This window comes from Sciurus vulgaris (assembly GCF_902686455.1).
Source record: "Sciurus vulgaris genome assembly, chromosome: 19".
Classification (NCBI taxonomy): domain Eukaryota; kingdom Metazoa; phylum Chordata; class Mammalia; order Rodentia; family Sciuridae; genus Sciurus; species Sciurus vulgaris.
In genome coordinates, this window is record NC_136480.1 from 2,940,482 (window position 1) to 3,080,158 (window position 139,677).

The 139,677-nt window shown below is 56.9% G+C and overlaps 2 protein-coding genes across 8 annotated transcripts in view; both read left to right on the forward strand.

Annotated features, from left to right (window-relative positions):
* Positions 1–18,893: 18,893 nt before the first annotated feature.
* NUP210 (nucleoporin 210) lies at positions 18,894–113,462 on the forward strand. The gene is made up of 40 exons (XM_079122224.1): positions 18,894–19,216; positions 41,598–41,734; positions 44,999–45,130; positions 51,698–51,794; positions 54,249–54,399; positions 56,382–56,514; positions 61,900–62,058; positions 62,576–62,644; positions 64,190–64,296; positions 65,169–65,309; positions 66,055–66,192; positions 67,110–67,265; positions 68,297–68,495; positions 71,331–71,476; positions 72,053–72,274; positions 73,856–74,029; positions 79,510–79,702; positions 80,153–80,259; positions 81,825–81,929; positions 82,030–82,131; positions 91,407–91,535; positions 92,750–92,877; positions 92,972–93,107; positions 93,767–93,829; positions 94,123–94,302; positions 95,874–95,954; positions 97,364–97,495; positions 98,705–98,863; positions 100,889–100,980; positions 102,428–102,602; positions 103,708–103,883; positions 104,730–104,950; positions 105,831–105,967; positions 107,805–107,928; positions 108,944–109,090; positions 109,684–109,934; positions 110,673–110,889; positions 112,302–112,397; positions 112,469–112,552; positions 113,233–113,462. Exons 1-40 carry the CDS (start codon positions 19,047–19,049, stop codon positions 113,331–113,333), a joined length of 5,667 nt encoding a protein of 1,888 aa, XP_078978350.1. The 5' UTR covers positions 18,894–19,046; the 3' UTR covers positions 113,334–113,462.
* Positions 113,463–133,070: 19,608 nt separating this feature from the next.
* IQSEC1 (IQ motif and Sec7 domain ArfGEF 1) overlaps positions 133,071–139,677 on the forward strand; it is a 291,864-nt gene continuing 285,257 nt past the window's right edge. For 2 of the 7 annotated variants that reach the window (XM_079122227.1, XM_079122226.1), the window contains exon 1: positions 133,080–133,399. In XM_079122227.1, the coding sequence (XP_078978353.1) occupies positions 133,128–133,399 (272 nt within the window). In that variant the 5' untranslated portion in view covers positions 133,080–133,127. Of the gene's footprint in view, positions 133,400–139,677 lie in introns of all 7 variants that reach the window. The other 5 variants (XM_079122232.1, XM_079122225.1, XM_079122231.1 and 2 more) reach the window with 5 other exon arrangements.

Genomic DNA, 139,677 nt, shown 5'->3' on the forward strand with positions numbered 1-139,677 from the left:
CCAGGTCAGAGTAGAAGCCAGTCAGCAGGTGCCCGGATGGTGTCGCCTGCCGCAACATTGCTCGCCTGCTGGATGGAAAAAAAAAACCCTACACACACAAATACACACACACACACTTGCACACACCCACACCCACTTCTGACACCAGAGGTATAGAGGTTAAAACTGTGTGTGAGTTTGATTTTTCTGCTGACAGTGAGGAATCCTGTTGTCCCTGATGTTCAACATTGAATCAGGCAATAACTTTACTCACGGTCAAAACCTATAACTCACTTGATGTTCAAACCAGGTATTTAGTGGACCAGAAACACTCATGTTTTTAAAAAATATTTTAAAAAACCCAATAGATCATGTTTTTAAAAAAATGATTATATTTCATAAGTCATACTTTTCATAGACCCAAAAACCATGAAGATATTTTCAATAAGAATCCGACTTATTTCCCTGTCTGAAACATAACTGATTGAATGAACTGGCAAGAAAAACCCTTTCTGTCATCCTTTGGGGGATGAAGAGAATTCTAACTTCACCCCCAAAGCACAGGAAAATACATGAGGTCCAAATTCTGGATGCGGCTCTGTGGGCTCAAGAGCACGGACTCCACCTCCCTGTCCTCAATGTCCTCCTCTGGAAGGTGGAAATAATAATGTGTGCATTTGCTGGGGGTCATCAGAGGCCTTTCACGGTGGCTGTGTCTTCTGCTTTGTATTTTAATGAGGATTAAAGATCAGACACAGGCTTGCCTAGCATGTGTGAGATGCATGAGGACCCAGGTTCCACACTGGGGGAAAAATCACATAGGCAAACAACATTTGAGCCGTTAAAAGCTGAACGCAGGTCTGGGGCTGTGGCTCAGTGGTACAGCGCTCGCCTAGCATGTGTGAGGCACCGGGTTGCATCCTCAGCACCAAGCAATAATAAATAAATAAAATAAAGGTCTTCTGTCCATCTACAACTAAAAAAAATAAAAATAAAAATAAAATAAAACCGAATGCACTTGGAGGGGGTGTTTTTCTTCCACCTGGAAGGGACCTGATATTTTGTTTTTATTTTTTTTTCTTGGTACTGGGGATTGAACCCAGGGCCCTTTAACCACTGAAACACATCCCTAGCCCTTTTTATTATTTTTTTTATTTAGACACAGGGGCTCACTGAGTTGCTTAGGTCCTCCCTAAGTTGCTGAGGCTGGTTTTGAATTTGCTATCCTCCAGCCTCAGCCTCCTGAGTCGCCCCACCCTGTTAAAGGACCGGCTCTTTAAAGACTTTGCTTTCGGGGTCTCAACTCTGCAGCTTTCAAATATAGCCCATTTTTGCTGAAATGCCCTCAGTTCTGTGACAAGCGAACATCCCACGCCACCTCAGGTGCTATCAGTCTAGATTAGGAATGTCACCCAAAGGCCAGTGTGTAAGAAGGCTACTTGGACAGTGGCGGAACTATTGGGAGTGGTTGGACCTTTAAGAGGTGGAGCCAAGCGGAAGGAAGTCAGGTCCAGGGGGCGTGTCCTTGGAGGGGGTATTGGGACCCCGCCCCTTCTCTTTGCAGTTTGCTTTTGCGCCTCCACCATGTGAGCTAGTTTCCCCAGCGTACCCTGCCAGGCTGCCTCGTGGAGAAGCATCTAGAAGCCATTGCTGTTCTGCCACCCAGCTGACCTTGTCCCAGGCCACTGTGCATTCTGCACGCCTGTGGAGGATTCTCCCCACACTGTAATTCACCCCCTTTTGCACGTTAATAAATGTGCATGCCTGTTCTCCTCTTTAGTCTTTGCCTATTTAAGCTAGGGAACTTTTCATGGTGATGCTGGTGGTGGATTTGGAGGTGTTTCCTTTGCTCCCACACAACAGATCTCACACCATACTCTTTTTTTTTAATATTTAATATTTTTTTTAGTTGTCAATGGACCTTTATTTTATTTATATGCGGTGCCAAGACTCGAACCTGGGACCTCACACATGCTAGGCAAGCACTCTACCATTGAGCCACGATGCCAGCCCTATTTGAGTCACCTTGATTTTCTTTTTCCTCCTTGCTCATACTGGCTCGAGTACCACTGAGCTGCACCCCTGGCAACCCCTCTCCCCTTAGCCATTTTATTTCTGAGACAGTGTCTTGCTAAATTGCCCAGGTTGGCCTCCAACTTGGAACCTCCTGTTTTAGCCTCCTGTTTTAGCCTGTAACGTAATGCAATTACGGGCATGCACCGCCTGGCCTAGCTCAAGTCATCTGACAAATTTCAGCTGATAGGTTCTACTCCAAAATGTCCCTTTTTTTCTTGAGATAATAATAGTAAGAGGGAAACTAAGGAATTACTAGTAAGGATGATTCCTTTCTCAACACAAGAATCAATCAGCACCCATAGTATAAAAATGGCAGAAAAAGGGTTCTCCTCCTCTTTCACCAGCTGATTAAAATTTATGCTCATCAAAGTTTCAAATGGATGCAAAACCCCCAAACCCAAATTACTCAGCCAAGTCAGGTTCTGTCTGAAAAGACATTCCAAGCCAGGCGTGGAATTCCAACCACACCAGGAAGCTGAGGTAGGAAGATCTGAAGTTTGCGGCCAGCCCGGACAACTTTGCAAGACCCTGTCTTTAAAAAAAAAGAAAAGAACAGAACATTCCAGTTACTCACGACTTGATGGCTGGATATTGAGATTCCTTTAACTGGCTGACCATCGAAAGGGTTAAGTAAGCCTGCTTCTAGGGCTGCCAGGGAGCTTGGAGCATCTCACAGGAAGTTACTGTCTCTCACCGGAAGTCACTTGTCCCCTGACAGGAAGTCTCAGGTGGAAGAAAAACGACCTGAAAGTGTGAGGTTAGCAGAAGAAACTGCGACTTTCTTTCCTCCTTTCCATCATGGAAAATCATGGAAAACCTGAAGTTCCTCTTAACTGTCGTGTGGGTGGTGCTGTGGGAGATGAGCTCTTCCCAGCGTGTCCTTTGTTCCCAGGGTGAGTTCTTACTTATGTGTCATGTCCACTCTGGGCTCCACTTGCTCATTTGGGATGGAAGGACTACACTCAGAAGAATGAAGTCGTAGAGGATGCTGGTCCTGAGACAGCTAAGCCCGCCCTCGGCCTACGGGGTTAACAAACATAGCCCAAACTGGGAGTCAAAAAGGAAATCAGACTTTCAAGCCTATGCAATCAAGATAGCACACTTGAATTGGGCATGGTGGCACAAACCTATAATTGTAGCCACTCGGGAGGCTGAGGCAGGAGGATCACAAGTTGGAGGCCAGCCTCAGCCACTTAGTGAGGCCCTAAGCAACTCAGCGAGACCCTGTCTCTAAATAAAATATAAAAAGGGCTTGGGAGGTGGCTCAGTGGTTAAGCACCTCTGGGTTAAAAAAAATAAAACAGCAAACATCGAGATGGAAGGTTGGAGGTTGGGAAGTCAGCTCAGGCGTCAAAGATCATGAGATCAGCAGAGACGGGCCGAAGCCAGAACCAGGAAAATCAAGGCCATTCCCTCAGACCCACTTAGCACACGAGTCTGCCCTGTTCTGCGAATAATATTAGGGACTCTTCCAGGTGATGGGGGTAAATTCTAGACAGCAGAGGGTCACGTGCATGTGAGGGACGGTCACTAAGCATCAGCAGGTGACCTTCATTAGCATTGTAAAAAGCTCACCCCAGGGTGGCGACCAGATGGGGAGGAGCCAGGAGGAAGAAGGGCAGGGGCGACTGAAAGTCTCCTGCCACATGCGATGACATCCAGAGATGTGTCCCCGCCTGCAAAGCACGGGGCCTTTATCCGAGTCTTCTGATGGGGCACCAGAGCCCAAGGCAGTAGCAGCCCCATCTTGTGTGGGGGCGGGAGACGGAGGCCACGCCCCAGGCCCCTCCTTCCACCCCCTCCCCTCTCTGTTTTTTGTCTTTTTTTTTGGCGGGGGTGGTTTGGTGGTGCTGGGGATTGAACCCAGGGCCCTGGGCATGCTAGGCAAGCACTCTGCCAATTGCACTACATCCCCAGGTCTCCATCTGTTGCCCAGGCTGGTCTTGATCTCCTGGGCCCAAGTGATCCTCCTGCCTCCCAAGGAGCTCGGAAGACGGACGCCTGCCGCTGGCTGTGCACAGCGACTGGTTCTGTCGTCATTAGAATAAGCAATTACTTCCACTACAAGCGTTTTTTTTTACGGTTACCAGCTGCTTTTATATTAAACATATCCTTTGGTAAGCTCAGCACCCCCTGTGAAATGGAAATTGTTGGTCTCATTTTGCAGTCCAGAGGACGCAGGCTTTGAGAGAGGAAGTGATTTTTTATTTAATTCATCTAAAGGTAAGAGCGAGGGAGGACGGAGAGGTAGGTTATAGATGGTTCTTGAACAGGGGCTGCACCCTCCTAGGCCTATTGGACTGGCAGGTCGTGACCATGATTAAGGTGACTGGGAGTCTGGAGGACGGTGGGGACCGTGGCAAAGTGGAAAGATCGCAAACCCTTCACTACAAGGTGGCTGCCAGTGGGGCACGCCTGTCATCCCAGCAACTGGGGAGGCTGAGGCAGGAGGATGGCAAGGTAGAGGCCAGCCTCGGCAATTTAGTGAGACCCTAAGCAACTCAGTAAGACTCTAAATAAAACATAAAAAGGGCTGGGGATGTGGCTCTGTGGTTAAGCACTCCTGGGTTCAATCCCTGGTACCAAAAATAACAAATAAAAAGCAGCTGCCAATCATCTGCACTCTGCCAAGGCTGTGTGGGAATATGGGCCCAGTGTTGTTAGAGCTTCTGATTTTTTCAAGAGAAGTTATAAGACCAGGTTGCACGTGAAATACCCTGAGCTTTAGATGTTGGCAGATAGTTCAAATTAAAAGGAATCCGAAGAGGTGTTTTTGTCTGATGATGAATGGCAGGAGTGAGATCTCCCAGGAACTGAAACTTGAAAACACACTATTCTAGAAACTGCTTTGTTCCATCTGTGCGCTGGGTACCAGGAGGGTCTCCGCGTCCTAGAGTAGAACACCACTAAGTAACTTTCTCAGGGCCACAGTGGACGAGCAGCGGAGGCGGGACCTGGCCAGCATGCGCGGGGACGTCAATGTCAGCCGTGTCCCGCGGTGCATTGTGGGAGCCGCAGTCTGCAGTGGTTGCAGGCCGTGGGGGTGCGCGTCCATCCAGCATTTGGAAGGTTGTATTATTACCATGCACAGGCGTAATTTAAAAAATGTCCGGGAGAAACCTCTGTCTGAGTTCTAAAGAACAGCTGTGGCTACTGTCGGTTTTTAAATGACTTTAAAAAAAAATCATTGTAAATATACAAAACACAAAATTTACCATCTGAACTGTTTTAAAGAGTACAGTCAAGGATTACGAGATAGATCCACCTGGTCTGCAGCTAATTTCCAGACTTTGTCGTCCTACAGAACTAAAATTTTGTACCCATGAGAAAACAGCTCCCCAGGCTATACCCCAGCTCCTGACAACGGCCATTCAGCTGTCCGGATAAATTTCTCTGTAGAGTCTCCAGAAACATCCAATAGTCATATCATAGTTGACCTTGGTCACTGACTGATATCACTTAGCATAGTGCTTCAGAGGTTCTTCCATGTCACAGCCTCTGACAAAATTTCCTTCTTTTTCCAGGCTGAATAATGTTCCCTTGTGTGATACGGTGTATTTTGCTCATCCGTGTGTCTGCTGGTGGACACTTGGGTTGCTTCCATCTTTTGGCTATTGTGAATGATGCTGCTGTGAACCCAGGTGAGCAAAAGCCCTGCCTTCGGTTCTTCCGGTTGGATACCCACCCAGGAGTAGGATTGGGTGGATCCTGTGTCATTACGGTGGCTGAGAAGTCCCAGAATTTGTTATCCGCAAAGCTGGAGAATGAGGGAAGCGGGTGGCATAAATCAGTCCCAGACTGAGACCTGAGACCCAGGGAACCGGAGATGGAACTCCCAGTCTGGTCCGAAAGCCTGAAAGGTGGACTGGGGGGCGCAGGGGTGACTGGTCTACGTCTCAGAGTTTGGAGGCCTGAAATCCAGGCATTCCAACGTCCCAGGGCAGAAGACAAGTGTCCCCAGCTCCAGCAGAGAGTGAATTTGCCTTTATTCCATCTTTGATTTTGTCCCGCTTGGGTCCTTAGTGAACTGGATGCTGCCTGCTGCCCCTCAGGCAGTGCGCAGGTCCAGATGCTCAGCTCTTCCACGCGTGTGCACGCACACACACTCAGAATGAACGTGTGACCAGCTGTCTGGGCCACCCACAGCCTAGTCGACTTGTCCTGCAAGATCAGCCATCACAGAACGGACCGTGGGAGCAGCCAGGTGGGCGGCGCAGCTCTGGACGGTCAGGAGTGGCCGTCTGGTGATGTCCAAGGACCTCCTGTGTCCAGCCAGGGCTGCCAGAGTCCGCCGGAGGCAGCTGCAATCACCCGCAGGTGGAGGCCGGTGGGGCGTGGCCAGCTGGCTGCAGATCACTCACTGCGCCGCTCTTGTCCTCTGGCAATGCCTTGGGGACGAAGGGAGTGGCTCTCAGGAAGCTGAGGCTGGAGGTCAGGGATCCGGGCAGAAGACGCACGTGGTCAGCGTAAGAAAACCCTCTCGCGTTGGAGTAAGTGCAACACAGAAAACGCGTCCCCCAGCGGACAGCAGGGCTGGGCAGCGATAAGAAGCGGTGATGTCTGTAATTAAGTGAAGGCCATTATCTTAAGCATGATGACTGGCAGACAGGGGACATTCCAGCACTCCCAGACTCTGCCTCCTTATCTTCCTCAAAGCTGAGATTCCAGTTCAGAGTGGGTGCGTAGGTCCGTGGTGGGTGTCCCTTTCCTAACTTCCCGGGGATCCTGACCCCAAATTTGAGGACAGGGCTGGGGCGCAGCTCAGTGCTTGCCTAGCACGCGCAGGGTGAGATCCTCCCTGGCTGTGATCCCCAGGTCCCAAGCCCAAAGGGAACAAAGCGCTTCAGGACAGAATTGCAAGGAGGAAATCACCACGCCTGGTGCAGCAGGTTCCCAGCAGGTCAGGGCCTTTGGGTGGGACCCAGGGGAGGCAGGATACAGCTTGGGGTGCTCTGAAATGCACCCCCTATTGCACAGATAATAGACCGACCAGAAGTCGCAGAGAGAAAAAAGAAATGGCAGGGGGTGCGGACAAGACGTTTCCACCAATCGCAAGGCAGGAACCTTGCTTGCATTCTGACTCTTGGGGATGGGGTCTTGCTCTGTGGCCCAGGATGGCTGCAAACTCCTGGGCTTCAGCTAACTTTCTGCTTCAGGCTCTCGAGTAGCGGGACCAGAGGTGCGGGCTACCACACCGGCGACATTTAAACATAAATGATAAAAAAAAAAAAAGAGAGAGAGAGAGAGAGAGAGAGAGAGAGAGAGAGAGAGAGAGAGAGAGGTTAGGGTATTTGAGAGACGGGAAATTTGAACTCTAGCTGGATAGTTCACGACTCAGGAATTATTAAGATTTTAGGCCTGATAATAGCATTGTGGTGTGAATTATATAGAGAGAGGTCCTTATCTCTGAGAGATACACACTGCCACACAGATGAGATGATCAGATGTCTTAGATCCGTTTCAAAATGAGACAGGGTGGTGGAAGCTGATTGTAGAAGGGGCAGAATTGGTCTCAGATGGTGGCCACCGGACTGGATGGCCGCCTGGCTTCATTATGTTATTTTGTGACTGAGGTTCTGCCTTATAAAATGGTTTTTTTAAAAAAATATTTTTAGTTGTAGAAAGACACCATACCTTTCTTTAGGGTTTTTTATTTTTATTTTTTAATATGGTGCTGGGGATCGTACCCAGGGCTTCACACATGCTAGGCAAGCACTCTACCACTGAGCCACACAACCCCAGGCCATAAAATGATTCTTTAAAATGAGTAAGAGGGTGGCTAAGCTTCAACAGGACAGCTCTCCCCAGGGAGAGTTCGGTGCCTTAACAACTCTCTCTCAATCCTCAGCTCTCCAAAGAAAGCCATAAGTGACTGTAGTTGTATCTTTAATGCTGACACAGATGTGGGCATCTTCCCATTTAAGACCAGGGCTTGAGGGCTGGGCTTGTGGCTCAGTGGTAGAAGATTTGCTCAGCACGTGCGAGGCACTGGGTTCGATTCTCAGCACCACGTAGAAAAATAAATACAACAAAATGTGTCCATCTACAACTCAAAAATTTTTTAAAAAAAGAAACAGGCCTGAGCTTTTAGCAGGAAGCAGCGCGTCCCTGTGACCAAATGACATCCCCTGGTCCTCTTGTATTTATTTTATGCCTACTTCTGTTTTGGCAGCTGATGCTGGTTTTCTATGAACAGAAGCAGCAAAGTTTGCTTCTTCAATAAACATATGTAAACAGTTGGATTGGAAAAGGAAGAGGTATTAGCAGTCCAGGTGGTATTTGGATTTACAAAGACAAACATTTTAGGGTGCTAGGAAATGACAGAGCTCGGGAGGCAGTGATAAGGAGTCACAGGAAATATTTGATTCAATAGACAACTGTCGCACAAAACTGTGTCGCACAAAACTGTGTCGCACAAAACTGTGTCGCACAAATCTGCGGCCTCTTCTGTCCCGAAGGGGCTCTGTACCTGGGGCTTGAGGGTCTGCCCAGGCCTCCGTCCCTGGCTGCCTCCCTGCGTCTCCGACAAAGCCCAGGGAAAGGGGCTCAGGGGCCCGAGTGGAAATAGTCACACAGAGAAGCCACCAAGGACCGCCAGCTGGGCCCAGACACCATTCTTAGCCAGATTTATTGATGACCGGAAGGAACCAAGGGAAGGGAGGTAAGTTCAAGGACAATGTAAAGACTGAAAAAAATCTCAAATTGGTGGGGGGATGTTTTTGCCATTATTTTGTTGTTTTTCCCTTGATGGTCTTCTGGGGAAAAAATAAAATAAAATACAATAAAAAGTCCTCAGTACTTTAAAGCAAGCCAGCAGGCAGTCAGTGAACTGGGATCACTCAGACATTCTCCAGAGGCCTAATTATATTTTGCTTTTTAAAATTTGTTCAATCAAGTATTTTTTTTTTTTTTCCTTTGAGATAACTGGATTCACCTACAGTTGTAAGAAATAGTGCAGAGAAATCCCAGGTACTTGCTTCCCCCAGCAGTAACGTCATGGGAAGCCACACAGTCGACGTAGATGCAGTCAGGATGCAAAATACGTCTGTTACCAACTGGATTCTCCATATTGTCTTTTTTGGGCATTGGGGAGTACCAGGGATTGAACCCAGGAACACTCGAACACTGAGCCACACCCCAAGCCCTTTTTATATTTTATTTAGGGACAGGGTCTCACTGAGTTGCTCAGGGCCTCATTAAGTTTCTGAGACTGGCCTCCACCTTGTGACCCTCCTGCCTTAGCCTCCCAAGCTGCTGGGAAGACAGGCGTGCGCCACGCCACCTTGCTGCAAATGATCTCTTTATAGGCTAATCATCTCCCACCCCTTACCCCACCCCTCATCCCTGGCAGTTACTCATCTGTTTCCCTTTCTGTCATTTTGTCATTTCAAGAATATCATAGTAATGCAATGATATAGTATGTACTCACATTAGTCAGCTTTGTTACTACAACACAATACCCAAGGCAGCTAATGTTATAAAGAGGAAAGTTTATTTAGCTCACAGTTTTGGTGGTTCAAGGGCATGGCATCTGCACTGGCTCAGTTCTAGTGAGGATGTCATAGTGAATGTCCAATGGCAGGTGCAGGAGTGTGAGTCTGGTGGAGGGGTTACATCTCCATCCAGGAAGGAGACAAGTGGGGTCTATGGTCCCTTGTGAAGGTGTGCCCCTAGTGACCTCCCACCGGGTCCTGCCTCTTAAAGGTTCCCATAACATTTTCCAATACTGCCACCCTGGAGACCAAGCCTGTAGTCACGATGGACTCTCGGTGGGGGCACTCAAAACCACACCACGCCATAGCAGTAACCTTTTATGATTACTACCCCTGCCACTGGGCATACTTTCCTGGGGATTCACATGTGTTGTATGTCAACAGTTCACTCTTTTTTATTGGTGAATAATGTTCCACGGCGTGAATGTACCACAATGTGATTTGACCATCATCCATGATCTCTGTGCTGCTTCCAGTTTGTGTGTATGATGCATCATCTTATGTGTCAGGGTTTGTGTGAACATTAGTTTTTATTTCTCTGGGATAAACGTCCAAGAGTCTATACATCTTTTTTGGGTGGGGGTTACTGGGATTGAACCCAGGGGCCCTCGACCACTGAGCCACATCTTCAGCCCTATTTTGCATTTTATTTAGAGACAGGGTCTCAATGAGTTGCTGATAGCCTCACTAAGTGGCTGAGGCTGGCCCCCAACTAGCAATCCTCCTGCCTCAGCCTCCCGAGCTGCTGGGATGACACAAGTGTGCCACCTGCATTTGTTTACCTGTGTTTATTTTTTCATAAACTAGTTGCTGTCATTTACAACCAAGACGTTTTACCTACAATTCCATGTTACTGCTTCCTCTTCCATAAAGAGGAGTCTTGGCAAGATGGGGCCACAGGGGCTCATGATGCCAGTGGACCAGAGCTCCAGTCTCTCTGTGCCCTGCTTGGTCCCTTTCACTTATTTATTTACCTGTCTGACAAGGGAAATATAGAGACACACACTACATGTATGTATGTGCATGTATGTGTACATAGAGAAAGGGAAGGGGAGGGAAAGGGCGATACGTACACACACAGATGGAGAGAAGGGAGGAGAGTTTATATATATAATTTTATTATATAAAAATTTTGAGAAAATATATATTATACATAATTATATATCATATAATTATATTTATATGATTTTATAAATATATAATTATATATAATATATGATTATATAATTCTAATTATAAACTATATAATAATTATATATTTATAAATATATAATAGTTATATTATACTTATATAATTATATGTAATCATATATTTATATATTTATTAATTATATGAATCATAAGTATATATATAAATTATATGTAATTTATATATATGATTATATATAACATATGTATATATATGTATATGTATATAAATCATATGTATGAAATATATAATTACATATTATATTGTAATCATATTATAATTATATAATCATATTTATATACTATATTACTATTATGTAATTATATAAATATAATTATATAATAATTACACTTTTTTGTGGGGGGGCTTACTGGGATTGAGCCCAGGGGCCTCAATATACATAATAGAATATTATATAATTATACATAATAGTATTATTATACATAATATAGTATATCTTATTATACTATTATATTACTACATATCATACTATTATTAATATTATATATATTAAAATATTATACTATTATATATAATTATTATAATTATATATAAAATAAATATTATGTATCAATATATCATACTATATTGTATATAAGACATCATACTATATATTAATATCATATACTATTACATTTATAATAATATATACTATATATACTATATTATGTATAATATTATATATCAGTATTATACATAATTATACATAACAGTATAGTATTATACATAATAGTATATGACATAATCATATATAGTAGTATGCATAATTAACATACATAATAGCATATCATCATAACTGTGTATCATTTTGTGTATCATATATAAATTCTCAAGCACGGACTGTGTAGAGCACACGGGCTTGCAGCGGGACCGTGTGCACTGGCAGCCTGGGACCCGTCTTGAGCCTTTCTGGTGGAAACGCCGGTTACTGGCAGCCCGGGAGTGGATCCCGCGCGGCTGGGGCTGTAGCCAGGTGGTTCCTGCCTAGCACCCTGAGGCCTGGGGTTCCAGCCCAGCGTGGGGCTTGGCCTGGGTGAGCCCCCTTTCGGGTCACGCTGGAGTCTCAGAGGTAACAGTGCAGACTTCTCCCGGGAGGGAGGGAGAAGGGGCCGGGCAGGTGTTCTAGAAGCCCAAGAAGTGAGCGCACCCTACATCTTTTACAGGTCAGGGTCCCTTTTGACTTCTCCTTCCTGCCTCTGACTAGGGGAGAGGGGAGCAGCAGCTGGCAGGGGAAGGGCCATGGAGATTCAGGCAGGGGACAGTGATCAGCAACTCCCCGCCTGCAGCCTTTTGGCAGGGGCAGTTAGGCGGGTAACCTTGGTGAAGACGAGGGCGCGGAGAGGCTGACCTTCCAACCTCCCAGCGGCGGTCTCCAGCTTCCAGACTGAGATGGCCTCCACCCCTCCATCTGACCAGATTCCCTTATTCTCCTGCCTGGCTTCACAGGCAGCACGGAGGAAGCCCTCCAGCTCTCCCTTCTGGGGCCGCCTGTTCCAAACACCGCTTTCTCCTGTTTGGAGAAGGAACCCATTGGAATTTCCTCCCCCGGAACGCTTGGTTCCAGGCGGGAGAGGCATTCCCGCCCCTTCTGGCTCCGGGATCTAGAGAAATCTCTCCTCCACCCGCATTTGTTTCTGGGGTCTTCAGGCTTTGGGGGTAACCCAGGTCCCCCTCATGTCACTGCAAAGTCCCGCTGCCTGGAGGCATGGGCTCTGAACCTCCCCAGTCTTCTGACTTCCCCAGGCGGGGTGTCCCTGCAGGGTGGAGGCTGCTCTGAGAGCCCCTGACAAGCACTTCCTACTTGCTGACCCCCAACAACCCAGAGAGAGCAAAGCGCGGACTCAGTTGAAGATCTTGTTTCCGCTCCTCAGATGGAATCAGCCAGGCCCAGCTTTCCCGTGTGCTGCGGTCCTGTCGGGCCTCTGAACCTGACCTGTGGGGAGCTGCCTTTAGGCTTCCGGAAAGCAGAGGGTTCAGTGCAAAAAGCATGGGCTTAGGGATGGAAGGGTTCTGGAAATTAATATTCCTACAAGGCAGTGCCCCAAAAATGAAGGGACAGGGTGGCGGGGAGGAGGGAGGGGACTGAACCACAGGAAGCCTCTCCCAGTGCACCCTTTCCCAGGGCCCCGGGGAACAGCAGACTTCACCCCAGCATCGCCACCAAAAGCAAACACTCACCCCTTCCCAACCACGTGGATCCTGAGGGAGGAGAAGACACATACTGAAGTGCTGGGCCCTGGCCTTCAGCTGTCCGCTTCCCCTGGGACCTGGGAAGTGACCGATGAGGTGTCCGGCACCCCCAAGCCTCTCTGAGGTCGGGGGAACCCCAGCCTTGGCTCCCTCAGCTACAGCTGAATCCCCACACTGGCTGCTCACCCACCCCTCTCCCCATCCTGCAGAAAGAGACCCTCCACACCCTCCAAGCCCGCTTTGGCTGAACGGCTGCAGGTATAGGACCCATAACCGACCCCAGCCCTGGGCTAGGTTTTCGTGGCCTATGCTGCATGGACAGTGCAAGGACTTGTATCAAGTCCTTTATTGGTGCTGGAAGCATCCTCTTGCCGACCCCCTTCCCACACCCCTGATCCCTCTTCCCTGATACCCCAAAGACCTCCGGATCAGAGACCCCTTTGCCCTTTCGTTCCTGCATCCAACACCGGCCGGCCGTTAAATTCTCCAGAGAGGTAAAACTCTGTCCATCCGCCCATCTATCCATCCACCCATTCATCCATCCATCCATCTGGTCTCTAGCTGAGAGGCGCCCTGCCTGGAGACCCCGCCTTTGGGCACACAGGACTCCACCACCGAAATGGGGGTCAAGATGTTTCCCCGTTATCCAGTGGGACCGTCCAGCTTGGTGTTGGACAGGACCCAGGAGATGCTTTGGTTTCATCCAACACCCCGATCCCACCTCCCCAACGTGGGAACCCGTCAGTCCATTCCTGCGACTCCCCTTTGGGTTGTCTCAGTAATTTTAAGACCCTTTCCTCCCAAACTGACCTCAGAATCAAATATCTCCTTAGGCTTAGCACCCAGATTTGGACACAGTACGAATCAGATTCTAGCAGCTGGGGAATATAGCTCAGTGGGTAGGGTGGTTTGCCTAGCATGTGCAAGGCCCTGGGTTCAATCCCAGCCCCACAAAAATTGTCCCAAGGTTAATGAGTACGCTCCATGCTGAGCGAGGTCCTAGCCCAAAGTCATGTAAAAAGGAGACTTATGACAAGCCCCTACCCTCAACTTATCTCTGGAGCAAAAATCCCACTTGCTTGTCCCTGAGAGGGAACTAGAACCCTAACCTGCCCAACAGCCAGTGGCTTGTCTCAGTAAGGAGTGTGACAGAGCGGCCTCATTCCCCAGAAGTAATAGGAGATAATGTTTCCTAATTTCTACATCAAAACCTGGTCTGATGACTGTCTGGGGGAAAAGGGTTACAAAGCCCTAGACAGCACTCCCCCCACCCCCAGACTGCATTGGAACGCAAATGGAAGACTCAGTGGGAGACCGGAAACTAAAGGAAAAAGGGTCAATTTAAGGTATCTCCCCCACCACCATCTCTCTGCGTCTCTCTCTTTCTCATGCTATTTTACTAAAATAATTAATGGCCATTATCATTTTTTTTCTTTTAGGACTCTTGTTTAGTTTTTCTTAAATGCTCTATTTTTCAAGGTCACAATTTTGACCCTACATACCTAGGTTAATGTTTTTCTGATTGGTCACTATTTCTTTTTTTTTTTTTTTTTTGCGGTGCTGGGGATCGAACCCAGGGCCTTGTGCTTGCAAGGCAAGCACTCTACCGACTGAGCCATCTCCCCAGCCCACTGTTTGTTTTAAACACCTATAACATTGCAATAGAGATTCACCTGCAAAAAGCTGCAAGGCCTTTGCTTCTGTGTTACGCGTATGTCGTATGGTCTGTCTATATAAGTGCGTGCGTCCAGATCTCATGTACATGATACCAAAACTGGCTGATCAATAATGAGCACTCATGAATTAAAATAAAAAAAAAATGGATCCAAGTACCTTTAATTCACATAGTTTAAAAGGTTCGAGTTTACATGGGGTACATAGATGACAATGTAAAGCTATAAATTCACGTCTAGGATCTGTCTTCAATGAGGAAGAGGTAAATGCTGTTCAATACACTTGTTTGATACCTTGATTCTTATAGTTAATAATTAGATTTGACATAGACGGGATTGATCTTCATAATGTTTGTTAGAAATGTCTGGTTAATTTACTCTTAACATTGTGTCTATTAAATTTTATTCTTTAAAACGACTAGTCTTGAAGGAATTGAGTCTATAAGCAGAGCACTAACTGCTATTTTCGAGTATTACACTAACTCACAGAATCTAAATTTTCCTTCAAAAGCTAAACTTGGTTAATATAAAAATATCAGGGTAATTATGAAATGGTCACTCTTCTTTGTATATGAAATGTTAGAATGACTCTAAAAGAAGCCAGACTCCAGTTCACTTAAAGTTGTATTCAAAAGATTGATTTTTGTTGTAATCTCAAATAGGGGAACATAATATGTAACTCAGTCAAAATTCAAGATAGCTATTACCCAAACTGAATATAGCTTTACTCTTGCTCATTTCATTTTGTATTTTCTTCGTAAACTCTAAAACTGTTGCCTGTTAATGTTTTACAGAGGTACTGCTTCAAGAACACAGAACCTAGATTAACTTTAGATAATTAGCCATCACCTACAAGACAGATAGTATATAATGGTAACTTCCAGTACTAATACAGACCCCAGTTAAATAAAAGAGTAAATGACAGCCTGGTTATAAACATTAAAGTTAAAGTAAGTACTCTTACTTTATGACTGATGAGCCTGGCTTGCTGGATATTTAAGATCAAGTTTAAAATCAAGATTAAAACAAAAGGGCCAAGAAAACCAGCATTTGGCCCTTGCCCTCTGAGTCAGCCTCAACCCAGGGAATGGAAGAACCTCTCTAAGGAGCTTCGCAACTCTGGGCCACACAACCTCGCGATCAGGGAGATTGATGAGGTCACTGGAGAACAGAAAGCCAATCAGTGCACCTGATGCAAAGAGGAGGGTCGTTGGAAAAGGGAGACATCCCTGATGCTTCCAAAGGAAGCCACCTCATCAAGGAGACCCACCTAGCAGATGGCACTAAAGGGAGCTCTTGAGTTCCCTTCAGGTGACCCCTATGGGAACTCAGCTGGCTCTCTACAGCACATAGAAACAGGCCAATTTGATCAGGTAGCAAAACAGTTAAAACCAAAACATAGCCATTCCTGGGCATTTAAAAAGAAAGACAATAGTTCCTCTAATGGAACTTCAGACCTACACGTGTGTCAGTCCCCTAACCTGGATGCCCCCGATTGTGAAGCTTTTATTCCTTTGGGAGACATATTTATCCCTGCCTACCAAAATTACTCCTCAAACTGACACTTTACCTCACAACCAAAGCCTGCCACACAGCAGATGTAGGAACCCCCCACCCCCAAATTATTCCCTTACTCACAGGGCTATAAACATCCACTAGGATTAACACAGGAGCAGCAGGGTTAGGGACCTCCATTCACTATTAAAAACAGCACAGGTTATTGCAGATATCCAACAGGTCACCAATTTGGTACTGACTTTACAAATTCAGTTGGACTCCCTGGTATCTGTCAGCCTGCAAACCTATCAGGAGAAGATGCTGCTTCTATGTAAACCAATCAGGAGTGGTAACAGACAAGGTTAAACAGTTCCAGGACCTCTTGGAATATGGAAAGAAGGTCTGATGCAGGAGCCTTCTCAAATCTCGAACAGTGAGTTTCAATATATTAAGTTTAAAAATGTTACCCATCTTAATATTTCCTTGCATAAGAAATTCTAACAGCAGGTGTATTAAATACTGATGTTTTATTGTCTGGCCTTGTTCAAGTACAACATGATGCTTAACAACATTAACTGTGAAAACTGTATGCGACAACAGTGTGTCAGTCAAACTATATGACAAAGTGCAGGATAACCTGTTAGGATTCCCAAAGGCCAGCAGCCGCCTGTCTCCCTGTAAAAGTGCTAGATGTTTTATCTGAGGGTTAACAGCTGTCATTGTCATCGTGGTTGGGACAATCACTTCTAAATCTACTGCAGTGGTAGCAATGCACCAGCAGACACCAGCCACTCATTTCCTTCAACACTTTCAAAACAAACTTTATTGAGACCTGACAAACTCAAGTACATAGTGATCAGGGATGTGATCCTTTTCATAATGCCTCTTTGGATGTGTTAAAATTACAATCTCAGGTTCTGGCCCTGACCACTGCAGAAGCACCTACTTTTAATAATGAAGAGGTCTGAGACAGGTTACCTAAAGGAATTTTTTTCTCTGCACCCTTTTGAATGATTTTCTACTCACGTAGCTGGGTTACTGGCTATAACTACACTGTAAATTTTATCTCTGTTCTTGTTTTGCATCGTTTGTCAAGCAGGATGGAGATGGTTAAAACATCAGGAAAATATGGCTGCAAAGTTCATCATGCTTGCTGTGCTTCAGGGGACCTGGATTCCTGAAATCATGGAGAGTGCACCCCAAATATAAATGGGGTGCAATGACCTTGATTAAGTAAAATAGGGTCCCAACTCTTTTATCTGCTATATACCTGAGGTGTAAGATTCTTGGTAGTTTTAGAACAGCATGTCCCGTTTTGACACTGGAAAATTGTTTTCCTACCACTAGCAAAGTAATGAATGCTCACCTTTCTTTCCCTATTCTTAATTTTGTGCAGAAGCAGTTTCTTAATGAGGTAACCCGCCCAGCTCAAACTGCCTCCCAGAACACACCTCTGCCACAGTCACAGCCTGACTTTCTGAAACCACAAAAGGAGGACTTAGCCTGCAATGACGGCAGGGCCCCTCCCCACCAGGGTAACTTTGAAAGGAAGGTTCCCTCACTTCACCCCTTCTCAGCTCGAAGCAGCCAGATCTGACCCTGTGCGCCAATTCTTTCTCCCCTTTCAGAATCTTGAATGAAGAGTTAAGGAAAATAATATTCCTGCAAGACAGCTCCCCAAGAAAATCAGAGGGACAGGGTGGCCCGGGAGGAGGGAGGCGTGAGCCACACATGAAGCCTCCCCCAGTGCACCCGAAGGGAAGAACAGACTTCACCCCAGCATCGCCACAAAAAGCAAACACTCACCCCTTCCCAACCATGATGGGTCCTGAAGGAGGAGAAGACACATACTGAGACGCTGGGCTCTGGCCTTCACCCTTCCCCACTGCCGATGAGTCCTGCAGGGAGAAAAGCAAATGGTGAAGCTCTGGGTAACTGTGGGTCCCAAGGAAGGAAGACGAGCAGGGGGCACCGAGCTGTGCGCTTTCCCAGGGACAGTGAGTTCGTTGGAATTTTTAAAACTGCCTTCCTGAGTTAAAATTTTAACCTGCACAAGTAGGTCCCTGAGGTCCAAGTGCACGTCCAGCCTCCGATGAAACCATAAAACCCAGACTCCTTCTGTAACCCGGGCGCCAGCTCCATACCCAGAACCTGGGTCTACCCCTGCCTGTTCATGGGCCTCGCTGCAGAAAGAAGGAAAGCCTGCTGATCGGAGGCTGGCTTCCTGTCTCCTGCCTCCGTCATTGTGGGTCATGAGCATACAGGGATCACAGGGCCCCAGCACTGCCACTGGGAAGTAATCTTGGGTCTGTTAAACAAATTTTCAGCTGGAAAATGGGGATCCTCACACCTCCTTGACATGGTTACTAGGAGGAAACCTGGGCCCTTGTTCTTCAGTAGGAAGCGTCCCCTTGAGCAGCCTGGGGACCCTCTTCTGGGAAGTGTGTACTGGGATGAGGCACGTTCTGGACCCTCCGCATGCCAGAAGTCCCGGGGTGCATGTCCTTTGGCAGTGGCTTGGGCACAGCGCTCAGGCCTGGCTCTACCGCCAGAGGCGCAGATCTTGGCCCAACGAACTGACCTGGGCTGGTTTGAAGGCTCCCCATTGGCGCTCGGTAGGAGCCAACGGTTTAAAACCAGTGGCGATAAACTTTGGAAGGCGGCCGAGCCGCCGCGTGGTCCAGCGGTGCTGCGCGGCCGCGCGCACCGGCTGCCCACGCGCGCGCCCTCCCTTCGCGCCGACCGGCGGGGCGGGGCCGGGGTCGCGGCGAGCTCGGCCCCCTCAGTTCCCGCGCTCGGGTCGCTGGGGCCCAGGAAGTGGCCAGGCCGAGGCCGCCCCGCCCCCGGCCTGCGCGCATCACCTGCCGGCCCGGCGCGCGTGGGCGGGAGAGGGCGCCAGGGGGAGCGCGCGGGCGGCGGGCGCGGGGTCGCGGGAGGTGAGCCGCGAGGATGGCGGCGCGGGGCCGCGGGCCGCCGCCGCTGCGGGCGCTCTGGCTGCTGCTGGTGCTGGGCCCCGCCGCCCAGGCGGCCAAGCTCAACATCCCCAAGGTGCTGCTGCCCTTCACGCGGGCCACGCGCGTGAACTTCACGCTGGAAGCGTCGGAGGGCTGCTACCGCTGGTGAGCGCGGCGGGAGGCCGGGCGGGAGGCCGGGCGGACGCGCTGCAGGTGCGCCGGCGCCGGGGAGGCCGGCCGGGCGCGGGGCTGCGGCCGCGTGGTCGGCGGCGCGCACGGCCTGGAGGCCGGGCTGGTGCCCGAGGCCGGCGGGGCGGGCAGGTGCGCGCTGCGCGCACAGGGCGCCGGGGACCGGCAGCCGCGGCCCCAGCGGCCGGTCGTGCGTGACCCGGCGGCGAGCGCGCAGGTCGCAGCCACTGCGCATGGCATTGCCGCGGCGGGAGGAGAGCGGTGTGGCCTGGCTGGCTGCGCTGTCTGTGGGGTGTGCAGGACAAGGGGGCTCCTGGAGTCCGCCGCCCTTGGAGAGGGGCGTTCCCGCCCCCCAGCGGGCCGGACTCGGGGAGGGGGAGCCCTGGACTTGTGCAGGGGGGAAGGCACCGCGGCTGCTGCTCCCTCCCATGTTGAAGTCTAGACCTTAGAGAAGCGCGGAGAGCGCCTTGCATCTTTTGTAGCCTAAACTTTCCTTTGTTCTCCTGCTCTGTCCCCCTTATCGCTCTCCTTCCTGCCTAGGCGACTAGGCGAGGAGATGCTGGTGCGCCAAACGGAGTGATCCAGGCAGGTAGCAGCCCAAGAGGACATTAGTTAGCAGCCTTTGGGGAGGGGTAGGATAGGCAGGTAACCTTGGTGATCAAAGGGCTCTGGAGCCAGTGGCATTGCAACCTCCCAGGGGTGGTCTCCAACTTCCCAGATCCAAACTGGCCTCCGTTTCCTCGATTCCACCCGGTCACCTATGATTCTGGCATGACTGCTGGACTCAGGCCCAGGCCCACCGGTCTCACTCTGGGACTCTGGTCAGGCCGTGCAAACTATGGTGTCTTATCCAGGGTCTGGAGTTTGGTCTAGTGACGGGGGGCTCATCCCTGGCGCCCGACTGGTGTGGGGATCGGGTTTGTGGGGAGGTGTGGACAGCGTTGGTGTGAATCAGACCTTCTAAGCCGTTTCAGGAGGGACAGGAGCCTTTGATGGCAGGAGACCATAGAGGGCCATTTTACTGCCTGTCATTAATTCTTCTTTCCACCCTCTAATTTCGACTCCTTACTGCTGTAAGGAAATGGGACTATAAGTGCTCTGGCTCTTTTGAGCTGGAAAGGGGTGGCATGGGACGAGCAGTCTGGAGCCCCTTTTAGAAATCGGGGTGGATGGAAGGGTCCACGGTAGAAATCTGGTTGCGGGAGAGTTGGTTGTAAAGTGATCTGGGGGTGGGTGCTTCCATGGGAGAGAAACAAAAAGAAGTCTTGAGATGAGATTAATACAAAATAAATGTTGCAGCATCTTCAACATTTGGAACTTCTGGAACATGCCAATGAACATGGTGACAATATGGTAGTCTCTCACCAGGAGGTGGAAGAGCTGAGAAGTTGTTCCCATAACACGGCCTCATACAGGCTGGCAAGGACAGAGGCCTTTATGTGCGAATGTGAATCTTTAACATGGTCAGAGTTATCAGGAATGTGAACACAACATTTTATTTTTTAATGTCATCGATGTCCCCATCAAATAGTTAAGCTACTTAATGTCACCTGGTTTTTGTAAAATATCCTTTCATTGGTACGACCTCTGGGTTTAGTGGAGATCTCGCTTTCCATTTCTTAGGGCCAGATAATCATACTAGGAAACATCGATCAAGCCTACCTGCGCAGGTGGTTATGAAGATCTGTGCGCCTTAAACTGACTAAAAATTTCTGAACCTGGAAGTTGCTCTTGAAACTGCTTAAGAATACCTTTTGTAGCCTCCTGTCTTACTTATTCTTGAAGCTAACACAAATGTGTACCTTCAGTTGCATTTAATTATTGTTTCTTCTTTTAAATGACCAAGAATGGCTACGTTTGGGTTTTAACTGTTTTACTAGGTGTATGAGATCAAGCTGGTCAAATTGACTGTTCCTATCTGCTGTAAAGAGCCAGCTGAGTTCCCACAGGGGCCACTCTTGAGGAACTTGAGAGCAGCTTCTTAGCTCCTTTAGTGCCATCTGCTAGGTAGGGTCTCCTTGATGAGGTGGCTTCCTTTGGAAGCATCAGGGATGTCTCCCTTTTCCAATGACCCTCCTCTTTGCAGGTGCACTGATTGGCTTTTCATCCTCTGGTGGCCTCATTAATCTCCCTGATCAGGAGGTCGTGTGACCCAGAGTTGCAAAGCTCCTTAGAGAAGAAGTTCTTCCCTTCCCTGGGTTCAGGCTGACTGAGGGCAAGAGCCAAATACTGATTTGAGTACTTGGTGGCTTACAAGGTCTGAGTTAAGAGTACTTGGTGTTATATTTAACAGTTAGCATTTTAACTTTGCAAATTAATCAGATGTCTCTAACAAACACATCCTTAATCTTAAACATCCGCAAGCCAGTCTCACCAGTCATAAAGTAAAAGTACTGGGCTTAACTTCAATAGCTATGACTTTACATTTATTTATCCCCTTTTGTTTAATTGGGATCTGTATTATCCCATCTGTCCTATAGGTGAGGCCCTATTATATCAAATTAATTCAGGTTGTTCTTGAAGCAGTACCTCTGCAAAATAGTAACCAGGCAACAGATACAGAGTTTGCATGGAAAATACAAAATGGAATTAACATAGTAAAAACATATTTAGTTTGTGTAATAGCTACCTTGGAACTTTGGCTGAGTTCTACCATATGTCCCCTGTTTGAGATCATAGTAATTTTACAACAAAAATCAATCTTTTGAATATAAGTTTAAATAAGCTGGAGTCTGGCTTATTTTGGAGTTACTCAAACATGCAGTGAGCTGGGAGGCAGAGCCTTCTCTCAGGTAAGGTGAGACTTTAGTTGATCTTAGGTGAAGTGTTCTAGTTCTGAAGCTGATCTTGGCCTCTTGCTTAAATATCATTTTACAAAGTTTACCTATATCATTTCCAGGGTCCATGTGAATATTAGTTAATATAACATTACATTTAAAACATTAATTAAAGAAAGGCTGGGAGAGCTTTTAGCTTTCCTTTTGTGTGACAAAATGCTTTTATGTTTTACAGCATTAACCTAAATAGATCAGGCTCTCATTATCTTTTAAAAAATACATTTAAAATTTTTTACCTCAGCGTAAAAAGTAACATAAAATTTTGCATTTACCTTTTTGGTAACAGATCCAGTTATAGATCATCCAAATGATACAAATAAATCCCAATAAAATTCACTGTTCTTATACGTTTAAAATCACCATTACAGACAAATTTAGTCTGGAGAACAGCAGCTTGATAAAAATCTTCTTTTGAACTTTCTGCTTTAAAGATTGGTATACCTGGAAGATATGAGCACATTTCATATACAAAGAAGAGTAACTGCTTTACAATTACCCTGATACCTTTATATTAACCAAATTTAGCTTTTAAAGAAAAATTTAGTGTGTAACATAGTACAATACTCTGACAGTTGTTTAATCATAATTGTACAAATACTAAGTTCTTTAAGATCAATTGCTCACAGTGTTAAGAGTAAATTAATGTTATAAGAAATCTATGTCAGTTGAACATACGGATTGAACTTTGGTTTTTACCGGTACATTTGTATTTGACCTTAGGGAAAAACCTTAAATAACTTTAACTAATTGTCCCACATACATATAAGCAACCGAGTTGCACACAAACTTGTTGAAATTTGCCCTTTACATACACAGAGACTTTCTTAGCACTTATTTAGACCCTCATGTATTTCATCACACACAGACTTTCTTACCCAGAAATACTTTCTTTTTCCTTTTACTAAATCTATTTCCATACCTAGGACCTTCTATTTTCTCTTTCCTGTGTGTTGACCCCTCTTTTAATTCACATTCTGAGACAACTCTTATAAATTTCTGAGTTTAGATAAATAGAATTTAGATAAACATTAAAATAGAGTTATTTTAATAAGAAGAAATACTTTGTTAGGTACAGTACTCTAATTGGAACACAGTTGAAACTTTCGGACCACTTTGTGTATGGAATTGTACCTGTTAGGACTTAACTCTTAGTAACCTTGTTTTTAGTGATGACATAAAGCAATTTTAAACCCTTTTTTATTTACCGATCTATGAAAACACATGTGATGTTTATGTATGTGACCCCATGGAATTTAAGGAGTTAAGAGTACTTGGTGTTATATTTAACAGTTAGCATTTTAACTTTGCAAATTAATCAGATGTCTCTGACAAACACATCCTATACATGTCAAATCTAATTTACTTCTTTTACTGTAAAAACCAAGATATCAAACAAGTGTACTGAACAGTATTCGCCTTCTCTTTCTTGGTGAAGAAAAGTCCTAGACGCCATGGATATTAGACATTTTATAGACATCAACATTTTATTAGTTGCACTACCGAGAGAGACTTGTGAGTCAAGTAATTTTAAAGACATTTTACCTTCATTTTTTTACCCAATTGAAATTGCACCTTTTAGATCACGTGAATTAAAAGTTTTGGGATCCATTTTTTAAAATTTTAATTTGTGAGCCCTCATTATCCATATGCCTATATTGATATCGTGTACATGATACATGAATGCGCACACATATACAGAGAACACGATATGCACATAACACAAGCAAAGGCCTTGTAGCTTTTTATAGGTTCTCAGTATATTTACTTGGATCCTCTAAAAACCTCCCTAAATTTATTTTTATCTGTCTTAAGTTGGGGGGAGGGTCCCCTTGACTTCTCTCCCTTAGCAGGTGATTCTTTAAGGCCTTCTCCTCTCATGCAGAGATTATGGAGGCCAAGCCTGGTGACATAGGAAGGGCACTTTTCCTGATCGTCTGGAACTTCCCAGTACGCAGGCTGGTGGTGAACCTGGCAGTACTGTGGAGAGCAAAGCTCCCATCCCAGCGAGAAGAAGAAAAAATAGACCTCAGGCGCCGGGCCGGAGTCTACTGTTCATTTTATTAGGGGCGTCTCCCTCAGCTTGAGCTTCCTTATGGTCCAGAACACCCGCCTCTCACCACCTGGCTTTGCCAAAGTTATTTCTGTCCTCCTTTGGCAAAGTGCTCGGGTCCCAGCTTGTCCTATGCCAGAGACCCTTGGGGGATTCAGACATGACTGCTTTCCTCCCTGCCCCTCTGAGCTCCTCATTATGAAAAACCCACCACGAAAATAAAAATTGCATCTTTTTTGTCTTTTTTTTTGCCTCCGGAGACTAAAGGAATCTCCGGAGGGTGCAGGACGTCTCCTGCTTGTTAGGTGTAGTTAGATCTAGATTTAGAATACCTCCCTCTTGCAGCTTGGAGGGAACACAGCACATGGAAGCACAGGAAGTGATGGGCAGATTCTGGAAAGACTCTGCGAACAGGGGGAACCCAACTATTCTCTCCCTGATCCTCCCAGGCCCTTCTCTTAGTCCTACAATCGGAATTCCTGATGTCTGATCGGCCAGAGAAGCGGAGCATCCAGGAGGGAGTGGATGTGGGGGTGTGGGGCGTTGTATGGCCCACAGGGAAGCAAAGGTTATTGGGGTTTCTCTCAGTGCCATCTGTCAACCGATCGCCCTAGGTACCCCTGGGATGGTTGGGAGGCGGATCCCAAGAAGGAACCTTTGGGATCCTCCCGAGAAGGAACGTTTGGGATCCGCCTGGGCTGGCAGTTGTTCCAACCCTTCCTCCGCCTCCACGCATCTGAGGTCCATCGGGACTGGGGACGCTGCGCAGATGCGCTCCGGGCCTGGACAGAAAAGGAGGAAAGGGCTTCGGCAGGACCCGACATGCCTGGCCTGCAGGGAGCAGGTGATTGGGAATACCTGGGCTGGGACACCTCTCACCCTTGTCCCGGAGGATGGTGGCTGCACTTCCTGCATGTAGGCAGCCAGCAGGTGCCCATTTTGCCCTCCAGAAAGAAAGAGGCACCTCAAACAGATGTGGGGTGCGTGGAGAGGAGCTTACCTGGTGTAGGTCTGACACTGCGGTTACCGGTGACGCGTTCTCCTTCCTCAGATGTGGAAGTGTGAACGCTAGAGAAGCTCACCCAGCAAGCACAGGAAGCAGGTTTTATTTAAAGGTAGTGACACAGGCTTCTCCCTCCCCAGAGGGAGGAGGGGGCCATGGCCCGTGTCCTGGCATCCCAAGAAGTGAGCGCAACCTGTGTCTTTCATGGATTAGCGTCTCCTTTGTGCTCCTGCCCTGTCCCCCTATCTCTCTCCTAGGCCAGGAGATGCTGTGGGCCAAATGGGGAGTGATCCAGGCAGGAAGCAGCCCAGGGGACATTAGTTAGCAGTTCCCTGCCTGCAGCCTTTGGGGAGGGGTAGGATAGGCAGGTGACCTTGGTGATCAAAGGGCTCTGGAGATAGTGGCATTGCAACCTCCCAGGGGTGGTCTCCAACTTCCCAGATCCAAACTGGCCTCCGTTTCCTCGATTCCACCCGGTCACCTATAATTCTGGCTTCACTGCTGGGCTCAGGCCCAGGTTCACTGGTCTCACTCTGGGACTCTGGTCAGGCCCTGCAAAGCCTTGGTCTCTTATCCGGGGTCCGGAGTTTGGTCTAGTGACAGGGGACTCGTCCTTGGCGTCCGACTGGTGTGGGGATTGGGTTTGTCGGGAGGTGTGGATGGCGTGGGTGTGACTCATACCTTGTGAGCTGCTTCAGTAGGGACAGGACCCTTTGATGGCAGGAGACCGTGGAGGTCCATTTTACAGAGAGGACTGGGGGGAGGGGACCGGTTGGTGGCCCACAGACTAGAGCGTGCCTTGATGACCCACGTGCCGCAGGCTGAGGCCGTCCAGCCCTTGGGTTTTGCAGACGGCAGATGGGGCAAGAAGGGAGCCTCTAGCAGGCTGGACTGTGGTGGTGTGGCCAGGGCCACACCTGTGACAAGGACTTCCTGGTCTTGTAGGAGATGAAAAACTAGTCCTGCCATCCCCCAGGGTCACGTTTATGGAGCCCTTTGGTGGGTCTGGTGGTACCAGGGGCTCAGGCTGGCTCCCTCCGTTACCCTCCCCTGGCTTGTCCCTTTTGGAAGTCTGCCTAAAATCAGGACAGCCGAGGTCAGTCGGTCCACCATTGCATTTTGGATTTGGGGCTTTATATCAGGCTGAACTTGGCCTTCAGGTTTGATCCGGGGCCTTGTCTTGAGTGGGAAGATGAGCTGTCAGTTAATACCTGGCGCCCTTACACGCGCCTTCTCCTCTTGAAGCCGTCTGTTCCCTTGATGTAGGGAAGCTGGTTATGAAAAACAGCTGGCTTCCAGCGGGTCCCTTTGGATGTGTTTGTATGCTGCTTCCTGTGAGCTACTTTATTTTTCTAAAATAACAACCCTTTTCTTTTCTTTCCTGCCCCCCTCCCCAGAGGAGCTGATGGATGTTGGCAGATTTTAATTTACTTGGTTGCAGGAAGGGGAAAAGCATTTCTAACCTCTGATGTATCAGAGAAGCGCTAAGTACCTTAGAATTTGTTGAGCGTCTGATGTTCCGTGTTTAGTGCAGACGTGTGACTGCTACCTTAAGAATCTTCTCGGAGGTGTTGGGGGGTTTCTCCTTCCCTTCCCTTCCCAGGAAGACGCTCTGTCAATCAAGCATTGAACATGGTTTATTTTTAGTCGCGCTGTTTCAAGTCTAGCCCTCTGTTGCTTCGGTTCTGAAGATTTCTGCAGTCATTTTGATCGACCTGGGAGGAGATATCGTCTTTAGCCAAGGAGTTCATGACAAAGTCTTGGGAGATGAAAAACAAAGAAAATTAAAACTCCGCCAGACCCCGGGGGAACTTGGTGCTCATCCTTTGAATTTGCTGCGGAGTTCCAAGTGTGCTGTAAATCACAGCATGTCTGAGACAGTGGCTCAAGGTGAGCTCCCATAATTGGACAGTCTTAGGACCAGGGGAGTTATAGGGGCCGAGTCTAAACTGCCTGCAATTTAGCCGGGAGAGTCTGAGATTCAGAGAGGAAAGCGATTGCTGCAGAGTCATGTCGAGTAGAGAGGCCTCCCTGTCCCCCACCATTAGACCAGGGGACGCACAGCCTTGGGCTAATTCGCCAGATTAACTGATCCTTCCAGTTGCACCCAGCCAGAGTTGCTAGTTGTGTAACTGTTTCCTGATTTTTTTTAAAGCTATTTTGTGTTATTGAAGGCTATTCATAAAGTACATTTCATTAGTTCCTTTTAAAGGTATCCTTTTTCGGGGGGGTGGGAATGGTAACTGGGGATTGAACTTGGGGACACTCAAACACTGAGCCACATCCCCAGCCCTTTTTCTATTTTATTTAGAGACAGGATCTCCCTGAGTTGCTTAGGGCCTCATTTACTGAGGCTGGCCTCCAACCTGTGATCCTCCTGCCTCAGCCTCCTGAGCTGCTGGGGTCACAGGCGTGTGCCACTGCACTCATGCAAAAATGACATTATAGGGTTGGGGACTTAGCTCGGTGGCAGAGCACTTGTCTAGCACCTGCGAGGCCCTGAGTTTGGTCCTTGGCCCTGGGGGAGAGGGGGATGACATTACATAAGAAACTGGGAAAATTAAGAAGAAAAAAGTCCCACCGTTGTCCTTCCATTCTGACACCGCCCCAGTTGTCTTTAGCTGGCCTTTTAGTTCCTTCCTGCCCTCACTTGGGGCTGCTGTCTTGTATATCCTCAAACCTGGCGCTTGGGCCACTGGGTAGCCGCCGCCTCTGCCGGTCATGAGCTGACATTAAAGTCCACGTACTTTTCTCTCTCTTGCGCCCTGAGTTTCCGGTGACTTCCGGGGAGATGGCGCAGCACCCACTTAGACGATCACAGGCCCACGGTGTTCTGGATTCTCCGGGGTCCTGCGTGTCCTAGAGAAAGTGAGCGGCTTAGGTTGGCCTCCCAGAAGTAGAGAGGGGGACAGTTCCTTTGCCCGTGGTCATTGAGAAGTGCTTTGCTGGGAAGCGTGGAGACACCCAGGCAGCAGCCATGTGATCTCAGATGTGGCCTGGCCCTGTGCTGATCGCTTGACTCTGGAGTCCCCCGACACCCAGGTTGACCTGCCTTAGGCAAGGGAGGTGCTTTTGAACTTTTTATTCTCAAACCCACTGTCAATCAGCTTGGCTGTCCCTAGAGGAAGGGGGTCTTGTGCAAGCTCCCAGGCCTCAGGATGCAGCGTCCCCCTGCCTGAGGCTGGGGACAGACCCTGGTGCAGCGCACCTGGACGGAGCCCCCTGTACTGAGCTGCCCGCCCTTCCTCTCCTCTTGCCTCCCTGAAAGTCTCCCCAAGGGACCTTGGAGCTGCCTGATACGTTCGCCAGGCTGGTCCCAGGCCCTGGGGACACTTCTCAGCCACCGGTGTAAGGATGCCCAGGCAGCCCCTTCTGGGCTGAGCACCCCGGAACTTGTCCTTAGGGCCTGTTGTACCCTAGGTGATCCTTGGGGCATCCTCACCGTCCCTCTGTCTTTGCTGAAGGGTAACCACGGGAGGTCAGAGACCCATACCACTTGGGGACATGGGTGTCCCAGCTCCTCTGCTTGCAGGAAGCCCTGGCGGGTCACCTTGGAGCCCTCTTTGTGATGCTGGGGCAGGAGGGACGGCTAGGTTTCTTTCCTCTGCATGCTGACCAGGTCAGAGCACTTTCTGCCTCGCTGGGGACAGAGGCTGTCGCACGCTGGATTCTGGCTGGGTAAGGAAGTAGATCCCGAGGGGAGTTGCACCCCAAACTAAAAATTGCACCTCAAAAAAGTGCGTTTGATTCAGCTGGAGGCCCAGTTCACCCCGTTCCTTCCATCTTCTCTGGCCCTGGCCCTGGTCCCTTAGCTGGGCCACCTCGGGGGGTGTACCTTTACTCGATGCAGTCTCTCTCTTTCCTCTGCCGTGGTCTTGGAATCATACACTGTGGTCTGGTGGGCTCCCACCCGGGTGTCCTGCGGTGGGAACACCTAGCAGCCAGAGGGTGGGGCCCAGGACAGTGCACACACTCAGCGTGGGTCCTGGGGACAAAACCGGTGGAAAATGTGGAGTTCACAGATGAGAACTGGACAGTCACTCAGCCAGTGGGTGCACTTAACCCGACTGGTCCCGAGGATGTGAGAGAAGGAGCCGCGGATGCCCTGCTTTTGAGGAATGTGTAGTTGGTGGCGGGAGTTGACTCCAGGGGACACACGTGCTGCGGAATGTCTTCAGAGCCGCGCCAGGAGGGCCGAGGGAGAGGCAGGGCGTTTCATGCCAGCGCAAAGGCCCCGGGGAGGTGCCCAGCGGGAAGGGCAGAAAGGAAGGAAGCTGGGTGAGGTCAGGGTGTCAGGAGGTGAGGCTGGAGGTTGGCAGGCCCGGGCCACAGCGGGCCTTGTGGGCTTTGGTTAGGAGGCAGGAAGGGCTTTCCGGGTCAGGTGTTGTGGACATGGACTGGGCCCAGGTTTCTGGGCCTGGAGGGCTGTCCACCCTGACGCCCCTGGAGGGCTGGGCAGACGGTGCCCACTTCCCCTCTGGGTGCAGGAGGGAGGTCTTGCCAGTGTCTGTTGCCTCTAGGAGGCTGGGCTGTGGCCTTCTGCTTCCTTTGTGGGTCCCTGTTCTGCCAGGGTGGGGCAGCCCCGAGGTGACTTCCTCTTTGCGCACCTGCCCCTGTGCTGCACCCGGGGCTGAGCCCAGCAGGGGGACGGAGGGGCACTGAATGCACCCCCGCCGGCCTCCTCTTCTGCATGACTCTCACTTCTCTCTTTCACTGTCGCTTTCGGGCCTGACCTTCGGGCGGCCGTGGTGCCTGGCCCCTGGCCAGCGTCTGTTCTGCAGGGCGCAGGCCCCGGTGCGCAGGCGCGAAAGAACCCCTGTCTGCAAACGCCTTCCCTGCAGCGCTGGGCGCAGCCCGGGCCTTGCGCATGCTCCGCAGGGGCCCTGCCGCCCACCCAGCCCCCGCCCAGGCTCTCAGATGTCCAGTTTTCTTCTAGCGTCCGCCTGGGGTTTGCATTTTTCTCTTTCATTGTAAATCGATGTAAGATTCACCACCTTGGGCACTTGCAGGGAGGTGTCCAGGTCAGCGGCGGGAAGCACAGGCGGAGGGTTGCGGGACAGGTTTTTACATCCTGCAAAACTGAACCTCCACACTCACTACCCACTGGCCCGGGTTCCTCCCACGCCAGCCCCTGGCAATGACCGTCCTGCTTTCCTGAACACTTTTTAATATTTGTCTGTCTCGTGGAAGGACAGGCAGATGGGCCCAGACTCTAATAGTGTCCCCCAGAGTCTGAGAACGCTGCTTGGGTCCATTTGGATGTTGGCTGAGCCACACCCGTGTAATATTTCCCTTTAATGTGTTTTTTTTTTTTCTTCCTTCTTTTAATAAAGAAGAATCAACTTAAAAATAAGATGCAAGTAACTACTCGGATGTGACTGGACATAGGCAGATGGTGCTTATCAGTCAGCTTTCTGTCACTGTGACAAAATACCTGAGATAGACACACTTAAAGGCAGAAAAGTTTCTTGTGGCTCATGGTTTTAGAAGTTTGGGTCCACGGTCCCCTGGCTCTGCTGGACCTGTGGAGAGGTAATGGGTGATGGCAGGAAGCTCAAGGTAGAGGCCTGCTCCTGGCAAAGAGAGCCGGGAAGGGTCTGGGCCCCCATATCCCTTTCAAGGGTTCTGTCGGCAGTGAGCTCTGTATCACCAGGCTCCGCCTCCCAAGGGGTCTACCACCTTCCCATGATGCCATGGGCCGCCCAAGCCTCCACCCCTGGACCTTGGTGGTATATTTAGGATCCAAATCGTAACAGTGGGGAAGGGCTGCCAAAGGGCTGGGAGTCCAGCAGCTGTCCCTGCCAGCCAGGGACTGCAGGGCCCCCTCTGTGTGTGTGTGTGTGGCCTGAACCAATTTTTCTACCGATCCCTTTGCACATGATGTCTCATTTAATCCTAAAAAGCAAGCAATCGAGCAGAAAAGTGAAAACCCCTTGGTAGAAATGGCCACCTGCTCTGCAGACAGCGGGGTGGGGGTGGGGTCTGGCGCCAGGAGCCTCCCAGAGGGCCAGGGCCAGACCGGCCTTGGTCAGAAGCCCGTGGTTGACCCCAGAACTGCGGCCAGTCCTGGGATAGCGAGGAGAGGCGCCTTGGCTTCTCAGCTCCTGGTTGGATCGCTCGTTTTCCTTCGGTCGGGTTTTTTTAAAAAAATTCAGTGGCCCTTTTTTACGTGTCATTAAGGACTCACTTGGGGGCGGGGCGCTGATTCAGGTGGAGGCCAAAGTCATCTTCTCAGCGTCTTTTATTTAGAGACAAAGTCTCACTGAGTTGCTCAGGGCCTTGCTAAATGGCTGAGGCTGGCCTCCAACTCGTGATCCTCCTGCCTCAGCCTCCGGAGCTGCTGGGATGACAGGCATGGGCCACCTGGGAATTTTAATAGGATTGTTGGAGTCAAACAAAGTAGTCGCTGGGCTTCACTCTGCGCTTGACACATGATAAGCACATAATAAATGAAAGTGGCAGTTGCTGTTATTTTTCAGTCTCATCCCCCGCGGTCCAAATGAAGTAAGCCCACAGGCCTTAAGGAAGTCGCTCTGGGGCAGAGGGGATTTCGCCTCTCCAGACTCCTCCCTCCTCAGATGTTGGTGACAGGAAACCAAAATGGCCTGGGTGAAACACAGGGGCTGTTATTTTGGCTCCCGAGAGGGACACGCCCAGGCAGATCTTGTTTCAGGCTTCTGAGTCGCAGGGGTGAGGGCGATGTCACCCGGTCTTGGCTCTTCACGCCTGTGCCTGGCCTCTGGCCAGATCCTCTTTTTAAGGGAGCAAGAGGACATTGTAGCCCAAGAGCCTCCCAGACTTCAGGAGAAGCTGGAAGTCCCCGATCGTTCCAGCCTGGCCTCGTGGCCCGGCCTCCCCCCGTGGCCCGGCCTCTTCCTGGCTGCAGACTCCAGACTTCTCAGTGGGGAGGAGGAGGGAGCCAGGTAGCTCCCTGCCAAGGGCATGGCCTCCATCAGCAGACTCCACCCTCAGGACCGAATGCCCTCCTCATTCTGTCCCCTTGGGGGTGAGGATTTCAACACAGGGACTCTGGGGGACACAGCATTCAGTGGAGGCAGGCACCCACAGAAAAGCTGGAGGCTGTTACTCAAAGAGGAAGGTGGAGGCTGGCAGGCGAAGCCCCGTGGGCCCCCCCCCACCCCGAAGCAGTGACACTCGGGTGCCAGGGTTTCTCCTGCTGGCCTGTCCACCGAGCTGCTTTGGTGGCAAGAAGGAATGGAAAAACCCCGGGGCTGACCAGTTAGCTGGTGTGATCACAGAGGATGCGGAGAGGAGAGGGGGCATGTGGCAGCCACCTCCTTCCACCTCCCTGCTGGCCGGGTGCAACTTTTGGGGTGGTTCTGAAGACCTTGCCAAAGGGGTGCAGCCTTTGATGGCTTCTGCTCTGCTTGGTATATTTGGTCCAATGACATTTGTGTTTAAAAACCTCACCAAGAACAATCCAGGCCCAGCCAGCCTCACCCGTGCCTCCCAGGAGACATTGCAGGGAGCCCCAACGCCCGTTGGTCACACACGCTTCCAGGAGAAAGGGGAGGAGGGAGTATTTCCTTTCTTTTCTCTTTTTTTCTTCTGAATTCTACCCCTGAGCTACCTGGCCTGGCCTCACTTGGTCTTGTGAAGTTGCCGAGGCTGGCCTTGCATTTCTGATCCTCCGGCCTCAGCCTCCCACACAGCTGGGATTCCAGGTGTGCCACCGTCGTGTCGGCTGCCTGACTCATTTTTACAAGCCCAGGACCACACTGACCGCAAAGCAGGACCAAAGCTGGCAAGGGGACGAAAACCACAGCCACCCAGCCACACATGGCGCACAAAGACCCGTCAGGACGCAGACCTCACGGATCTGCTCAGCTGTTTGTTCAGGATCAGGGGTGCAGGGGTGGAATGGTGCCGGCGGACCCACTTTCCTGCTGGAAAATGAGCCACTCAACAAAGACAGGGACTGGGTTTGCGGAGGTCATTTTGGGGGGTGGCCTCGTGTCAGTTTGGGTGCTCAGGAAACAGGCTGGTGTTTGTTTTCAGCGGGCAATATTTTTACATGGAGAAGAGCGGAGGGTCTGGGGTCAGCGCTCAGTGTGGATCTCCGTCACTGGGAAGGGATGTATCTGGGGAAGGATCGATGCTGCAGCTTCCTTTCCAGGGACTGCTCTGTCCCTGGGAGGGGATGTACAGGGACAGTCCTCAGTGGTGACTTTCTTTTTCTCAGGCCTTCCTGTTTTTTTTTTTTTTTTTTCATTTTCCATATCAAATAGAAGCAAGTCCAGAAAAAGGTAAGCAGGACAGTGTATTTATCCCGAAATGCAAGGTTGGCTTAGTATTAAAAACAAAAAATTTACTGAAGTAGGTATTTAATAGAACAAAGAAGGAAAAGCACGTGAATCCTCAGCACCCATTTTAATAAAGAACCCAGCCTGTCCCTCCTTCAGGGACACCTCACGCTCTGGTGATGCTTCCTCCAGCCACCCTGCTGGGAATGGGGACCTTCCTGGCCTGGCTTTGTGGGTGTCGCCAGCCTTATCATCGAAGGGCCCAGATTCACTCCTTTCGTTTATCCTTGTTCTCCTCCCTTTGAAATGTCAGCTCCGCAACGGTAGCAATTCCTTCCTGTGGTTTACGCGGAACTTTCTAGTATCTCTGGCACCTAGCATAATACCCGGAGCCTCAGATATCCCCAGTCCATTGTGACGGCTTGGATTTTAAAGGTCCCCTGAAGGCCCCTGTGCCGGATGGAGGCTTGGTTGCCAGCCTGTGGTGCCCCTGGGAAGTGGTGGAACCTTTAAGAGGTGGGGCCTAGCGGGAGGAAGTTAGGTCACAGAGGGTGTGTCCTCCAAGGGGATTTGGGCACCCTGGCCCCGCCTCCTCTTTCTCTTGTTGCCACAAGATGAGTGACTGTGCTTGCCCACTTGCTCCCTGCTGTGCTGTTCCACCTTCCCACAGGCCCCCAAGCCACTTCTAAAACCTTGAGCCAAGTTGAACCTTTCCTCTTTTTAAGTCAGTTTTCTCAGCCATTTTGTCACAGTGAGGGAAAGCTCTCTCTCTCTCACACACACACACACACACACACACACACACTCACAGAGGGATTCAATAACAGAGCACATTGGTGACCCCCAGCAGGACCAGGGGTGCTGTAGGAGCTGAGAGGAAGGTCTGGGTGGGTCTGGGGGAAGTGGCCATCTGCTGTGAGCCACCAGGGTGGACAGGCAGGGAAGCTGTGGGAACAGAGGTGGGGGAGCTGGGACAAAGGGAGGCACTTCCGAGCCAAGGTCTCTTGTCAGGAAAGCCATCCGGGCCAGCAGCCACAGGTTGGGGAGATGCTTGTGGCCCCGAGGTGGAGGGAGGCCCAGGAGGAGGACCCTGGTGCCTGGGGATGAGCATGGATAGTCATCACGAATGAGCACAGCGGGGAAGGACCGGCCCCGCCTCCCTTCTCTGGAAAGTCAAGCACTGTGCCCCGCACGGCAGAACCACGGCCGCTCTTTGGGCAGCCCCCTCTTTCTTCCCGGACTTGACGGGTGTGGCCGAGCCTGCTTTTCTTATTTCATTGCCGCCGCTGTGTCCTTTGTGGTCAGATGGTCCATCGCTCAGCTGAGGACCTGGAGGCCCAGAGAGGTTGAGCAGGCTGCCCAGGGTCACACAGGACTGAGCAGCGGCCCCGGCTCTCACGACTTCCCCTGCCTGCACGTGTCAACGGATGAGAGAATTGGGAGGGCTACCAAGTGCTGCTGGCCACGCTGCATCCGGTCCTGGCGGATGTGCTGACCAGCAGGGAAGACCAGCCCACATGCCTGCAGGAGGCGGCCAGTGCCCTTCCCGGGGACAGGCCGGCCACGCATCCCACTGAGCCAGCAGGAGGCTCTTGGCAGAAGGGCCACACGGAGCTGGACTTTGTTGCTTTGGCAGGACGTGAGGCAGCGCAGGTGGCGGCCTGTCTGCTCTGGGTGGTGGGTGACCTCAGCAGCTCAGCCTGAGCGCTGAGCCTCCTTCTTGCTCTGGACGCGCCAGGCTGCGTGGCCAGCCTCCTGCGGGTGCCGGGCGTGTGTGCTGGCCCTGCAGGGCCCAGGGTGCCTCTGAGCGGCTCCCGTGCCCGGGGTCCTCCCCGCCCAGTCAGGGCTGTCTGGTGGGTGCAGCTCGCGGTGCCCACGCCCAGGTCATCTTGGCCTCGCTTTTGCAGAAACCCTGGAAAATGGCAGCTTAGCAGGGACTCCAGCCAGAGGCCCCACTGGGGTGGCCGGACTTGCTTTCTGTCCCTCTCCACATGCTCCTCCCCAGGTGTCCCCAGGAGTGCCCAGCCACTTCCTGCTGCCCTGAGTGTCCCCTTCCAGATGACTCGCTTTTGGCAGCCCCGGCGAGCCTCAGCAGGCACAGGAGGTGGATGTGTTTGCTTTTCCTAAAATGCCTTTCAAGACGGATGCATAACCATTAAAATATGTAATGAGTCAATTAAAAAGCTGTCCCTTGGGGTGGCATCTCATTCCCTGGGGAAGGTGCTCACATGGTGGGTGAAGTGCCTGATGTGAAGTCGCCTACAAAACTGTCTTTCCTGGTGCTGCCACTTAAAGCTGTGCTGCTTCCTGACAGATGACTTAACCTCTCTGAGCCTCCATTTGGTTTTTCCCTGCTGGGGGACTGTGTGAACCAAGGGACGTGAGTCTCAGTAGCGGGGGACACACCGCTCAGTTCTTTTGCTCACCTCCTCCATGCTCCCTCATGAGCAGAGAGCTTTCTGGAGAAACGGAGCTAACAGACTATCAATGCCTGTAGCTCTGTCTTGCGAGTGGAGGGTCCCTGAGTTACCGGGGTTTTGATTGAGGATTTTTCTACTTTACAGCAGTTCAGAAACACCCAAACTTTCTGCTCTTCATTTTTTTTATTTGAATTTTTATTTTTACAGACTGCATTTTGATTCATTATACACGAATGGGGTGCAACTTTTCATTTCTATGGTTGCGCACGATGTAACTTCATACATTCATGTGATTATACATGTACACGGGATAATACTGTCCATCTCAGTCTACTCTCGTTCCTTCTCCCTCCCTCCACTTACCAGAAAAAACATTCAGCCTTTGGTTTTTTGGGCTTGGCTTATTTCACTTAGCATGACAGTCTCCAGCTGCATCCATTTACCAGCAAATGCCATCATTTTATTCTTCTTTATGGCTGAGTAATATTCCAGTGTGTATATATACCACAGTTTCTTTGTCCATTCATCAATTGAAGGGTATCTCGGATGGTTGCTCTTCACTTTTAATATAGTATTCAATCCATTGCAGGAGAGAAACATATTTTTACGAAATAGGCTTTGCATGAGAGATCGTTGCGTAACTATAGGCCGAGGGAAACATGGTGGGTGTGTTAAGGTGGATGGGGCTGAGCCGTGCTCCTTGGTGGGTCAGTCCTATGAAGTGGACTTTCTGCTCAGCACTTTTGCAAGTCGCGAGAGATTATTAGAATGTAACCCCGGGAGAAGTTGAGGAGGACCTGTCTCTGCCTTAGCACACCCACAACCAGCCTGATCCCTCATGAGGTCTGTCGTGTGTCTGTCTGCTTACGAGGTCTGTTATGAAGATGAGATAAAGGAAGAAAAAGAGAGATAGAGAGTCCCTGGTAAGAGTTGGAACTGGGTCATGTGCTCTTGAATGCTGGTAACACCCAGATCTGCCGTTGGGTGGAGGCCCGACAAAGCCAGTGGTGTGGTTTCTCTCTGAGGGCTACAGACTTGAGACCCAGGAAGGGCCCGTGTTTCTGTTTGAGTCTGAAGGCAGGACGCTGATGTCCTAGCTTGAAACTGTCAGCAGAGAGCGTGGATTCGCTCTTGTTCAGCTTTTTGGTCTCTTCAGACCCTCAACTGATTGGACGAGGCCCACCACACTGGGGAGGTGATCTGTATTACTCAGCCCACTGACTCAATGCTGACCTTATCCAAAACCCCCAAACAAAACAACAACAACAACAAAGCACAGAGAAGCTCAGAATAACATGTGAGTGAGGATTCTGCCAACCTGTGGGCTCAGTGAGGCTGATGCATAAAATTAAACACCAGGTTTCCCTAGCACACTTTTATTTTTAATAACAAAAAATTGTCCCTGGGTATCTCTGCCTTCTTCAGAAATGAGCTCCTCCTGCCTGCCTTCAGTCTCTTATCTCCTCCTGCACTCCCTGTCCCCGCCCGCCTGGCTCAGTTTGATGAACTGCCAGGTGTCTCCCCCTGCCTGGCTCAGTTTGATTGACGGCTGGGTCTATGAAGAGGTTCCCACCCTCCCCTGCGGGAAAGGGGCTGTTCTCTCGGGGTCCTGGAAGCAGGAGTCTTCCTGAATTGCGCAGCCTCTTCCCTTCCCAGCCTAGCAACCAGCCCGGTTGAGTCTCCAGGGCCACCTGTGGGCCGACCCTCACCGGCGGCAGACCCCAAAAGTCACAGCAATTCTGTGTGGCCAAGAGGGGACTCCAGCAGCACCCTGCACTTGACCTTAGAACGCCTGGCCTTTGGTTCATTCTTAAACCAGCCCCTCTTCCTTCTGTGCCTCAGTTTACTGATCTATATAAGATAAGGGCCTAATGGTAGTTCCGAGTTACATCCACTCTTAGGGGGGATTTATTTTGGGGGGGTGGGTACCAGGGATTGAACCCAGGGGCGCTTAACCACGGAGCCACATCCCAGCCCTTTTTATATTTTATTTAGAGACAGAGTCTCCCTGAGTTTCTTAGAACCTTGCTAAATTGCTGAGGCTGGCCTCCAACTTGTGATCCTCCTGCCTCAGCCTCCCAAGCCGCTGGGATGACAGGTACATGCCACTGTGCCTGGTGTATTTTTGTTTTTAAGTCATATTACATTAAAAAAAAAAAAAAAAAGATAATGAGTGCACCTATTCCTACCATCAGAATTAGCCTTTGTGCAAGATTATTACATTGTTTTTTTTTTTTTTTCTTTTTTAAGAAATCAAACCTTACAAATGAAAGCGAATTCTTCTAGCCTCTTCCCTTACGGTCTCCATTTCCATTTTGGGGAATACCTTTCCCTTTATCCCTGTGTGACCAACACTTTCTAGGTGTTTTCTTTGTATTTTCGCAGTGCTGGGAACCACGCCCAGGGCCACGCGTGTTCTACCCCCGAGCCTCGCCCCTGGCCAGCTCCCTAAGGTGCTTGTCATCCAGAATTGCAAACTTCCTGGGAGAAGGGCGGGGTGGGGGTGGTGGCCGACCCTGTCTTGCAGGTGAGGACACTGAGCCCCAGGGACACGTAACCGGCAGCCTGTGTGACTCTTCTGTGTCTCGGGAGGGTCTGGCCGAAGCTGGGGGCCTCCGAGGACAGGACACGGACAGTGCGGGGTGACCACGAGGTTGGGGACGTGGCTGGGTCCCCTGCAGCTGCTTCCCACAGAGCCTGGCAGATCCCACACCCTTTCCCCGAGGGTGGTGGTGGGGGGCTTCTGGGAGGAGGCCCTCGGATTTCCATTGGCTGCCCATTGATCAGCACTCGGTGCTCAGGAGGGACCTCGCCCAGGGCCGTGTGGGGACTGGGGCTCGGGCCATAAGGGAGGAGCCACCCTGTCCCGAATCGGTGCCCCTTTGGCCCTGCTCCTGGTGCCTGGACCGAGGACGCAGCCGCCAGCACGCCCAGGCGGCGGCTGCTGCTCACGAGCCCGCCGCCCCGTTAAGGAAACTCGTCCCAGCCGCCCAGAGGGACCGAGGTTTGCGAAGTGTAGTGACAGCCTGTGGTGTCCACCTGGGGCGGGTTGAATGCTGGCTTCTCCTGAAGGACCTGCTGTGACCGGCTGGGTTTGCATCTGCCACCGAACTGGAGCATGAGCTGGCGGTGTACCTCTCAGGCTGTCGGAGGCCCCCGACTTTAAGACTCTTTTTAGATGTTGATGGGCCTTTTCTTTCTGATTCATTTATCTCTACGCGGTGCTGAGACTCCTCCTCCTCCTCCTGCTCCTCCTCCTCCTCCTCCTCCTCCTGCTCCTCCTGCTCCTCCTCCTCCTCCTGCTCCTCCTCCTCCTGCTCCTCCTCCTCCTCCTCCTCCTGCTCCTCCTCCTCCTCCTTCTTTTCTCCCTCCTTCACCTCCTCCTCCTCCCTCTCTTGTTATCCATCCATCCGTCCCAGGAACACTTCAACATGGAGCCACCTCCCCAGCCTTTTTGTTGCTTTGAGACAGGGTCTTGCTGAGTTGCCTTTGGGCCTCACTGTGTTGCTCCACCTGGCCTTGGACTTGGGATCCTCCTGCCTCGGCCTCCCTCCCGAATGGCTCAGCTCAGGTGTGCGCCAGCTGAATGACGGTTCCCTCTTGGCGTCCATCGTACGTCCCGTCGGCTCGCACAGACATGTTGTCACACCTGCCCACTGTGCTGGACTCGGTGTGAACTTTTCGATGCAGTGGGAAAACGGTCGGGATTGCCAGTGGAAGAGGAGGGGTTTATTTGGGCTCATGATTTAGGAGCTTCAGACCACGGCTGACCCTGTTCCTTCTGGGTCTGTGGTGACAGTGTGCCATGGTGGGAGCACCTGGTGCAGGAGGCCTGGTCACCTCATGGTGGCCGGGTAGCAAGGAGAGAGGAGGGTCCCGCTCCCCACTCTGCCCCCGGCCTGCCTTCTAGGCCCCAGGACCACCTCCCAGTAGTGCCCAGACGGGGGACCAGCCCTCGCCCCCTGGGCCTTCGGGGGAGATCCAGGATGGACGTGGTGGCAGTGGCGAAGGTCAGTGTCCCCACTGAAAATCCTCCGCTCCACTCGCTCCTCTCGCCCTCCCCCTATTTTTTTTTATTTAAAATTCGGGGGTCATTTTAGACCTAGAGGAAAGTTGCAAAGAAGACGCCGAGATTCCCCGCATGCCCTTGCCTAGTGTCCCTGTCCCAATGTCCCCGTGGACGTTGGTCAGGCTCACGCAGGGACCCTGGTGCCGGCCATGCATGGAGCTCTGTGGGGTCTTGTCAGTTCTCCTCCGGGTCCCCGATGCCAGCCGGGATCCCACGTGGGTCCCCCGACAGGCTCCTTGCGTGCGCCTGGCGTCCCTCCTGACTGTCCACTTCTGACCTGTCCGGCCACCCGCGTCTCACCAGCCTACCCTTGGGGAGCCCCCGAGGAGACCGCCTGCTGCGTGTCCCCTTGCTCTGTGGGCGAGGTGGCGGCTCTCCGCGCCTCCTGCCAGCCGCTCCGCCTGTCCCCGGCCTCCTGGGCCGTCTGGGTCGCTGGCACCTGGCGTGGACGGGAATCCCTGAGAGGCCTCCTGCGGTGCTGGGCGCCGTGGTGCCGGCCGTGAGTGTCCTTCACGCTCCAGGCAGCCCCGCGGCCAGGAGACCGAGCAGTGCTCGCGGGAGGACACAGAGACCCCAGGGTCAGTGCCCAGCGGTCAGTGCCAGCCCTTCTGCCAAGTGTGTGCCCTCCCGGGTCCCCGGTCACACTGGTGGCTCCTCTCCCTGCTGGGCAGGCTTCGCTGCTTCCCACCTCAGGACCTTTGCTGCGGATCCCCCTGTGGACACTGTGACCCTCTGACCAGGAGGCCACCACCACCTGTCCCCAGACGGCGCACACCGGCGCAGCGCCCAGGGTGCCACGTCTGAGGGACCCTCTCCTTGGTCCCACCTGGCCTTCGCCTGGGGACTGCTGGTGTCCTGCCTCAGGCACGAGAAGCCCAGGCTGAGACGCCACACGGCTGCCCCTCGTGGTGCCGGCTCACCCTGGCCTCCTCCCCGTCGCGGACGGCTCTCGGCCACTCGTTGGTGGCCTCCTCTGCTGTGGCTGCAGCGTCACGCGGTCGTGGTCATGATGGCTGGTGATTCACTGGGGCTGGACGAGGACGCTGGTCTGCGTGCCCGGCTCCCAGCCTGGTGACTGGTCAGCCGAGAGGCCCGATGTCCCTCCTCCACCCGCCTGTGTCCCCTGGGGTCCCCAGGGCCAGCCTTCTCACCTGGGGATCGCAGGAGGCCCCTGGTTCGCCCTCCCCTTCCCTGGTTTCCGTCTCCCACAGTTGGGAAGTGGTAGTAAAAGGAAAATTCCAGAAACAAGCGAGTCCTGAGTTTCAGTGACTCTTGAAGACGGCGTATTGTTATAACGGCTCCGCTTTTCAAAGCTCGTCCTTCCTAATCTCCTCTGTGCCTGATTCATAGATGTGATTTGTCCTGTTGGGGGGTCCAGCGCTCATCGCGGTCTTGAGTGTCCAGGGGACAGCTGTACCTGTGTCTATAGGACAGTCCTGGACGGTGACCGTCTGTTGACTAGCAAGACTGTCGCCAGGTGTTGGGTCCCCTGTTTGGTTTGCCTGGGGAGGGGACGTGTGCCCTGGTGCCCCATGTCCTGAGGTCGCGGAGGCCCTAACTGGGGGACATCGGCTGGACCCCCCTTTTCTGGGGAGCTCTGCAGCCGGTGTGGGGGACTGCCTGCCTCTGTCCTGTCGTCCAAGCTGGGCGGAGCCAGGGCGGGGCCACAGGGTGGCATCGGGCTCCAGGGTGAACTCTCACCTTCTTCCCGCAGGTCATCCACGCGGCCGGAAGTGGCCAGCATCGAGCCGCTGGGCCCCGGCGAGCACCAGTGTTCCCAGAAGGCAGTGGTGCAGGCCCGCCTGACCCAGCCCGCCCGCCTGACCAGCATCATCTTTGCGGAGGACATCAGTAAGGGTTTGGGAGTGACAGGGCCATCGCTGCTGGCCACCAGAGTCGGGGAAACGCCCCCTCGAGACCAGTCACCTTGTGCTCACCCTGTCCCCGCTGGCTTCCTACATTCTTTTCTTTCTTGCCTCTTTTAACACCCACACTATCTCCATGTTTGTCTCAGTCAGAACACACCTGAATACTTGGTTCCATTGCAACATTACAGAGGAGAGCAGACGGAAATGTCCAACTCTGGGGACTGAATTTTACAGAGACTGTTTATTGGGGGAACTTAAACTATTTTTGCTTGGGCCACTATTTTGTGACTAGTAGTCTATAGACTACGTGCGTCAAAATTATCTGGGGTGTTTGTTAAAATTCCAGATTTATGCCAAACATGGCAGCGCATGCCTGTCATCCCAGCGGCTCGGGAGGCTGAGGCAGGAGGATCGTGAGTTGGAGGCCAGCCTCAGCAACTTAGCGAGGCCCTGAGCAACTCAGTGAGACCCTGTCTCTAAATAAAATAGAAAAAGGGCTGGGGATGTGGCTCTGTGGTCAAGTGGTCCCTGAGGTCAGTCACCAGCCAGTACCTCTTTATATCTATTGAACCAAATTCTCAAGGGATGGGACCAGGAAATCTACATTTTAATCTGCTCCTCAGGCAATTCTGTTGCACATGGGGCTTCCTCAATTTCTAGATTGTTATTTGTTACCCCACTTATTTTGAACAGGTGTCAAGTTAAAATGAATCGAGATGTCCAGTGTAGGAAATCACTCCTTTTTTCCTTCCTGTGTGAATCAGCTCTTTGTGACTGTGACAAAATACCTGAGAAAATCAATTTCGAGGAAGAAAGGTTTATTTGGGCTGATGGTTTTGGAGGGTTCAGCCGGTGGCCTCCTGATAGGTCCCCACGTGACTTGGTGGAAGAAGCCGCTCACTTCATGAGCGCCAGGAAGGAGAGAGAGAAAGGAAAACAAGGGGCCAGGGAACACTGGCCTTCAAAGCAGGTCCCCATGACCTGCCTTTCCACAGGCCCCGCCTCCCGCAGTTTCTACCACCTCCCAAGAGTCCATCCCGTCAGGAACACACCAGTGGTCACGATTGGTCACTTCCAGAAGAGCCCCACCTCTGAACGGCACTGCCTTAGGGAACCAGGTGTTCATTACATGAGCCTTCGGGGAACATTCCAGATCCAAACTAGAATGCTTGCCCGTGTTTAATTTACCTTGTCATTTTTTGTCCCCTGGAACCCCTGGAGGATCGCTTCCAGGAGCCCCTCCAGCATCAGCCCTAGTTTAGATTTTATTTAGATACAGGGTCTCACTGAGGTGCTTAGTGAGGTCTCAGCAAGGTGCTGAGTTGCTGAGGCTGGCCTCCACCTTGGCGACCCTCCTGCCTCAGCCTCCAGAGCCACTGGGATGACAGGCGTGCGCCACCACGCCCCACTCTCTGGAATACTTTGAAAACATTCTAGATGCACTTATAATACCTCATATAAAGTCAATGCCGTGTGACTAGCTCCCATACTGTCTCATTAAAGGAGTAATGAGAAGAACACAGTTCGTACATATTCAGTACAGATGCTGTTCTTTTCCCTGAATATTTTTAGTCCGAAGTTGGTTGAATCTGTGGATATAGGACCCGTGGATCCAGAAGGCCTGTTGTATTTAGAAAACAGTACAATTTTCTATCACGCATTCCTCCACCTACCCAGACATGCCATTGTCCATTTTACTGTGAAATAATTATTATTAACTTTTCCACGGTGCCAGGATTTGAACCCGTGGCCTCACACATGCTGAGAAAGGACTCTGCTACCAAGAATTGTTTTTAAGGCTGAATAATATTCTGAACAGGAAGTTGTTCTATGACTATTCCCTTATCCCGGGCATTTAGAGTGTTATCAGCTGTGTGTTTCTGTGTCACTTATAAAAATGTACATTTTTATACAGAGGACAATTTGGGATTCTTTTAGGTTGTTTCCTCTCTAGAATAGATTTGCATATATAATATATATATATTTTTTTTCTTTTTTTTGAGATGGGGTCTCAGTGTGCTGCCTGGCTGGCCTCTTACCTCAGCTTTCCTAGTAGCTAGGGTGACAGGTCACACCTCTGAGCCCGGACATGAGTACTTTTAAGGCTTTTGATGCATGGGGACATATTGTATGCACACACGGACAGTGCACAAGTATTTTCACGTGCACCTGGAGATGATCAGAATAATTTGGCCTTATCTGCTGTGGTCCTTTCTCTCGAGAACTTTCTAGGTAATGCCATTTATGTGTCTGATTTATGTGTATTCTTTTTCTTTTGATTTTGTGGTGCTGAGGATCGAACCCGGGGCCTCAAGCATTTAAAGGTCACATAGAGCCGGGCGCGGGGGCCCACCCCTGTCATTCCTGTGGCTAGGGAGGCTGAGGCAGGAGGCTGGCAGGATGTGCGCTCTGGTGAGGCCCAATCTCAAAATAAATCAATCAGCAGGGCTGGGGATGGAGCTCAGTGGGAGGGGGACACTGGGTTCTCTCTCCGGCGCTACCAGAAAGCTAAACAGACAGAACCAAAACAGGACAGAAACCTCTTTCAAGTTCCCACTATGCCCTGTGTGGACAGTTCCTTAACCAGTCTCTTTTTATTTTTTAAAGATTTTTATTTTTGTTTATTTCTTTTTTGCGGTGCTGGGAATTGAACCCAGGGCCTTTGCTTCTGAGGCCAACACTCTACCAACTGAGCTACACCCCAGCCCTATTCTCAGTCTGCAGTGTGGGGACAGGACTTCAAAACTGAACCAGCCTCTTTGGCCCGCTAACTCCTGACACCTCAGTGCGCATCATTTAACTTCACCCTTTTACGCTGAACAAATCCACGTTTTCCCTTTGAGTTTTGGGTTGGCACCGTGCTTGGATCGGCCACAGGAGCTCGAGGCGGCTGATAAAAACACCTGCAGAGGGGCTGGGATCGTGGCTGAGTGGTGGAGCGCTTCCCTGGCATGTGGGAGGCCCTGGGTTCGATTCTCAGCACCATGTAGAAATAAATAAATTAAATCAAGGTCCACCCACAAGTAAAAATAAAAATGAAAACAACAACAACAAAAAGCCGCCCACGGAGATCTTCCTCCCCGAGAGCCCACGTGCATTCACGAGGCCCCTGACCAGGCTGCTCCTCTTCTTCTGGGGGCAAATGGGCTCCCCGACCCTGCTGCCCTAGTCTCCGTGAGAGGCCACCCTGGAGGTGGGCGGGTGGGCCGCTGTCCTCATGCTGACCTACCCTCCACTGTCCCTCCAGCCACGGGCCAGGTGCTGCGCTGTGACGCCATCGTGGACCTGATCCACGGGATCCAGATCGTCTCCACCACCCGCGAGCTCTACCTCGAAGACTCCCCGCTGGAGCTGAAGATCCAGGCTCTGGACTCAGAAGGTGAGCGTGTCCCCGCCTGCCACTGCGGCCTCCCTCACCGTGTCCTCCTTCCTCTGGCCCTGGCGCTCTAGCCAGGAGTGAAACGTTGGTGACAGGGAGAGGCCAAGAGGTAGAGGCCTCCCTCGCGGGTCCCAGGCCGAGGTGGCTTCGAGCTCTGGCCACCCCTGAGCTCGGGCCGGCAGCCAGGCCTGTGTGCCCAGGGACTTAGCTGGCCCTGGAGGCGGATCAGCGCCTGTGATTCATGACAGTCCCAGGAAGTGGCCAATGCCCTGTGGACCATGGGAGCTGTTTCCCCTGCCCGCTGCAAGATTGGTTTTGACTTCCTGGTTCAGACTTCCAAGGGCACGTGCAGACAGGGGTTCACCTCCGGGCTCCCTGCCCACACGTGCCCTTCCCTTCTTTCTTCTTAGGAGGGCACCTGGGGCACTGGACCCCTGAGCCACGTGCCTGGCCCTATTTAGTGTTTTATTTAGAAACAGGGTCACGCTGAGTGACTTAGGGCCGGCTTTGAACGCATGCTTTTGGCCCCAAGTTGGCCAGTGTTTTCTGCCCGGGCCGGGATGGTAAATGGGACCCTGCTTTGCCCACCGTGAGGTCTCTGTTGGGTCAGTTGGGTGGTCCGCACCCGTGGTTCCATAGCTTGAGAGAGTGGGTGTGGTCCTGTGCTAATAAAACTTTATTTATAAAAGCAGGCAGGGGGCCGAATTTGACTCAGGGTCATGGAGAACTGCAGTCCCTGCTCTTGACCTTCCTGTTCCGTTCTCCATCTTTATTCACTTAAGCAATCACTCTTACTGGGAGTGAGACCCCAAAGTCCACCCCCTGGAGTGTATAATTCTGTGGTTCTCTATTCACAAAGTTGTGTGACCGTCACTGACTTTTGTACTTCTAAACCCAACACCTGTGAGCACTTACTTCCTGTTATCCCTCTCTCCAGCTTTGGCAGCCAACAATCTACTTTCTGTCTCTTTGCATCTTGCTGTTCTGCAATTTTTTTGGGGGGTGGTAGGGGGTATTGGGGTTTGAACTTAGGGGCACTCAACCACTGAGCCACATCCCCAGCCCTATTTTCTATTTTATTTAGACACAGGGTCTGGCTGAGTTGCTGAGGGCTTCTCTGAGTTGCTGAGGCTGGCCTCCAACTTGTGATCCTCCCGCCTCAGCCTCCCAAGCCCCTGGAATGACAGCCGTGTGCCCAGCTGGAAAGCTTCTTCAGCTGAATGTTGTTATGTGGGTGTTCATGTGCGCCAGGCTCCGTGCTAGGCCCTTTCCAAATGATAGGCCCTTTCCACAAGGAAGGGGTCGACAAGGAAGCCAAGGTCCAGAGAGCGGAGCTGGTGGCTGAGCAGGGGCTGGGTCTTGGAGTGCCTGACGGGTGTTGCCTGAGGTTTTCCTGCTGGGCCTCACTTCCTGTTGCCAGCTACTGGGTTTTCCCTGGCCCCTGGGGCCTCTCCTCCTCTGGTCACCATCTGCTTGCTGCGGTTTGAATACCCGCTGAAACTCAGGTGGGGATGCAGTCCCCTGAGAGAGTGCTGAGAGACGGTGGGACCTTTAAGAGGTGACACGGTCAGTAAGAGGGAGTCATGGACCTATCGCTGTACTGGATCAATCGTCCTGGAACCGAAGCCGTGCCCGGCCTTGTCTCTTCCGCACACCTGCACGGTCCCTTTGCCCTCCCCTCCCCCGCCACGTTCCTGGGCTGTTGGGTACAAGGCTCCTGCCAGACCGGGAGCCGCAGAGCTGTGAGCTCAATAATCCTGTTCCCACGTGACTCCCCCAGGGCATTTGTCAGCTTGTCATTACTGTGACAAAATGCCTGAGGTAATCAACTTACAAGGAGGAGGGCTTATTTTGGCTCACGGGTTCAGAGGTTCCATCCCTGATGGCTCTGCTCAGCCCAGGGCATGCCCCCAGTGACCCATCTCCTGTCCTCCACGGTTCTACCACCTTCCAATAGTGCCACAGGCTTGAGATTCGTTGCCTTTTGGGGATATTCAAGATCTCAACCAATTTTTTTTTTTTTTTTTGGTACCAGAGATTGAACCCAGGGGTGCTTAACCACTGAGCCACCTCCCCAGCCCTTTTTCTATTTTATTTAGAGACAGGGTCTCGCTGAGTTGCTCAGGGCCTCACTATGTTCCAGAGGCTGGCCTCCAACTCGCAATCCTCCTGCCTCAGTCTCCCGAGCTGCTGGGATGACAGCGTGTGCCACCGTGCTCAGCTGAAGAGCTAAACTATTAACGGCCACTAAGACACCTCCCTTTTTGACTGAGGCCTTTTGCAAAGTGCCTGCCTCAGTTCAGTGTTTCCGTGGTTATTTCCCAGGCCCCGTGTGCCTTGTGCATCGGTCAATGAGGCAGACTCAGCGTCACCAAAGATGCCCCCCTCCCCGTTTTTCCTTACGCCACTTGCCCTGGACAGGGGGCCTGCCCTCCCTGGGTCCTCTGGGCCTTCCCTCCTCCAGCGCGCTCTCCCAGACTGTCTGTGGTGGACTGGGGCCTCCCTCCTGCCTTCCCTCACCTGGTCAGTGGCCCAGGCCTCAGGACCCGGGGCACTTCTATTTGTCGTGGCAGGTTGAGCCCTTGGCAGGTAGAACCGGGGCTACTTCATTCTTTTGGATGCTTCTGTGTTGGACCCTGGACTTTGGGCCCAGGCAGTAGCTGATGAGTGTTTGTCCATGCAGATTGCTTCATGTGTTTCTGTGACCCTCCTGCCATCAGGACAGGAGGTGTGTCCTCTGGAGACCTCCCCTGGGTCTTGTGGTGGGTATCAGCACTTGACTGCTGTGTCAAAGTCCAGGTTCCCATTGCACACAGTAGGTGCCCACGGCTACTTTTTGCCTGGACAAAGCAAAAGTTTGGGCAGAGGTTTCTGGAAACTTCTCCCTCCCATCTCAGCAGTCTGGGGGTCCCCATGAGTCCAGCACACTGTGGTGTCTCGTTGCGTTTTGTCAACCCTCAGTCGCCCGCCCCTGGCTGAGCCTGGGAAGCGGCCCCCACTGGGTCCAGCGCTCGGCTGCGCGGCCTTGGCCTTCTCAGGGACTCTCTCTTGGAACCTGTGCTTTGTCGGTGGTGACTGGTGGCTCAGCGGACCCTGCGCTGGGATGTGGGGCTCAGTACGTCCCAGTCCTGCTTCTGTGCCGCTTCCGCTCCTCCCGGGGACACTTCCTGGCCCCGTGCCCTTGGGCCTGGCTTCCTGAGTCCTCCTTCCTCTTAACGGCTTCCGTCCTTTGTCCCTGGGGGCAGGTCGGGAGCACAGGCCCCGGGGGCTGGGATGGGGCACGGTTTGAGGCCGTCCCTGGCACTTGGGCTGCTCTGGGGCTGCATCTCCACCCAGTGAGCCGCTGGCCTCGCGCACCTGGTCCAGGGTCCTCGCGTACCTGGTGCGCGTCTGGCGCACAGGGTAAAAGGCGCGTGAGGGTCTCCACCTGCAGCTGGAGGCGGGAGGAGGGAGGCCGTCTTCACCCCCAGAGCCCAACCCCACTGGGATGGTGCGGCCACAGCAGCAGGGGACCCCGTGGCCAGCACTGGACGGGCCTCCGCAGCAGCTCCTCTCTGTACTCACCCCAGCCTGGCCCGTGCCCTGGGTGCACGCTCCCCGGCTGCCTTCCTGCCTCTCTGCCTCTGGCCTCCGCGCCTCCTCCTCGCCGTCTGACTCGGCACCTTCTGGCACTTTCTCCCGTCTTTTGAAGGAGCACCCTGCCCCTCCTCTTCATCCTCTGCAGGTCACCCAGGCCCTCCTGCACGTGCACCTGCAGAACTTCCGGAAGCTGGGGACCCGCGCCCTCCTCTTCCACCCTGACAGGCGGGCCTCCTGGGGAGCCAGGGGCGGAGCAAAGACGCCTAAGACAGAGCCACACTGAGGCGCTGGGGACCGGCCAGCTGCCCTGCCATGAGCGAGCGCCTTCTGCGGGGCCTCCCTGTCACCCTCTGCTGGTCGGTGACAGGGCTGAACAGGGCCAGGTGCCGCACTGGGGCTGCTTTCTTGGTGTGTTCCTCTTGGTGACCTTATTCCCCCCACGATTTTGTGTTCTTCCTAGCTGTCCATGACAGCAGCGTGCACTCTGACCTGTCACACACACGTGGAGCGTGACTCCCCATCCTTGTGGTGGGACAGGATGATGTGGAGTTTCCCTGGTTGTGTGTCCATGTGTGAACAGGAAAGTTCTGGCCCCTTCATTCCACTGTCTTTCCCGTGCCCATCCCCCGCCCTGCCCCTCATCCCCTTTGTCTCATCCACTGAACTTCTGTTCTCCTCTTATTGTGAATTAGCATCCACATATCAGAGAACATCTGGCCTTTGGTTCTTTGGCACTGACTTATTTCACTTAGCATGAGAGTCTCCAGCTCCATCCATTTACCAGCAAATGCCATCATTTCATTCTTCTTTAGGGCTGAGTAATATTCCAGTGTTTATATGTACCACAGTTTCTTTACCCATTCCTCTGCTGACGAGCACCCAGCTTAGCTATTGTGAATTGAGCTACTATAAACATGGATGTGGCTGTGTCTCTGTAGTATGCTGATTTTAAGTCCTTTGGGTATAAACCGAGGCGTGGGATAGCTGGGTCAAATGGTGGGTCCATTCCAAGTTTTCTGAGGAATCTCCATCCTACTTTCCAGAGTGGCTGCACCAATTTGCATTCCTGCCAGCAAAGTATGAGTGGACCTTTTTCCCCACGTCCTCGCCAACACTTATTATTACTTGTATTCTTGATGATCGCCATTCTGAGTGGAGTGAGATGGAATCTCAGTGTGGTTTTGATTTGCATTTCTCTAATTGCTGGAGATGTGGAACTTTTTTTCACATATTTGTTGACTGACCCTATTTCTTCTGCAAAGTGCCTCTTCAGTTCCTTTGCCCAATTAACTGGTTGGGTTATTAATATCATTTTTTTGGGTGTGTTTTGGATTCTTCATATAGCCGGGAGCTTAAGGCTGTGTGTGACACGTAGGTGACAAAGATGTTCTCTCATTCTTCACATCTCCCTGCACACCCAAGAACTCCTTCAGGAGTGTTTCGTTTCTGTTCTACGGAGGATACCAGGGTGCCAGAGGATGGGCTGGGTGGTGACCCCCCGGAGCAGGTGTTCAGGACACTCTTGAGGGGCGTGAATGGACGGCACACCTGTTTAGTCCCCCAAGGAGACTTCTGGGGGCCTAGAAGGAGCAGACTTTCTCTCGGGCTCTGGTGGAGTTGCTGGTGATCATCTCACCACCTAACGGGGTCATGGGGGAATCCATCCTGGTTTTCTTGCGTCTCCTGAAAGTCAGCTTGCGGGGCTCTGTCACGGGAGGTGGGAGAGTGGCCAGCTATGTTGTGGCATCCCGTTTCAGCTGACCCTGGGAATCGGGCTTCCCTGGCCAGAGCTGTCCGTCAGAGGACAGGGCTCTGTTGGAAGGTGGGGGGGGGCTCGTCCAGGAAGGTTCTGGGCCCCCACGCCCTAGGGTTGGCAAGAGGACTCCCGCGTTTCTTGCGGCCAGCGCCCTTCCATGGCATGGACCTGGTGACTCCCGGGCGTCCGAGCCTCTGGATCTTAGGAAGCACGTTGCTCGGGTCCACATGCTTTCCTGGCGGGGAGGTATGGGCTGCACATTTTCCCCGTGTTTTTTCTTGGGCCTCTAAGAAAATAAAATCCCCCTCGCCCACATGGGTCGGAAATGAGGTTGTCCTCCTCCGTCCGTCGCCCCCAGGGACGGAAGGTCAGCTGAGGGCCTCCCTTCCTGAGTGAGGCCGAGAAGGGATGGCAGAGGCAGCATTTTCTGGAATTTTCCCTCAACATAGTTTGATCTGGCCTCTGAGATCTTGGGGCGGGGAAGGTGGGACCCCGCCTTTTACTCTGTAGAGAGAGCCCGTCTGGGTCCCCAGAGGCGTCTCCTTGGGGGCCCACGGGGAAGGGATGGGGAGCGTGGAGCGGGTGTGGGGCGTTGTGGGGCGGTGGGGACTGTGGCAGCCGAGGGCGGGGCGTCTGGGGAGGCGGAGCCAGACCCTGGTCTGCGGAGGGGACGGGCCAGCAGCCTGGTCTTCTGGTTTCTCTAGAGGACCTGGGAGATGGGTGTGTATGTGGCCTTGTTTGGCTCAGGAGAGGCCGGGAGCCAGAGGGCACGCCGGGCCTGGCACCCAGGAGCGTCAAGTGGCGAGGCAGGAAGGCAGACACTCTGGTCCCTTGCCGCCACATCCTCACCTTGCTTCCTGCCCTGGGAAGGGGGTGTGCACCCCAGGAGGTGGTGGGGAGGAAGGAGCGACAGGTCCCAGCACCGTCCCCGATCCGGCACGCGCTTGCTGGCCCAGGTGACAGTGTCCTGCGCTGTACAGAGCAGGGGCCAGCAGTCGGCAGAGGCTCCCCAGGAGGAACGCAGGCCTCGCCCGGGTGGGCTCTGGGCTCAGGTCCTGCCTCGGCCCGTCCTGGTCACCTGTCGGTGAGCATGTGACGTCCCTGCGCCTGCCTTTCAGGGGTTGGTGCCCAGCAGGGTCATGCACGTAAGCGACCCTCCTGCGTCCCCTCCCCTCGGCCCTGGGGCACTGACGGGTGCCTCTCTGTCCCCTCCCCACCCTGTGGCCTTGCAGGGAACACCTTCAGCACCCTGGCCGGCCTGGTCTTCGACTGGACGATCGTGAAGGACACAGAGGCAGATGGGTTCTCAGACTCCCACAACGCACTGCGGTAAGAGGCGCGTGGCCGGGCCCGGACATCTTTGAGGGGACATGGCCAAGGGGACACCTGTGGGCTCCTGTGGACCTGGTCCTTCCGCAGCCGCAGCAGCAGCAGGGAGCCCAGGTGACGGTGGCGTTCCCAGACAGGCCTGGTCCCCAGCGTGCGGCCCCGGCTGCTTCTGCAGCGCTCTGTGCTGTGTTCCCTGAGGACTTGTCCGAGGGGCCTGGGACGTCCCACTGGAGACGGGAGAAGTCGGAGATGACCAGGGGACATGTGTGGGGCCCCAGTGGGGAGGAAGTTGAAGCGGAGCCGGGTGTCGGCTGCAGGAACGGCCGGCAGTGGCCCCTGCTCTGGGGGGACAGGGCTGCCTCCCCAGGGCGCAGGTCAGCAGGCCTGAGGGAGCCGGGCTCCCTGCGGATCTGGGCTCCCGTCCTCCCTCCAGTGTCCACGGGGACCGTCCATCTCTCCTTCCTCTCCGTTTTCCACCTGTGGAAACAGACTGGGAGAGGCTCGGCCTCCTGTCCGAGGCTGGAAGGAGGCAGAGCTGGAATTTGGACGCAGATCTGCGTCACCAGCCTGGGAGCCGCCGGCCGGCTGGCTTAAGCCTCAGACAGAGTGAAACGTTTGGCTCCTAAGACGTGCTGGCCGCTTTTCACCTAGGGGGTCGGGGGCTCCTCCTTCAACCGGGCTGTCCTTGGCCAGCGCCAGGACAGACCCAGGGTCTGAACTTGAGTTCCTTGCCGTCCTGCATTGCTTCACACCCCAGTAAATAGATCTGTGGGAACTCTGTCCCTTTTGGGGACTTAACTTTTTAGAATTTTCCAACGGTTTTCAGCCTCCCCCAAAGTATGGTACCAAAAGTGGTCTCAACCCAAGTCCTTTGAGAACTAGTCGCCAACCTGACGTTCCCATGGCCCATGATTTTTTTTTTTCTTGTTTTTGGTGGGTACTGGGGATTGAATCTAGGAGTGCTCGACCCCTGAGCCACATCCCCAGCCCTTTTTATATTTTATTTAGAGGCAGTGTCTCGCTGAGTTGCTCAGGGCCTCACTAAGTGGCTGAGGCTGGCCTCCAACTTTCGATCCTCCTGCCTCAGCCTCCCGAGCCCCTGGGATGACCGGCGTGCGCCACTGCACCCGACTCTCAGCACCCTGTCACTTGAGAAGATGACCACCCCATTCTGGTGTAGGAGGCCCCTCCATTTCGATTTACCTGGTGCTCCCTCGGAGCTAGACTGCAAGCTTTGTGTCTTGGGCAGGAATATCAGAAAAGACGTCCTGGGTGCCTCCCCTCTTGGTTCCAGTTAGCCCGTGACATCTTGCGGTCCCTCCGGTCACTCGGGTGAGGTGGTGCCTGCCAGGGCTCCCCGTGATGAAGTCGCCCTCTGACCCTTTTGCAGTTAGTCAGTACTTTCCAGGGGACTTAAGAGTCTGGTCTTTCATTCCCACTTTTGAGATCTGGGCTCTGGGTTGGGGACATGGTGGCGCCTGAGTCACAGTCTCCTCTGGGCTCCACTCACGACTGTGTCCAGGACAGATGTCCTGAGGCGGGCGTGGGCTGAGAGACCCTCCGGGGTCAGAGCTCTTGGCCGGGTGGTGCCCCCCACCTCCGCCTGCGTCCTGGACCAGCTTCAGGGTCTCAGGTTTCCCCAGAGTGAGGAACGTGGGCCAGAGTCGCACAAGGTCTGTGTCCAATCCTGGCCTCGTCCCTCGTGGCCTGTGACCCATCTGAGCCTCACCAGACTCCCCTTTAAGACAGAGGAACAGGTCACGGCCGTGCCCACCCAGGGCCCCGCGCAGGCGGGCGGGCGTCCGGGTGCCTCTCGGGGCTGGGTGCACACCCTGTTCAGGGGCTGCTGCCTGGCCTGTCCCCTGCCTCCGCAGCCCCCTCCCCGTCTCCAGCTTCCGGCCGCTCCGGACCCGAGCTGCAGGTTGATCAGGTCCCCGATGCTGAGGCGCGTGGGGACCCAGCGGGGCTGGGTTTCTATCCGTTCGGGGTGGGGGGTGCTCCTGGGCCGGCAGGGAGGAAATGAACTATGGTGTCGCGCAGAGCCCGTCCCGTCCCTGGGGGCGGCACGCCACAGGAGGGTCCCCGGCACCCCAGCTTCTCCTTCAGGGGATGCGAGGGCATTCGTGACTGGGGGTCTTGGTTTCTGCTGCTCAGATTCTGCGGGCCTCACCTTTCCGTTTGCACCGAGGCTGGTGGCCCCAGCCTCCATTGCCTGTGGGTTTGGGGACAGGGCTGACTCCCAGGCTTCTGCCCAGGAATCTGCCTGTTTGACAAGGACGTCGGCGAGCCCGACGTGGGGATGGCAGGGACGCAGCACCGAGCGGCACTGGGCACAGAGGGGCCACCGCTTAACTCTGTGCCTGGCACCCCCGGAGTGGTCCCGGGGGCGGAGGAGGCTGGGTCAGCTCCCGCAGCCGCGTGTCCAGCTCTGACGACGTGCCCGCTCCTTTCCAGGATCCTCACGTTCCTGGAGTCCACCTACATCCCCCCTTCCTATATCTCGGAGATGGAGAAGGCGGCCAAGCAGGGGGACACCATCCTGGTGTCCGGGATGAAGACCGGGAGCTCCAAGCTGAAGGCTCGCATCCAGGAGGCCGTCTACAGGGTGGGCACCGGGCTCGGGCCTCCGGGGGTCAGGCGACTGTTCCGCTCATGCTCAGGGACACCGGAGGGAGGGGGGCGTGGCTGTAGGGCCAGGTGACTCCGCTGTGTTTTGGTCGGTCACGGCATAGAGAAGGGTGGCTGAGGCAGCGGAGGTCCCCGTGGCCGGGGTCACGAAGCGCTCTGCTCACCAAGAAAGTCCCAGACGGCAGATCGTCAGTCACTGGCTTTTTTCTAACTGGTGTCCCCCATCCCAGTTTAGGGACACAGCCCAGCAGGTGGACTCTGATAAAACCCCCTCCCATGCTGTCTTCTCTGAGCCCAGACGGAAGCCCCGAGGCTGGTGGCTCAGGGGGCCCATGTGTGGAGGGGCTGGGGACCCTCGCCCGCCCCCCGGGCCACCGCTTCCTCCGAGCCGCACCCTGGTGCCTGGATAGCAGGAGAGGCACATGGCCAGGTCCCACCTTCAGCGGGGTGGACGGAGGCAGGGACGCAGGAACAGGCTTGGCCAGGGGTCCTCGGGTCTTCCCAGGTCCCCTGAGCGGAGGGACGTCTGCAGCCAGGATTGGTTTTTTTTCCATATATTTTTTAGTCGTCGACGGACACAGACCTTCATTTTATATAGTTATTTTCCCGCGGTGCTGGGGATCGCGCCCAGCGCCTCGCACGAGCCGGGCCAGCGCTCTAGCCCCAGCCCAGCCCCCGCCCCAGGCTTCACCTTGAACCTGACCCTGACCTCCGTCCTTCTGGAGCCTGGGGGGGGGGGGCGCTCCCCTGCCACTTTTTTGGGAAGTTTCAGGCAGAACGACATCCTCTGTGCCCCAGGCTCCCCCCAGAGGTGGGCCCGGAGTCCGGGAATCCCGAGGGTCTCGCCAGCCGCGGCTCAGCGGCCGCAGGATCCCGTGCGTTCGGCCTGGGTGGGGCCGGCCCCTCTGTGGCTCCAGGGCTGGGCTGGTCCGCTGCCGAGCTGCAGAGCCTGTCAGGGTCCTGGCTTGGGTCCTTGAACGGCCACTCCTGCCGCCTGTCACTCCTGCCGCCTGTGCTAAAGTGCACCCTCCACACGGCCGGGGCTCCTGGAAGTGACCTGAGTGGTTTTTATTTTCGTTATCATTTAACTTACTGTGTGAGGAGGGCTGTGAGCTGTCCCCTCGGGCCCAGAGGACAACCCAGAGCCAGAAACGGGCCCAGGCCCATAGGGCCGCTGATAGGCCTTCACAGACCCGCAGGGCTGACCAGCCTCAGCCCTCGGGGCCCAGAGTCCGTGGCTTGGCTGTCTATGGCCAGGACAGCCAGGCCTGTCCCACGGCCTGCAGGCAAGGGAAGACCCCGGCCCCTGGGGACTTGTCTCCCTGGGCCACTCCAGACAGGCCACTTGGGGTCTTCTCGCATCTCAAGGGTCTCATGAGTTTTCCCGAGGAGGGGCTGGGGGAGCAGGAGGGGCCGAGGTTCCTCAGAGACACGCAGCGCTCTGCCTTCCGGGTGGGCCCGGGGCCTCCCGTCCTCCCTGGACGGCTGTGGGCGAGGACTCGAGCTCCTGGTGGCCCTGGGGAGTTCCTGGCCACCGATCACTCTCAGCTCCTCTCCTTTCTGTTTAATTGCTGATTTTAAAATCGAGAGCCGGCCTGCCTCGTGGTACAGCAAGGTCCTGGGGTGTTTTTGGTGATGACCTTGGAGTGCGCTGACAGGGTCCCCCTGGGGTTTCTGGGGTCCACAGGTATGGGGTTGAGCGGGACGGCTTGTTTCTTTGCCCTTAACCTTCCCCGTTCCCCTAGGAACAGACCAGAACATTAAAGAACAAAAAAAAAAGAAGTCTCCAGACAGGTCCAGCCTGCCCAGCGTAGGCCAGGGCCTGGGTTCCCTCCCTGGCTCCACCAAAATGCGATGAAACAAAACAGAACGCCCCCCAGCTCTCTCTCCCCTGCCCACGTCTCCTCCGTGCCCATTCCCTGCCCACCTCACCTGTTCCGTCCTCTTCTTTACGCCAAGAACGTGCGTCCCGCGGAGGTCAGGCTGCTGATCCTGGAGAACATCCTCCTGAACCCAGCCTACAGCGTCTACCTGTTGGTGGGCACCTCCCTCCGCTACAAGGTGCAGAAGATCCGGCAGGGCAAGATCACAGGTGCGCGGGGGCTGGGGACGGGGATGCTTCCCTCTCTCTCTCTCTCTCTTTTTTTTTTTAATAATTTTGACAAAGTGCTCATAACCAGGTGCGCCATCTTGGCCACTGCTGAGCGCACAGCTCCACGGCACTAAGTCCCTTCACGCGGTGTGGCCGTGACCACCCCCATCTCCAGAACCGTTCCCTCTTCCCAGACGGGAACCCCGTCCCGGTGCACCGCGAGCCCCTCATCCCCTGCCTGGCCCCTGCGCCCACCATTCTGCTCCCTGGCTCTGTGGTCTGAGTGCTCCGGGGACCTCACATCCGTGGGGTCAGCCTCTCTGGCTGGCTTTCCCCGTGAGCCTCACGTTTGTCGTGTCACAATCCCTCCTTGGGGACCTCCTGTTCCGCGGCCCTGACGGACCTCCTTGGGTGGACCTGGGGGTAGTTTCCCCTTTGGCCGGGCTGAGGGACGCTGCTTCAACGTGAGGGTACAGATCCCTTCCGCCCTCAGGGGCACGAAGACCTTCCGTTGGAGCAGCTCCTACGGTGGCCTTGACCACGGGCCACCGACGGCCGAGAGGACCCGAGCAAGCCCCCGTCCCTCCTCGGGGCCGGTCCCCCTCTGGGCCCTGGAGGCCTCTGCCTGGGCTGAGAGCACCATGGATGAACGGGGAGGGAGTCATTCTAGAGACTCTCAGGGGTGACGTGGCCGGTCACCAGGAGCGCCGGTCCTCCTCGGACTCAAGATGGCTCAGGCGAGCGCAGGCCCCCGAGGCCTTGGGCAGCAGAGTGCTGCGCTCAGGTCAGGCTTTGGACGCTGCTTCCAGAAGGAGGCTTTCCGGGTGGGCTGGGCGGCTCTGCCCGTGATGTGGGGCATGGCCCAGGCGGCACCGGCATGCCTGAGCCTCTGAGCCCAGCTCGTAGACAGGGACCCGCAGACACAGCATCACTCAAAGTCCCACTCAGCTCCGAGCAGCATGCCGGGCTGGTCGTCCCTGGGTGGCAGGACTCCTGGTTCCTCAGAAGGCTGCGGAGGCCCAGGACTGGCCACCTCCTGCCTCTGGGGCCCACTCTGACAAGGGACCTGGCAGAAGAGAAGCCAGCTCGGGTTTCTTGAGCATCTACTATGTGCCGGGCAGGCAGTCCCTGCCTCCTGCAGTGTCGACGCCGAGGAGTGAGGCTGTAGAGCAGGTTGGGTAAGAGGCCCGGCTCACGTGGCCTGCTCGGAGCCTCGGGCTCACCGTGGAGTTCGGGAAGGAAAATTCTAGAAGGACGAGAGCAGGCCAGGGCCATGTTTGCTGAGACTCCAGAAGGAAAGTGGCTCAGAGGTCAGTGGTGCAGCCTCCTAAGGAAGAATGTTGCGAGGGAGCTTCTTCAAAAACTCAGAGGCGATGGACGAGTCTCCTCAGAAGGAGGGAGTCCTCCCTAACTCAAATGTGGACCAGGAATGGCTCAATGACCTGAAGGACAAGGGTCTGGAAGCCCAGGCATTGCCAACAAGGGCTCACGGTGACCAAGCACCTCCTGGGTGCCAGGCAAGGCCCTGCATGCACTAAGGCAGGTTTTGTCCAGATGCTGTTTCATCGATGGGGAAACTGAGGCACAGAAAACCAAGGGTCACCGAGCCGCAGGGCTTCTTGTCCAAACTTCTGTAGGATCTGCTGGCCTCTTACCCTCTGCTACCGATATTCTCAAGGGAAAACTAGAAAAAATGCTAAAGGTGATCCAAGGAGCCGGGCATAGTGGTGTGTGCCTGTCATCCCAGTGGCTTGGGAGGCTGAGGCAGGAGGATCACAAGTTGGAGGCCAGCCTCAATAATTGAGCAAGGTACTAAGCAACTCAGTAAAACCCTGTCTCTAAATAAAATATAAAGAGGGCTGGGGATGTGGCTCAGTGGTTGAGTGCCCCTGCGTTCAATCCCTGGTACCCCCCACAAAAGAAAGGTGATAAAAGGGGGCTCTCTAGTCCTCGCCGAGGAGAGGGTGGAGACGGGCCCCCTTGTATGGGGCTCTGGGACTCGTGACAGTGTGCCTCAGCAGGGGCGGGCAGGCAGCATGCCAGGAGGGTCGGGCTGATCTTATCCAGAGCTCACCTGAATGAGTTCAGGTGTTCACGTCCCCAAGAGCCCGCACATCCCGAGGGACCAGGGCACTTGGGGATTCGGTCCCTGACCTGCTGCCGAAGGCAAGGAGTTGGAAGCCGTAAGGAGGTACCGCAGGGCTCGAAGGAGGCGCCTTCTCATCAGCTGGGTAATGAGATGGAAAATTCCTCCAACAATAAACACACCTGCCTGATGGATTGCGATGGTTGCCTGGGCTCCGGAGCCGCTTGCAGGTGGTCGCTCTGGGCAAACAGGCCGAGCCAGCGAAGCTTCGCCAGGAGCAAGACGCACAGCGGAAGCGCCCTCGTTTCCTTTAGAGGGTTTTTTTTTTTTTTTTTAATGGAGAGATAATTCACATCACTGTCATGTTTAGTAGGTTTTCTAAAGTGAGAAGTCAGGGGAATGACGTCATTGGAGGGGACCTGGATTTCAGCAGATCCCCGTTGCGCACAGCATCCTGCGGAGGCCCAGAGAATCCTAGACGGGAAGGTGGTTCCCTGGGCTGCCATCATGCTGGCTAACTAGAACCCCAAGCTAATCCTTTGTTTTCTTTCTTTCTGGTTTCCCTCCCTTAAAAATGCAGTGCTTCTCTTTCCCTTCCCTATTGGATTTCTTTGGGTCTGTCTTCTCTGGCCGTTTCCCTACCTTCTTGGCGGGCAGGAGGGTGACAAGGGATGGAACCCAGGGCTGCTTCACCCCTGAGCCACCTCCCCAGCCCTTTTTATATTTTATTTAGAGACAGGGTCTCGCTGAGTTGCTCAGGGCCTCGCCATTGCTGAGGCTGGCTTTGAACTCTCCATCCTCCTGCCTCAGCCTCCCACAGGTCTGAGTGGTCAGTCCAGACTCCTTCCTCCTGGACGTGGTTTGTTCCCCAAAGGTCTGGAGCTTGGGTCCTTTCTGGGGCAGTGTGGGAGCGGAGGATGGGACCTTTCAGAGGCGGGACCTGGTGCTGGGAAGTCCTGAGGTCACCGAGTGCGAGCTCTTGGAAGGTCGCTCTCGCGGGACCCTTGAGTTCTGTGGAGAGGGTTGTTGGGAAGCCTGAGCCAGGGCGTGATTTTACGTTGGGTTCATCCCGAGGGGCCAAAGCCCGGTTCTGAACACTGGCAAGCATCACAGCCCAGCTTGGCCAGCTTCCCCTGATTACAGATGAGGAAACGGGCTGCGTCCACGCTGAAGGAGTCTCGGCTCAGCCGGCGACAGAATCGCTCGAAGGGCTCGTGCGGATCCAGATTCCTGGGCCCACCCCACAGGCTGATGCCACAGGTCTCCGGTGGTGCCAAGGGCTCACTAGGGACCCTCGGCTCCCAGAGTAAACTGCTGGAGTCTTATTAGAGCACACAACTAGCTCCCAAGGGCAGGAGGTAGGCAGGTGACCTCCCTTTCAGAAGTGCCATCAGAATTCCTGGGAATTCTGGAAAAAGAAAAAAAAAAAAAAGCTTTGTTTAAAATTCCTTCAGGAGCCTCGATCCTGGGTATCTCCCATGCCAGGTCCTGAGCTGGGACCCAGAGAGGAGCGGTGGGCAGGGGCGTTGCTGTGTTCCATGTCCCCTTTCCTCCATCTCACAGGAGGGACGGAGCACGGCCACAATTCTAGTGACAGTGAGGGGTGGCTGGTTAGGACAGGCTAAGGACTCGGGAGCAGGCATATAAGTGGCCAGGGTCTCGAGTGGGAATATCAGCTCTGCGCCTCACCTGCTGTGGGACTGCGTTCTGTTGCTGTAACAAAACACCTGAGACAGGGACCTTCATAAAAAGCACAGGAGTTGATTTAGGCCACGGTTCTAGAGGTCCAAGAGCTTGGCCAGCATCTATTTGGGTCAGACTTCTGTCACATGGTGGTGCAGCCCCCTTGGCTTTATCATAGTGGATGGCTTCATGGTAGGAGTGCATGTGACAGGGACAGATCACATGATGTGACAGATTCAGGAGCCAGGCTGGCTTTTTATAACAACCTCCTTTCATGGGAACTAACCATGGCAACTAACCTAACGACCTTCCATGAGGCCCCACCTCGTAAAGGTACCTGCATCTCTTCATACCACCATACTGGGGACCAGGCTTCCAGCGTGTGACTCTCTGGGGGACACGTTCAAACCGTATCCAAGCCATAGCAGACCATGAGCAAGCTCATCTTGGTTCCCTCAGCCCTCTCATCTCTAAAGCGTGACGTCAGACTGGTGCACACCTGTAACCCTGGCAGCTCGGGAGGCTGAGGCAGGAGGATTGCAAGTTGGAGGCCAACCTCAGCCACTTAGTGAGGCCCTGAGCAACTCAGCGAGAACCTGTCTCTAAATAAAAAATAAAAGGGTCTGGGCTGGGACTCAGCGGTTAAGCACCCCTGGGTTCAATCCCCGGTACCAAAAAAAAAAAAAAAATTGTTTCCTGCTCCATATCATTCCCAATCTGTTTAGTTCTGACTGTCTTCATTTCCCCCGGTCAAAGTTCAGCTTTGCCTTTCCTTTTTCTGTGGTTCTGGGGCAACCTGGGGGTTTGGGCATGTTCGTCATGTGCTCTACCTCTGAGCAACGACCCAAGTCCCCAGGGTTGCCATTTGTATCAAGAGCTTGCCTAGCACGAGTGGAGCCCTGGGTACAATCCCAAGCACCACGAGAAAAAAAAGAAGAGGGAGGGAGGGAGGGAGGGAGGGGAAGGAGGAAGGAGGAGGAGGAAGGAGGAGGAAGGAAGGAGGGAAGAGGAGGGAGGAAGGAGGGAGGAGGGAAAGAAGAGCGGAGCCGCTGCTCTCTGCCTAGGGCGAGGGAGGTGACGAGATTCAGAGACCCTCTTGCTTCCTGGGCACTGGGCCTCCGCCCCCACTCAGGGCAGGGAGCCCGCTTCCCAGAGGAGCCTGCACGTTGGTCTGGAGAGCAGGCCTCAGCTCCTGGAGCCCCGTGGGAGACCCTCACCAGAGCCCATTTCGGGAACCCCAAGAGGGTGGATGTGATCCGCGAGGCCCTCCCCCGGGCCCCCCGGTGCAGAAACAGTGTTCCCTGACTCGGGTGAAGTGGGCTCCGCCTGGCACTCCTGAGCCGTGGGAGAGCTTTAGCAGGAAGCTGCCATCGTTTAAAAAAAACAGAGGAGGGAAAACCGCAAGCATCTTAGGGACGTCACACAGAAACCAGTCGCCTCTGAAAATTCATGGTTGACAGCCTCGTCCGTCAACTGCAGAAGCCCCGAGAGTTCAGGGAGACCTCTCACACAGCGTGCGCCCTGCTGGGCGCGGAGCAGGGCTGGGGCGCGTGTTGGTGGCGGCCGCGCCCGGTCCTCACCGGCTCTCCTTCGTTTCTGGTGTGTTCTCTGCGCAGAACTCTCCATGCCTTCCGACCAGTACAAGCTGCAGCTTCAGGACTGCGTCCCGGGCCCCGGAGGAGACCCAGGGCGGCCTGTGGCCGTCCTGGCCCAGGACACATCCCGGGTCACCGCAGTGCAGCTGGGACAGAGCAGCCTGGTCCTGGACCACCGGAGTATCCTCTTCCGGGCCGGCCACGGGTGGTGCGTCTGCTGCCTGGAAGTCAATTCGTTTTTCTCCCTGAAATCCAGCCAGGCTAAAAATAGCCCTGTTTTCTCCCCAACTGTCTGAAAATCAGCAGGAACTGAAATAGCTTCACCGCTGAGCGTCATGCGCACCTCTCAGGGTGACTCACGGGAGACGTGGTGGCGGGAGCCGAGTATCATTCCTGGCCTCTAGAAGCTTCTCCGACACTTGCAGCCCCATCAGATCAGGGTGGGAGGGGGCTGTTGGTACCCCAGAGGTTTTTGAGTGACAGGTGACCCTTGGCATCCTTCCCAGAGATTCTGTTTTGCCAGGCAGAAGGTACGATAGGGCTTCTGTCCCTGGAACCGTCTGAGCCCCTGCTGGCCTGGGCCCTGGCATCTGTGGGTGTTCCCCTCTCCTCCCCGTGCCCTGTGGGGTCTGGTCCCCAGGCCACCTGAGCTGCTCTACCTGCTGGCTAGTGTTTTTCCCCTTAACGAAACCTGCAGGCATCCGTATGCAGGGCGCGTCTCGGTTACCCAACAGCACTGTCTACGTGGTCGAACCCGGATACCTGGGTGAGTGTGGGTCTTCTGGAACTGTCTGGATGTTGCTGGTCTGTCCTGTGAAGAGTTTAAGAAATGGAACAGCACTGGCCAGGGCGGAGGCCAGGGTGGAGGCGTATGTGGCTCAGGAGGCAGTGCCGGCCTAGCAGGTCCCAGGGCCTGGCTTCCATCCCCAGCACCCAAAGAAACAGAAAGCAACAGTTCTCACCTGGGCCGTTTCTGGTACCTGGGAGGCTTGGGGGCCATGAGCCCTCATCGCTGCCCTGGCCTGGGCTGCTCCCCCATCCTACCTGGTAAGTGCAGGTACGAGCCACGTCAGGCAGAGGGGGCGGTGCCCAACGTGGCTCCCGGTGTCCGTGCTGGGCTCCACCCAGACCTGTCCATTGCTCTGGCCCTATTGAGGCTGGGAATCCCGCCGTCAGCCCGGTTAGGGAGGGGGACAGTTGGCACGTGCTTTGCCAGGGAGGTGAGGGGGCATCAGGGGACGGAGAGACCTGCAGCAGTGAAGGACTGATGGGTGCAGCCCGAGCCCAGGGGCAGCAGTGACAGACAGCAGTTTGAGGCCCCTGGGGCCTGTGTGGCACCTGGAGTTGCCATGACAATGCCTTCTGGGGCCCGAGGGGGACTCCCCTGCTGAGTACTCGCAGGTAGCTCAGGGCAGAGAGCGTCCGCCCCGCGGGGTGTACTCCTCGGCCAGCGCCTGAGCCTGGGGTGTGGTTTAGACCCGAGCTGACAGGGCAGCGAGGCCTCGGGGTGGCCCTCTGTGCTTGGGAGCTTTGCTTGCTCAGAAGTGTCCCCGCGCGGCCTTCTCCCTGCACAGTCCCCGGGCAGTGGAGCTAAGGGACCTGAGACTGGGTTCTGAACTTGGTTTCCTGGGAAGGGACTGCAAAGAGGCTGGCGTCACCTTCCAAGGAGCTTGGTGGGAAGGGTGGCCAGGCAGAGGGACATAGCTGGGGGGTGGTGCAGAGGTGAGGACACAGGAGGACCTGTGGGGACACAAGTAGCTAGTGCGGCCTCTGTGTGGGGACAGTAAGACCTGAAGAACTAGGCAGGCTGGCCCTGGGTGGTTGTCAGTGCCAGATCCCAGGTGAGACCTGCCCCGGCCCCAGAGCCTACATCTGGGTGGCCTCAGGTTCCACCTGCTGTGGCTTCTGAGACCAGCCTTGCCATAGCCTCAGCTAGACCTGTGTTAGCCCAGGCTAGACCCGCGGCCGTCACATGCTAGACTTGACGCGGCCTTGAGCCTGCAGCTGCGGTGGCCTCTGGCTGTGGGGCCGGTGCCCAGCCTGGCACAGCTGAGCTCCTGATCCAGGTTTCAGGAGCCCTGAGCTGCCAGCTGGGCGTGTTCAGTGCCAGCCCAGGAATCAGGCCAGCACAGGCCCCGCCCCCTTGGCCTTCTCGGGGCTGACAGCCAGGTAAACCCGCCAGGTGAATCGTGGCAGGGTCCCCCGATGGGTGGACAGCGGACCCTACTGCTATAAGTGCTCGCTGTCCTTTCCTCGACCCTGCTGCTCTGGTCACCTGAGTGGTCAGGTTCCTCCACTTGCCTGTTCCTAGGGTTCACAGTCCACCCTGGTGACAGGTGGGTACTGGAGACTGGCCGCCTGTATGACATTACCATTGAAGTGATGGACAAGTCCAGCAACAAGGTCTACCTGTCTGACGTGAGTGCCCCCTGGGGTTCTGGCTGGGTGACGAAGCAGGGGCCCACAGAGCAGCCCCAGAGCTGCCCGGGTCCCCACCTGGGCAGACTTAGCAGGGAGCTTCTGCCTGCTTGTGGTGTCCTAGGTTTGTGGGGACACCGGCCTGGGGCTGTGAGCCCTGGGGACTGCGCAGCCTCCGTGGAGGGCTGGAGAGGAGGAGGCCACATTGTCAGGGGCCTCTGCTTCTCCTCTGCCCCATCTGCGTTGGCCAAGGCTGAGAGTTCCATCTCCCCTCTCTGCAGGCAATGGGGGGCATTTCCTGTCTGCTCCCTCCTGAGCCCCGGGGATACCCATAACCTCCCTCCCAGAGGCCCACCTCTGCTTGCTGCCCCTAGAAAGGCTTGTCAGCTGTGAGGCCATTCTTGTGTCCCTTGTGAAAACTTCCTGGGGCTGTCCATCAGAGCATCCGGGACCTTCTGGGTGGCGACGGTCTCTGAGAAAGACGCCCGGTGCCCCTCTGCTTCTGGGCTGTCCTTCTCCTTAACGTGTTTGAAGTCGACTCTCAGGGATTTGATGTCCTTTGCTGTAGCTGGTGGTTCCTAGTTGAGACCCCGGGAATGCTCAGGGCAGGTTTAGAGCTGGCCCCGAGTACCACATGGAAGGTCACCACACGGGGACATGCAGAGGGGGCGACGGGGAGGGCCCATGCTGAGCGGTCAGAGCCGCAGGCCAGGGCTTCCGTGGTGTTTGGAGGCCACTGAGCCCCGCTGGGCCCCCAGAGGGCCCCTTACCCTGGCCCGGCTGCCCTTTTGAGGTCCTCCAGCTTGTTGCTGGAGCCTCGCTCCCTCGAGTCCCCCACCCCAACGCCTCTCGCCCTTCCCTTTGCCTTCCAGAACCTCCGCATTGAAGCCGGGTTTCCGCCTGAGTTTTTCGAGGTTCTCTCGTCTTCCCAGAACGGGTCTTACCACCGCGTCAGGCCAACACAGCGGGGCCAGACCACCATCAACGCGTCCCTCACCTCTGTGGTGGACCAGGCGAGTGGGTGCCCACCCCCGCTTCCCAGGCCCACTGCCCTGGACCTGCGCAGCTCGCCTCGGAGGGCACAGATGTCCCCCGGAGTCTCGGCCCTGCCAGCCGGGCTGCTCTCCTGGGGCCTGGGGAGGCACAGCCTCAGACGTCCTGTTCCCACACACAGGACAGGCGTCCCCCCTCCTCCATGGCCCTGCTCCTGTAAGGGGGGCCCTGCACCTTGAGTACTGAGAGTGGGGACTCAGATTTGGGGAACGGCGTTGGCCCGGGAGCCCAGCTGTGCCCTGACCAGCCCCCTTCCTCCATGTTGGGCCCCTCGGCTCCTACACAGCCCCCCACTTTCTTGCATTTGCTGTAGGGAGGAGCACTATGGTTTTGATCGGCACCTCAGCACAGGGTGGCCCCTTTTCTCCCCTGTACAACTCCAACCCCGCCAGGCGCATCAGCTCCCAGCAGAAAGGAGCGGGTCTGGGCTCCAGGCCTGGTGCCTGGTGTCCCCTCTGTAAAGTGGGGCAGCTGCATCCGTCCTGAGGATTCAGGGAGGCAGCCTGGGCGGCGTTGCGGCCTGGCACAGAGCGCTGGGGGCCGGGCCCAGGGAACCAGGGAGGCCGCAGCCGGCTGACTGGCAGCTCCTCTGTGCTCCCGTGGGCACCACGTCTGCTCTGAGGCCCGATCCCCCCTCACCCTGTCTGGGAAGACCGCTGGGGACCTCGTTCGTAGTTACCTGCCGTGCTTTTACCCACCCCGCAGGACGGAGGGGTCCATCTGCTCCCAGTGCCCGTGTGGAACCAGCAGGAGGTGGACATTCACACCCCCATCACTCTCCATCCCAGCATCTTGACGTTTCCATGGCAACCGAAGACAGGCGTCTATCAGTACACCATAAAGGTACCTGAGACTCCGACCCTGGTGCCTTTCTTGGGTGCCTCTGCCGTCCGTTCTGCGACCTTTAGGGCCCCTTTCTAGGGTGCCAGACGACTGCAGGCTCCGAGGGGCGGTGATTTCCGACGGGTCTGCTGACCCAGTGTGTGTCCACGTGCTGGGGAGCAGGGGGCATGGCTGTGGGTGTGGGCGGGGAGCAGGGGGCGTGGCTGTGTGAAAGAGTGGGCGGGGAGTAGGGGGCGTGGCTGTGTGAAGGAGTGGGCGGGGAGCAGGGGCGTGGCTGTGTGAGGGTGTGGGCGGGGAGCAGGGGCGTGGCTGTGGGCGGGGAGCAGGGGGCATGGCTGTGGGTGTGGGCAGGGAGTAGGGGGCGTGGCTGTGGGTGGGGAGTAGGGGGCGTAGCTTTGTGAAGGAGTGGGCAGGGAGCAGGGGGCATGACTGTGTGAGGGTGTGGGCGGGGAGCAGGGGGCGTGGGCGGGGAGCAGGGGGCGTGGCTGTGAGGATATGGGCGGGGAGTAGGGGGCGTGGCTGTGGGTGTGGGAAGGGAGTAGGGGGCGTGGCTGTGGGTGGGGAGTAGGGGGCGTAGCTGTGTGAAGGAGTGGGCAGGGAGCAGGGGCGTGGCTGTGTGAGGGTGTGGGCGGGACCGGCGAGGTGTGGACCTGCCTGGGACGGTGTGGGTGGGTGTGTGTGGACGTGGGTGTGCATGCACCAGGGTGTGAGGGCTAGCGTGTGTGTTGGTGTGATTGTGAGCGGCGTGTAGGTGAGCGAGTGCCTGGTGTGTGAGGAGTTAGGTGGGTGGGCAGCTGAGCGTGAGGGGTCAGTGTGTGTGATTGTGAGCGTGAGCACGCGTGTCCCGGACCCCGGCACCGCCCCCCGCGGGGACCGGGCCAGTGTCTGGCTTACTCCCTGGCGGTCTTCCTCCCCAGGCCCACGGGGGCAGCGGGAACTTCAGCTGGTCCTCCTCTAGCTACATGGTCGCCACGGTGACCGTCAAGGGAGTGATGACCACGGGCAGCAACACGGGACTCAGCGTGATCCAGGCTCACGATGTCCAGAACCCTCTGCACTTCGGGGAGATGAAGGTGAGACCTTAGCAACCCATGCCCGGTGCCGGTGGCCCGAGAGGCCGTGCAGGTTCAGCCCAGCCCTGCGGGAGGTCACAATCCCCACGCCCCAGGCCTGAGAGTCACGGATGGGAAGGGTCAAGTGCCCCAGAGCTGGGGTTTCCAGAGGGGAGGTCAGAGCCCACCAAGGACCTGAGGCAGTCAGCCAGTTTTGAAAGGTCCGTGTACCCAAAAGATCTCCTCTCCATCCGAGAGGGCCACTGTGCTCTGGATAGTCCGTTCACGGGCGGGTCTCCTCTGCCCTCACCCCTGCTCAGGCGCAGAGTCAGGTGCGCACCGCTCAGTCCCACGCCGGCTTTTCGCCCTGTGTTAGGCGGGATTTTCTCACTTAGCTGCCGTGGCGGGTGGGCAGTCCCTCTTCATCCGTGGCCTCTGACCCCAAGCCCCACCTGATCCCTGCTCTGATCTCCCCCGGTGTGACCTCATTTAGGGCAGAAACCGAAGCCCCGTAGGGGGTCATCCTGCCACCGCCTTCTCTGACATTAGTGGGACGGGGTGGAAGGTCCTTCATCCTCTTGATGGAGATCCACTCACCCCTGATGAAGTGGATCGCTTCTGTGTGGACACGCTGAACAGCGGCCCCTTAGAGGCAGCGCATTGCCCAGTCTGCGTATTGACCATGACCGCCTTCCCGGGGCCGCTTCCTCCTCTCTGCGGTACTCGGCCACCGTTCACCCCTTGCTCAGCCCAAAGCCCAGGATAGTCCTCAGGGGGCAGCGTGTGTCGCAGCAGAGCCGGGCTCCTGGGCCAGCCAGCAGGGCCCCCTGGCCTCCTTTGACCTGGTCATCTCCCCGCCTCGGGGAATGTTCCTTGGCCTAGCAGTTCCGATGTGGCCCTCAGGCCTGTTCTCCCGGGTGCCCTCTCAGAGAGGCCTTCCCCTCCATCCCTGTCCTTGAGTCCTGTGTGTCCAGCCTCCTCGCCTGGCTCCTGTATCCTCAGGGCTCCACCGCAGCGTGTCCTAGTAGCTGGCCGCCCTCCCCCTCCCCCAGGTGTACGTGATCGAGCCCAGCAGCATGGAGTTCGCCCCGTGCCGGGTGGAGGCGCGAGTGGGCCAGACCCTGGAGCTGCCCCTGAGGATCAACGGCCTCATGCCTGGTGGGGACAGCAAGGCGGTCACCCTGAGCGACTGCTCGCACTTCGACTTGGCGGTGGAGGTGGAGAACCAGGGCGTGTTCCAGCCCCTTCCAGGTAGACCAGCATGGCGGGGTGGGGCCCAGAGCACCTGGCTCCCGGGTGGGCTGCCCAGATTTCTCAGGACCTGAGGCCGCAGAGTGGGCAGCGCACAGGGCTCACCCTCAGCTGCTGGCTGGTCTGTCTTGCCTGCCGAGTGACCTTCGGCAAGTCGCCTGCCCCTCCGTGCCCCCGATGCCACATCTGTAAGATGAGCGTGCTCTGAGGGGCGACCCGGCAGGGGGATCTCCAGGGTCGCCGTGGGGTGGCCATTCAGGCCGGAGGAGACGGCACTGCACAGACAGAGGCCTCTGGCTGCAGGCGATGAGCTGCCCCCTGCCCTCACCCCAGGCATGGGGCAGGGTCCCAGGGAACAGGGTAGCTGGCTTGCAGCTCTGGGTCTGAGCCGCCGCTTCTGCTTTCTGGCCCAGTGCTGTTGGGCATGTCACCCAGTGTCCCGAGGCGTGACTTCTTGTGACTTGTTGTGGCTCCTGACTGTTGGGAAGAGTCCAAGTGGATATCCATCTGCAAAGTGCCAGTTATTTTTAGAGGAATTTGAGTTGGAAGACAGAAGCCCCGTGGGTCAAAATTTCCCTCAGAAAGTACCTTCAGTCTCCCCCCGTGTGCAGCGTGTGGGCCTTTGTGTGGACTCGTGCGGAGAACTCAGTTTGTTTAAAAGATACGTGTCTTAGAAACCTGGACTGCTAGTCAGTGCGTGGAAATGTTGATGGAATTCTGTGGGACTCCATAGCTCGGTCCCTGTTTCCTGCCCTAACAGACTGTCTTAAGCTGGGTGAGTTTTGTTGATAGTAGAAATTGATTTCAGTCACTCCACCCAGGATCTCATTTCTTCAGAAGTTCTTTTAACCACACAGTGCTACACACCTGTCATCCCAGCGACTTTTGAGGCTGAGGCAGGAGGATCGCAAGTTGGAGGCCAGCCTCAGCCACTGAGCGAGGCCCTGAGCCACTCAGCGAGACCCTGTCTCTAAATAAAATATAAAAAGGGCTGGGGATGTGGCTTAGGGGTTAAGCACCCCTGGTACCAAAAGAAAGCAGCGCTTGTAACCACCGTTGCTGTTGGGATGACCTTCACAGGTCTCTGAAGTCACAGCAGCCTGAACTTCCTGCCTGCTTCCCTCTTGAGCTGTTTGAGTCCATAGCTGGCTCATCCCCCACCATGACCATGATATCAGGATCCATGGAACTCAGGGTCTTCTGGTTGACCGCTTAAGACGCAGGGAGACAGGTGAAATGGACTGTGGTACCAACTTCAAAACATACGGGAGGGACGTTATTCTCGACTGGTCCCCTTGCCCTGCAGCAGATCTCTAAGCTGTCTCCTGTCCTTGACACTGTTCCCTTTGACCAGCAGCTCCCCCTCCCTCCCTCTTCCCTCTCCATGCCTTGTCCCTGATCACCACTGTCCTGCTGTCCATTTCTGCAAGTTCACCTCTGTTAGATTCCACGGGACTGAGGTCCTGTGGGATCTGTCTTTCTAAGGCAATCGATAGGGCAGTTCATGCAGTTCAGTCGCTCCACAGTGCAGAGAGCCTAAACTTCTCACGGTGCCCCATGATTGCGGACATTAAGATGTGTCGAGGGAAAATGGCTTCCACGGAAGCGTAGAGAAAATGCCGGAAGTATAGCTGTCTGTCCCACCTGTGTGACTTTGTCTTTCATCTGGGCCACTTTGCTTCTGCATCCAGGACCCATCCACAAATCGTCTCAGTATAATTTTATTTATTTATTGGTGGTGCTGGGGATTGAACCCAGGGCCTCGTGCATGCGAGGCAAGCACTCTACCAACTGAGCTGCATCCCCAGCCCCCTGTCTCAGTATATTTTAAAATATATCATACAGAGTATGTACTCTGGCCACACCAGGGTAACGTTGGGAATCAGTAGCAGAAGGAAAACCGGATCAGTCACAAAGTTGTTCAAACCCAACAACGCTCTTAAAGAAGAGAGCAACCAATAAATGATAAGGGACAGGAGAAAAATCCTCAGGACAAACGAGAATAAGAACGCAGTTTACTAAAACTTGGAAAATGGTGCCCAAACATGAAATTGTAAGCAGGAAATTTACAGCTCTGAATGTTTTAGTTAAAAAGATGGAAGATCCCGACTCAGCACCCTAAGTTTACAACCTAAGAAAGTAGAAAGAGAAGAGACTAAATCCGGTGCTATCTTGAGGAAGAAAATCGGTAAGATTCAATCAGAGATAAAAATCAGACTAGAAAACCAGTAGAGGAAATCAATGAAACCAAACGTTGGTTCTTTAAAAAGATGAACAAAATCGATAGACCTTTAGCTAGATTGTCTCTGATGAAAGACTCATTGCTAACCTCAGAAATGAAATTCAGGGCTGGGGTTGTGGCTCAGTGGTCGAGCGCTTGCCTAGTGTGTGTGAGGCCCTGGGTTCGATCCTCAGCACCACATAGAAATAAAGAAAAATCAATAAATAAATGTCCATTGACAACTAAAAAATATCTTTAAAAAAATGAATGGATAAGGCTGGGCTTGTGGCGGCTCAGTGGTTGAGTGCTTGCCTAGCATGTGTGAGGCCCTGGGTTCGATCCTCAGCACCGCATACAAATAAATGAATAAGATAAAGGCATGCTGTTCGTCTATGACTAAAAATAATAATAATTTCAAAAGGGGCTGGGGTTGTGGCTCAGCGGTAAGGTCCTTGCCTAGCATGTGTGAGGCCCTGGGTTCGATCCCCAGTACCGCCAAAAAGTAAATAAATAAAAAATTGGATGGTGTGTCCAGCCCAGAATGAGAGAGGGGCCCGCCGCCCGCCATGCCCAGGCTCGGTTGTGGTGACCCTGTGGCTCCCTCCTTGGCACAGGGTGGCTGCCACCCGGCTCGGGGCACTGCAGTGGTGTCCAGGTGAGAGCCGAGGCCCAGGGCTCCACCACGCTCCTGGTGAGCTACACGCACGGCCACGTCCACCTGAACGCCAGGATCACCATCGCTGCCTACCTGCCCCTCAGGGTGAGCCGGGCCCCTGCCCTCTCCCTCCCTGGGTCCTGCTCCTTGCGATCATCCCTTGGCCACCGTGCTCCATGGGAAGGGAGCTCACCCTCGGCCAGTTGCCCAGCCCAGAAGAGCAGCCGGGAGCCTTTTAGGAAAAGACACTGCCATTTTCCCCCCCGGATTTATCGGAGCTTTCGAGAACCCCTTGGTTTTACGCCATCGTATCCGATTCAGCAGCTCCTTCTGTGACACATAACAGCGTGAGGACTTCGCACCCAGTCTAGTTTCTGCCGGCCTCCCTTGGCGTGCAGATGGGTCCTGGGAGGACTGGCTGGGTTCAAGGACGCTGGGCTTTCCCACGGTGCTTTACGAAGGAGGCGGATCCGTGGATACCCCACCCCAGCCCCACAGCCGAGGGGGATGCTGGGTTCTCTCCAGACCTGAGTCCTTGGGATCCTCACAACCCAGGAGGGGTTCAAAGATATTTGAAAGGGGACTTGGGACCTGCCTGACCCCACCCCACAAAGCAGGGTGACCCCGGGACCTGGTGATCTAGACCTGCCTGCCCTGAGTCTCCTCGCTGTCCCTTCCCAGGCTGTGGATCCCTCCTCGGTGGCCGTGGTCACCCTGGGCTCCTCGAAGGAGATGTGGTTCGAAGGCGGCCCCCGACCCTGGGTCCTCGAGCCTTCCAAGTTCTTCCGGAACATCACCTCCGAGGACACGGACAGTATCAGTCTAGCGCTCTTGGGCCCCCCTGCCTCCCGGAATTACCAGCAGCACAGGATCCTGGTGACCTGCCGGGCCCTGGGCGAGCAGGTGAGTGGGCAGCTTGCTTGCGGGGAGGGGCCCTGGGTGCCCTGATCCCGTTACGCCCATGTCACAGACAGGCAGGCGAAGGCCAGGTGACAGGGGACGGGAGTGTGCCCCCAGGCGGGACCCCGTCCCCTGCCTACGGGTCCACGCCGCTCTCAGGGAGCCAGCCGGCCAGGGTGGCCCCTCCCCAGCAGGGTGGTCTCTCTCAGGGCTGCAGAATCCCTCATCCAACTGGTTCAGGGACAGAAAATCAGCGAGTTGCAGAGTTAGGCAGGCTTCCTAGATGAGCCAGCCACGGGCCCAGGCTGGACATCTTGGGGCTTCGTGTTTCTGTGTATGAGAGCACTTCATTAGAATATTAGAAGGCTGAGCGAACTGAACAAAACAGACGTGTGACCCACATCCCCTCCGGGCTGGCATGGCTGGGCAGCGTGGCTGCACACCGTGCCCGTTCTCAGGTGCCCGGTACCCTGACCCTCCAGCCAGGTGGAAGCTAAGGGCTGGGCGCCCCTTTGGCCTCTGGTGGGGATCTACTGCTCCTTTCCCAGGGTTCCCCGGAGAGGGGCCCAGAAGGCAAGGCGGGAGGTCAGAGTGGACCAGGAGAGGCGGGAGAGCGTCCTTTTGCTTGACATGGTGAAGAGCCCTCCTGCACAGGGCCCAGCCGGTGTCAGAAGGCTCACGGGCACCACTGTGCTGGCCTGGTCAGAGGGGTGCGCAGGGAAAGACCCCACTTCCCACGGGGGATTTGCATGTGTGTCTATACGAAAAAAAAAAATAGAATGAAACATGAGGAACGGTAACTGCGCCGCGCTGCATCATCCCACGGTAGGAGTGGAGCGAGAGACGGAGAGAACCAGGAAGGCGCCTCACCCCTGGGTGGCCGGGCCACCCGCGTCCCTGCGCTGGGCTGCAGGAGGGTGCGCCCCTCTCCCAGGCTCTGGGCCCACTCACCTGGGACCCTGGGGACAGACAGATGGCCTCTAGAAGCCCAGGGGACCCGCCCTCCCTCCTGCCCTGTGGCCGGGCTGGGCGAGGGGCTGCTGGACCAGACGGCGGCCTTCCCCAGGAGGTGCGTGGTGGGGTGGTGGCCGGTCAGCTGGGAGGCTCCGAAGCCCAGGGCCGTATCTGGCGTCTGAGGCCCCGGGTCAGCAGGAATCTCGCGTTTCCTCCAGAGCTGCGGGGGACTCCGTGGAGACTGGGCTCCTCCGGGCTGAGGCTCCGGACCCCTCCCGGGCCGTGTCCTGCACGGCCAGCTCGATCCACTCCCTGAGGATGGGGGCCCCCGTCCCTGCAGGCCCACCGCCTGATGGCGGGTGCTGTGGAGTGAGGTGGCCCCTCGCGGTGTTCCTGGGGACCTGGGAAGCCACAGCGCGTCCCTGACCCCACCCTCTGTGGGATCCGCACAGACGGCCCTCGGGCTCCCGTCTGAGAGTCCTGAGCGCTGAGAACGCGATGCATTCCCACCGGTGTCCCCGGGCCTTGGGCAGCCCCCGGGGGTGCAGGTGTCCTCGTCCCCCATCCTGCAGAGGAGAAGACTGAGCTTGGATGGGGCAGCAGGGGACATGACCACGCCTCTCTCCCCAGGTCATCGCGCTGTCCGTGGGGAACCAGCCCAGCCTCACCAACCCCTTCCCTGCGGTGGAGCCCGCCGTGGTGAAGTTCGTCTGCGCCCCGCCATCCAGGTTTAGCCTCACGCCCGTCTACACCAGCCCCCAGCTGGACCTGTCCTGTCCGCTGCTGCAGCAGAGCAAGCAGGTGGTGCGTGTAGGGGCCGCGGGCGGGAGGCGAGGGGACGGCTGTGGTCATGCCTTTCCAAGCCAAGTGGGGATGGAAGGACTAGTGGGGTGGGCAGAAGCTGCCCAAGGGAGCTGGCGTAGCTGGTCCCCAACTTACCTGCTTCTTGACTTCTTGACTTGACGAGGGCAGGGAAGGGGTGTGCGTTATTAGAAGCCACGCTTGGCGCCTGGCACAGCGGCCCACGCCTGTGATCCCAGCAGCTCGGGAGGCTGAGGCAGGAGGATCACAAGGTGGAGGCCAGCCTCAGCCACTTAGCAAGGCCCTGAGCAACTCAGCGAGACCCTGTCTGTAAATAAAATATAAGAAGGGCTGGGGAGGTGGCTCAGTGGCTGAGTGCTCCTGAGTTCAATTCCTGGTAGCCCTCCCTGCCAAAAAAAAAGAAGCCATGCTTGGAATTTGGCATTTTCCTGGGCTGTGAAATGTGGTAGGACCCTCTGCTGATCTGGGCAGCAGGATTGGGCCCAGCTCCCCGTCAGCCCTGTGGGCACAGCCCCTGCTCCACAGTGGCCATAGTCCCCATGTCACGTGAGACATCCCACCCTTGACGATAAATCAGGCTCTGCGTGAGGCAATTTTGCCCAGCTAGAGGTCAGCTGTGTCCAGAGCACAGTCCAGGCGGGGGGCAGGTGAGCTGTGTGGACTGCCCTTCCCTCCCTCTTCTGCCGATGCCCCTGGGGCCAGCAGGATGGAGCCCCCTCATAAGAGGCAGCTGAGGTCTTGTCCGCACTGGGGAGAAGCTGTTCCCTCCCATTCCACACTGGCTGCCTCCCCCGCTGGGATCCGGGGTTTGTGAAACCCTCAGGGTGTCATCCGTGACCTGAGGGGACGCCTGGTGCCTGTGGACAGAGTGCGTGGTCACAGCAGGGGTGGGGGCTGCCGAGGAGAGGGGACAGCAGCAGCAGGCCCCATGCAGGGGAGGGGGAGCCGATTCCCGAGTGAGTGGGAGGGGGAGGGGGTGTCCCTGGGGTCAGCCTAACAGCAGGCGAGAGGAAACCCGCTGGTCCGTCCCCCGGGACTGGGAACCCATCCCGTCTGCAGTCCCTAGGGTGTTGGGGGCCCCGGGTTCTGAGGTGTCTGACTTAGGGGTGGGACCACCCCACCAGCCCCCGCCCCCAGTGCACGCTCCGATCAAGGACGCAGTGGTCAGGGAGGCGAGGGACCTGCCTCCTGGCGCTGACGGGGAGACGGGAGGTCACAGGCAGGATAGAGGCGAGGTGGCAGAGGCCAGGGAAGGGCAGCAGGGGCTGCAGCAGCAGCAGGAGGGCGGGGACATGGCAGCCTGGCAGAGCCCAGGGAAGGGCCCAGGAGTCGGACAGCAGAAACAGAGGCCCCCAGAGGCCCCCAGAGGCCCCCAGGCCGCTGGGTGATCCTCCTCCCCCAGGCTGCTCAGAACAGCCCTTGGTTCCTCTCCCAGTGACCGTCTGCGAGTCCGTGACCCTCCCCCGCAGGTGGCCCACCCGGCTCAGGGGGGCAGAGTGACAAGGGAGCGATGACTAGTTGTCACCGCTCCTTGGTAGCCCCCGAGGGCCTGCGCTTTCCCAGAGGGTGGACCTGGGCAGCTCTGGGCAGCCGGGTCTCCCCAGGCCACACCCGTGTGAAGCGCCCCCAGGGCGGGAGCCGTGGCGGTGGGTCCGGGGGCTGAAGGAGAGCGGCTTGGCCTTCCGTCCAGACGTCTCTGGGGAGTTGCCAGGCTGCCCGTCTGGGAGCCGCACGCGGAGACGTGCATGACGCCATGTCAGCGGAGGGAATCCGCCTCCTCTGCACCCAGGTCACTCAGGTCCCAGACAGCGCCTCTGCGGGCGGCAGACGCCCTCCCCTGTCCCATCCCAAGTGAGGACTTTGGGTGTCTAGGCGGAAAGCACTCGGCCCCCTGACCCCAGCAGGGCCAGTGCGGAGCATCCACCCTGGCGCCCTCTGGACAGGAAGGAGCGCCCAGGCTCAGGGCCCATGGCCCTGGGAAGCTGGCCCTTCCCCCCGCTGGGGCCTGGGCGTCCTGGGCGTGGAGCAGGTGACGGGCCTGTCCAAGTCCAGCAGCGGCGTGTCCAGGAGGAGACTTCTTCCCTGTCTTGGGGGTCATTGAAATTCAAATTCTTAATTTTTTTTTTAACTAATGAGTCTACACATCTAAGGGCACCAGGGGCAGTTTGGGCACATAGTGTGCGGGGTCCACTTACCACTTAGTGATTAGCTTCCTCTCCTCCTGAAGCGATTTCCGTGTCCTCTTGTGGGGACTCTGCTGGACTCTGGTGTGGCTGCCCTTTATGTGGTAGATGGCCGGCGGCCGCAGCCACCCTGCCTTGCTGGAGAACACGGACGTCACTCCTGCTGTCCACGGGTTTGGGTCTCCGCTCTCCCTCCTAACCCCGTCCCCTCGCCTCCCCTCCTGATCGCTGGCCATCTCGCCACAGCATCCGTCAAGTCCAGACATTTTTAACCCTTCCCTTGTCAGTGAATTATCCCTGGTGGGAAGGAGAAAACCCTGCCAAGTCTGGACCTGGCGGGGACATCTGGCCTGTGGGTCCATCTGACCGTGGCCAGGAGCCGGAGGGAGTCAGAGGGAGCAGCTCCCACAGGAGGGCCAGCGTGAGCCCGGCCAGCCTGGGCACAGGTCCTGCCTGCTCCGGGAGCTGCCCTCCTCTGAGTGACGGGGACAGGCGATCTGGCACTGTTGCAGGGGACAGCTGTGACTGGACACGAGGTGCTCAGAGTGGCTGTCACCCCCGCTTCCTTGTGGCTGTCTGCTTACAACCTGCCCGTGGCTTCTCCCCACTGTCACCCGAGGGCCTTGGGTCCCAGAGCCCGTGCCCCTCCCCCGCTCCATGTTGGCCACCGAGTTGTTCCCGGGATGTTCCTCGCGTGCCGTCCTGCGTCTTGGACGGCTGCTCCCTGGGGTTGGCGTGCCTCCCGCTGCCCACCCCGACCTCCCCAGCTTGGGGACCCTGGGCAGCCCTCACTTCACCTACTGCTTTGCCCCCTCGAATCCCACGCTCCAGCTGCCTGGCAGGAAGGGGCTGGGGGCGGCTGGTGGTCACCTGCAGAGCCGGTGGCCCTGGGAAAGCCAGCTCGCGCTGCTCAGCAACACCTGGGGGATAATCAGATCTTAGTGCCTCTCCCCTGCCCCTCCACCTCGGCTTTGAACCGAAGAAGCCGAGTCTGCATTGGCTGTACCTGGCCGCTGCTGGCCTCAGGGTCAGCCCAGGGTCATCTCCGGCGGTTGGCCTGCCAAGCTGGCCTCTGAATAGGCTCTCGTGTCGTCTGTGACAGCAGGAACCGGTGGCCTGGGACACACCACCGCCAAGTGATCCATCGGTCCCCGGGTTCCTGAGCCCCGAGGCAGCCATTCAGGCGTGGCCTCTGCGATTTAGGGTCTCCTTAGGGGACCTTGAGGAATTTGGGTCCCTGCGGTGCATGGCGGGCGCCAATATGGGTTTGATCGTACAGCTCTCCCGACCCAGAGGCCTCCCATACGGGTTTGTAGAGCAGATTATCAGTGAGGGTGAGACACCAGAATGGAGTCGACCAGTCGGATCGACCAAGTGGAACCAGACTCCAGCCCGGCCTCGGTCATGGGGCAGACTGTCCAGTGTTCAGCTCCCTCCGGTCGGGACTGCTTTTGTGCCAAGGCCTGGGTTATGCTGGCGCCCAGCTGGGGCAGCAAGAAGCAGCTGCACCGTGTCCTGGGGTGCCTGCAGGCCTTAAAACGGGACCTGCTGAGCCCCATCCGTGCCCCTGGGTGCCCTCGAGTGAGTTATCCACAACTCCACCCCTCAGTCTCCCCGTCTGTAAAACGGGCACAGCGACGTTGCTCCGGATCCCCTTGCTGGCAGGGTCCAGCCACCTGGGAGCACGTGGGCCCAGCCCTTCCTGGAGCAGCAGGGTGGCAGCTGGGGCGTTCGGGCCCCGCCGTCCCTGCCCACACTCACCGCTCCCCAGGGAGGCTGTCGGCCCGCTGTTGGAGTGTGCAGCTCGCACGGACCCCGAGTTCCCTGGGAGTAAGAACGCCAAGCGTGGGCTGAGCTCGGAGCTGCGCAGAGGCCTTTCCTGGCCCCCGTGAGGCGCCGGTTCCATCGTGAGCACCGCATCGGAATAAGTCAAATAACAGGAGGCGCCCATCTGCAACTAAGATTAAATAAGAAAGGGAAGGGAAGCCAGCCGAGCGGAGGCTGCATCAGGCAGGCTCGGCCACGCTCCCCGGGCCCAGCGGCTTCACGGGACAGAAGCTCGCCTCTTGCTCCTGTGACGCATGCACTTCGGAGCAGCTCCGGGACCCTGGCTTGCGTCATTGTTATCTTGTTTTGCTTTTAAAATACCTCGTGGTCGCAGGTGGACACGGCACCTTTATTTTACGGATGTATTTTTGTGCGGCGCGGAGGCCGGACCCGGGGCCTCGGGTGAGCTTCGGCCCTGGCCCCAGGCGCGTGGCTGGCTTCTCTCCAAGGCGTGGGCCGCGGAGAGATCCTCTTCTGGCCTGAAAGCTTCCCTTGCAATCGTCACAAGTCACTTGTCCTATTCTACCAGCGGGAGCCAGGGACCTGGTCACCCCCAGGGTCAGAGAGAACAGCCCCTCCTGGGGGACCCAGGCCCGTACGGGGATCGGAGCCAGATGTCCCATAAGGCTCACGGCGGCCCATTCCCCTCCTCTGAAATGAGGACTGATGTCCCTCCTCCTGGCTGGGGAAGCCCAGGCTTGGGGACGGCAGCCCCCAAGCGCTGGAGCAGGAAGACGGACCGCGAGGGTCAACCCGGGCCGTGGGCTGTGCCGCCCTCCCGTCCCCGGCCCTGTGCCCTTCGGTCAGGGAGGGGGGTCTTCTCGGGCACCAGGAGCCTGGATTCAGCCGGGTCTCTGGGCACAATCTGTCGAGGGAGGGAGGGTGGGGACATTCAGGGCTGGGACTGCCACTTCCCGGATCTCCTTGGTGGGGTCTCCTCGGCTCCCTGTTTCCTGCCTGGGCTTCCATTTCCTTGTCCTTAACCTGGGGACGGCCACCACTGCCTCCAGGGCACATTGAAGGGACCCGTGGGAAGTCGACTCTGAAAGGAGATTTGCACACTCGGGGGCTTTGGGGCGTCAGGGCTGCGGTCATCGAATCTGCCACTCTTACTGAGCCACAGGGGGCCTGGAGGTCCTGGTGGCCGTGGGTGGGCGCAGGGCGGAGGATGGGAGACTCTGGAGCCCCGGGACCGAGGGGAAGGAACGGCGTCCGGATTTCGCCAGAGCCCCCGCCATGAGGTGGGGGTTCCCTCGTCCCCGCTGAGAGCCGTGACCTGGGGCCAGGGCTGGTGGGACAGGTGTGCAGGGCACCTTGGTGGCCAGCCGTCGCAGGGATGGGTGGTTAACTCACCCCTGCTCCCTCATCAGGACCCCTGAGCCCACCAGGCGGCCGGCCAGCTTCTGGGCACCCCGTGGTCAGCGGCGGCGTCCTGACCTCTGTTCCCCGCAGGTGCCGGTCTCCAGCCACCGCAACCCGCTGCTGGACCTGGCCGCCTACGACCAGCAGGGCCGCCGCTTCGACAACTTCAGCTCCCTGAGCGTCCAGTGGGAGTCCACCCGGCCCGCGCTGGCCAGCATCGAGCTGGAGCTGCCCATGCAGCTGGTGTCCCGGGATGATGGGGGTGGCCACAGGAAGTTCCACGGTGAGCTGTGGGCCCGGCCAGGGGACGGAGCCGGGAAACCCTGGCAGACGGCATCCCGGGGAGGCCTCATGCCTGTTGGAACCTCGGTCACCCGGGGTCGCCTTGTCCAGGACCGGAGCTCAGGGGGCCGCGTGCGCCCTCGGTGTCCCCTTCAATCCTGCGCGGACGTTTTGGGGGGGTAGGAACTGGGGGCTGCCGGCCCGGGGGTCTCCCATCCTGCATTGTCCTGCTGACCCATCAGGCTCCAAGCACTGGTCACTCGGTGCCATGCTGGGGTGTCCCCAGGCCCCTCAGCAGCAAAAAGGGCGCCCGTCTCATCCAGCTCGGCTCCCCCAGCATCTGGCTTGGTGCCCGTCCTCTCTTGACGTTCAGGCTTGAGCGAGGAGGGCTGGCTTCAGGGGCGGCCAGGGGGCCAGCGCCCAACGCGTGTTCCCCCCTTTCCGGACCCAGGTCTGCAGGCCGTTGCTGTCCACGAGGCGTCGGGGACCACAGCCATCTCTGCCACGGTGACCGGCTATCAGCAGGCCCACCTCAGCGCGGCCAGAGTGAAGCCCCTGGTATCTCCCAAAGCTACCCACGATGGCGGGCCGTGGATGCGGCCAGGACCTCCTCCCGCTCCTGCCCCAGTCCCGCCGGGTGCCCCAGGGTCCTGAGCACCCTGGCTGGGTGCCAGCGCCCGGTCCCTGCCCCCTGGGCTGGGCGTGGGCTCTCTCCAGGTGCCCCCAGCTCCCGCACGCGCCTCGCGGCCCCCTCAGCCCTGGAAGAGGCGCTGTCCTCGTCACAAGGGCACCTTCCCCCGTCCCACTCCCACACCCCGGCCTGACCCCAGTCTGGAGCGCCATCTTGCCTTCCTGCACCCCCGGGCCTCCACCCAGCGGACTCTCTCCTCCCTTGGCTGGGCCACTCCCTGCTTAGTCCCAGCTAAGGTGTCAGCCCCTCTGGTGACTGTCCCCGAGCCTGGGCTCAGAGCCAAGGCTCCTGCCCGAGTCTCAGCCCTCGTGCTACACACACACACACACACAGAGACACACACACAGATACACACACACAGATACAGATACACACAGATACACACACAGACACACAGAGACACACACACAGACACATACACAGACACACACACAGATACAGACACACACAGATACACACACAGACATACAGAGACATACACACATACGCACACACACAGACACACACACATACGCACATACACAGACACACACACAGACCCACACATATACAGACACACACACACACACACACACACACACACACAAATACAGACACACACAGATACACACACAGACACACACACATAGACACACACACACAGACACATACACAGACACACAAATACACACAGACACACACACAGACACAGACACAGAGACACACACACAGATGCGCCTGGCGGGGGCAGCACTGGGGTGATGTGGCTGCTGAAGGCCCCGTCCCTGTCCCCGGAGGGTCAGGCGATGCCGTGGTCCCACGCGCCCCGACGTGTGCTCACACCGACTCAGGTGGCCATGGTGGCGCTGGGCAGCGTGCTCCTGTGGGCCCACCGGCCAGCATGACGTGGCGTGTGACTCTGGACCCTGTGCGCGTCACACCAGGTCACCTCAGGCACTCCCCGCCAGCGATAGGAGGCAGGAGACGCTAGGGAGCCCGGGGCAGAGGCCCGTCCTCGTCCTTTGAGCCAGCCAGGGAGACCCTCTCAGGACGCTCACCCCTCCCCAGGCTGCCCAGCAGCCTCCCCCTCCGTCCAGGCCCCCGTCCCCCCCGTGGCGGTGTCTGCAGGGGCGCCACAGCTGACCGCTGATGGCGAGGTCCTGCAGGTTGGGGACGTGGGAGAGTCAGAGTGGGGTCACTGGTCGTTGGTGACCCTCCCCTGCTGGGCGGGAAGCAGGAGGACATTCCGCCTCCATGGGGCCCCGGGAGGCCTTGTGGGGACGTGGCTGCTCCAGGCACAGGAGCCCCACGGTGTCCTGGGGCTTCATGTCCTGGACATGGTGTGTGTCCAGGGGCGAGGCCAGGATCTGGGGCAGCCCTCCCACTCTTTCCCGGGGGGTGGCCTGGCGGGGCCGCGGCCTCCTGGGTCTGACGGTGCCCCTTGCCCCTTCAGCCCAGCCCTCCGGTGCCAGTGTCTGCCTCCATCGAGCTCATCCTGGTGGAGGACGTGAGTGTGAGTCCAGAGGTGGCGACCATCTACAACCACCCTGCCGTCCAGGTGGGCCCTCTGCCCTGCCGCAGCCCGGCCTGGGCAGCCCTGGGGACCCCGCGCCCACCGACACCGGCCTGACCGCCCCCGCTGGCCTGTCCCTCCCCAGGCGGAACTCCACGTCAGGGACGGCTCCGGCTACTTCTTCCTCAACACGAGCAGCCCAGATGTCGTCCGGGTGGTCTACCAGGAGGCCAGGGGCATCGCCACGGTGAGCCGGGGCTCCGTCTGTGGCTCACGGAGGGGTCGTCTCAAAAGCCCGCACTTATTAGCATCAGGGTCTCAGTGGTCTGGTCCATTCTGGAACCTTCCTCACGCCCATGCCACCAGGTGACCTCGTCCATATCCCCAGTTCCCTGCCCTGTCGGTTACCCGGGATGTCCCTTAGTCAGCGTTTTGATCAAGGGCAACGCGTCCTGACACAAACAGCCCTCTGACATCCGCCCTTGCTGTTTCTATTTTGCCACATCTTTCCTTCTCTTTTGTTTGGGGGCGGTGGGTGCTCAGGGTCTCCCCCGAGCCACACCCCCAGCCTTTTGATTTTTTATTTTGAGACTGGGTCTCGCTAAGTGTCCCAGGCTGGCCTTGAACCTGGGATCCTCCTTCCTCAGCCTTCCCCATGGCTGGGGTTGCAGGCCTGGGCCGTGGGGCCCAGCTGCGAGAACAGCGTAGCGTCTTGGGTATGGGGACCGTGTCGCCAGGAGGTTTGGTTCTGTTTCATGTTGCGCCATTGGCTGTGGATTATTTACATCCAGTCGTTTCTGCATAAGCCATGGCCTTCCTGCTGTGTGTGTGGGGTGTGTGTGTGTTACTGGGGTCTTCCTTGCACATGCCGGGCGCACGTTCCACCACTGAGCTGCATCCCCAGCCCTACCCATGCTTTTCTTGTAGAGCGTGGAGGTTGTGTAAAGCTTTTAAAATATTTCTAGGGGCTGGGGCTGTAGCTCAGAGGCAGAGTGCTTGCCTAGCTTGTGTAAGGCCCTGGGTTCAAGCCTTAGCACCACAAGACAATGAAATAAATAAAAGCATGCCGTGCATCTAAAACTACAAAAAAATTTTTTTAAATGTATAAATATTTGTATGTATGTATATCAAAGCATAGGTATTTTAAAAAGAGTGAAAAAGCAAACCAAAGACAGTGTTATAAATGCTAATCTGTGTAATGGTTAAACTCATGAAAACCAAACCTCTTTTTTTTTTTTGGTGCCAGGGATTGAACCCAGGGGTGCTCGACCCCTGAGCCACCTCCCCAGCCCTGTTTCGTATTTCATTTAGAGACAGGGTCTCACTGAGTTGCTGAGGGCCTTGCTGAGTTGCTGAGGCTGGCCTCCAACTTGTGATGATCCTCCTGCCTCAGCCTCCCCAGGCATGTGCCACAGCACCGGGCCCAAACCTTCTTTGAAAGGATACTCTTTCCTACTGAATCATAAAACAAATCCTGTAAGTCAAAAATACAAGACAGCCCGAGACAAAAATAGGTCAGTGACTCCCACCCAAGCAGCATCACTGAGTCACAGCTGGCCTGTTGCCTCGGGGCTGCTCTGAGCCCAGGACCTGCTTTCCGTTGTTTCAAGGGGCACCTCAGCGTGTCGGAGGAGCACTACGTGCTGCTGGCACCACCCAGACTGTCCTCTAGACCTTCAAGAGGCCGTGGTCCATGGGTTGCTTGGTGGGAGCTGGTGGCCGAGCTCCCTCAGTGCCCAGGCACAGGAGCAGGCACCTCCTGACCACCTTGGCTCTTGGCCTTGCCCTGTTCAAGCAGGTGGGGACGGCAGCGAGCTGGAGAACAGGGCGCCCATGGGCCAGGGGCAGCTGCCGTGCCCCTTGGCTGATTTCTGTGACCTCTTGACGGCTTTCCTGCTGTGTGACTCACGAACCGTATACTCCACCTACAAGCGAGAGCGCCGGTTGTTAGTGTCTACACAGCTACGCCCATCGCTACAGTCCATTTTGACAGTGTTTTCCTTACGTCCAAAAGCAACCCTGTGGCCGTCACTGTCCTGTTCTGACACACACCCCCTGCACTCACACTGTCCCAGCTTTAAGTGATGGCTGATCACTTTCTGCTCTAGATTCACACTCCGTAGTAATGGGGTCCTGGCACGTGTGGTCTTCTGTGAAGGGCTTCTTCCACTGCCATAGTGCCCCTCCGTCCCCCTGCATCCTGGCCCATGCCAGAAGTTTTTTCCTCCTTAGGGGTCAAAGAAGCAGCCACTGTATGGAGATGCCACATTTCACTTATCCATTTAGTCACTAATCAGATGTTAGGGTGGTTCTGCCTTTTGACTGATAGGAATGACATTGCCATGGACACCTGTTCTTGCTTCCGTTGTGTTTGTACCCAGGAAGGCACTTGTTGCGTCTTACAGTAACTCTGTTCAACTTTCCGAGGAGTGGTGGACTGTTTTCCTAAGTGGCTATGCCGCTTCCTGTTCCTAGCCGTAGTGCATAACGTGCGGGTCCCTCCAGCTTTGTCAACACTTATAATTCTCAGACTTTGATTCGAGCCATCTTCGTAAAGTGGTTTCACATCGTGTCAACACTTATAATTCTCAGACTTCAATTCTAGCCATCTTTTACGTCGTGGTCACGATTTGCATCTCGCTGGTGGCTAGTGGTGTTTTAGCTTGTCGCATGCTTATTTTGCCTGTGTGTTTGTATGTCTGTCTTCCTTAGACTAATGTCCGTTCAGATCCTTTGCCCATTTTGTATCATTTTATTAAGATGTTGAACTTTGTTCACGATGCAGATCCTATGTCAGCCAGACGTGTATGGGACATGTCTTCTTCCATTCTTTAGGTTGTCTTTTGACTTTTTGGTGACATCCTTTTAAGCTCATGGTTTTTCATTTTGGTTTTTGTTAGTTTGTGGGTTTTTGGTTTTTTTGGTCTGAGGGATTAAACCCAGGGGTGCTTAACCACTGAGCCACATCCCCAGCCCTTTTTATGTTTTATTTAGAGACAGGGTCTTACTGAGTTGCTTAGAGCCTCACTCAATTGCTGAGGCTGGCCTCCAACTTGCGATCCTCCTGTCTCGGCCTCCGGAGCTGTTGGGATGACAGGTGTGAGCCACACCCATCTCTCATTAGTTTGGTTTTTTTTTAAGAGGATTCCTTACTATTTTATAAGACAGTGCTACTCCTTCCTTCCAAATGGGATGTCTTGAAAACGTCTATTTTCTTTCTAAGCTTTTACCCGTTTTTCCTTGTGTGCTTGGCCCTGGCTAGAAGCTCGAGCACAGTGTTGAGAAGGAGATGTTCCTGGTGTCAGGGAGAAAGTCGGCTGTCTTTTCCCACCAGGCGGGTCAAGGGTGTCTTCTGGACGCCTCCCCCTCCTATTTCATGGCAGTTTTCACCATGGAAACGTCCTGGATTCTGTTGGATGGGTTTTCTGCGTCCCTTGAGATGGTCACAGCATCTCTCCTTTCCCATTTCATTGGGTGTCCAGGCGCTAAACCAGCCTTAGGTTCCACGCACGCGTTCTGTTCTGACTCTTACGGTTTGGATGGAAAGTGGCCCCCAGAGACTCGCGTGGTGACAGCGTGGTCCCTGCATGACCGTGTGTAGAGGCGGGGCTTCCAGGAAGAGATTGGGTCATGGGTCACCCATGGGTGGATTAGTGATTGGAAGGCTTCATGGGAGCCGGGGAAGTGGGCCCTGATTGAAGAAGTGAGTCCTTGGGGGCTTGGCCTTGGGACTGTCCTGCCTCGTCCTCACCACCCCTCCCTCCCTCCCTCCCTCCCTCCCTCTCCCTCCCCCCTTCTCCCCATCTCTCTCCCCCTCCCTCCCCCTTTCCCCCCTCCCCCATCTCCCTCTCCCTCCCCCTTTCCCCCTCCCCTATCTCTCCCCCTCCCTTTCCCTCCCCCCTCCCCCTTCTTCCTTTCTCTCTCCCCCTCTCCCCCTCCCTCCATCCATCTCTCTCTCCCCCCCCCCCCCCTCTCCCTCCCCCTCCTCCTCCCCCCCTCCCTCCTTCTCCTCCTCCCCCTCCTCCTCCTCCTCCTCCTCCTTCTTCTCTCTCTCTCTCTCTCTCTCTCTCTCTCAGCTTCCGTGAGCTGAGCAGCTTTCCTCTGCCTCCATACTCTGCCTCAGCTCAGGCCTAAAGCAGTGGAGCCAGCCAGCAGAGCCCTGAAGTCTCTGAAACCAGGAGCCCCAGTGATTCCTTCCTCCTCTAAGCTGTTTTTCCTCAGGCGATTTGTCACAGCAACAACAGCTGACTGACATATAAGCATGGCTGTATTCGGTTGGCTGGTGTTTTGTTCAGAATTTTTGCATACCTATTTGTAAAAGACACGGGTCTTTTGGGGTGGCATCCCTGCCTGGTTTGGGTGGCAGGGTACCGCGACCTCAGAGCCTGAGTGGACGCCTTTCCCTGTGTGACGGGCGCACTTTAGGAGTTCTTGGTATGTAGGGCCAGCAGCCTCCACACTCCTTGGTGACCTGCCTGTGCACAGGTCCCCACCATACAAGCCAGGGAAAGGGCAGCTGGGCTCTGGGTTGTGCTGGTCACTGTGCCCGAGGCAGGGCGCCCTCTCTGGGCTGAACTTGGCTGCGGCTGAGGCTCAGCAGCATGTAGCTGGGGGCAGGATGAGAAGGGTCCCTCCCAGGGAGATAGTCCCAAGGCTGGGTCTGGGGAGCTAGGGAGCCCATGACCTCAAAGGGAGCAGCTCAGATGGAGCCCCCACTTTGCTGAGCTAGATTGAGGAGACGGGGCCACAGTCCCACTTCAGATACCAAGACTCTTGTCCTTCCTGCGTTTTACAGTTTATTTGAATGAGCATTTCTGTATTCACTACACGTGCTAATTCAGAACCACTTCCGATGTTGTAAATGGCCGTGTGTGTGTGTGTGTGTGCACGCGTGCACCCACGTGCATGTTATGATTTGCACTAGTTTTGCCAGGAGCTGGGCCCTAGACCTCCTCACGCTGTCCTGCCCAAACCAGAACCTGCAGGTGGCTTGCTGTGTAGGGATATGGCTGTGGAAGGCAGGAGTTTCTGATATTTAAAGAAAAAAAAAGACAGAAAGAAATTTCTCTTTTTCTCTTTTCCTGTGAAACATTCCCCTTTCTAAAAGCTTCTGGTTAGCCAGGAGAGGTCACCCGTGCGTCTCAGCAGCTCAAGGCCAATCTGAGCAACATAGCGAGACCCCTGTCTCTAAAAGAAAAAAAAGAAGAAGTTGAACTTCTGGCTGAGGGAGTCAGCCAGAGGGGTTCGTTGTTCAGCTTGTGCAGTGCGCAGCCTTGCTCTCCGGCCATCTCCCCGTATAGCCCCTTGGTGGAGCCAGAGAGGCTATGGTGGTCTCGGTCCGAGAGGCAGGACCTCTTGGGTTTGGCTCTGTGCATCTGAGCAAGAGAGAACCTTCCCTCAGCTCCTGCGAGCCAGGGTGTGTCGCAGGAGCACACTCGAGGAAGCCAGGAGCCTGCTGTCGTGGGAAATGCACCCCACACTTGTGTGTGTGTGTGCGCGCGCGTGTGGGGCGGGTCTCACTGTGCTGCCCAGGCCGGTCTGGAATCCCCAGGCGCAGAGCTGGGCCCACAGGTGGGGGCCTCCATACCCAGGCCCCAAGCATGCCAGTCCCTTTATAGAAGGACGACGGTCCCCCGGCCAGTCCTCCTGCCACGCCAGCGAGCGCGTGTGTGGAACCCTGAGACGCAACAGCTGGCTAGAGATGGGCTTCGTCTTGCTGTCCCTCCAGAGAGTGAAGGACTTTCCCGCTCCCTGGGAGAGGGGGTCTGAGCTACAGGAAGCAGGAGCAGAGGCCTTGCCTTCGACCCAGGATCCTCTCCTGGATTGTGGCTGGCCCCTCGCCCACCATGTTCCCTCCCTTCCGTGGGCTCTCGAGGGGGACAGAGCTCCCCGTGGCAGGCCTGACCCCGGGGTGAGCCTGGCCTTCCGGAAGCAGCCTGCGGATCGGTAGCTTCCTGGTTTCCCTGAATTACAGGGACACGAGTGCCCACAGCCACTCTCCGCCCAGCTCTGGGAGAAAGCTCCCTTCCTCCCTCCAGATACACGGTAGGATTCAGAGACGGCTCCTGGCGAGCGTCAGCTCCCCGGGGTCTCTGGAAGGGACACAGGTGGCCCGGGGGACGGGCCCTCGTGCAGGCCTGTGCGCTCACAGCAGGGCCCGGTTCCTTCCGGGCTGGCCCGCGCAGAGGGGCGTTTCCCTGGTTTAAACTCAGGGCTTCTCCCCCCACAAGTCCTCCAAGTGGACACCACAGTGTCAAAGGCCCCGGGGCAGTGAGCCCACGGCAACCCGAGGCTCGCAGCCGCCATGCCTGTGTCCCTCTGCAGCGGTGGCCTGCCTGTCCCGTGCCAGGGCTCTGCCAGGCGTGGGATGTGGCGGGGATGGGGCAGTGCGTGGAAGGGGCCCCATTTTGGTGGTGGTTCCCGCCACCCAAGGAGGCGCACTGGGCTGGGGCTCAGGTGACCCTGCTCTTCTTGTGAGATTGGTCCGTGGACAGAGGGCGCATCCCCACCCCATGCTTGGCCGGCCAGGGCGCCTGGCCTCTCAGCCATGCTGAGGATTTCCTGTGGGCTGCGAGGACATCCGGGGGCAGAGGGAGGGGACACAGGCCCCAGCCCCCCTGAGCGCGTGACTTGGCTGACCACCCAGCGTGGACAAGCTGACAGGGGCACCTCGAGCCCCTGGCCGCAGAAACGTCAACACCCCTGGGCCGCGCATGTGGCGACATGGCACTTGGAAACCCAAACTCGCTCCAGGCGCGGCGGCCCCGGCTCCAGCGTTCCGTCCTGTCCTGGTCGAGGAGCGTGGGGGTTCCCGAAGTGCGGAGAAGCAGGGTGGCAAGAGCCAGGCACACAGGCCCAGTCAGGGGCGGGCACAGGTCCCCCTTGCCACCCGCCCGCAGCCGAGTCTCTCCCGCCCCAGCCCCGGTTTATCTCCAAGGTGCTTGTGAGCCACCGCCTGTCCCCAAGCCTCATGGCAGGGGCGCAGTGAGCCAGCGGGTGCCAGGGCATGAGCGGCGCAGGCCAGGCCCTGCCGGGGCACAGCTCAGTGCCGTCCTGCACTCCTGTCCTCCGGAAGGTGGCTGGTGTCCGTCCTCGGGGCAGCTGAGCGGAGCAGTTGATCTGCCCCCTGCCATCCTGGCTCTGGGTAAGATGGGCACAATTGGAGAACCGGGAGAAACAAAGGAAAGAGGCCTGGCCTGCACCCCCTGCGTGGGTGGTGGCTGTGAGGGCCCATGTGGCTTCCTCCTGGGGCAGGGGACGTCCCAGCTCCTGACGGCAGCCACTTCTGCGTGAGATCAGAAAGCTCTCCGTCTTCCCGGGGACTTTGCGAAGAGCTCTCTTTGCAGGGAGAGGCGGTGACCGTCCTCAGCAAAACCAGACACGGGGGTTGGGGGGCAGACCCCAGACCCCACCCCCTGCCCGTGTTTCATACCAGGCTAGCGGGCACCACGATGGCTCAGGTCCCAAAGCCATCATTTTGGAGTGTGCGTGACCCCCACATCGGATCCTTATTAAGCTCCTTTAAGTCATGGTGAGAAATAATCCGGGCTCGCCTGGTCCGCGTGGACGTGCCCTTGAGCTCAGCCACCCGGCCCGGCTTGCTGATTCCGCCTGCCCTGGGCTACCTGCCGGCTCTGCCCTTTCTCGCCTGGGCCTTTCCCCTCGCCCTCCCCTTCTCCCTTCCTCAGAAGCTCCAATCTGGCAGCCGGAGGCACCTTCCCCTACTCCGATGGTACGGGAAGCCCCAAATCCGGAGCTAGGCGCCTGGGTGGGGTCCACCTCTTAGCCCTTCAAAGCTGTGTCCCCACGCCCCGTCACCTGGGCCCATTGCCCCAACCGCATGTCGCAGTGTGGTACCAGAATCAGCATGTCCTGAATCAGTGAGGGTGCGGGGAGTTCCCAGAACGTCCAAGTCTGAACCAAGCTGGTTTTAGTCTCTGTGAGGCCATGCTGCCCGGTGGACCAGCTTCTGCGCCTTAGGAGAATTACGCGGGACCCCTCGTCTGATCAAGGGGTGTGCACGGGGCCCAGGCTGTGCCAGCCCTTTTTATATTTTATTTAGAGACAGGGTCTCACTGAGTGGCTCAGGGCCTTGCTATTGCTGAGGCTGGCTTTGAACTTGAGATCCTCCTGCCTCAGCCTCCTGAGTCTCTGGGATTTACAGGGGTGCACCACCGTGCCCAGCTGCATCCCAGATCTTTAAGGTGGACTGTAAGGTCACTTGGCAGGTAGGCAGGCAGGAACTGGCTGGCTGTGAGGACAGGAGAGGTCGATCTGCTTGCTGGCTGTGAGGGACCATAGCGTGCAATGAGACCGTAGCTGCACCTTGGCTGGGCCTTGGCCATGGTCATCTTCCAAAGGACATGTTAAGGATTGGGACTCAATCTCACAGCACTGGAAAGCCACTGAAGGATTTTAAGCAGGGTGTGTCATATGGCCATGATTAGTGGTCTCTTCAAGTCAAGAGTCTGATTCTCCCCTCCCCCCACCACACACGGATTAGTTGTAGGTGGACACACTACCTTTTATTTTATTTTTATGGGGTGCTGAGGATGGAACCCAGGGCCTCACAGGTGCTAGGCAAGTGCTCTGCCACTGAGTCACAACCCCAGCAAGTCGATCTTAGCAAACGCTGAGCTGCTTACTGTTCACGTCCCCTTCCCGTGAGTACGTGATCACCAACTGCAGACAGCCAAGTCAGCTGGAGACACGCGGCATCTCCATTTGTACCTGCCTGCCCAGATTTAAGAAACGACACAGTTGAAATACACGCCCAAGCAATATGACAAGCTGCACCTGGTTCACGTTCAGTCGGCAAATATCAAATGTGTGCGTGCCCGTCATCTGGCAGCACGAGAGAGCAATTGGGATGCAGGTTGTTAGGGGAGAGATTCTTTAATAAGTAGGATCCCTGGAAATGGGCGAGAGAGAAAAGAAGACATAAAAACGGGGATCCTGGGCTGCTCAAAGACTCAGAAACTCCAGCTCAGATTTGTTCCTTCACTTAGAGCCTCTTGTGCCATCACCTCTTCAAGCAAAGCGGGGGCCGTAGAGATGGATGAGTCTGATATGCCAGAGTGACCATTTGGGTCCACTCCCAGGTTCTGTGATGCCGTGAGCTCAGACGGGGACTTCGTAGCTTTTGAAAGCGACTGTCTCCCATTCTGCCAGATCCTGACTTGCGATTTCACCCCGTGGCATCGCAGAAACAGAACAGGACACAGCAGCCCAGGTTGAATCCTCTCTCTGCCTCCAGATCGCTGTGTGTCCCAAGGCTGCCTGCTGGCCCTCTCTGAGCCAATGCCATTTTCCTCTTTGTAAAATGTTCAGAGTCAAGATAAACGTTCTCTCTGAGATCCCCTCCCGGCGCTAACATTTCACATCCCCAGCTCATGCCCCTTTGGCTCGTGAGTGTCCTCGTCTGCTACTTATGAATGCTGGTGCCAGGCAGTGGTGTCCCTGAGACAAGATACTCTGCAAGGTGTCGCGGGCGCCTGACCTGGCCCTCCTCCTCTCTCCCAGGTGCACCCTTTGTTCCCAGGCTCAGCCACCGTCATGATCCACGACCTGTGCCTGGCCTTCCCGGCCCCTGCGAAGGCTGTCGTTCACGTCTCAGACGTCCACGAGGTCTACGTCCGCGTGGTGGACAAGGTCAGTGGAAGCGTCCCGCGACCGGAAGCTGGCTTTCCTCTGCTCTCTGCATCCCTCCTCCTCCTCCTCCTGGGACGCTCTGAGCTCCCTGGCTGCCTGTGGATGACACCGTGTCGCCTCTGATCTGCTGCGTCTCCCTCCCCGCTGACATACGCAAAGCTTAGCTGCGAATCCTGGCCAGGGTCAACTCTAAACCAGCCTTGCCCTGGGAACCCGCGTCCTCTAGCAAAGGCACCTGCTGCCGGCCTCGGGATTTTGCTTCTCTGGAGTTTCAGTGGCCCGTGAGGGAGACTCAGGGGTGCCGGATGCTCTTGCAAAAAGGGTGCATCGTAGATCTAGGTTTTCCTTCAGCTTCTTTAGGGAGATTTCTCTTTCTGACTCCAAATATCCCAGGGGACCGAAGCCAGGCTTCCGGTGGGTTGCCCTCAGGTTTGGTTCTACCTGGTAGACGTGATGGTTGGTAATGAAAAGGCAGAGGTTCAAGCAGCTTAGGCTACTTTGCATTAAAGTGTTAATTAGCCAGAGAGCTGACATGCTCTGACTCAGTCTGGAAGGTTCCTCCCGTTGTTTGATTTCTGCTGCTGATTTGATTTACTAGATTCTCTTTCTTTGCTAAGCGTTTCCAGCCGCCGCTTGCTAACATTCTTCCTGTATTATGCCCTGCCAGGTGTGAGCCGTTCACTCAATGAGCACCTATTGAGCTCCTGTTGTATGCCTGGTGCTATTCTATAAATATATATATATATATATATATTTTTTTTTTTTTTTTTTTGATACCAGGGATTGAACTCAGGGCACTTGACCACTGAGCCACATCCCATCCCCAGCCCTATTTTATATTTTATTTAGAGACAGGGTCTCACTGAATTGCTTAGCACCCTGCCAAGTTGCTGAGGCTGGCTTGGAACTCGCAATCCTTCTGCCTTAGCCTCCTGAGCTGCTGGGATTTACAACTATGCACCACCACACCCATTCTAAGCTTTATCTTATTTCCGTGGTTGGTTGGTTGTCCATTAAGAGTAGGGAGTGCAATTTATGCCTCTTAGTATCCCCAAGCCCCGTTGTATACAGTAAGTACTTAATGGATGTTCATTTGTCGATTGACCCAGTCCAGAGAGGTCGTCCTGGGTGGCTTATCCCCAGCTCCAGGGCTTTAGTTTAGAGGTGAGCGTCCCTCTCCTGAGGGAATTGTCCTGCCAATGCCCCCGATGTAGGTGGAGATCGGGAAGACGGTCAAGGCCTACGTCCGAGTGCTGGACTTTTACAAGAAGCCTTTCCTGGCCAAGTACTTCGCCTTCATGGACCTCCAGCTCCGGGCAGCCTCCCAGATCATCACGCTGGTGTGAGTCCCCCCAGGGGGCAGTGCTGGCCCTACAGCGCCCTCTCCAGCCGGTCCGAGCGGGAGGAGGAACCCAGCACACTCTCCTCTGTTTCAGGGCCCTGGACGAAGCCCTGGATGGCTACACCGCTGCGTTCCTCGTGCACGGCGTGGCCATTGGCCAGACCAGCCTGACCGCGAGTGTGATGGGTCACGCCGGACAGAGGATCAGCTCGGCCCCACAGCAGATTGAGGTAGAACCAGCCCTTCTCACACCTTGTGGGGTCCCCTGGCCGGGAGAAGGGACATCTTCATGGTGACCGGCTGGACGTTTTAGCAACTGTCCAGGAGGTCACCATGGAGAGACTGTTTCAAAATGCACCCTGTCCCGTCTTCTGATGAGAAGGCCTCCAGCCCGGGCCCAGGGGATAGGGAGGCGGCACGGTTCGATTGGCAGAACAGGAGGGAGGCTGCCGAGTGCTTTTAATTTCCCTCTGTGACATGGGGGGTCTATGTGGCCCTGAGGGGGGCCTCCCAAGCGAGAGATCGAGAGATCGAGGCCCGCGGTAGGTCCATGGGTCTGTCCGGGACCAGAGAAGGTGCTTCCAACGAGGCCCCCCACGGCTGCCACTGGCTGCTGGCCGCTGGCCACACATGGCGAGCTGCTGCTTTGGGGGGACATCTCAGATGACTCACAAATCCCTGGTGTCCAGTGACATAAAGCTTCGTCACAAAGAACAGGATCCCCCCCCCAGAAAGTGGCAGAGCCTCGGCCAGCAGGGGGACATGGGTGGGGGGACCCAGGCCCCACTGTAGATCCCTTGACCCCAACCTCTGCCCACTGGAGTGGTGGCCATGCCCCATGTCACGATGCCCAGCCTCAGCCCTTCCTCTCTCGTGTGCCCACCCCCAGGTCTTCCCTCCCTTCCGGTTGATACCCAGGAAGGTGACGCTCATCATCGGGGCGGTGATGCAGGTAGGAGCCGGCGCCTGTCCCTCCCGCCTGGCGCCCGGCCACGCCCCCTCCAGACACTGGCCACGCCCCCTCCAGCCCGCTGGCCACGCCCTCCAGCCCGCTGGCCACGCCCTCCAGCCCACTGGCCCCAGCTACGCCCCCTCCAGCCACTGACCACGCCCCCTCCAGCCCACTGGCCCCAGCCACGCCCCCTCCAGCCCGCTGGCCCCGGCCACGCCCCCTCCAGCCGCTGGCCACGCCCCCTCCAGCTCCCCTGGGCGGCCCGCTGACCGAAGCGCTTCCTCGCCCCCCAGGTCACCTCCGAGGGCGGCCCCCAGCCGCAGTCCCACATTCTCTTCTCCATCAGCAACGAGAGCGTGGCGGCCGTGAGCAGCGCCGGGCTGGTGCGCGGCCTGGCCGTGGGCAACGGCACGGTGTCCGGCGTGGTGCAGGCGGCGGACGCGGAGACCGGCAAGGTCGTCGTGGTCTCCCAGGTGTGGGCGAGCCCCGGCCAGGGGACGCTCTGCGGAGCCAGAGCAGCTGTGCCCGAGCGGCCAGCCGAGCCTGGGGGCGCCAGCCGAGCGGGGCTGGGGCTCAGGCGCCCGGGGGCCGCCCTGCTCTGGGCCCGCCCTGCTCCGGGCCGGGCCGTTCCCGCGCGCTTACTCGGCGGCGGTGAGGTTGCCTCCCAGGCCTCCGTGATTTTCCGGGTCACCCGAGAAGCCAGGAGGCCTCGGGCGAGCGGTCGGGCCCTCGGTCATGTCCTCGGCCCCCTGACCGAGGCCCAGCGGGTATGCTGGTTGGGCTCTCGTGGCCGGCCCACCAGACACTGGCTCGCTGAGGTCAGCCCTCAGCTGGGCAGTGCCCCCGAGGACAGGGACCTTCCCAGATCTCAGCTACCTGTCCCTCGCCAGCTCCTGTGAGGCAGCATGGTGCCCTCGCTCCCCGAGGCCGACTTTGATCCAAGGCCACTCACTGATGGGCTGCTCTCCCCGGCAGGGGCAGCCTGTGCTCCTGAGCATCGCGGTTTAGCCGCAGGGTCCTGCTGAACAGCAGGGTGCAAGCCCCGGTTCTGTGCGTCAGTCTCTCCCATGTGAGGGCCAGGCAGCCTTGAGCACAGGAAAACGTGCCCTGGTGGTTCTCCGAGGCGTCCTGAGGACAGGCTGCGGGGCTCCAGGAGGAAGGACTGAGGCCTCAGGGACCCAGGGACCGGCCCCTCCTCCCCTCCAGGGCCCAGGCAGAGGGCGCACAGCCCTGCCTTCCCTCCCTGCCCACCTTCCTTTCTGTGGTGTGGGCTTGCCAGAGCCCTTCGCTCCCTGGGCCCACATCCATGAGCCTGTGATTCTGGCCAAATGGTTCCAGGTCTAGCCATCCAGTCCGGGTGGCAGAATCAGCACCCCAACCTGATGGGTGGCAGAGGATTATCAGGAGACTGCACAGCGAGAGGGAGGACAGATAGGAAGAGAACACATGCCCACTGAGAAACAGCTGCATGTCAGGCATTCACAGGTCACACGGCGGAGGTGATAGGCTCCCCATGAACACATGTCAGCAGGGCCAAAGGGTTTTAGTAGCCTGAGTTCAGCACAAGTCAGCAGGTGTGAAGAAACCATTGAAATGGGCATTTGGTCAGATTAATAGTAGTATAGATTTCAGGATAAGGAGGGTACGAGGTCTGTTCTCATCACACCCTACGCAGCTCCTATATGCATCCCTAACTCCTGAATCAGGGAAAAAGATAAGCTGGATTTGGGGTTGGGAGGATCTGGAGACCGAATTTACCCAGACTGGAGGAGGGCAAACCCCAGCATGTCTGCAGTGCTGACCTGGAGCTGCTGGGTCAGTCAGGCCTCGAGGCTCAGAGGACAGGGCTAGGACTCTGGGGTACAGTGACTGATTCACATGGGATGAGCTGCCCACACCACCAGCCTCTTCGGGCTGTCGGGTGCAGTGTTGGGCGTCCTTTGGGTGCCTGGTGGCCGTTCAGCTGGAGCGGAAGCCCTCTTCTCTTGGAGGGGTCCTTCCTGCAACACCCCAGCCAGCCTGAGCCCCAGGTCCCTCTGCCTAGGATCTCGTGGAGGTGGAGGTGCTGCAGCTCCGGGCAGTGAGGATCCGCGCGCCCATCACACGGATGAGGACGGGCACCCAGGTGAGACGGGAACTGTGGGATGAGTTCACCCCTGGGGTTCCTCTAGGGTTCCACACTCATATCCTTCCTGACGGTCATGCATGGAGTTCACCCCTGGGGTTCCCCTGGGGTTCCACACTCATATCCTTCCTGACGGTCATGCATGGAGTTCACCCCTGGGGTTCCCCTGGGGTTCCACACTCATATCCTTCCTGACGGTCATGCATGGAGTTCACCCCTGGGGTTCCCCTGGGGTTCCACACTCATATCCTTCCTGATGGTCATGCATGGAGTTCACCCCTGGGGTTCCCCTGGGGTTCCACACTCATATCCTTCCTGACAGTCATGCATGGAGTTCACCCCTGGGGTTCCCCTGGGGTTCCACACTCATATCCTTCCTGATGGTCATGCATGGAGTTCACCCCTGGGGTTCCCCTGGGGTTCCACACTCATATCCTTCCTGATGGTCATGCATGGAGTTCACCCCTGGGGTTCCACCCTTAACATGCTTCCTGGCAGTGAGGCTGCCCCACCCCACACCTTGAGTGGCACCTGGCATGCAGGAGCTCAGGTGTCCGCAGCACTTCCTCTTCCGTGTGCACCTGCAAGGTTGACAGGAGCAGACGGATGCAGAGAGCCCAGGGTTTTGTACGCAGCCAGGACTGCTGTCCCTTGGCAGCTGTGAGGGCCTGGTTCCCGGAGCCCCAGCAGCTATCAAAATCTAAGAATGCTCACGTTCCCCGTGGAGTGGCGTCACGTCTGCACGGGGTCTGCAGATCCTCCCGTAGGCTTTGCATCCTGCCCACATCCCCTAGTGCGGTCCGTGCTGTGTAATCAGGCATTAGCTTGTTGTCCTGGGTGTAAGACAAGGAAAAGGAAAAGGTCTGTCCGTGTTCATTACGGTGCAGTTTTTCCCGTCCCCATATTTTCAACCTGCCGCGGAGAGTCTGAAGCTGGAGAGGGCTGACTCTAAGGGACAGGACCCCTGGGACTCGACTGGGCAGCCTGGCTTGGGGTCCTTCTTGCCTTTTGCCACCCACACGCCCTGGCAGGCACTCAGGAAGCTCGGCCTGAAGAAGCTGTGGATGCCCCCACGCCCACGCCCACGCCCCACCCGCAGAGTCCCCTTGCTGGCTTGGGAGGGCGTGGCACAGACACCCAAGGACTGCGGCCCCGTGAGCTGAGCGGCCGGGGCTCCTGCAGCCCAGGCACCGCTGCAGGAATGGGCCTCCGCCGTGCACTGCCCACAGCAGGGAGGCGCGGGGCTGGTCCACCTGTGGTCGTGTTCGGTCAAAGCTCCCTGAACCTGCGTCCAGCCCAGGTCTGCACTGGGGACATGTGGACACAGTCCTCACTACAGGAAAGTGGCCAGAAAACTTCCCGGAGGAGGTCACAGGAGGTCACAGGCCTGGCTTCTCCCCGTCCCCCAGATGCCTGTCTATGTCACGGGGATCACCAACAGCCAGAGCCCGTTCTCTTTTGGAAATGCCGTGCCAGGCCTGAGCTTCCACTGGTCTGTCACCAAGAGGGACATCCTGGATCTCCGAGGGCGGCACCACGAGGTAACTGCCCCTCACCCTCTGCCCCAGACCAGCATCCCGGAGGGTGGGGAGCGCCCCCTCCTCACCTCACAGGGGTCCGCTGCCTCCTGCCAGAGTGGCCCTTGCCCCTTTCTGCCCTGTCCCCGGGCTCATCGGGACTCCCTCCTGCCCCACGCTGACCCCCACAGGCAGGCTTAGCAGGACGTCCGTCCGTTTTCCGTCTCTGTGACAGATGCCCGAGGCTGGGTGTCTTAGGAAGACAAGAGGTTATTCAGCCACGGTTCAGGGGTCCTGGGCGGGGCCCCGGGCGGCGCTTCTGGCTGCATACCCGTGGTGGCGGATCAGGGTGGGAACACGCGCGGGGGAGGTTCCACAGAGAGACAGGAAGCAGGAGCGGGAGGGGACGCCCTGCTCTGAATGGCCCTCTCGCAGGCCCCAGCGGGGTCCCTCCGAGAGCAGCCACCCAGTGCCCTAGTGACCTTGCACCAGGCCCACCCACAGGTCCCCCACCTCAGCCACCACAGGGACCAGGTTCCTGACACAGGGACCCTGGGAACCAGCTGGACCAGGCCTCGCTGTAGGCGATTCCACTAACAGACAGCCCCGCAGGGAAGTCACGGGCTTGGCGGCTGGCTTCTGCCCCGCCCACCGGGGTGGTGATGGGCAGCTCAGGCGCCCCCTGTGTGGCCCCAGGGGCCAGGCCTCGCTCCACCTGGCCCTGCACAGCGACCCCGCCCCTCCTGGGCCCCAGCATGGCTCCGCTAGCCAGGGAACGGAACTGAGCACCGCCCAGGGCTCCGGGCTCCAGGGCCCAGCAGGCCTGGGCACAGAGCTCCAGAAACCGTTTGGGCGGAGAGGTCCCTTCCTGCCCTCTCCGTGGACAGAGGGGCTGGAGCCCGAGGAGAGGGCCGGGCGCAGGGTGGGGCAGGTGTCTCCTGCGCCCTGTGCAGGTCGGGCCTTCCCCGGGCGGGAAAGGGCCCTGTGACTTACTGACAGGTGTCCCACAGCGGCAGGGGGCTCTGCGGGGGAGCCCGTAAAACCTGCAGGGGCTCCTAGCACGTCCGCGCCCACTTGAGGCTCCTGCCCCGCTGGGGTGACTGCCGTCTGCACGGCCCTGGGTTCATAGCCCTGACCCCGGCCAGAGGGCAGTGGCCTTGCAGAAAAGGCAGGCAGCCCCCAGGCACGGGCCGGGGAGGCTGGGCCACCCCCAAGCCTGCTTTCCGTCTGCAGGCGTCCATCCGCCTCTCTGCGCAGTACAGCTTCGCCATGAGTGTGCACGGCCGGGCCAGGGGCCGCACCGGGCTGAGGGTGGTGGTCAAGGCCCTGGACCCCGCAGCGGGGCAGCTGTATGGCCACGGCAGGGAGCTCTCCGACGAGATCCAGATCCAGGTACGGACGGCAGCGCCCCAGCAACCCCTCTCCTGCCGGGCCTCAGGCCTCCAGGGGGTCCACTGGTGTGCGGGGACCCTCCCTGCGCTGTCCCCTCCCTGGGCCCAGAAGGAGGAGGAGTTCATCCCAGCAGGCTGAGCGGGCTGAGCGTGGGAGGCAGAGGGGGTCGGAGTGTGCGTGTCCTGCTGTGGGGAGCCCAGAGGTGGCGTCACCTGCCCCGCAGGTGGCAGGCGTTGGCCGGCAGATAGAACAGCCGAGCCTGGCCGTTGGGCGCACCCTGGTGAGTTCCAGAGGCAGCAGTGGGCCTGGGCCTGGGCCTGGGCGCGCCTGGGTGACGGGCGGGCTCCTTCAGACACCTGCAGAGCGTTTCCTGGGTCGAGGGGCTTCTCTCTCCTCCTCCCTCCTCCTCCCTCCTCCTCCCTCCTCCTCCCTCCTCCTCCCTCCTCCTCCCTCACTCCCTCCTCCCTTCCCCCTCCCTCCTCCCTTCCTTCTCCCCTCCCTCCTCCTGCCCTCCCTCCTCCCTCCCTTCTTTCCTCCTCCCTTCCTGTCCTCCCTCCTCCCTCCCTTCTCCCCTCCCTCCTCCTGCCCTCCCTCCTCCCTCCCTCCTCCTTTTGGCAGCACTGGGGACAGATCCCAGGGTTTCCGCAGGCTAGGCAGGCTCCCTGTCACTGAACCCCGTAACCAGCTGGGAATAAAACAATTCTTGACATAAGTAATTGCCACTCAGGGACGAAGAAGTAGATTCTCAAAAGAAAAGCATTTGCCGACACCCTTGCCGGCTGTGCCCGTGTGACCCCTGCACACGCACCTAGACAGACAGACACACAGACACACAAGCTCGTGAAGAGAATCACGTTATTCCTGCTTCAGAATAAAGCAAAATAAGCTCTGGCACCCATTCTGAAGGAGACAGGATTTCCAGCTTCCACCTTCGGCCACCTCTCGGGGCCCCTGGGGCGTCCCGTGCCTCCGTTTCCCTTCCTGATAGTGATGGAGTCGGGCCAGCTGGATCCAGCCCGCAGATGCGTCTGTAGGGCTCCCCCAAGCCTTTGGGACCATTTTTATTGGTTGCCAATATTTTTAAAACTCGGAAGAGTCTATTGTACAAAGACCCAGCAGGCAGCTCGTCCCAAGCCATGCTGCCACGTGGCAGGGCCGGCAGGAGCTGAGCTGCAGGCTTCCCTTGGTCCAGCCCTGCTGTCCAGTTTGCCGCAGGCCCCACCGCTCCCTGCTGTCCACCAGACCATGAGGTGGAGTGCCAGTGTCCGTTTCGCACGGTTCTGGCGTGGTCGATTTCTTACGATCAACGTCAAAGTGAGCCTCTCCTGCATGTTTGCCTCCATTGAGAAGGCAGGTCTTAAGAAATGGAGGAGGAAGCCTATCTGTGAACGTGTTTACAGAGCCCGGTCGGCCAGCCTGCTTCCTCCTCAGTGCCCCCTGCCCGGCCAGCAGGGGTGGTTACGTGCATCCTGGGCCCCGCTCCCGGAGGCGCTGTCCTTCCCCTTCCAGTCGCCTCCGATCAGAGGACCCCCACGGTTCCTCGAGCGGGGCCTCATTTCAGACCCACCCCACAGCGGAGGTGATCTGGGCCTCCGTGTGTAGGGTGAAGCCAGAGGTGCTGGAAGCAAGGAGGCGGCCAGCGTCCCTCCAGTAGCTCAGGTGACGTGGCAGCCTGCTCAGGTGCGCAGCCCTGAGTGGGGACCTCATGACGCAGCATCAGCTGCTGGGACGCCTGGGCCCCTGAGCAGGCTGGACAGCGGGGAGCCCGCAGCCTTCAGGGGACATAGATGGTGGCCTCCTCAGGAGCCACCACGGGCTTCAGAGGCCCTGGAGTGACAGGTAGGCAGGTCTGATCCTGTTCCCTCAGCTTTGCAGTCTGAATTGATTGACAGCCTCTGCTCCAGAGGGGCCATTCGGGGCCCAGGCAGCAAGTGCATCCTGTCCAAGTCCTGTCCCGTCCCCTCTGAGACCTGGGCGGTGGCGACCCTGGCACCTTGGGAAGTCCAGCTCACCCCTCCCTTCCAGGTCTTCGAGAAGCTGGGGCTGCTGAGCCCCGAAATAGAAGCAGAACAAATACTAATGTCACCCAACTCGTTCATAAAGCTGCAGACAAACAGGTACGTGACTCAGCTCTCGTTGGCGGCCAGGCTGAGGAGCTGAACGCACCCCGGGGCTCATTTGTCAGTCGTCAGGGTGATGGCTCTCGCGGGGAGCCTTCCTGGGGACAGGGACAGATTCCGGCAGAGCCTCCGGGTGTCCCTCTCTCTGTGGCTTCCTCCGCTCCCCTCCACCCTCCTCCCGGGGGCCTAGGAACATCTTCCTGCTCACTGAGAAATCCGCCCTTTCAAAGGGGGAACTACTGAGCTGGAAGTGTTGAATTTTTCAAATGCCCCTGTGTCTCCAAGACCTGCCACTCAAAAGCGGAGCCCGCAGAGGGACATGGGCAGCCTCGCCTGGGCCCGGGGTCAGCGCACACCCCAGCCCCGCCCAGACCCACAGAAGCCAAAACCGCCCCTCACAAGGTCCCCGGGCGAGGGGGATGCCCGTTAAGTTTGGAGAAGGGCTGCTCGGTCCTGAGCCAGCGTGGTCCCCGCCTGTGACTCAACAGGGACGCTTGTGCCTTGAACCGCTGTTGGGGGGGGGGGGGGCGGATCGGGCCACAGGCTCCACATTTTATGAGCTTCCGCCCTGCCTGCGTTCAGCCGGAAGTAACTAAGTGCCAGGCAGTCTGCTGGGCCCCAGGAACTCAGAGGGGAGTGACCTGAAGTGACATCAGGTGACAGAAGGGAAAGGGGCTGTAGGAAAGAGGACACCCGTCCAGCCAGGACCCAAGAAGAGCCCTTGGCAGGGAGAGGGAGGGTGGGGCGCTGCAGAGGCAGATGCTCCACCCCTGGGGGGGGCTTGAAGGACCCAGGAGCCCCTCGGGTTCCGAGGAGGGAGCTGGAGACGGGTCGATGGGGACGTGGGCGCACACCATCTGGAGGGGTCCGCGGGGCCGGGCGGGAGAGGAGAGGGGAGGAGAGGGGAGGCACCCGGCCCTGAGACCCAGAAGCCCGTCCTTCCCGGGGTGTCTTTATTTGCTACATAAAAGAGCGCCAAGCACTGCAGCAGGAACCTGGGCGCGGTGAGGCTGCAGGCCCCTTTCTTCAGCCTCCTGGTCCTATTCACGGCCCTAAGGAAGCAGGGCCGGGCATGGGACGCCCCTGTCAAAGCTGAGGAAACCGAGGCCTGGGGTTCGGGGGCGTTGCCAGGAGGGGTGAGGCCCGCCCGTCCTGTCCCAGCCCCGCGCGCTGTCCACCTGGCCAGGCGGCCTGGCCTTGGTCAGCGGAAGATCGATTGCTGCAGAAGCGACTTTCATCAACAGCTGCCCTGTGTGGCCAGTGACCCGACTCAGGCCCCACGGTCTCCTGCAGCCACGGTGTCCCCGGAACCCGTGGGGGACTGACGAGGCTGCAGGCGGTGACGGCACAGGCGGGTCTCCAGGCCCCCCCTGGGGTCCCCCGCCGTGACCTGTCCCCCCACCACTGCAGCCAGCTGCAGAAACACGTGTCTCGTTCCCCAAAGGGACGGTGCCGCCGCGCTTTGCTACCGCGTCCTGGAGGGGCCCGAGAAGGTTCCCGTTGTGCACGTGGACGAGAAGGGCTTCCTGGCGTCTGGCTCTGCGATCGGGACCTCGACAGTCGAAGTGACCGCCCAGGAGCCTTTCGGGGCCAACCAGACCGTCGTCCTTGCCGTGAAGGTGGGTTGCTCGGGCCCATTTCGGATCAGAGCAGCAGGTGGCCCAGAGGGGACATCTCCTCCCAGGATGTAGAAGTGGTTCCCCCTCTGGCTGCGAGTCACGGGTGGGGTCTGTGTGGGAATCACTCGGGGACAAAATCCTAGGTGGACCCTGGGCTGTCGGAGCTGAGGAGCCTCCGAGATCATCCGCCTACCCCGTTTCATAGCTGGGGAAACTGAGGTCCGGCGAGGGCCTGAGTGAGCAGCCTGAGCCCCACCCACCTGGCACCCGGCTGTGCCTGATCCCTGAGGTTGCCACCTCCGGGAGCCGAGCCCCCGCGAGGCCAAGACAGGAACGTAGCCAACCCCTAAACAAACCGACCCACAAATCGTCACATCCCTAACGACTGGAGACCGGGGCCTGTCCCCAGGGGGTGGCTCCTGGGCACCCCTGGGCCAGGCCCCCGGTGCGTCCTGAGCAGAACCTCCCTCCGGTCCCCGCAGCCCCGCCGTCTGACCTGGAGGTCACTTGGACTCCTAGGCTCCCGGGTCCCAGGCTCATTTCCCTCATCGTCAGCTGCTTGTTTCCCGGGGTGCCCGGCAGGGAGCCCCCGACCCCAGGGCCAAGTGTGTAAAAGTGGCCGAGTGCCCGTCCTGTTCCAGCGAGCACGTGTTGAGCTCTCACTGTATACCAGACCCCGCGCCTGAGCGGTGTCAGTGGCTCTGGGGACGCGGCTGGCTTTTTGGGACTCGGAGAGATTGTTCTAGTTGCTGTGTATGCGACTCGGCTCCAAGAGCCCCGCAGGCTGGGACAGCCCCGCCCCAACCCAAGGGGCACCGTCTCCACCTCGCGTGCCCCAAGAGCCACGACCTCAGAAGAAAACAAACGGTCACAGCCCAGGTGACGCTTCTGCAGGGAGGGTAACGGTCTGATTTTCCCACGTGGTGGACCTGGCGCCCTCCTGGGCCGCACGCTCTTCTGGTGAACGAGGTTGGGAGGTGGGAACCAGGGTCAGTCTGGCTCCCAGCTGCTCCTGAGAGGGCGACCCTCCAGGGGCAGGCGTGTCCCCCCAGGCGGGTTGAGGGAGGCCAGCGTGGGGCTCACCACGTGGCGCCTGGCCCCCCAGGTGGCTCCCATCGCTTACCTGAGGATTTCCATGAGCCCCGCCCTGCACACCCAGAACCAGGAGACCCTGGCGGCCCTGCCTGTGGGGATGACGGCGACCTTCACCGTCCACTTCCACGACAGCTCCGGGGACATCTTCCACGCCCACAGTTTGGTCCTCAACTTCGCCACTAACAGGTAGGCGAGGGGACGCCTGCTGTCCTCACGAAGCCCGTCTGGGTGGTGCCCCACGCGGCCAGGAGGGGGTTTGCCTCCCAGGGTCCTGCGGCCCCGCGTGGGACCTGCCCCGCCAGCAGCCTGATGTGGGAGAGGGGAGGCAGGCTGGGGCCCCGTCCTGGCCTGCCGGACACCTGGCCTGGTCTGCTGGAGCAGTCCTCTTGGCCACCCCTGGGGACGGACGGGGCTGCCCAGTCAGGGGGCACCGCCCCGGGGAGCTGCAGGACCAGCTCAGGGGAGGCAGATCAGCCTCTGCCGCGGGGAAGGAGGACGGCTGGGGCCAGAGATCGTGGCCTCCCGTGGGTGACCGTTCCAGCTGAGCTTCCCCCGGGCCCTGCCGAGGATGGGCTGTGGGCGCGTAGCAAGGTGGATGGAACCAGTGAAGCCTGGTTCTCATCCCGGCCGTCCCACCCTCACCAACCTCGGAAGCCACTCTGGCTCGTTTGCGGAGGCCCAGGAGAAGCCCAGGGTGCAGCAGAGGCCCTTGCCTCCCAGCCCAGCCTCCAATGGGCGCAGGTGCTGCGTGGCGGGCGCCTTCCAAACGCCGGCCTTTGAATGAATATGCATGTTGCACCCAGGCCGCAGGCACGCGCCCCGACTCCCGGAGGCGGAAGTGGGCAGAGACGGTCACCGGTAGAGGGCAGCCTGGCCCCCAGGTGGTTTCTCTGGGCCGGAGTCCTCTCTGGAGCCGATGCTGCCCTGGCCCGCCACGGGCCCTGGTCCCGTCCTGGGGCTGATGGGAGGGAGGCTGCGTCCCCAGCTGGGGCTCCCCTCCCTGGCCTGAGGCCACCTCCCCGCTGTGCCTAGAGATGACTTCCTGCAGATCGCCAAGGGCACCACCAACCACACCTGCGTGGTCCGCACGGCCAGCGCGGGCCTGACGCTGCTCAGCGTGCGGGACGCTGAGCACCTGGGCCTCTCCGACTACGTGCCACTGCCCGTGCTGCAGGCCATCTCTCCAGAGCTGCCCGGGGCGGCGGTGGTGGGGGACGTCCTCTGCCTGGCCACCGTCCTCACCGGCCTCGAAGGTGAGAGGTCCTAACCGGGAGAGCTGGGGACTCACCCACACTTGCCAGCGGTCAGAAAGTGGCTGTCAGACAGGCGGCCCCATCCAGCGGCTGTCATGGACACAGCTGTCCCCTCCCTGGTAGGCAGCTCGGATGCCGGCCGTGGGGCTCGAACTGGCCACAGAGCCAGCACAGCGCCACCCAGTTCGATGTCCTGTGTCCTGTGTCCATGCTGCGGGATCGCCACCTCTGTCCCCTGCCAGCTGGGCCTTTAGCTTCTGCCGCTGGGAAGCGGACATGTCAGCCTGAGGAGCTTGTGGCCGGCGGCCACTGTGTTGAACCCATCGCCCGAGGACACTGGGGCAGAGAAGGGATGCTGGGCCTGGCCGGGGTCTCCAAACCCCGCCGGCCCCCAGCCTCCCCGACTCCTGTCTTCACTCAGACGCGGCGATGGGCTTCATTTTTCGACCCGATTGGTTGGCTGTTTTTTTTTTTTTTTTTTTTAATCAAAACTCACTAATTCATTTTAAAAGGCAGTGAGACCCTAGTTCGGAAGGAAGACCAAACATGATCTGCCCGACCCAGAACGTGGTGGTCAGGGCCTCTGTGGCCTTTGTCACATGACGTGCTTGACTTTGAACCCAGGGCCGTCCTGGGCCGGCCGAGCCTCTGCTAAGAAGGAATCGATGGTGGGGGGGCTGCCCAGGGAGGCTCTGCAGACGGGAGGGGCCCGAGGGGACCCCGGGGGCCACCGCTCCCGACAGGTGCAGCGGGGGCTGCGGGTGGTTCCGGCAGGGTGAGGGGGTGACCAGAGCGTATGGCTTCCCTGGCGAGGCCGGCCAGCCTTCACCGGAGTCTTCAAACATGGGCAGCTGGGTGACGGTGGGGCCGCTCCCCCCAGGCGCCTCCGGAACCTGGAGTTCCTCGGCCAGCAGCATCCTCCACGTGGACCCCAAGACCGGGGTGGCCGTGGCCCGGGACGCGGGGCCCGTGACAGTTTACTACGAGGTCGCTGGGCACCTGAGGACCTTCAAGGAGGTAGGCCTCGGGGCGGGGGGGCGGGGGGTGCCCGCCCACCAGACCTGGCCACCCCTCTCGCGGGTGGGGACACCTCTGCGGGGGACCAGGGGCTTCCTGTCTTTAAACTCCTCCCGCGGCCTCCCAGGGCATCGGTTCTGGGACTTGGAGCCCCAAACCCTGCAGGGCCTGAGGCGAGTCCCCCAGGTGCAGTGGCGCAGCGCTTCCCTGTGACCTGGGATCCCCGCGAGTTGAAGCCGGGATCTTCTTCCCCTGGGCCTGGGACCAGCCGCCCTCTGACTGAGCGGGGACAGCTTCCCCTTGTTCCCAGGCCCACTCCCTGCGTGAAGGCTGGCGGGAGGCGACCTTGCGGGGTTGATTCCAGGGCCTGGCCGCCCAGCCCCGGGGTGGGCGTTTCCCCAGGGAGCCTGGTAGGCGGTGGGCGGGCAGCACAGCCATCTGGCGACCCGGCAGGTCACCTTTGGAGCCTTTCTGGAGGCGGAAGAAAGCCTTCCCTCTAGTGTTTCTCTCCAGTGGAGGCTGATCGATGAGGCCTATCTAGGCGCCTGCCCGGCCCCCGTCCAGATCTGCCTGGTTTCCAGGGCAGGGGGCCAGGGTGAGTCCAGCGGTTCAGCCTGATCATTGGCGTGTTTAGCGCCATGTCTGTGGGGCTTGGGCGCCGGGCCCACTGCTGTGGAGGTGTCCAGTCCTTGTTGCAGTGTGCTTTCCTGGACGAGGCAGGAGTGGGCAGGGCTGGACAGGCAGGTGCGCAGGGCGTGGGCTGTGGAGACCCCCGGGGCCTGGCCGTCTCTGCGGTCCGATCGCCAGGGCGTCAGGTTCCAGGCAGTGGGTGCAGCGGTCGAGGGCAGGTGCGTGTGGAGAAGGGTCTGCAGGGGCGCAGGGCTGGTGTGACCCCCCCCCCGGGTCCGGCGTGGCTGAGCTGGAGGAGGAGAAAGGAGCACCAGGCAAGGGTCGGGGGTGGACAGTGAGCCGGGGGCCACAGTGGACCCAAGGTGGGCGCCGCCCCTCCAGGTGACTGGCAGGCACGGCGGGCGTGTCTGGAAGGCTGCAGGTCGTCCGGGAGTCTCCCGTGCCCCCCAGGGTGGGTGGGAACACTTGGGGCCCATGCAGAGCTGGGGAGATGGGGAGCGGAGCCAGGGCCGGCAGGGACCAGGCAAGGCAGTGCCAGTCCCGCCCAGCCAGCCCCTTGGGACGCAGGGACCTGATGCAGTGAGGCAGGGCTTTGGCAGCAGGTGCCCCTTTGGTCCCCGAGGCTGACAAGGCCCACCATAGCCGGGACTTGGGTCGCCCCAGAGAGAAGCGAGACCCGTCCCGCTGTCAAGGGCCGTGGGACCCGCGGGTGCCTGTCCAGAGGGGTGGGCAGACCCCGCGCAGAGGCAGACGCGGGTACTGGGGGACCTGCAGGGCCCTGCCAAGGAGGGTGGAGGGGCGTCCGGCAGATGGAGGCACGAGCTGGGGGTTTGGGGGCGTGGCCAGTCCCAGGACGCCTGCGAGGACCAAAGGGGCGGCCTCGGATCCTGGGGCCTCCCCTGGGGGCTGTGCGAGTTTGCGTCTGGGTCGGATTTATCCATTCTGGAAAAAGGGCGGGAAGCTAAAGTGGATGCTCTCTGCGGCCAGGTCGGTTCAGGCGATCAGGCTCCCAGGAGCTGGGAGTCTGCACCCCGGCCCGGGTCAGGGCGTGAGTTCAGGCCTGGGGCCCAGCCCCAAGTCCCAGCAGGGCACGCAGGCCGTGGGCCCTGGCGATCCTCACGCCGCAGGCTGCGGGGGGAAGTGGGGAGGTGCCCAGCCTGGCCAGCATGGCAGATGATCCTTAACCAGCTACCTCGCTTCTCCACAGATTGTGGTCAGCGCCCCCCAGAGGATTGTGGCCCACCGTGTCCAGCCAGTCCAGACCAGCTTCCAGGAGGCCACAGCCTCCAATGTGGCCGTCACTGTGGGAGACGGAAGTTCCAACCTAAGAGGTCCGTCACGAGGGGCACCTCAGGCGCTGGGCAGTGGGGAGGTGGCTCCTAGCGTCCCTCTGTGTGCACTGGGCTGGAGCCCAGGTCCCCAAGCGTGCTAGGCGGGTGCTCTGCCCCCCAGCTGCATCCCCGGCCCCCGATTTTCCTACTCAAAACTCAGCCCCACTGCAGAGAGATGCTCTGCCCCACCCGTGGGCGTCTGGGCATGGGGATTCTCCACCAGCCCAAACCGCAGAGGGGGACGCTCTGCCTGCCTGAGCTGGAGACGGCGCTCAGCCCCAGGGCAGCGCCAGGGCCCTGGAGCATGGAGAGCCGCAATTTGGCACCACGAGCGCCAGGCAGCACCGCCGCAGCCGGACTGGTGGCTGGTTTTGATTTTTACAATGACCGCTCCTGAGTCACAGGTAGAACGTGCTGCCTGGTCCCCTGCCCAGGACGGTCCCAGACCACAGTGCCAGGAATGTGTCGGCACACGCTGGTCCCATGACTGGTCCCATCCATGGCGTGTCCTGGGGTTTTGGGGGGTATTTTTTTAACGGCTTAACTGGAAGAATCACGTGCCACCGTTCTCAGGGTGACAGATGATCAGGCTTGTGAATGACACCAGAGCAACGTCCCCTTCCCACTCAGCGCAGGCGGGGGACACTCTGCTCTTGCCAGAATGGGCCTTGGTGTGTTCATGAGGGCCTGAGGCTCTCCCTGTGTCTGGGAATCAGCTGCCCGTTCTTCCCGGCTGAGGGGAGCCCGGGACGGGCGCGAGAGGGCTCAGCCTGTGTGCCGCGCCCCGGACGCTGGCTCAGGAATAAATCTGAATTCCAGAACCATCCCACGCACTGCAGAGTTCATCCTTAGCCTTTACGGGAAGCCAGGTGCCTTTGCCACGCTGCGGGATGGGGTCCCATCTCTGTCCTGTCCACCCAGCCCACCCAGGGCCATTCCTTGTTCCCTGGCTCTGAGCGGCCTGGCTGTGGTGGCGGCTGGCCTGACCCCAGCCCCTCACCCGTGCCATCTTCAGGCGAGTGCTCCGTGGCCCAGAGGGAGGCCATCCAGACGCTGCACCCCGAATCCCTCATCGGCTGCCATCTGCGCTTCAAGCAGGAGGCCTTCGACTTCCCAGCCCGGGACGCGTTCACAGCGGAGCCTGGCTTCGACGCCATGCTGGGTGAGTTCGCGAGGGCCCGCTCCGCTCGGCCCTCAGTGGGAACAGGTCCTGGCTGAGCCAGCAAAGAGGCCGGCTTGCCAGGGCCACCGAGCTAGCGTGGCCACAGAAGGGCTCTGAGCAGGCACCCACCCAGGCCACAGAGCTTCCCAGGCCTCGCTCCCTAGTTCACATCCACGTCCTCTGGTGGCCTGGAGGAGACCCCAGGGACTGCAGTTCGCAGAGCCTCCAGCTGCAGCGGGGCCATAGGCTGCCTTGGGGCCCACCCTGTGTCCACCTGCCGGTCACCTTATCTGCCATCATTCACCCTCACACTGGGCCAGGCCCTCCGGGTTCTGAGCTGCTGCCTGCCCCAGGAGCGCCATCACGCAAGCGTCTGGTGAACAGGATTCTGGGATGGCGAGGGGAACTGCTGCTCACCGAGAGGGTATCCAGGCTGGACCAGGGGCTGGACAGGAAGCCTCCCTGGAGGAGGTGTCCCTTTCCTTGGGTTCTGGAGGATGTGTAGGAGTTCGCCAGTTAGGAAGCGAGGAGAGGGAGGAGCATCTGTGCAGCAGAGGGCCAGGGGACAAGACGGGACACCCTGGTCTCCGCAGGCCAGTACCTCTGCTCGGTCACCATGCGCCGGCTGACGGACAAGCAGCTGCAGCACTTGAACACCAGGAAGACGCCCCTGGTGGTCACGGCCTCGCTCCCCGGCGGCCAGCTCTCTGTGGAGCAGGTGGGGGCCGAGGTGCCCGTCAGCCCCGGGCTGTTCGCCGACCAGGCCGAGATCCTCCTGAGCAACCACCTCACCAGCTCCGAGGTCAAGGTCTTCGGGGCCGCGGAGATCCTGGACAGCCTGGAGGTGAGGGCGCCCGGCGCTCCCTCGGGCAGGAGCCAGGCCACCCCTCTGTGAAACTGAAAGCAGATCTTCCCACACTGGACGCGAGTCCCAGAACACACGGGGTCGCCTCAGAGGAGGTCCCCAGCAAGCAGCAGGAGGAAAAGCCCCCTCCCTGCTGGGGACAGGCCTCTAGCCTCAGCCTCCAGCCTCAGCCCCGTCTGCTAAGTGGTGGCTGAGTGATCTCTGGCTCTAAAGTTTGCAGACCCTGGTGTGAGGGGCACAGGGCGTGGCTGCCGGCTGCTCTCTGCCGTGCTGGGGCCGCCTGGTCCCCTGGAGTGGGGCCTGGTGGTGGTTGCTGGGGGACTTGCCAGGCCTGGGTGGAGCGGAGGCAGGGGCTGGAACAAGCCGTGCCTGCAGCTCAGGGCTGCTTCCTGGAGACCTGACATCTGGCGGGACCTGCGTCGGGCTCGTGGTTTTAGCAACAGCACAGCATTAGGATCCAGCGACACCAACTTGTCCAGTCCTTAACACGCACCCTGCGGGTGGACAGTTCTGGCCGTGACAGGTGCCTGGGCGCCATCCCCTGCCCAGGATGTGCGGCCCCGGGGACCGGGGTCCCCCCAGAGTTGAGGCCCCAAGAGGACCGTCCAGCAGGTTGAGCAGAAAAGGCTTCTTTGGAGAGGCTGGGAGCCCCGCGCCCCACCCGGTGGCCTGTCCACCCTGCAGAGCCTGCTCCCTCCAGCCCTCACGTCCCTCCAGGTGAAATCCGGGTCCCCGGCGGTGCTGGCCTTCGTGAAGGAGAAGTCCCTCGGGCTGCCCAGCTTCGTCACGTACACGGTCGGCGTCTCGGACCCTATGGCCGGCAGCCAGGGGCCTCTGTCCACTGCGCTGACCTTCTCCAGCCCTGCCTCTCACCAAGCCATCACCGTCCCAGTCACCGTGGCCTTTGTGACGGACCGCCGTGGACCTGGTCCTCGTGAGTCTCAGGATGGGACATAGGTGGGGACAGACCTGGGTTGGAAGGACAGGAGCAGGCTGGCATGGTCCTGGGTGTTGGTGGACACCTGTGGTCAGAGGCAGACGCGAAGGGTCCCAACGGCAGCGTGTCCCTCCCTCAGGGTGACAGTCACCACCTCTTTTTTCTTTTTGGTCCCAGGGATTGAACCCAGGGATGCTTAACCACTGAGCCACATCCCCAGCCCTTTTTAGATTTTATTTACAGACAGGGTCTCACTGAGGTGCTGAAGCCGGTCTCCAACTTGCCATCCTCCTGCCTCAGCCTCCCGAGCCCCTGGGATGACAGGTGTGCGCCATTGCGCGCCCTGCCAACCGTTGCTTTTGGTGGGCGGGCCCTTGTCCCCTGCTGCCCCGCCCACTCTGAAACCCCCCCCCTTCCTCCGCTTGGCTCCTCGCCAAGGCTGCCCCGCCCTCCAGGGTGAAGCCGGGTTCCGCAGTGGCCACGGGGCCCCCAGGTCTGCCTTCTGTCCACCCGTGACTCCCCTCCCCGCTCCGCTCCCTGCCAGGGCCACGCTGGCTCCTTCCTGTGTCCGGAGCTGCCGACCCGCATCCTGTTCCCTCTGCCTGGGATGCGGGTCCCCCGGGTGGCCCCGGGCCGCCCTCCTGTGCCGCTTCTCGGTTCATAGTGACAGGCAGACTCGCTCCCGCACCCCGCGCCCTCCGCTTGCTCCCCGGCGCAGCTCCAGCGGGCGCGGGTAGCCGGTGGACTGTTAGGGTTCCCACGGGGCGGCCCCGCTGGAAGGCAGCAGCGAGGACGGCACCTGGACGGGGCCTCGTGGCGCAGGGCGGCTGCTGGGGAGCGTGCGCTGCTGGCGGAGGCCTCACTCCCTCGCGCCGCGGTCACCATGAGCGCCCGTGGCCGGGTCACTGCGGAAACTCCCCCACCTGGAGGGGTCGCGGGTCAGCAGACGCAGGACGGTGGTTCTGCAGAGCTGGTGGCGGCTGCCGTCCAGGGCGGCGTGGCCCGGGGTCCGAGAACTGGGCCCCCTGCCGCGGGGGCCTTGCGAGGCCCTCGCTCTGGTGACCGGGCCTCCTGGTGCCTCCCTGGGCAGCGGGCTCGGACTCCTGCCCTACCCGCCTCAGAGCTGCGGCAGAGCCTTTCCCAGAGGGAACGTGGCCCAGGGCGGGACGGGGCGGGGCCCAGGATGGGGCGGGGCCGGGGCGGGGCGGAGCCCTGAATGGGGCGGAGCCAGGGTGGGGCGGAGCCCTGAATGGGGCGGGGCCCAGGATGGGGCGGGGCCAGGGCGGGGTGGAGCCCGGGGCAGGTTGGGGCAGAGCCCCGCAGGCCAGCAGTATGGTCTCGGGGTTGGGCGGGACCGCGGGGTGGCCCTGTCCCCGGGCAGCTCTGCTGATGGCTTCCCGCTGCCGCAGATGGCGCGAGCCTCTTCCAGCACTTCCTGGACTCCTACCAGGTCATGTTCTTCACGCTCTTCACCCTGCTGGCCGGGACGGCCGTCATGATCATAGGTGAGGCGCCGCCGGGTGGGTCGGGCTGGGGTTTGCCCGCCCCGCCGCCCTGACCAGCCCCGCCCTTGCAGCCTACCACACGGTCTGCGCGCCCCGGGAGCTCGCCACACCCTCCGTCCTCACGCCCCGAGCCAGCCCCAGGCACAGCCCCCACTGTGAGTAGCCCCACCTGCAGAACTGAGGGGGTCCCTGGACCCCCATCTCAGCAGCCTCTGGCTAGACCCCAGGGCAGATCTGGGTAGTGGCAGGTTGGAGCAGAGTGGCTCAGAGGCCAATCTGGGCCATCCAAGACGTTTCCCTGACCGAGCTGTGAGATTGTTCAGTGCCCAACCTGTGCAGCTGTATAGGTCACAGGGTGTCCTGATCTTGCCCGCATAGATTTGCAGCCTCTGGAGCTGAAGGACTAAATCAGATGGGGATTCTGGGCAGAGGGATTTCCCAGATGGAGATAAATGGCAATGGTCTCTAATGGACCCGAGGCCCTGGTGACCCCACATACCTCCAGAGGCATCTCTCTCCCAGAGCAGCCTCTCAGGAAATGCAGTGCCCAATCTTTTGTAGAGGAGAGAACCCTCGAGTAGGGATCAGGAGACAAGGGGGTGTCCCATGCAGCTGCACAGGTTGGGCACTGAGCAATCTCAGCGTCCACCCTGCCCATGTGCGCTCAGCCTGGTCCGGTGGGTTCCCCTGGGCTGCCCTTGGAAGGCCTCGGGCATCATCAGGAAAGCAGCCCAGGCGGGCAGCAGGCTCTTCATAAATGCTGGTCTCGACTAGAGTTTTGGAGGAATGTCCACGTCCCCCGTGGTCCCTTGCTCACTCCCTCTCCCCTCTCTAGACTTAGCCGCCTCCACGCCGGCCTCTTCCAACGCACTGCCTCCTGGTCGCAAGGCCAGCCCTCCCTCGGGACTCTGGAGCCCCGCCTACGCCTCCCACTAGCCGCTGCGCCCAGGCCGCCGTCCCCGCAGCCCGGCCTCCCTCGCGCCCCTCCTGCTTCAGCAGAGCCGACCCCTGGCCCGGGCGGCCCTCCTCGCGTGCAGAGGTCCCGGGTCGCTGGTCCGCTGGCCCTTTGCGCGCGGCCGCCGGGCATTCCTGGACCGTGTGCCTTGCGTCCTCTGCTCCTGGCGCCGCTGACCAGCGCTCCGCCCGACTCCCAGCAGCTGGAAGGTCCAGCGCGGCGTCTGAAGCCGACGTCGCCGTCACCGGTCGCGGTCTCAGGGAAAGGGTCTTCTAGTTGCTCTGGGGCGTCGTCCGCGGGGCGGGCGACCCTGGCTCAGCCTGGAGCTACGGCCAAGGCACTTTGGGCAGTTTTCTCCCCTGGGAAAACTTTTCTCCTCGTCTGGCTGCTGCTAGGGAAGGTGGGGGTGGGCAGAGGGACGTGCGTGTCCCCGGCCACCGCTCCAGAAGCCTCAGGAATTGCACCCAGAGCCCCGGGACTGCTGAGCCCCGAGCTGGCGAGATGCTGGGAGAGCTGAGCGCTGAGCTGCGGTGGAGCCGCTTCCCGCCCTCTCTGGGCCACTGTGACAGAATCAGCCCTCCTTGTCTCACAAGCTCTAGAAACTTCTGGTTCCTTCTTGGTTTCCGCCCCGCCGGACGTCCTATGACCCCGGCTGCTCTGCGGACCCGTCTGGGGACGTTCTGGAGGCTGCGGCGTGACCGTGACCTGGCCCCTCCTCTGGTCCCCCTGTAATACCTCGCAGATCTGAGCCAGCGCCAGCCAGGCAGGCCTGTCCTCCCAACCCTGCACAGCCGGGCAGCCGGTAAGCCCTCCAGGCTGCCCAGGGCCTGTCCTCCAGGACAGGACCCCACAGGAAGAGCCCAGAAGGCCCGCTCTGCCCAGCGCCTAGGGCCGGGAAGGCAGCCCTGGGAGCTGGACTGGAGCTTGGTGCACCCTGTGCCCTGGAGCCAGCCACGCCTGCACGCCACGTGTCTGCAGAGCGTCCAGCCGAGCCCTGCCGTGGGGGCTGGACACCGGACCAACGTGGTGAAGCTGGGGAAGGGGCCATTCGTGCCTTGCCTGATAGTGACCTCACACTGACAACCTGGATGTCTCGGGAGCCTTTCTCCTCGATGGATTTAATAAAGCTCTGTGTTCTTTCTCAAGAGCCCTGTGGTCATTGCAGGCCACCAGCGCATCCCTCTGGCCTCGCCCAGCCCCGGGCAGGAGCCAGCGGGCCCTGGGGCAAGTCCTGCCCTCTGTCACCCCAACACATCCAGAGGGAAGCCTCCCTGCCCAGTCCCCCCACCTGCTTGGCCGCTCACTGACCTGTGGCCTGATGCCCCTGAGCCCCCCACCCTCCAGGTGGGGCCTCCGCAGTTCCTAGGCCTCCTGCTCACCGGCCTCCACGAGGCCTCGGCTCGGTGCCCGTCCTGGGACCCCCTCCTGCCCCTGGTGGCCTCCTTGCAGAACAGTGACCCCCTCAGCTCTCCCGTCCTCCCAGGCCTGGGCTCGGTCTGTCCTTGGGCCGGGTGCCGCCCCACCGCTCCCTCTCTCTAGAGACCCCGAGCAGCAGGCTCTGCACCCCGACCCAGGAGCAGAGAGGAGGCAGGACCAGTTCGTCTCTCGCCTCCACCTCCTGCCCGGGTGCTTTGGCCTGGGCTCTTCCCCACTCTGACCTTCAGTTTTCTTCTCTGCGCTGCTTGGAAAGGTACCATCAGCTGAGAGCCTTTAACCTGGGCGGTGGCTGGATGGGCAGCAAGTCCCCTGCTGGGGAAAGTGACTGGCCTCGCCCCGGAGGCGGGAAGAGGGAACTCTGAATCAAGATGGAACCAGGCGTGGTGGCCCGGGCCTGTGATCCCAGTCACTTGGGAGGCTGAGGCAGGAGGATTCCAAGTCCCAGCCCGGCCTCAGCATCTTACTTTCCCTGTCTAAAAATAAAAAGAGCTGGGGATGTGGCTTTTTGGGGGTAAAGCACCCTGGGGTTCAGTTCCCAGTACCAAAATAAATAAGTAACAAGGTGGCTGCCAGGATCCAGACATCACATCACGACCAGGGATGAGCAACCAGGGATGTCCAGGAGAGGTGCATCCTCTTAAAGAGCGTTTGGGGGATGAGCTCCGCTGGAAGGAGCCAGATCTTTCCAGACCAGGCACACTGGATGGAGCTAGGTGACACAGCACAGTTAAGCTCTCTGCTCTCAAACTTAGCACTCAAGAGTGCCAGAAAATGCTTTTAGAACCATTTAGCACTAAAAATACAGTATTTCCTACAGATTTCTTTTTTCCTTTGGGATTCCTCAGTTGGACCAAAAATTAACTCTCTCCGTCTCTCTCTGGCCGGGTGTGTCTTGCTCTCTGTCTGCTCACGCCCGTGGGTCCTGCATCCGCATGGCCATTCCAGAAACGTCACATTTTGGGGTCTCACACACTGCCCAGGAGGATGCGCAGAATGGGGGCGCCCAGGGTGGGGAGCGGAGGTCAGGGCTGCTGGGAAAGACCTGGAACTCAGCAACCAGGGGGCAGGAGCATCAGCCCCCCTTGTGCTGGGGCTGCAGAGGGAGCAATTGACGTCTCTGAAGCAAAGTAGCTCACTTACCTCCAGAATGGCCCTCCCATCTGCCACCCTGACTGGCTTCCAGCTAGAAGCAAGTGGCTCCCTGCACCCCCCACCTCCCCGGCCTCCCTGCTGTGCACACGCCTCCCACTTGAAAAGGACCTGAGACAGACCCCCCATCCCTGTTCAGATGACCCAGAGCCCCATGAATAGGAGAATGCATGGTGCTTGTTCAAAGCCGCTTTCCTTGGGGACTGTTTGTTACACAGCATTGTTGCAACACTGACCGACACATTCAGTCACCTGCTCAATTCATTCAAGGCAGATGTTCCCTCACTTGACCCCTTCTTACAGCTTATGCTCTCCTGGGCTCATTCTGCCACAGTCCCTGCAGCCCATTCTGCTGGGACCGGGTTTTCTGGGTGTCTCTGGCCTCATGCAGGAGACCCTGAGGACAAAGGGACAGGTAGTCCAGGGCCCTCTCCTCCCTGAGCTCCGACTCCCTCCTCTTGGGAGCCACAGTCCAGCAGCCTCGTGCCAGAAGCTGCGTGGAGGTCAATAGAAATGACATCCTGAAGGACACGTTGCTGGGGATGTGGGTGCCTGTCCCAGCCTCACCCTCCGTCCTGCCCCTCGCGGTGGGGACCACGGAGGGAAGGATGTGTCATGACGGTTTGTTGAATGAATATGCGAATGAATCCCCACGGAGGAATCAGGGGTGGTGGGTTTTCCCAGGGCAGGGTCCCTCAGCATCAGGGTAGCGGGAGAGAGAAGGGCAGATGCAGTCCCCGAGGCCCTGCTCAGGGGAGGCCGCCTCAGCCTCCACCGAGCCTCCTCTCCCAGCAGCCTCCAGCCAACCTGGGCCAGAGCCAAGCTGCCCAAGGTGCGGGGGGCTCTGAGGGGGGCAGGTTGGTGACGAGGAGAAAAGTCACCGGCTCACTCCTTCGTCACTCAGCCCTAGGGAACAGGCGCAGCCACTGACAGATGGGGAAACTGAGGCACGCAGCAAAGCCACCCGCCTGGTGTCCTGTGAATGACAAGTGGTAGAACCAGGATCCCAGTCCACAGGGACAGGCGGCCGGGGCGCCTGGGCCGGGGCATCGGCTTTGGGAGAGACGGGAACCGGGTCGTTCCCACTTCCCTGGGAGCTGTTCACTGCCAGGCGCCCCGTGGGTGGTTCGTCATCGCAGCCGGGCCCGCTGGCCCCGCCACTCAGGAGACCGAGAGGCAGGAGGATCATTTAAGCACAAGAGGAAGGAAAAATAAATAACCAGATTTTTCTTCTGAAAAAAAAAATTAAAAATTTGTCATGAAAATGTCTTCGTAAGACTTGTTCATGAGAAAACGATTTTTAACACAAGTTTTTGATAAGAAAAATGATCTCACCAGGTGGTGGCACACCCGTCATCCCCGCAGCTCAGGAGGCCGGGGCAAGAGGATCGCAAGTTGGAGGCCAGCCTCAGCCACTAAGCGAGGCCCTAAGCAACTCAGAAAGACCCTGTCTCTACATAAAATATAAAAAGGGCTGGGGATGAGGCTCAGTGGTTAAGCACCCCTGGGTTCGATCCCTACTACCCGAAAAATAAAATAAATTTTAAAAATTATTTTTAAAGGAAAATCATTTACATATCAGGGATTGAACCCAAGGGCATTTAACCACTGAGCCACACCCCCAACCCTTTATTTTATTTATTTTTTAAATTTACAGACAGGGTCTCACCAAGTTGCTCTGGGCCTTGCCAAGTTGCTGAGGTTGGCCTCCAACTTGCAATCCTCCTGCCTCAGCCTCCTGAGTTGCTGGGATGACAGGCATGTGTCTCTACACCTGGAAAGAAAACAATTTCTAACAATATTTTTCATAAAAATTATTTTATAAGAGGAAATATAACAGAAAAGTACAAAGAATAGTGTAATAGATCCCCGATCCCTACCACTCATTGCGGTAATGGGTCTTATAGGCTTCTAAGATGTGTTATTTTCTCAACTTTTTTTTCTAAAACCAGGCAAAAACTGGAACTCTAAATTATTTAGTGTCTGCCTTCTATCTCTTGTCTCCCTTCTCAGAGGCAACTACTTTGATAAATTTGGAGCATATTTTTCCAAAGCAACTTTTATTCTTGATAGTAGACTCAACAAAATTATTCTTTTGTGCGTTATTTTACGATTTTATAAAACAGTGGTCATGCCAGTCACCCTAGCAACTCTGGAGGCCAACGCAGGAGGATTGTAAATTCAAGGCCAACCTCAGCAGTTTAGCAAGACCCTCAGCAACTTAGTAAGTTCCTGTCTCAAAAAAATAAAAGGGCACGACACGGTGGCACATACCTGTCATCCCAGCAGCTCGGGAGGCTGAGGCAGGAGGATCGCAAATTCAAAGTCAGCCTCAGCAATGAGGCCCTACGCAACTCAGCAAGACCCTGTCTCTAAATAAAATACAAAATGGGGCTGGGGATGTGGCTCAGTGGTCCAGTGACCTGAGTTCAATCCCCAGTACCAAAAAATAAGAAAATTTTTAAAAATAAATAAAAGGGGCTGGGGATGTAGCTCAGTGTTAAAGCGCCTCTGGGACCAATCCTCATTACTGTGGGGGAAACAAACTGGTCAGACTTTGTAACATCCAGCATCTTTTTTCTCTGAGGTACTGTGTGTACCATTCAATCCTAAGACCTGTTTGTTCTTCTGTTTGCTTTTTTCCTTCCCCTATTGTTGGACACACAGGTTGCTTCAGATTCTTTCTATAGTGGTGTTATGGGAAACATCCCTTCACCAGGCTCCCTGAGACATTCCCTGGTTTAGTCATTGGATGTCCCCTAAAAGCCCCCAAATGTGTCAGGGGCTTGTTTCACAGGGTGTTGCCTTCGGGAGGAGGGCCCTGTGGTCTTTGGGGATATGCCCTCAAAAGGGACTGTGGGTCTCTGCCTGTACTCTCTCTTTGCTTTTGAGCCTATGAGGTAAGTGGCTTTGCTCCACCACGCACTTCCTCCTTAGCCCCTGTCACACTGCCAGAGCCCCAAAGCAGGGGCCCACTACATCTTGGACTGGAACCTCTTGAACCATGAGCCAAGATAAACCTTTTGTCTTTTAAGTTAGTTTTCTCTGGTAATTCATTACGGTAATGCAAAGCTGATTAATACAGGTACGGAGGCCAAAGTTTCTCTAGAAGTAGAATTACTGGGTCAAAGCACATGCCCATTATCAATTTGGCAGGATGCTGCTAAATTCCCAAAGCATTGTATCAGTTGGCACACCCACCAGCTGGATATGAGTTTCTGTTGCCTCCATTCTTGCCAACACACAATATTGCCATATGTGTATATTTATCTTTTGCTGGTTGGGTAGATAGAAATGAGAATTTTATGAGTGATTTAAATTCCTTGATTGTAAAATAAGATGAGCTTTTTATTTGTTTATTGATCATTCCCATTTCCCTCTGAGAACTATCTGCTCTCCATCCAAATGTTTACTTTTTTAAAGCTATTTCTTTGTCATGGCCAAAGAAAGATACAAAACAACTTCATATACACAGCGTAGTATTCGATGTATCAGTCAACTATTGCCGTGTAACAAATGTCTCCTCAAATCTCAGTAATTCGAATCAGCTCACACTCATTGTTTGTGAGTCTGGGAGTTGGCTCATCTGGGTGAGCTCAGCAGGAGTGTGTGACCCATGTGACCCTCTTCCTCCCCGAGTTGAGACCTGTCTTTCTCATGGTGACACCCAGGTGGAACACGTGCAAACACAGGCCTGAGGGCAGGACTGGGATGGGCATGCTACCATCGTTTGCACTGAAGGATGGAGAGACAGACACCATCTTTGGACGTGAAGAGCTGCAGAGTCGGAGGCGGGTGAGGAATCGAGGTCCATGATCCAGAAGTGGTGGTCGTCTCGTCCTGATTCCTATTGATTCATGGTCCGTACTGCAGCATGGCGGGGCAGGGGGTGGAAGAAATATTCACAATTATTGAGCACCAAATGTTTGCTCACCACCATGCTGGGGGCCTTCACCCCAGGAGCTCATTAAACCCACCGAGCAAACTGGTGAAGGATACTCTCCCCTATTTTATATGTTGACATTTCCCGTCACTTACACCCCCGACACACACGTGCATACGTACGTGCACACTGAAGATGGCTTAGCCTCGATGCATGCTAAGCACGCACTCTACCGCTGAGCTGGGCCCCCGGTCCCCCAAATAAAACTTTCTAAAATGTTTTTTTTAGTTGCAGATGAAAACAATATCTTTATTTTATTGATTGATTTTTTTTGCGGTGCTGAGAATCGAACCCAGTGCCTCGCACGTGCTAGGCAAGCGCTCTACCTCTGAGCCACAGCCCCAGCGCCCCCAAAATCAAACTTTGATACTCGCTGATCCAGTTCAACTCTTCCATTACACAGATGGGAAAACTGAGGCCCAGAGACAGGAGGGGCCCCACCCGGGTCACACTCTGAGTGAGACACCCCGTCCCAGCTCCTTCTGACGTGGAAGGTCGTCTTCTATCCCTGCTGGCCTCAGCCGGCCGGGGGATGAACCAATTCCTGTGAGCGCTTCTCCCTGTGATTGAGTCTCAGGGAGCCGGTTCTGAGCCAGTCTTCACATCCAATAAAGCAAACAGTTGATGAGTTAATGGGGGGGGGGGGGCAAAGCCGCAGACCCGGGGCTTGGGGATCGGCTATTACTTTGTTCAGCTGCGCATCGTTTGTAATTAGCAAAGAACACTCTGGAGGATTTCCTGAGCAGCCTCATCCGGTGACCGCTTGCGTTTAGCCAAATGAGTATTTCAGTATTTAAAGTAAATAAGGGCACTTTAGAAGACTGAGGAACATAGACTCTGAAAGACCCACGGCTTTCCTGCCTGAAGGCATCATGGCCCCAGGGCAGGGGGCCTTGTCATCCGGGCCCTCAGGGTAGGTGGAGAAAGCCTGGCAGACAGGGCCCCTCGGGGGTAGAAACCCTGCTTCTGCTGCTTCCCAGCCAGGTGACCTTGGGCACCTCGCATCTGAGCCTCAGTGTCCCCACCTTCAAGCCAATGGTGATGAAACTACAGCCTCCTTTTTTTTTGGTTGTCGCTGCGGGATACCCAGGATGGAACCCAGGGGCCCTCAACCACCAAGCCACATCCCCAGCCCTAGTTTGCATTTTATGTAGAGACAGGGTCTTGCTGAGTTGCTCAGGACCTCGCTGTTGCTGAGGCTGGCCTCCACCTTGCCATCCTCCTGCCTCAGCCTCCCAAATCACTGGGATGACAGGCCTGTGCCACCACATCCAGCAATATTTTTCTTTTCAATTGATCTGCTCTGAACTTGGCCTTGTCCTAAGCAGCGATATCCACAAACTCACTAGTTTTGTGACTTGTCACACATTTTCTTTTTTCCGATGCATGTTGAAATAAACCCAGGATCTTTACAATGACAGAAGGAACCTCCCAGGCCCGTACGTGGACCAGCTGGGAGCTGGCTTCCTCCCCTGGTCTTCCTCGTGCCCCGGCCTCGTGCCCACCAGCCCCCTCTGAAGCCACCTGTCCAGGGCTGCCCAGCTGCTGTGCCTTCTCCTGCCCTCCATCATCCCGGGGCAGCCGGCAAGTGCCCCCAACAGGGACGGCGTGTCGAGGGCCAGCGGGGGCCACGCAGCTCTCTGCGAGCCTGCTTCCTCCTCTGCGGGCGAACTGGACCTTCCGATGTGGAGCTGCTTACAGACAGACAGACAGACGGCGACGGGGGACAAACTGCACTCCAGTGAGGGCCCCGCCCTCCGCCCTCTGCCGGCAGACCCAGCTTTCCTCCTGGAGCTGAGCAGGTGAGACTGGTTCAGAGGCCGTGCTGAGCACTGCGGTGAACGAGATCACAGGGGAGAGGATGATGGCAGCCGGGTGGGGAGCCCCTCTTGCGCTGGGTGCTCAGAGAAGCCTTCTCCATACGTAGGACCCCCATTCTCGGGAGAGCTCAGTGTCAGCCAAAGGGGTGAGGCAGTGGGGCGCTCCAGGCCAAGGAAACAGCACATGCAAAGGCCCTGAGGTGGGAAAAAGGTCCAGGTGGACAGCAAGTAGGTGGCACGGCTGGAGAGGGCTTGTCTGAATAAGCAAATGAAGACGGAGGGTCCCCCAGGTACGTGGGAATTTTATCTTTTTGTTTATTTATTTATTTTCAGTACCAGTGATGGAACCCAGGGGTGCTTCACCATGGAGCCCTTTTTCTATTTGAGAGACAGGGTCTCGCCGAGTTGCTGAGGCTGGCCTCCAACTTGCGATCCTCCTGCCTCAGCCTCCCAAGCTGCCGAGATGACAGGAGGGCCCCACCAGGCCCAACTTACATGGGAATTTTAGATAAAGACAAGCAATTTTTTTTTTTTTTAGCACAAGTATGTCGCATGCAACCTGTGGGGTGCTTCTGAGCTTATTTTTTAAAAAGCATTCAGTGTTTACCTGAAAGCCCACTTACGTGGGAGCCCTGTGTGTTATCTGACAAGCCGAAGCTGCGGCGGGGGCGGGGAGGAGGAGAGGTGAGTCAGGGAGAGGGCCAGGCGCCCTCCGCAGGCTCTGGATCTGGTTCTGAGGGTCTGGGTGAACAGCCTGGTCCGGCAGCACCCGGGTGGGTGTTTCTGGCTTAATGGGGGAAACGTCTGTCAGGGACCCCAGACAAGCAGTTTGAATCACCCACGTTGCAAAGAACCCTCCACAAGATGACTCATCTCCAGCTACAGGCAAGAAAAGCCTGGCTGCCTCCTGGGCTGCCTCCTGCGCCTCAGAGGCAAAAACATCCCTTATATAAATGGCGGGCCGGGAGGGAGCCGGGAACTACGAGAGATGTTAAAATTAGAACGACTGTGTTCTCTTAATTAGAAATGCGGTCGGTGCCGCGTGCATCCCTGATGGCTTCCTCCCAGGCTTCTGGAAGGCGAGGGGAAGGCCGGGTCAGCGGAGTGAATATTTATGAAGCGCTGGGAAGGGTCCCTGGGGTGCTGGCCTGCCCGCGTCCAGCGGGGCACAGTGGGGCGGGCTGTGTGATCTCAGGCCTGCCCTGCCCTCTCTGGACCTTAGTTTCCCCATGAGGACAAAGAAGGACTCTGCCTTGGGGAAGATGGGTAGTGAGCTCAAGTCCAGGATAGGACACAGAGAGCCAGAGGGGTAACCCTGCGCCCCCCATTGGTGCTGTCAGGACTCTCAACAGGCCTCGGCTGACATCCAAATAAGTGCTTAGTGAATGAATGAATGAGTGGGTGAGGGATCCGCGGAGAACGCTTTCTTAGCCAGGTGCAATGGTGCACAGTGGCTTAGGAGGCTGAGGCAGGAGGATCACAAGGTGGAGGCCAGCCTCAGCCACTTAGCGAGGCCCTAAGCCACTCAGTGAGACCCTGTCTCTAAATAAAATATAAAAAGGGCTGGGGAGGTGGCTCAGGGGTTAAGCACCCCTGGGTTCCAACCCTGGAACCGAAAAAAAAAAAAAGGAAAGAAAAAGAAAAACCTATCTTTTTTGAAGACACGGCTATTTTAAGATTTCTGCTAGGTCCTCATTTGGCATTTCCATCCCGCGTCACATCAAACATATTAAAAGGCACCCACATGCCTCATTAAATAAAATTTATGTATATCTATAGAAGAGTTGAGTTGAGATGCAATTGACTAGTTGACTAATGTCATGTTCTGTGGATATTTAATTAAACATTTATTCACTTTGACGTGTCAGCGTGAGTGTGGTGGCTTTTCTCTCCCTCCCCCACTCACCAACTCGGATACCGTCCCCGACCCCTGACAAGCTCCTGGCTGGGACGCTGTCCCCAGGGCCCGAGGGAGGAGGGCTTGTCTCTCCATCTGTAAAAGGGAACGTGTGTGCGGGGAAGACCCCACACGCGGCGTCCAGCCCTGGGCTTACAGCTGGCCTCTGCGGAGTATGCCCTTGGGGCAGGGCTCCTGCCAGGGGGCAGTCCAGGCGGCCACGACCCTGCGCTATGCGGTCAGAGTGCGCATGTCGTTGCAGAGTCCACGCCTTGGAAACTCGTGTGTGTGTGGCATTGAACCCGGGGCCTTGTGCATGCGAGGCAGGCGCCGTACCAGCCCCACACCGCGGATCTTGAAGCCCAAGGGGATGCTATGAAGAGGGGGGCCTCTTGGAAGTAAGGAGGCCAGAGGACTCCCCTTCACAAACAGGGACGTAGTTCGGTGGTTCAGCATTTGCCTGGCACAGGTGAGTCCCTGGGTTCCATCCCAGGCACTGGAGGAAGGAAGGAAGGAGAGAGAGAGAGAGAGAGAGAGAGAGAGAGAGAGAGAAGGGAGGAAGGAGAGACAGAGAGAAAGAAGGAAGGGAGGGAGAAGGTTCAGGAAGCCGCTTGGCCCTCCGCCTCTTGCCACATGAGCAGTCCTCCTCCTGTCCTTTGAGGTCAAAGCCAGAGGACGCCACCTGGAAGCAGAGAGCAGCCCCTTTTCCAACGCCGCGCCTGCGGCTGCCTTGGTCCTGGACCTCCTGCCCTCCAGAACCGTGGGAACATTCTGGTTCTCGAGGACCCTGCCTAAGGCCTCCTGTTACCGCGGCCGGTAGACACTGAGCACCAGGTGCGTTGGAGAGGACGGGAGCTCCACTGGGAGCCAGGGACCAGCAGGGATGTGTGTCAGCCTCCCCTACCCGGCTGGAGGTGAGCACGCACACGGGTGGTCCCAGAGACCCCTCTGGCTGCCTGGTGCTGTTGAGCGCGCCCTTCCTGCAGGGCTAGGGCGGTAATAACAGCTCTGAGCACAGGAGGGCGCTGTGCTGGGGATTGGCAGGGTACCTCCACCCCTGTCATGGCCTCCACCATCCCTCCGTAGGAGGTACTGCTGTTCCATTTCATAGAGGACAGGCAGAGACTTGGGAGGGGCAAGCCCTGCTGGGTCCCTAGTAGACCAGAGACAACGCATGTTAAAGACACAAATCCATCGCATCTCTTGCAATCCTTCTGATTCTGTGAAGGAGAAGGTTTCAGGATTTTTTTGGTCCCAGGGATTGAACCCAAGGACACTTAACCGCTGAGCCCCCTCCCCAGCCCTTTTTCTATTTTATTTAGAGACAGGGTCTCACTGAGCTGCTCAGGGCCTTGCTCATTGGCTAAGGCTGGCCTCCAACTTGCAATCCTCCTGCCTCAGCCTCCCAAGCTGCTGGGAGGACACATCTCCTTCTTTAACAGAGAAAGAGCAGGTTTTAAACTCACAGTTTAGATTAAAAACAGTTTCTAACTGAAAATGTCCCACCCCCCTTTCATTTTAGGGGATCGCTTGTTTTTGTGGTAGAGGGGATTGAAGTCGGCCTCACACCTGCTAGGCAAGTACTCTACCACTGAGCTACATTCCCAGCATTATTTTAGTTATTGTATTCGTTTCTTTCACTTTATGGCAACTGACATCTAGTTTCATTCATGGTAGACTACATTTTCATAAGAAAGTTTTCTTATGAAATTGCTTTTTGTGTGTGTGTGTGTGTGTGTGTGGTGCTGGGATTTGAACCCAGGGCCTTATGCATGCAAGGCAAGCATCCTAGCAACTGAGCTATCTCCCCAGCCCCTGAAATTGCTTTTTAACTGATACATACGAACATGGAAGTTGTACACACCAGTGGGCTACCCTGAATATTAACACATATTGTGTGATGTTTAGGTCACAGTAAGCAAATCTAGGTAACCTTAGAAAGATATTGTCCTTAAAAAAAAAAAATGACCAGGCATGGTGGTGCACAACTATGTACCCAGTGACTTGGTTGGGAGGTTGAGACAGGAGGATTGCAAGTTCAAGGCCAACCTCAGCAAATGAAGGGGGCATTAAGCAATTTAGAGGGACCCTATATCAAAATAAAATGGGCTGGGGATGTGGCTTGGTGGTTAAGCACTTCTGGGCTCAACCCCCAGTATCAAAAAGGAGGAGGAGGAGAGATTGGGGGTGTAGTTCAGTGGAACAGCATTTGCCTAGCACATGCAGGGCCCTGGGTTCTGTCTCTAGCACCACACACAAAAAAAGAGAAAAAATATATTTAAGGAAAAAATCAAATACTTGTTTAGAGTGTACCAGGCTGTAGCAGAATTCTTCTGTATCTGAACAACCAACTCTGGGGATACAGTGGAGAATTCTGCCATTAATATGCTGTGTGTCCTTAGACAAATCACTCCCCCTTTCTGGGCCTTAAGTTTCCCCATTTTTTCTAAGGGATTATTGGCCCATTTTGTTTCAGCTAATGATCTAACTCTGATGACTTTTTTTTCTAATCCTCTTTCCATTTTTAAGGGAAGTTCAGTCTTCCTTACAGATTAGATCCAACAGGAAGTGAATCAAAGACACCCAGAACAGGACTGAGTCTTGATGCTAGGTACCAGGGGCAAGAGAAACTGGGAGAAGCTTTTATCCTTCCCCCCAACAGAGGATTGTGTGCAAGTAGCAACTCCGTACCCACTTATCTCCTCCTAGAAGGTGGGACAATTGAAGCCTGAATGTCCTTCCTGATTCGCAGAAAGAAGGTGATGGACAAGTGACCATAACCAACCATCCCCAGAGGTAGTGGCCACAGATGCTCCTCAGCCACTCAGAGAGCAAGCAGGAAAATGAAAGCCCAGCCTCAGGTCAGGTGAGGTCATGTGGGGAAGACAGGTGTTGGCAGGTGGGAACTCCGGTCCCAAGGAGCCCCTGAGACACCTCCATTCCCTCAACACCTACATCTGGGCTTTGTTACAAGCCTGTCTGAAGCACATCATCCTGTATATTCCTTTGTGTTTTTCACGCTGCTGGGAATATCCCAAGTCCACACTCACATTCTGAGAGTCTCTGCCTTTTGGTGGGTGAGATGGGAACATTAACATTTACTGTAGTTGTTGATGTTTGCACTTATTCACCTCTTACTTTATATTTTCAATTAATCATGATTTTATGTTATTTCCTTTTAACATAATTGATCAAATTATTCCTGTGTGTGTATATATATATATTTTTTCCCTTGGTGGTTTGTGAATTATGCTTTGTATCTCTATTTCTCTAGTTATATATGTACACACATATACTGGGGGTTGAACCCAGGGGTTCTTAATCGTTGAGCAACATCCTCAGTCCTTTTTACGTCTTACTTTGAGACAGGGTCTCGCTGAGTTGCTTAGTGCCTCACTAAGTTGCTGAGGCTGGCCTCCAACTTGTCATCCTCCTGCCTCAGCCTCCTAAGTTGCTGGGATGACATATCTGCACCACCACGACTGGCACTTTTATCCATTTTTTTTTTAATATAGAAATGTATCGTTCTCTCTTCCTATTGTTTAACAGTGACTGTATTCCAACTTGGGCATGGTTGAGGCTGATAAATCCCTGAGTCAGAAACCTGGCAGGATCTGGCGGTGCAGCTCAGTGGTAGATCACTTGCCTAGCATGCATGAGGCCCTAGTTGGTTCCCCAGCACCACAAAACAACAGTAAAGAAAAAGCAAATACATAAACAAAAGAAGCACCCACACATCCTCCATGCTTCCATGGGTGGTCTTATTTTGTCCTCAGAGCACCCTGGCCAGGGAGATTGAACTTCTTGTTTGCAGGTGAGAATGTGATGCTCCAAGAGGAAGGAGTGGTCCCGGGCTCCTCACTGAATTTGGCCAGGCAAGATTTCCTGACCCCGCTGTCCCCACCAGCCCGTCTGTCACGTGACTGGCACTAACTCCGTATTTCTCAATAAGGAGTTGGGCAAACTGGAGAGAGTGGCATCCAGAAAGGAATCCCAGAGGTAGAAACGAGAGGGGGCGGGGGCATCCTGGGTCGTCTTTGGCCTTGGCTTCCCACCAGTGTGGCTCCAGGGTGCCGTGGCCGGGCTCTCCCCAGGGTGCTATCACTGATTCAGCTGAGCGCTGGAACACAGGGACCCCTCCAGCCTGGCAGTACCGCGAGACTCTGGATACTCCATCCCTGGTTCAGTCATCCATCCACGGTGAGCTCCTCTTGGTGGCAGTGGGTGGGAGCTGACCACAGTCCCTGCCTTCAGGGTCCAGATTGAAGTCTGTGGGAGACACGCACAGAGACGATCATACCCTAAGAGCAGTTGCTTCCTTTCACGGTTAAAAAAAAAAATTGGGGAGATACCGAGGGTTAAACTCAGGAGTGCTCTACCACTGAGCTACAGGCCTAGCCTTTATTTTCAATTCTGAGGCAGGGTCTCACTAAGTTGGCTGAGGCTGGCCTCCAACCTGCCATCCTCTTGCCTCAGCCTCCTGAGATGCTAGATGACAGGTATGCACTACCACACCTGGATCAATTGATGTATTATTGGAGGTATGTTCTGAAAAGGTGGTGCCTGAGCCTGAGAAACAATATTTGAACTTTCTAAAAGGCTGGGTCTGATGGTTTAAATGTTGAAATGTCTCAGGTACTGCCAGATGCGATTCCAAAGCAGCCGTACCATTTTACGTTGACACCAGCCATGTACGAAGCTTCCAGTTTTTCTATCTGTCACTGTCTGTGGTTTTGGTTCTTGCCAACCTAGGGGATGCCAGTGGTATCTCGTGGTTTTGATTTGTGTTTCCCTGATGGCTAATAATGTTCAGCATCCTTCCATGAACTCGATATATATGTGTAATATATATATTAGTTGTAGATGGACATAATGCCTTTATTTTGTTTATTGATTTTTTTTTTTTTTGTGCAGTGCTGAGACTCAAACCCAGGGCCTCACATGTGCCAGGCAAGTGCTCTACCACTGAGCCACAACCCCAGCCCCTATGTTTAGTTCTTATTTGTAGGTCTATAAATCAATCTGAGTTCATTTCTATAAATAATGTAAGGTCTGGGTTGAGGTTCATTCTTTGGCATATGGATGTCCAGTTTCAGTATTTGTTGAAAGACTGTCCTTTCCCTTAGTAAGTTGCTTTAGCACCTCTGCCAAAAGTTGGTTGGCCAGGCATGTATGGTCTACTTCTGGACCCTCTGGTATTCTCTTAATTTACATGTCTAGCTGTACTCCATTACCACTTACTCCGATTGCTCTTGCTTATTATAATAAGTTTTGAAATCAGGTGTTGCTTTTTGCCATTTGGGTGGGATAGTTTTTATTGTGTGGGACTTGCCTGCATGCAGTATCCCAGGTCCTTGTGCACTGAATATTAGATTATGCCCAGTCATTGGGATGACCCAGAATGTTCCCTCCCAGATTTCCAAACGTCCTGGTCAGGAACAGTACTACCCATTCCACCAAAGAGAATCTCTTCTCCAAAGGAATGAGCATCAGCCTAGTATCAGCAGAACTGAGGGACAGAGGAAAACAACAGGTCTTTCCATCTTTCCAAGTTCTGAAGAAATTGGTTTGGAACCTGAAATTCTATACCCAGCCAAACTATCAATCAAGTATAAAGGCAAAATACTTTCAGAGATGTAAGGACACACAGGCTGTCTTTGGGAGAATTGCTTGAGTATACTGCCAAATAGAAAGTGAATTTAAGAAAGAGTGTAGAGGGACCAAGAAATGGTGGATCTAATCCAGAAGTGTAGGCCAAGAAATTCCCAATGACGGCTGCGTAGCGGCCCCGGGAGCAGCCAGCTCAAATTACATCAGAAAGTCAAAGAGCTCTCGGAGGAAGGCTTTCAAGGAGGAAAATGAGTTTTCCACAACAAATGGTCATAATAAAAAGATGGATGAGTTGGGCGTGATGGTGCATGCCAGTAATCCCAGCGGCTTAAGAGGCTGAGGCAGGAGGATTGCAAGTTGGAGGCCAGCCTCAGCCACCTAGCCAGGCCCTCAGCAACTCAGTGAGACCCTATCTCTCAATAATATACAAAATAGGGCTGGGGATGTGGTTCAGTGGTTGAGGGCCTCTGAGTTCAATCCCCAGTACCAAAAAATAAGATGGGTGATCTATTTGGGAAGTCGAACGTGGCTAATCAATTTATTTATTAAAAATAAATGATTGCAAATAAAATGGTTCTTATTTATCTGCTTCCTTCTCCAAATTTTTACTTCTCTTTTCTTTGGGGTGCATACGTCTTCTTTTCTGCAGTTCCAGTTAAACTACTTGGCCTCAAACCAATGTAATTATAATATCGGAAAAGCAGGTTATGGGATTTTAGATCTATCTGTCCACAAAACAGATCTTAACTGGAGTCACAGAGTAGAAGGGCCAGTCTAAATCCTAAAGAGGTCAGTGTAGTGATGTGAAGACAGGGAGGGAGGGCAGGGGAAAGGAGAGTGCCCTAGGTCCCTTTCCAGGGTGACAATCTGGAATGTAGTTGAAGGGGTCTCCTGGGGGGTGCTCTAGGGCACGGGACCAGAGAGGGGGTGAATGGGCAGGAGGGCAGAGAGGCAGAGAGGCTGCGCTGTCTGTCATAGTGCAGATCCAGCAGAGGCCACGCTGACCCTCTGCTCCTCCCGGGGCTCTGAAGCTGGCTTGACCCTGCAGCTGGCCGAGACTGCAGCTAGGGGACGAGCTGTTGAACTCCTGCCCCGTCCCGGGGTGGGGGTGGCCCCAGCAAAGATGTCACTTTGCCAATTCCCCAGCACCCTGCCAGTCTTCATCCTGAAGTGATGACCACAGACAGCATCCTCGACAAATGGTGCACGGGAATCCTGAGGTTCCGTTGTTCCAACAGCCACCGCGGAGTTCAGGAAGGAGGCGGTGCCTGCGCAGAGCCACCTCCTGCTGTTCTGATCGCCCGCATCCATCCGCTGGCGAGGGCGCCTGGCCTTGCCGATCTGCCATTCCACCCACCTGTGTGCCCACGACAAGGTCTTAGGTGCACGAGGGAGCTCTAAGATCTGGGTGGCTCGGAGTCCAGAGTCCATGAGCACAGCCCAGCGGAGGTCCAGCAGTGGGGATCAGAGCCAAGGAGACTGGAGTACGTGGCGACAGAGCTTACAGAACGCGGTGGCAGCCTCTCCTGAAGCTGACCGTGTGTGGCAGGGGTGTGGAGGTATTTCAGTTCCCTTGGCTTAAGGGGTGCCTGAGGGAATGTCATCTATCCTGGAGCAGGGCTACCACATGCCTGTCATCCCAGCCACTCCGGAGGCTGAGGCAGGAGGATCGCAAGTTGGAGGCCAGCCTCAGCGAAAGTGAGGATTTAAGCAACTCAGTGAGACCCTGTCTCTAAATAAAATGTAAAAAGGGCTGGGGGTGTGGCTCAGTGGTTAAGCGCCCCTGGGTTCAATCCTCAGTAACCACTCCCTCCAAAAAAGAAAAAGAAAGAAAAGAAAACGTGAGGTCAGCTTCAATAACTACCGTCAGTGGGGCTCTGGAAGAATGATACCAAATGGGCATTAGGCACAGGAAAGTGGCCAGTTGCTGTTTCCCCCCACCTAATAGGCCCCTGCCACCTTGATTCTCAGTGACATGCACCAGGATATTTAAGACTTGAATTCTGTTTTCTCTTAAACACTGGCAGAGACTCCAGGGGCAGGTCTCCCATATGATTGCATGAGGCCTACGCCCCAGGCATCAGTTTTGGGGAATCTTCTGGTATATTACAAAATGGGTAAATATAACAGAGTTGCAAAGATTTTGATTTTTTTAACTTAACAAATGCATTTATTTTTGTAGTACTAAAGATAGAATCTAGGGGTGCTTTATGACGGAACTACAACCTCACTTTATGTTGTTATTTTGGTATTGGGGATTGCACCCCGGGCCATTCTACCTCTGAGTACATCCCTGCCATTTTAATTTTTTCTTCTGAGGTAGGGTCTTGCTAAATTGCCAAGGATGGCCTCCAACTTGCAATCCTCCTGCCTCAGCCTCCTGAGCAATGTTGGTATGTTTTAAGGGTAGAAACCAAAATGATCAACATGTTTTTTAACAGATACCAGTGGGATACAGTATAATGGTGCTTGTCCCAAGGTGATATCAGCATGTCTAAGAAGAATTTCTAGAGTATGACATCTAGTAGCAAAGTACAAGTGTAAAGTTGTGTTAAGTTTTTGTTTAAAATGGTATGTATAACATCATCCTGGAAAAGAGCCCTTGGTGATTTGAAGGACCCTAATAAATGGCCTCAGGACTATCCCCACAGGCCTGTCCAGTGGACGTCCAAGGAGGGCTTAAGCCCTGGAAGGCCTGAGGTCCCTCCCAGCAGGCACATCCTCTGCCGGCAGTGAAGAGATACCAACAAACATGGGTAGGGACACCTAGTGACAGTGAAACCAGCGTAGTGGCAGTCTTAACAAAAGCTCTGCTATCAAAATGTAAATAACGATGCTGTAGAAATTTAGGAGATGTAGCTAAAGCTTTACTCAGAGGCAAATTCATAGCCTTCAGATACTGGCAATAAGAAACAATGGAAATGACCTTCCTCCTGAAAAGGACAGAACAAAATAAGTTCAGTGAAGGAAATTTGGAGTGCGAAAATGAAAGCAACCAACGGAGCTGGGGTGGTGGAGGGCTTGCCTAGCATGCATGAGGTCCTGGGTTCCATTCTCAGCACCAGAGAAATGCATCAAATAAAGGTCCATGGACGACTAAAAAAAAAATAATAATTTTTTTTTAAAGGATGAAAGCAACCAAGAAATTAAAAACAGTGCTGGTTGAGGAAGTCAAGTCCCTACGAGGCAGAAGATAGGGCTGCAGGTCTTCATGCCAGCGCCTAGGTGGCTTCGCCGGACGGGGCCAGCTCCCTGAGACTTGGAGGCCTGAGCGGAGGGCCTGGGAGGCTCAGCCGCAGGCATGGCAGAGGCTCCAGGGCCACCTCCTGGTTGCACGCAGTAAGGGACAGTTGGGGAAACTTGGCGGTCACCGCCCGGCCAGCCCCGTCAGTGGGCAGACTTAGACCTTGCAAGCAGCCTCCAAGTCCTCGTGAGTCTCTCTCGCTGCTCGCACGTCCCCTAGAGCCACCGGCCGAGGGCACGGCGCTCCCCTCTCCCGGCGGCACTCGTGCGCCCGGGCTGCCGGGAGAGGCACGGAGGCGCGGGGCGGAGAGGCGGGCCCGGCAGGCGGCGCCCTCCCTCCGCCTCCTCCCGCCGCGCCCGCGTCGCAGCCGGCACTTTGCAAACTCCTCGCTGCCCGCGGCGGCCGCAGCTCCGCGCCCTGCCGGCCCCGGCGCGTCGGCGGGGCAGCGGGCAGCGGAGCGCGGCGGCGCGGGGAGCGCGAGGCGCGGCCGCTCGGGGGCGGGCGCCGGCGGAGGCGGGAGCCGAGGCGGGGCCGCGCCAGCCCCGCGCCGCCGCGCCCCCCGGGCCGAGCCCCGCGCCGCGCCAGCCGCCGTCCCCGCCGCGCAGCCATGGCCGCGCCGCCGCCGCCGCCCCGCCGCCCGCTCGCCTGAGGCGCGGCCGGCTCCGGGCGGGGACCATGGCCAGCGCCGCCGAGCCCCCGGGCAAGGCGGCCGAGTACCTGCAGGAGCTGACCCGGATCGTCGCGGCGCAGCAGGAGCTGCTGGCGCGCCGGCGGCGGCGCATCGAGGAGCTGGAGCGCCAAGTGGCGCGGCTGAGCCGCGAGAACGCCGGCCTGCTGGAGCGGCACCGGCGACACCTGGCCGCGTGCGCCCGCCGCCCCGACCCGGGCCCCGGCGCCGGCCCGCCGCCGCTCGGCGCCATCCCCGAGCTGGGCAGCCGCCGAGACAAGTAAGCGGGGCCGCGGGGCAGCGGGCGCGGCGGGGGCGCGCCAACTTCTTGGGGGGCCCGGCTCCCCTCCGGCCGGGCGCAGGCGGGCGGGGCGCGCGGCCCGGAGCGGCTCCGCCCACCGGAGCCCCCGGGGTCCCTCCCCCGGGGTCGCGGCCGGGACCGGGAGCTCCCCGGGAGGGAGGCTCCGGTGCGCTGCCCAGCGCTGCCCCCCGAGCGGCTGGCGGCGGACCGACAGCGCGGGACTCGGGCTCCCGCGGTCTCGGAACTCGCTGGCGGCGCCCGGCCTCGCCCGGGCGTGTGCGCGGCCCGAGGCGGAGGACCCGGGAGCGGACCTGGGGCGCCGGGCAGCAGGGTCCCCCGAGATCTGTGGGGAGGGGGCGCAGCAGCTGCAGTTCCCGCCCTCCAAAGGGCCCGGGTCAATTGCAAGTCGTGCCCCAGTCTCTGTCGCCCGAATGGACTCTGTGCTAGGTCCAGCCCGGGACGACCTGGCCCTTGTCGCCTGGACGCCTCGGGCTCTTCCTTAACAGCTCTGGGTCCACTCCCCCGCCTGCCCGCCCGCCTCGCCCTGGGATTACCCGAGGCTATTTCGGACCAAGGATTAAGCCGGGGACAGGGAGGGGCTTCCCAGCCGCCCTGGCCCCCACTAACCCGGCCAGCTCCCAGGGCCCTGGGCTGGTTGACTCCTATGGGTGTCGGTGCAAAACCAGCGCACAGCCCCTCGCTGCCCGAGTGTGGGTGTCATCTGGGGTGGGGCCCAAGGCTTAAGGCTTCGGGTGACACTGGGGTGGGGCTTCTCTACGCTCTGCCCATCTTTGAGACCAGCTGTGTTCTAGAAAAGCCCCTCGTGTGTGTGTGTGTGTGTGTGTGTGTGTGTGTGTGTGTGTGTGTGTGTGTTGGGTGGGGGAGTGGCAATGGTCAGTAGCTTTAGGACAGGCGTCCTGGAAGCTTTGGCAAAGAAATACCAGGGGAAGGAGTAAGTCCTGGCTCCAGAGTGTGTGTGTGGGGGGTTGTTCCTTGAGTCCCAGGAGTGGGACACCAGGCATTGTCTCCTGCAGCCCAGGTGGGGCTGCACCATGCTGTAGCCAGGTGACAGAGGACCCACCACTGTCCTGCTTGCAGCCCTGACTCTGGGCAGTGCTGGAGGGCTTGCTGGGCTCTTGGAGGAAGGTCGCACGGATAGTTCAGAGCATGGGTGAGCTTTGGGGCTCTTGCGGGGCCAGCTGGGGTGGCCGGCTCCTGCTTTCTGTTCATCCGGGAGGTTGAAGACCGTGGGTTCTGAGAAAGCAGAGACCCCGCAGCCTCTTTGTGCCCCCTCTTAGCTCTGAGACTCCACCACCCAGTCCCTTCCCTGGCCAGGGGTCACTGGGTGCAGCTTGCAGGGTTGGGCCCTTCCTGCTCACCCTCCCAAGGATGGGGCGGAAACAGCCAGGCTGCCCCAGCCAAGTGCCCAGGAGCTTAAGGAAGCAGCCTGGGGCAGGGACACGTGTCCCTGTTTTCATAGGAAACAGTGACACACGTTGGTCGGCAGATGCCTCAACACCATCCCAGGGGGCGGATTCCTTTTTTCTCTTCAAAGTCACCCTTGGTGGCCAAGCAGAGTGTAGCGATAGGAGAATTCTGAGAGACAGTGTCCTCCCTGCCCTGGGGAATCCCCAGTGTCCCGGGCAATGGCCTTGATCCTGGAGGGAGGGAGGGAGCTGGGGAGGTGAACGCCGGGCTTTCCTTTCAGAAGCTCCCAGCCCTGTGTCCATGTGGCACGGCCAAAGCTCCTGTCACCTTAAAAAAATAAAATAAAGTTTAGCCTCACCTTTGGGGAAAGCAAGGTGACCGGGAGTCCCAGCTCCATAGGCTAGTCGAGGGCGGCTTCCAAACTTCAACGTGCATAGCAAGGGCTCGAGCGTCCCTACTGAACTGCAGATTCTGACCCAGTAGGTCTGCGGCAGGCTGGAGAGGTGGCTTCCTTGACAAGCTCCAGGCATGTCCCGGGGACCCCACACCGAGGAGTGAGGCTATGTGGAACTGGCAGAGGACTGGGGGTCCTCTTCAAGACAGGGGGACCCAGCCCCATTTTCTTGCATCTGATTCCTTTCCCAGCCTCAGGGAAAGGAAACGCTAGCACCTCTGTCCCCTGGCAGGGACTCACAGGACGTCCAGCAGGGATCAAGGTATCAGATTTGCCTGCTCATGAACTTGGGGTTCTGGGGCGCTGGGGGCTGCTTTTTAAAACATAGCATGGATGAGTCCCACTGTTCATCTGAGAAGCGAGGCGATCGGTGTCTAAGGAGCACTGGATAACCAGCCCCCGGCCCCGAGAGGTTTTATTAAGCACCTGCTGTGTGCGGAACTATGCACGGTAGGCTTGGAGACACCAGAACAGAGACGATAATCCTTCACAGAGACAGGAATGTGGCCCCATGAAAATCGGTCCCAGGTCTGGCTCTGCACCCAGCTGGTGACCACGGGACAGGTCACTTCACCTGTCCTCGCCTCCTTTTCTTAAATGCACACAAAGCGGGAAGGCTCAGAGCTGCCCCCCGTACTTATTTCGAAGATGTCCGGCGTAGGGCAGACAGGCACAGGAAGGCCCTTCTCGCCTAGAGTTCTCCCCTTCTCTGCCAGTTTCTTACTTCTTTGGGGCCAGCTGGGTGCAGGCAGGCTGTGGGACCTTCGGGGTCATGTACAGGGCCATGGACTAGGGAATGTGGTCGGTTGGGGAAGGACTGTTCAGAAGTTAGATGGGGGTTTGAACCCCTGGAGGTGACAGCAAGTGACAGACAGAAGGTGCAGTGACCAACTGGGGACAGATGCAAATAAGGGGCCGTTGAACAGACTTGTCCTGGGATCACAAAGCTTGTCACCCAACCGCGGTGGCCCAGGGACGGGGTGCCTGGGCATGCTGGAAGTTTCCACACTCCCAAAAACCCTAAACTCCTTCTCAGAGAGCTCTCTTGCCTGTCTTGACCACCGCTGCCAAATGTCACAGGTAGTGTCTCCTCTCTGGGGGAAAAGCACCCCAGTGGTTGATGAGGCTTCTGAGGCGGAAGGCTTTCTGTAGCCCGTGTTTGGAGGGCTCCATCCCAATAGTCTGTCGAGAACTTCTAGAACACCTGCCAGGTGCTGGGTGGAGTGGGCAGAACCGGACGGGAAGGATTGATTGATTGCAACTTGCTTTTTCCCATAGGAAGTCACATGGGTCTTTGGCAGGTGCGACTGTCCTTGGTGAACGTACAGAACCGAGTCTGGGGAGCAGGGGAGGTGCACTGTGACTCCGTCCACTGGGGGCTTCCTGCATGCCCACACTGGTAGGGGTCTTTGTCAGCTCATCTCATCAGCTCCTCATTCCCACCAGGCAGGCTCTGCAGCTGTGCCCATTGAACGGATGTGGAAACTGAGGCTCCTGGGCCCCGCTGGAGCTCCGCCCTCTGGCTAAGTCGCGAAGCCAGGGTTCAGACTCAGGCAGCCCGGCTCCCCTTCTTACCTACCCACCACCTGCCAATCATGCTGTCACATGGGGGGACCATCTCCAGGGATTCTGTGCCACCACGCCCCAGCACGTGTGGTTTCCTTTCTGCCTTGTGGAGTCTCGTCACCGAGGCAGGGCTCCTGACATGGCGGTGCAGAGGAGCCCAGGGCTGAAGGAGCTGAGCCTGTTCTAGCCTTTGATCCTCTGAGGTTTCTTGGCAGAAGTGAAAAGCACCGGCCTCAAGTGGCTGGGCAGAGGGCCTCATGGAGTGGCCTCTTTTGCTTTCTCGTCCCCTCCAGCCCTCAAGGGCTGTCACATCACACATCACTCAGAGAGGACGTTTTTTCCAGAGCGCTGAGTCAGTGACTCGCTCTGGGGGAGGCTTCCTGGTGGCATTCAGTCTCTGTTGACTTATCAAACCTGCACTCTTTCTGGGTTTGCGGTGACATTAACCACGATGGTGGCACATCCATCTGAAGGCACGCTCAAGGAGGGCCACGGAAGAGGGGGCGGAAAGGCCAACCCGGCCGACCTGACGGGCAGCAGGCTGATGCACACAAAGCCCTGCTTAGGAGGGTCCTTCCGAGGAGCCTCTGAGACGCCTGTCAGTCTTCAGAGTGGCTGCCACCGCTGGGCTCCTGGGACGGAGCAGCAGAGGGGTCCTCTGTGCACATTCCCTTCCCCGCCTGTGCTAAGAGTAGGGGACCGCCGGGCAAGGTGCATGCCTGTCATCCCAGTGGAGGCTGAGGCAGGAGGATTGCAAGGTGGAGGCCAGCCTCAGCAACTTAGTGAGACCCTCAGCAACTCAGCGAGACCCTGTCTCTAAATAAAAAATAAAAAGGGCTGGGGATGTGGCTCAGTGGGTAAGGACCCCTGGGTTCAATCCGTGGTCCTCCCCCTGCTTACAATGAGTAGGGGACCTCATTCTGATCTCAGTGCGGCTGAGAAACGGTGGCAGGAGACACTGTGTTCATGTTTTCATTAAATAATATTCTTGTTCTCCCGGCCGAGATAAAGCCTGTATCCAGTGCCGAGGAGGAGGTCCCTTGGTTGGGAACGAGCTGCCCCATGCTTTGGGACACCCGTCCTGGTTGGACAAAATGTATTAAAGTCCAAGGGAAAGGGGCCGGGTCGTTCTTCTTTCTCCAGCAGAGGGTTGAGTCTGCAGAAGGACACGGGAGTGTTTCTTTGTCGCTCTCCCTGCCACCGTCTGACAAGCTAAGCAAATGATTATTTTACGACCTGGGAAATAAATCAGAGGCTGCTTCTTCCTCTGCCTGGAGCCGAGAGGAAGGGAGAGTGGCAGGTGGAAGTCCTCCCTCTGGGTTGGGGCCTGCGGTGCCCTGCCCAGGTCTCCGATCTCCAGTCGTGGCCCTGGGTCAGGACAGTGTGACTCCTTGATCACACTGTAGAGGAGTCAGGCATTTGGGGACATCAGCAATTTTTTTTTTTTTTTTCTTCTTCTTTCCTTCCAGCTGGGTGGCTGTTTGTCAGCGTTTTTGTGTCTGACATCGTTTTGGACAGCGGTTCGTTGTCATTGGGTGCTTTTTTTGTTGTTTTTTAACCAAAGAGCGCTGCTTTGCCTAACTTGGGAGGTACTCGGGAGAGTGTCAGCTGTAGAATTGCCACCAAGCCACTGAAGAAACCCACACAGATGAGCCAGGCGCAGGGCGAGAACTGGAATCCGGGGAAATGAATTGCTGTCATTGGAATGGAGTCACCGCAGAGGAGGCTGGAAGGCCATCGGAGCTCAGTGGCCTCCGATCTGCTCCCCGCCACCCAGCCCCTGTCCAGTTGCAGACCTGGGCCAGACTGCAGCTGGAGTGGGCCCTCCCTGCAGGCCAGGCTAGACTGGGTGACGTGCATCAGAATTGCCAGCCACTGGGGCCCTGGGGGGCTGCGTTCCTGCCCCTCCTCCCGGCTGGTGGCTTGGACGCAGGCAGGGTGCCTGGGACCAGTTATTACAATTGCCGGGCGCTCCAGCCTTGTGCTGCACCACACCTGCCCCGCCCCACCTGCCCCGGCCTGGCTCTGGGGATGGTCCAGCCCTCTGCGCGCCTAGCAGTGCCCCAGGGGTGAGTTTGCAGGATCCGGCTTCCCGCTCAGTCACTTGCCACGGCAAAACCCCAGCCTCTCTTGGCCGGCGTCCCTCTGGGGAGATCGGATGTAGGCATCGCCTCTGGGACCCTGGCACCACGGGGACGGAGAGCTCCGGCATTGCAAAGGCCTTTGAGGATTGCTCGGCCTCAGCCTTTCCAAGCCGGCCGGGAAGTAGGGAGACCCGCTCACCCCGTCCCCGCCTGCCAGGCTGGCAATCGAGGATTTGCAATATTTGCTTGAGGACACCGTGGCTCTGCCCTTGAGGGTATGTCGCACCACGTGGGCGCACAGCCCGCCTTTGGGGAGATCCCACTGTCCCGGGAATGGGGCTCAGCACTCCAGCTGCGGGACGGCCACCTCCTCCGTTCAGCCTGTGCCTGGGCTCGGAGGTGGGGCTCTGGTCCTCGGTTAGGGCAGCTCGCTCACGGCCTTTCAAGAAGCCGGTGAAGCGGGGCAGGACGTGCAGTGGACCTGGAATATTCCAGACGGGCGTAGAAGGTGGGGCCAAGCAGGTGGCTGCCCATGGATACATGCGCGCCGGCTTCCTGGAGGAGGTGACGTTTGAGCTGGGACTTGAGGAGCAAGAAGGAGGAGGAGGGTCTCAAGGCAGCTGAGCCGCCTGGGCCTTGTGTGGCTGAGAGGCGTCCTTGGGGATGTGGCAGGTCTGTGAGTGAGGACCCCTGGCCAGGAGAAGCCCAGAAGGCACAGGCCAGCC

Coding starts and splice junctions, on each gene's coding strand:
- NUP210 (XM_079122224.1), top strand. CDS start 19,047: ATGGCGGCGCGGGGCCGCGGGCCGCCGCCGCTGCGGGCGCTCTGGCTG. Junction 41,735..44,998: donor CATCTTTGCGGAGGACATCA/GTAAGGGTTTGG, acceptor CTGTCCCTCCAG/CCACGGGCCAGGTGCTGCGC. Junction 65,310..66,054: donor TCACCTCTGTGGTGGACCAG/GCGAGTGGGTGC, acceptor CCCACCCCGCAG/GACGGAGGGGTCCATCTGCT.